The following is a 144,179-nucleotide window of genomic DNA, read 5'->3' as shown; positions in this document are numbered from 1 at the left end:
AAGACATACAAGAACTGAGCAAACTGTCTTGTCCAAAATGTTTCACCCTTCTCTAGACGAATGGTTTTATTGTTCTCTGCAAAGTGCTTGCAGACAAAGTTGCAGCAAAGCTGGGAAGTATTATTAGTAAGGTTTATTATAGCCCTGAATGGCTGCAGTGAAGGAATCCCCACGGGGTGACCGGGGCTGTGGATGAGTATAGAAGCTGTGTGATTCTCTGTGCACAGCGCAGCGTGAAAAACTTGCAGCATATTATTCGCCTGGGGAAGAACTGGGCCTTCTTCTGTCTTAGGGGACCTGTGATCTAGTGGCATTTCCTGGGGTTTGTTGCTTGAATTACACTTCATGACCCTGTTTCCCAAACATATTTGTACCTTTTCAGAGCGTGTACGGTGAGAGTACCTAACACTCCAGGCTCAAGCCTTAAATGGAATTGCTTAATAAGGAAGGTGTGCCAGGTGGCACTATTTTTGTGCCTCAACTACATAATCAAGTACTTCTAGGACATGGAGTACATCTAGAGCATTCATTCACGTAAATGAATTTTCAAATAAATTTCAAAGAATATTTACATTTTTCCCTTTGTAGTGTCTTCAGGAGTGATTTCAAACTGGGTTGACTGTATCCTTTCTTTGATGGATGGAGCTTGCACCAAACCTACTGTATCCACTCAGAGCTAAGCCAGTCGTTAAATTGCTCAAAAAGTCAGCCCTGCTGTGATAACTTGCTCATTAAGCTCTTGTATTAGCAGAGAGTAATTGCTATCACCTCAGTTTAAAAACATAAGGACCAGATGAAAGGTAGACAGTCTTGTCAAGACTGAGATGCTTCAGAGTATACCACAAGAATGAGGTTTAAAATCATAGAATGGTTAGAGTTGGAAGGGACCTTAAAGATCATCTAGTTCCAAGCCCCCTGCCATGGGCAGGGACACCTCCCACTAGAGCAGGTTGCTCAAAGCCCCATCCAGCCTGGCCTTGAACACCTCCAGGGATGGGGCATCCACAACTTCCCTGGGCAACCTGTTCCAGTGCCTCACCACCCTCACAGTAAAGAATTTCTTCCTAACATCTAATCTAAATCTCCCCTCTGTCAGTTTAAAACCGTTACCCCTTATCCTATCACTTCAAACCCTCATGAAAAGTCCCTCCCCATCTTTCCTATAGGCCCCCTTTAGGTACTGGAAGGCCATTACAAGGTCCCCCGAAGCCTTCTCTTCCCCAGGCTGACAACCCCAACTCTCTTAGCCTGTCTTCATAGCAGAGGAGCTCCAGCCCTCTGATCATCTTCATGGCCCTCCTTTGGACTTGCTCCAACAGGTCCATCTCTTTCACGTGCTGAGGACTCCAAAACTGGACACAGTACTCCAGGTGAGGTCTCATCAGAGCAGAGTAGAGGGGCAGAATCACCTCCCTCAACCTGCTGGCCACGCTTCTCTTGATGCAGCCCAGGATGCGGTTGGCTTTCTGGGCTGCCAATGCACATTGCCAGCTCATGTTGAGCTTCTCATCAACCAACACCTCCAAGTCCTTCTCCTCAGGGCTCCAGCTCTCCTCAGGGCTGGCTCTCCAGCCATTCTCCCCCAGCCTGTATTTGTGCTTGGGATTGCCATGACCCACATGCAGGACTTGCGTTCAACCTGGAAGGACCCTTCTCCTAAGGTGGCCTTACCAAACTACTGCCTGTATCAGCCAAAAGGGCAAAACTTTGAGGCCCCAGAGATGCTCCTGAGCAGGTTCTTGATTCTGCATTTCCTCCTGACCGTGGTGCATTCAAGACACATTGACAAGACTCTTGCTGTCTCCATGGGAGGTTCCAGCAGGATCAATGCCACCCCCACCAAGCTTCTTTCTTTTATGGAGAAATGGATGTGAAAGTTGTCTTTAATTTCCATACAGGCAGTTCAGTCATTGTAGCAGTTGTTTTCCTTTCCTATCCAGTAAAAAAACATAAATTTGATTATAACTGGCTCTGTCTTTCCTAGTACTAAAAATCATTAAAGCAAGGGACCAAGGCAAGAATGACATCCTGATGGCAGAGCAGAACACCCAGACAGTCCTTTCCTTTTCTCTGTGACCTCCCTGTCTGCTCATAGATTTTATCGTAACTACTTGTCTCAGGTTGAAGTGCTCCATTTCCTTCCTAAAATCTCTTTCTTGTGCTAGTAATCAGGGCAATATAAAATGTTCTTTTTAGACCATCTGGAAGCCACAGGAAACATCAATTAACTGCATATATTTGAATCATAAGTACATTAGGCTAGAAATTTCTACATATTCTAAAAATTATATCCTATAAGGATTTTAAGCTGTGCAATATTTAATTAAATGGTGGCCCCAGAGCATGGGGATCAGAATCATGTCCCTGGGCCACGGTGCAGCTTGCCACAAATCCACATGAGCCAGTCCCCACCAGAAGTGTAAGTATAAAGTTTTTTTCACATAGTTAGCTCGCTGTCTAGCTGGCGCAGCCACATCACAAGCATTTAATTTATAGCCTCTTTCGAAATGCAGAGGGTTTTATTGGATACATCCAGCAGAGCTGCCAAAAAATAGAGGAAGCGCGCTCCCTACTGACCAGAAAACCCCAAAGCAGAACCTGCCAGTGTGATTCAAGCACACTGGTCTCAAAAACCAGCAACAGTTTAAAATTTAAGCCAACTCCTTTCTTTGCATGCCTGCAACATGCCAGGATGTGCGTGGACCCCAGCCCAGCTCTCAGCTAGAGTAGCTCAGCTGCAGTCAACCCAACCATGCCCCGCAGTGCAGCCCTTGGCTGGCCTCACCTTGAAGTGAGAAGGTGTAGGAGAAGGAAGTGTGCCATTCCCACCCTTCCTGTAGGGAGCGTTGGCTTTAGCGTCGGTTCTTGCCTTTGCTTCACAACCTCAAGGAAGTCACCGTATCTCGCTTTCCTCTTCTTTGCAGTCAAAGCAGGACTTGAATGCCATTACTAGTGCCCGATACTGTAAACACTCCTGAAGCTCCGACTATGAGCTGTACATGAGCAAAGAGATTTCCCTTCCAGTGAGGGCCCAGCACATCAGTTTGCCAGTTGTTGCATTCCCTGGCTCTCTGGAGAGCAGCGGGGAGCTGGGAAGGAAGGGCTGACCGCTCCACCATCACTTCCCCAGCAAAGCCCTTCAGAGCTCTGTCCTGAGCTGCTTGGAGGGCCAAAGTGCGAACAGGAGAAATTGCACAGAGAGCAAAATGGTCTCCTGGAGTGGGGTTGGCCACCTTTCAACTGGCATCAGGCCTGTCACTCCGTAGGGCACCCAGCAGGTATCACCTCCCCGCAGCCAAGGCCCCTGCTCCCAGCGCAGCCGAGCGTGGGAGGGTGAGAGGCATGCAGTCCTGCGGCAGCTGAGGAGCTGCTCGTGCAGCACAGCAGAGGAGGGATACTGCTACTTTTCCAGCTACCCTCTTAGGGAGCGCCAAATAAATCAGAAAAATCTAATGGTGTGGTTGAGGGCCAGCCTTGGATACCTGAGTGTACTCTCCTCTATTCCAGGCACTTCATCCTTTTCCACCACGTAGCCAGGAATAGCACGGGGGCAACTTCACTCTGCAGGCAATTTCATCCTGGGCAATCCTGGTCCAGGGCTCTGCTGTGAATGCTCCTTCTGGGATTTCGAAGAAATGAATAATGAAAGACACTAAAGTGGAGAGTGGATTTGCTGAGTGTCGGTCCTGGCAAATTCAGCTGATACTGGCCGAGTGGATAAGGAGTTGGCTAAGGGGATGTGGCAATGGCTGATGTGAAGGTGGGAAATACCATGTAGAGAGCAGTTGTTAATGGAGATCGTCAGAGGTAGTAGTGATTAAAGTTGCATTAGTGATCCAAAATAAATATTAAGGGCATTATTAATGGCATCTGTTGATGACACAAAGGTAGGAGGCATCATCCATAGAGAAAAAAATTGGCGATGCAGTCTGATGCAAAGAACTGAGTGAGCTTGAGGACTAGGGTATTAATAAGAAATGTGATGAAATTCAGTAGTACTATCTTCAGTGTCTTGCAGTAAGGAACTGATGACAAAACCTTTTTCTATAAGCTGGGAACTCATCTGCTAGAGTTGAGTGAAGCGGAGAAAGACCTGTGCATATGAGGTGATTATGGGATGATTATATGCTGCCAATGTGATGTAGCTGTGTAAAAAGAAAATGTGGTCTTAAGCAGTGTCAGGAGAAATACTAACTGTTGTACAAAGTGACAGTGAAATGTCATCCCTGTGGTATACAGCAGTCCCAGCTGAAGACAGATGAACTGCACTGGGAAAGATGCAGCAACCACGGGGGAGGAAAAGCTGTCTTCTAAGGGGAGGCTCTGAGCATTTTGCCTTGTACAGCCTGGTGCAGCGAAGGAATATGACTCTATCTGCACATAACACGGGCACCCAACACCAAATACGGAGAGGAGCTATGTCCATGCACAATGTTGTTTCAAGAAAGAATGGGTGCAAAACAGCCATTAATAAAGTGAAACTGGAAGTTAGGAGGGCAGAGCTCCGGGAATGAGCTGATCCTGCAGATGTGTGTCCGTAGTAGCAGAAAGAGAGGAAAGGCGATGCTGGAGTGCCATCGTCTGCCCATTTACAGCATTTCAAGCATATCAGGAGGAGTTTCAGTGCTGCAAGGATCAAGCAGGACTCCTTATGTAATTGGCTAAAAAAAATATCCGCATGTGTGCTCCGTTTCGTACCAAACCAGTGCAATAAATCCTGAATCCCCCCGACAGCGCAGCTGGACGTGCAGATCTCCCAGGCAGACACACTGAGAGATGAAAAAGGAGCAGAGGGACAACGCGTGCAGCCTCCTCTGCTGGCTGGAAGAGTCCATATCACAGTCCAAACGCAGCAGAGAAATAATAGCAAAATACCTACAAGCTCCCCGCGAAGAAATCTAGGGAAAAAAATGGGGTGAATAAGTCAAACTCACTTCTGAACTCTAACACCGACTTAAAAAACATGCAGCAACCGAGTTGGTTGTTTTGCAGCAGACCATCACACCACCTGGCTGTGTTACCTTTTGTAGTGATGGTGGGGACAGAGCAGACTGAATGTCTTTCTGCCTGTCATCCCTTTCACAGCTATCTTACATGAGGCTCCGTGACACGTTAAAGAAAAACTGCAAACATTTTCACTTGAAGTACATGCTTTGGCTCATTAGGCCTCAACTGTATTGATTTTCTGTCTTGTTTTCGCCGTTAATTGTTCCAAATGGAGAGGGGCTGCCAAGGCTGTAGTACTGATACGTAACCTCCTAATTGCACACCTCAGAAGAGAATGCAAGGTCCATTTTTAAGCCACTGAGCGTAACTGTGACACAACTCAAAACCCAGACGTCTCTGTTTTCCATTTGCAAACATTTTGCAATGCAGGTTGGTGCCAGGGCCTGCCAGCATCTGCAGCAATGCTGCCAGACAGCTTATTAACAGGCCAATTGTCTACGCGGTGGTTACACCAGAGCCTAGACGGCTCTGCAATCACAGCATCCATTTTCAACGCCCTTTGCATATATTTATAATATTTTCTACTTACAAAGTACACTGCTACTCCTCTGTTAAGTGCTGCCTCAACCATTTGGTGGAGAAAAGCACTGAGAATAAAGAGAACTGTCACTCAGTACCACATTTCTGAAAGCAAACCCATACGTGATTGATCCTTACTTGGTGCTGCCACCAAGTTTGTGTGAAAGCAGTGCCTGTCCCAGGCAGAGCTTTGTGGGGTGTGCCAGGTGAGGAGATCAAACCCCCTGAGACCCCAGGTCTTGTCACACTGCATATGCAGCACTGACAGCCTTGGCAAGGATGAAGTGGAGGAGTGGGAGAACATGCAGCTGGTATAGTGCTATGTTTTGGATTTGGGATGAAAATAGTGTTGGTAAAACACTGATGGTTTGGGTGGTTGCTAAGCAATCAAGGCCTTTTCTTCTCCTCATATCCACCTGCCAGCCAGCAGGCTAGGGGGGTGGGGGGGCACAAGAAGTTGGGAGGGGAAAGAGCCAGGACAGCTGACCCCAAATGACCACAGGGGTATTCCATACCCTATGACGTCACGCTCAGCATATAAAGCTGAGGGAAGAAGAAGGAAGGGTGGTACATTTGGAGTGATGGCGTTTGCCTTCCCAAGTAACTGTTATGCGTGATGGAGCCCTGCTTTCCTGGAGATGGCTGAACACCTGCCTGAAGCAGTGAATTAATTTTTTTTTTTTGCTTTGCTTGTGTGCGTGGTTTTTGCTTTATTTATTAAGCTGTCCCAGCATATACAGACATGAGAGGAATCCAGGTTACCCAATTCTTAAATCTTCTGTTACTCACCTTTTGCACCAAAACATCCTCTTCACCCTACTAGGCATTCCTGTAGATCCCTTCTCATCCACAACAGCCCCATGCTCTCTTTCAACTCTTACCTTCTTTGCCTGTTAATCTTCTTTCTGTACCCTCACCTTCTCATCCAAGACAGTTCAGGCCATCATAGACATGAACAAAATATGTGAACCTTGAATTATGCTTTGACCATCCGAATGGATCAGAGAGCAGGAAGCCAAAAATGTTTCATGGGTACTTGTCTCACTCTTAGTTTGTTTGTCTCAGCTACAATGACCAGCCATTACTGTATTCCTGGCTGACCTGAACAGTATCTCCACTGAGGAGAGGCTACACAGGATCGCATTCTGCTTTGCTGTCACCTCAGTCTACCTGAAGCTTCCCCAGCACTGAAGAAAATGGTCTGCACGTGAGGAAAACTACTGAGCAAAACTGCTTCTTGGTGGCCACCACCAAAAGCCCATAATATTGCAGAGTATGTAGAGTTCACCCAACAGCAGCATGGGTATAATGAGATGAGTTTTACTATTTCTCCTGTGACTACTGAAGGGAACACACACACAGTTATTTTCCAAGTTAAATTTCTGTAGTTCAGTCCTGGTGACTTCATTGAACTAAATCCGCCTGGGGTTTTACAGGTCTTTTTCCTTGCTTACTGGCTCTTACAGGACATCTGCCTCCAGACTAATTAAAATAACCATACCGGAAAAAAACATAAATACAGTCTTACCATGCCCACCCAAAGCTCTGTCTTGCCTGGTGTCCTCCTCCGATGGTAGTCAATAGCAAACGCTTAGGGAAGGGCAAAAAACAGAGCAAGCATGCAGTGATCCTTCCCCAGGGACTGTCCTATTCCCTTCTTGTCTACAGTGGCTCGGGCACTTCCTGCGCCAGAGATGGTTTCTTTGTGGTAGGACTCAGCTACCAAGGAGGTAGCTGTACTGAGTCCTGTTTCTTACACTAATTACTCTGCACTTTGAGTAGAAGAAGCATTTCACCTCCATTTCAGTTTTTTTTAACTGTGTTCCAAAGAATGTGTTAATTTCAGTAAGTTAACATTTTCCCAGATTTTTCCTCTTTACTTGACCTTGGTTATATTTTGGGGTATACACCTCTTTTGAAGAAATGTAGCTTTAGATCAACTGGAACATTTAGCAAATTTACATCAACTCGAGTTAACTGTTTTATCAAAACTGGTATATAATTAATTGCTGATACATAGTCAGTCTCTAGGTGGGGCCTGATATAGCTCCTCAGGAGAGAGCACGCATAGCGCCATTAACATCATACAGCTGAGGGCATGCGAACCACACTCGAGCAGAATTAACAGGCAATAAGCAGGGGGGGTACAGTCCCCCTTCACAAGTCCTGTGGTACCTACCGCCCTGCAGTACAGCCCACAGGAAACACTGTAAGATGCTACGCACAGGCACACAGTCATTACCCATGTCGTATGTGAGCACTGCCAGATGTTCAATGTTTGATATTCCTGCTCAGGAACTTAAAACAACTAAGGATCATTCACGTTGCTAACACTCCCAAACAGTATGACTGATTAAAAGGAAAGATGGGCGACAGATGGGTCAATGTAAAGAGCTGTCATGCAGAGAATACATTTTCACTGTATCAGGTGACTTTGTTTTTTGAGTTGTTCATGATCATTAGTGACATTACTCTCTGAACTTGATGTTTCCCATCCTACATCTTTTTACAAGAGGGATATCTGTTGTTCTTTCCATGGTTAAAATAGGCTTTTTTCACCAGTTGAAAAATGTGATGTTTTGCTGCAAGTTGGCTGAAAAAAAGAATACTTTGAAAAAAAGAATACTTTGAAAAAAAGAATGTCAAAGTTTCCATATCATTTTCCAAAAAATATTTGTGTATGGTGGTACATGCTCTGCACTTACAGGACTTGGCAGCCTATCAGGTCTTTTTATTGTTAATGTTGAGACTGGATAAGAGCATTTCTAAACTGTGAAGACTAGTTCTCTGCTGTCTCTGACAACCTTAAGATGATCTTTGGTAACAACTGAATAAAGCATTCTCTCATTATTTTGAGTTCAATGACTCGGTTTTTTTGCTAAAGCTGTGAGAGGTGGCCAAAGAGGTTCAAAATACAGGGAAAGTACTCTTTAATATGTTTTTTTATTATCTTTTATCTGAAGTTGTGTCATATTATGCGTGTTAGGAGATAATTGGGTCTTACCTGCCATGAATAACAGAGAAAAAAACCTCAATCAAAAGGTGAAATAATACACTGAAATTGGCAACCAGACATGTTCACTACAGAAGGGATCCAGTATTACAATATTTGGGCAAAGAGTTGGGATCTCTATGTAGCCCATGTTTACAGCTCAGCCCAACGAGTTGCTGAGATCTGTGGCCCGGATCCAGCAAAGCACATGTTTAACTCTGAGCATGTGAGTAATCCCATTCACTTCATTTGTACTGCTCACACACTGCAAGATAAACAAATATTTGCCTGACTTGTTGGATGTGGCTCTTACTGAGCCAGAAGGAAAGAAAGATAGGTGATTATGCGGTTCCTTGGGGAAGAATGTTTTCATTTCTTTTTTTTTTTTTTTTTCTTGTTCCTTCCAAAGGATGCTGTATGAATGACAACCCCAGTAAATGCTCACTTAGCGCTTGTGGATACTGCCACAGAGCCTCTTTCGGATGACAGTGACAACAGGCTTTAAGGATTGTCTCATCTGGTTTTGTTTCCTTTAGTTTAATAGATATCAAGACTGGAAAAAGTTTTCATGGGTGCTTTTCGTGGTGCTCTGTCACTCTTATTATAAAGCAAGCCCTTCTTGTGCCTTGTGAGATGATCCTTATATAATGAGGAATTATTTTTTTCCATTTTTATAAGTGTCTGTGCCCACGTGCAATACATCTGTAGCTGGTGTGTGTGTGTGTTTATGCACATAGGTATTTTGAGCTGGGAGAAGCCTCTGTTGACTGCACACTTGATCTCCCCACTGAAATGAATGACGTGAGGTGCTGTAAGCCACATTATTTCCATTCTTGCAGCAGGGGGAGCTTGCCAATGTTCACATTACAGGGACACCACTAGACCCATCTCCACTTACAATGTGCACACAAAATACATTTCATGATTTTACTACAGAGCGTATGATTGTCTCCATGGGTCAACATATCATCTTTCATGAATTCCAAAAAGAACAACACCTTCTGGGGAGCAGCCAAAATAAGGACTGATGAGGAATCTGATATTTGTTTCATGTTTATATCAGGAGTCAAGCAGTTAGATCTTCTGTCACTTCACTCAAGTTTCTTACCCTGGGTTATGGGTTGAGAAATCAGTTGCTCCAAGCAAAGCTGTGTAAAGTTAGAATATAGCAGAATGTAAAGCATTATTAGAAATCTCCTTCTGCAACTGGTCATTCTGCTTAAAACCGAATACTGTCTATCTCTTTCACTTATCCATCTGCTTATGTCAGGGAAACCCCAAAATACATAATACCAGATTTTAACATTTTTTTGTATTCACTTCTATGTGACAGAGTTCATTGCAGAGACTTGTTAGGATCTCCTGATTTCTATGTTTCTTATGAAAAGGTTCTTTACACTCTGCAATTTACAATTTACGCTTTCTCCGTAGATACACCATGTTTCAGTGTTTGCCCTAAAGACTGAGGAAGAGTGCAAGACAGCCGTATCCTGATAATAGCTTCGCTATCTATTGCAGCTGCAGCTGACATAATAAGAAATTATTTATTCTGGGGTATATAAGATAATTTTTCTCTAAGAGCTCAGTGATGTACAATTAAACTCATGGTTTAATGAGACAGAGAAGGTGGTAAGAAATGTCCTATCATTCCCATGAATCAGAAAGGTATAAAGCACTTCCCAATGGGCCAAGTCCAACTTATCAAATTTTAAATTAACCGCCATTATACTGAAGAATTTATCACAGATTGTCCTTCCAAGATCTGTTGAAACTAAGATTTAAAAGATCACATAAATAAGATCATGTGCACAGTTTTAACCCCCAAATTTTAAGCCAATAAAAGGCCACAGATGAAGTCTAATTAGGCGCGTGGGCCACAAGTGAAATGGAAAACCCCAATCATTTTCAGTGGGGTCAAAATTCCAGTTAGAAACTCTGAGATTTTGGTCCTTACAACAAACTCCTCATTTTAATCACAAATTTTCTTCATTTATTCACTGTCTAGTCTTATATAACCTGGACATTCCTCTTACTGAAACACGCCTAATTGCCTTAACTGTGCCAAGTTCTTGATTCAAGAATGTCTGGTGCAGTAAGTACCACAAGCCAATCATACAGTGCATGAAAAACATTTTTACCAACTTGAAACATCCGATCAAATGAAATTTTGCTTATAAAATGTCCTCTGTGTTAATTTGAAAATGCTTTACTGTCTACATAGAAAGCATCATTGACGCGTTAATTGCCAAAGTGGATAAGAAGAATGGTCATAACAGGGTTTTTTTGTTATTTTATAGAAATTTGTTTGCATTACTCAGATTTCAATTTCCTTTTCATTTCTTGTAACAACTCTATTAATCTGCTGTTAGTCTTCAGAGCTGTTAAACACTCTTTGTAATGCTTTTGTTCAAAGGCAGCCCTACATCAGCCAGTATCATTCAGTTCACTTTAACTGTTACCAACAACTCTGTGGACAATATTCACTTTTAGCTGTTTTCATATCTGGAGAGATATTATCATCATCTAACAGATGGGAAAACTAAGTCTCTGGTATTTCTCTTTGTCTGTTTTGCTTTGCTTTAATCTACTATGTTTTCACATGTACAATCTGCAGTTTAGCAGCCAAAAATGTAATTATTTCAGGAACAGTGAGGGTTAAATAGTGAGTACTATAAGGGGAAATTTAACCTAGAGCCTTCTTCCTTGCCATCCCACCAGACTCTGCTTCTCACGTGGACTGCTGCTTCTCTCCTGTTATACCAACATTACTCATCTCTGACCTGGTCCCCACCTCAGGCTCCTTCAGCAGGTAGTTTCCACCACAACCTGGGGAATTTGTGGGCTATGCAACCACCTCATGATGGAGAGAGTGAGTCAGCCAAGAAGTATCTGAGGGAAAATTAATTTTCAAGATACGGTACTTTTAAAAGGGTAGATATGGGTTATCTGAATCATAGGTTATACCTATAAAAGTATGGCATCAAAGAAGCTCCCTTAACAAACATTCCACCTCTGCTTGCATGCTTTATCTGACTGAGAAACAAATTAAGTTGCAGCAGCAGGGACAAGCAAGAGAGCTGTTAGCACAACACTGAGCACCTCTGAATCACGATGAGCCGAAACCCCTGAGGACCACCACAGTGTAAATGCTCAACAGCAGCAGTAAAAATTCCAGATCAGATGTGCTGTGTTTCCCTTTTCAGAGTCTACATCGGAGCTCTTCAACAGTCTCTTAAGATCTCTGGGCTAACAAATTCCCTGGACGAGATCTGTAGTTGGTGCAATGTGGATCAGCTTTCCTCACGTTAATGGAGATCAGGCCCATAGGAATAATCAGACCTCCTAGGATACTTATTCCATTTCCCTGCCATTGCTGGTAACCTTGTCATCCAATCACTGACATAAGCTTATCACAATCCATTTTAAAAGTACTTACTTCACTTGGGAGAATATTCAAACACTTTAAAGAAACTGGATTTTTTTTTTTTCTTTTATAAATTTCCACTATCTCAATTCTTCCCTTCTGAGAGATCCCCTACATGCAGATTATGGTTTCTTAAAATGTTTTCCAACTACTTTCCCTTTTTTTTTTTTTTTTTTTTTTTTAATTTAGGAAACATTATCCCTAGCCCTTTAATTAAACACACTGCCCATCTGCTCTGAGCTCTCATCAAATAACACCATTCTCGCGGCTGTGCTCTTCATCTAGTGTTCAGGGCTATCACACTATCTGGCCTCCACCATAGCCAACCTTCTGTTCCAGGCCAAGGAATCATCTCTGCTTCCATTCCCATAACTGTTACTCGCAGGCGCTTTGCTATTAAAAGCCTGCTTTCTTTATCAAATCATTATTTCGCTCGTTAGCACAGTCGGGATGCAGCCTGGTTCTGAGGACAGAAGCAGAGGCAGGTTAATTAATGTAATAATAGCTGCAAGCCAGTAGATGGCTCTATTACAAGCTATCGCAACAACAGTTTGTGGGTCTGGGTAGGAGGGGTGAGATCTTGCAGTCCTGCAGCCTCCTTTTTGGAAAATGGGTTCATAACCAAATCAGTTTCTGCTCTGCATGTGTTAGCTGTAGATAAACTGTCCAAAGAATACAACCCATCAAATACAAAACAAATCAAAAACTGCAAAACACGGCAATCCCCATATACTTTTAAGTCAAATGCTAAGAGTAAGTGCTGCGGCACCCCTGATTATTTGGTCATAAGGATGACAAAATTAAAATTAATTACCCCCAGCTTCCCTCATCTCGTCCTTGCTGATGTTGCCTAGGCTTTGAAGGTGTTTGTGGAGGCTACAGCTTTTTAGTATCAAACTGGAGCCACTGATCTGTCTTTGTTGCATAATAATGTTTAATTGCCCTTCACCGTAAGAATGGCCATACTGGATTAGATCCATGGTCCATGTAGTCCAGTATACTGTTTCCAACAGTGACCAACAGTGAATACTAAGGAGGACTACAGGAACATGTCAAGTAGCGATGAGATCCCACAGGTATCCCAGCCCTCAGCCACTCGTAGTTCAGGAATAGTCTAAATTGAGGTAGTCTTTACGTATTCAGTAATCTTCAACAGGTTTCTCTTGCATGACCTTGTGCAGCTTCATCCTGCAGCAGTTGAAGGCTTTCACACCAACAATATCACACATGAAGAAGTTCCATAGCTTGTCTGCACAGTCTGAGGTGTGCCTCCTTCCATTTGTTCAGAGCCTTTCCCTGCCGTCTTCGTATGACATCCCTAGCTCTGTGATTAGGAGACCGAGTGAACAGAAAGGCCCGCCTCCTTTCAGCAAGTTCATCATTTAAGGGACTTCTGTTGCATTTTCTTCAGTCCCTGCGCCCTCTGTCCGTGTCCATGTTTCAAGGTGGAAGGTAGGAATCATAGAATCATCTAGGTTGGAAAAGACCCTTGGGATCATCGAGTCCAACCATAATGGATAGGAAGAGATGAATAGGGCAGGAAGAAGGATTTGGATGGTGATGGGAATTGAATTACTTTGAGAAAAAGTTTAGTAAGTGGAGCAAACTGAAGTTGCCGGTCAAAAATGAAGAATGAGGTGGGGGTGGGGGTTGGGATGGGGGAAGATAAGGAATAGATGAGATGGTGAAAACTGCAAAAGCTAGCTCAAGAAAATGGGGCAAAAAATCAATCAGGCCTTTGGTCAAGCAGAGGCTACAAAGCCCTTTGAGAGAACAGGGAGTACTTCTGTCCTCCAGGATGCACTATCTACCTGGTCCTAGGAAAGAGATAGGACCAGGAGATTTATTAGGAGATTTCATCTGTTGCTTACACCTTTCTGTACAGGTTCAGTATTATGGCCAAGCAGTTTACACCCCTGTGTGCCTTGCTCACTTCACACAGCTCAGTAATCAGGATATGCTTCTGCTTTGCCAAGAAGCTGAGGGAAATTGTGGTGCAGTTCATGACATGTCTTATGAGCACACTCCCGCCAGCACTACTGCACTGTCTAGCCCTGATAATGGGTTTTTTCCTCATTTTCTGTCTCAAGCACTCATTCAATTTAATTTTGGCCCATCAGCGAGAGCAACTTTCACCACAAGCTGGAAGCTGGTCTTAGGCTATATTTCTCTTTAGGCCCAAATGACATTTAGTGCCATTAAAAGGCAATGGTAGTTCAGGGAGTTCCTGCTGAGTAATCGTGGGTACCAGGCACACGGCTGTCTCCTGTACCTTTGGAAATGTCTAACTAATAATAACACGGGGAAGGAAGGAAGAGTGTTGGCTGCAGACCCCGACACATCACTGATTCAAGTATGATTGACCCTGCCTGTCCATCAGAGCCCTGCTCTCTGCTCTCTGCCTTTCTCACTCCTCTGGCTTTGCCTGCTCCTTCCCTTCTTCAGGTTTGTGCCCGACTCTGCTCCTGGCTGATGGTTCTGCCCTTTGAGACACACGCTTCCTTCCTACCTTAAACCCTCTGGATTTCTTTCTGCGGTGAATTGATAAATTACCTAGCCCCAATCCTAAATCTGCATTTAGTAAGAGAAATAGTTAGGTCCCCAGAGCTAATCCTCTGCATGGTAAAAGCCTTATCCAGAAAGATACTGTTATTTCAAAATCATTCTGTGAAATGGTCAAACTAATACTTAAACATCTGAAAGGAGGTGTCACTGGCATTGGGCGTATTGTATGTATTTCAGTTCTTGTCTTTACATAGGAAACATGCAAAAGCTAGCAAGAGGCCTTCCTTAAAAACTGGTTCAGGTCCTCTGGCTGTTTTGTTATGTGGACCTGTAAGACCTGTAAGGCTTTGTGCTGGACTACAATAAACAGGAAACATTAACAATAGCTCTGAGACAAGAAGGCTCTCCTGAAAGTCTGTGGCCCAGGTCTTTGGCTGGTGCTAATCAGAGTCATTCCACTGGGTTTCAGGGAACTGTATTGATTCCATCAAAACTAGTCCCTGCTCACATGTCTCTTGTGGAAAGAACAAATGACGGGGGAAGTATTTTGTTGTCCAGATGAATGTTTCTCCTAGGGCAGAAAAGAGCTCACTCTCCAACATCTTTTCAGTCCACACAGTAAATATCCCCTGTTTTTTTGGCATTTGTGGATCACTCAGAGGAGATACTGCTAGGCTGGATCACCCAAATAAGCATTTCACCAGAGGAAAATTATTCTCTTCTGTGGTGGTTCCCAAGAAGCATCTGATTTATAGTCTGCAAAAGAAACCAAAGTAGCCAGGTACCCATGGCCAGCTTTGGACAGGAGTACAAGTGCAAAAGTGCAAGGCAGAAAAAAATGAAAATTGCTAAAGTAAGTAAATAAACATACGTTTCCTCTTCCCACATGTCACCTTGCTCAGTTCAGCCACCACATGTCCCCACATCTTCATTTTATTCTCCATCCACTTGTCTTAGAGGCAAGGGATTTTTTTTCTTTAGGTAGGTGCTGGTACCTATCAGAGCCTGGCTCAGGCTCCTGGCTGCCCTTAGGTGCCGCTACAGCACAAGTAAATACATCTCGGTTTAGCTCCGTTGTCTTCTTCATGTGCAAAACCTAGCCTTTGCACAAGCTGCCACGCACATTAGGGTTATGGGTGGAAAGCAGTGAGTTCATCACAATTACACCAAACAAGAGTCATAAAATTCTCACAGCTCCCCATGGAACGGGCTGTCATTTTGGGGTTCCAAATGGATAAGGTGTGATCATTCCCAAGCTGTTCCTTTACTGGGTGTTTCTTCAATACTTAAGACATTTTGATGGTATCTCCTTCCTAGAAATGGGCCCTCACAGTTCATCTGTCCTGTTCCTTGTATGGACAGCCTCATAGAGATTCAGTGGCTTGATCAAGCACTTCCCTACCTCCAGCTCTTCAGGTGCTGCAGGTTACAGCTTACTCTTTCACAGCAGTGGCAAAGCACAGAGTTCTTCAGACTTTACAAAGGATGCTAAATGCAGTTGTCCTTCACTTTCACTAGTGCAAGAAACGCACAGATTGAGGTGAAATGGTAAAAAAAGTAGTATACAGCTCCGTGCCAAAGTGTCACCACTCTTGAGTCTTCTGTGGGTTTTGGTTAGTGATACCGAGATGGCCCTCACTGCAGCTCATGGCTTCTCCTACGGATCAGGGGATCTCACTTCCTCCATCCTATGCAGCCAGCTTCTCTGATCCTCAGCTGTGAAAATAGCTCCTTTGCTATAAAAGCTTGGCCCCCTGTTTCTCTCTTCTACCCCAGTTTCCTCTCCCTCTTTACATTTTTTAAAGTGAGAACATCCTGGTTTCTTTGCTTCCTCTTCTGAAGATTCTCCCTTTCTCTTCAGACCACAGAGTTTCAGATCCCAGCCCAGATTCATCCTCTGAAACTCTGATGTCCAAGCAGAGCCCAGAAAACAGCTTATTTTCCACACTGTGTGGCATTGGTATGGACAGGAAGAGTGAAAGCGTCCCAAGGATGCTTCCAGGGTGCAACAGGCTCAACCACAACATTCAGTGATGCAGCAATTTCATGAAAATAATCCAAACTCATCAGTTATGCGGGGCCACTCCACAGCACCCCAGTGACTAAATTAATGAGGTTAAACCAGAACAAAACTCTGTCCCTGGGACAGGCAGTGACTTGCCCACAGCACTGGAAAAACCGAATTAGATTTATTTCATGCCCAAGGATATGCAATTTCTGCCCTTGAAATCATTTCCTAGAAGGAAAGAGGTAAATTCGAGGCCCTGCTTTCCTCTCACTATGGGAAAAATTCTGATGGTGTTTTGGCTGAGGGACACTTGTGAGTTAGGTCAAGATTGTTCACATGGGCATCTCCTGCCCGCCTGTAGAACTATTCCAGATGGTAGCTGGAACCAGGCCAGGGGACAATCTAGGCAGCAGCAGTGGCCGGACCCAAACACATCAATACATAAGACCATGCCAGACATGTATGGCAGACACCAATCTTCTGTAGTGCTTTTTTTCCTGTGTGTTCAGTCCTCCGGGCTTATCCCTGTGCAACTGAGGCCAGAACTAAGGCAATGGGATCGGTGGGTGGGCTTCTCTAGGGATCCAAGTACAAAGTCTTGGTGCCTAACGCTGTGCAGCCAACTCTGCAAACTGTGACCGAAGTATTGTAACTAGGCTGGGTAAGGTCTTGATTCTCATATTGCTTCCTGTGCTTTTTCGCATTGTTACTTCTAAAGTTATTCCAAACATCTAAAGTAGGCTGAAGCAATTACATTGCAACTAAAATAAAGTCCTAATTTTGTAATCCACTTCCCCCCTCACCCACACAGAAAAAAGCCCCACAATGAAATATAGTGCATGAGAAAATACAGAATATTCCACCCACCCTTCAACAGTGCATGTATGAGCACAGCCCTATCACAGCCAGCACCAGGCCAGAGTGCTTTTCATTAACTCAGAATATATATGGGCAGAAGTTTGATAAGCAAATAGCGGTGTTCCCAGCACACCAGCCAAGCCCTATGAAAACTAAAAACAATAAATTTATTGAAAGCTTTTTTAAAATAGGAGGAAATTATTACTCATTTGAATTCTGTTCATGTTAAGGTCAATGGTCTTTTTTTCAGATTCTGATTGTTAATATTAGATGAAAGGACATTTCCTTTACATTGTATTTATGAACTCTAATGGCACTAGGAGGATAACAGCCACATACATTGCACACCAGAAACATTTCTGAATTTTGCATTGTTCAAGAATTAGTTCATTACTCATTTTCCTTTGACCTTTAAGTTAAAGCCAGGGTTATTTAAATACATTGGGTCTGATTCTGGTTTGGAATGCAAGAAGAAACGATACTTTATTTTTACCTGCTAAAAGTTTAGTGTGTGTGGGAATATGTGGTCTCCATTCAGCCAATGTGTCCTTACACTATTCACATGGATAAGAATATGGTTTGAAAAACATTGGTCTGAAGGGATTCAGTTCTCTCACGTTCTGTATGACAGAGACAAAATTTCCAAGAGGTTGTAGGATGAAGACAGAGCTTCAGTATCTTCTGTTGTTTTTAACAGAACCATCCCTGTTTATGACCCTAAGGTTGAGCACTGCAGCATTCAGCTGAACGTGCCTAGCTTTGCATGCTAAAAAATACCTGCGTTGCATAATTTTGTGGGTATTCAGAAGTAAATTTTTGATTGCTCAGGTGAGAGTTTTCAAAACACTGCACAAGCACAAAATTACGGGCTTAGATTTGCTGTGGCTTTCTGCTAACAGTAAACATTATCTGACAACTGAAGGTAGCCCCAGAGCCTTTTGTGTGGTCTGTATTATGGATTAATTATCCACAAAACAATATGCTCCTGGTGGCATTTTCATTGCCCAAGAAATTGCCACCTTCCACTCTGTTGGTGTTACTGTCATTTCATATCCTCATTAATAACAGTCAAAAGCTTTCTGTTCATGTGGAGGAAAAAAAGAAGCAAGAGCCCCAGGTTTGCCTGCATCTAGGTATTGGATATTGGTCAAAATACATCATTGCACTAGGTGATTGCTAACAGGGTCCAAAGGGTTATAAACAGTGTCAAACCTTCACTCAGCTGTGAGCTGCAACTCCATAAAAATGGGAATCCAACTCCTCATCCCTCTGTCTTTTCTTTTAATGACAGAATAAACTGTGGCCTTCTATTGCCATGGAGGGCACGATATAGCCTGGCAGCATGTTCTCATGCACACACATGTCCATGCATGCTTGTTGGAAAGTTGGGAGTATTTTGACATTTGTGAGTGGTTTAGAAAGATTTGGAAGTTTCAGAATCGTTTTCCATCATAACTGATATCAACACAGTAGCAGTTCAGCAGGCATTTTCAAATTCAAAAAACTTTTCTGTTCTCAGATTCAGAGTTCTCTATCTATGTTAAGGTATCACAGAGACACCTTAAAATACGAAAAAAAATATGCAAAAAAAGACGCAAAAAACGCAAACCGGCACTCTGACAGAATGAGACAGACAGCCTTTCACTTTCTAATCCCCTCTGCTCACACATGATGTTCAACGGTAAAGCTGCACAGCAGTTTTTCAAACAATTCTAGTTTGTGGAGAACTCCACTAAAGTTTTAGTCTCAAGTAAAGTTTTAGGACCTCATTCAGATTTCAGAGTTTTGGATTAAATGGGTTGACACATTATTAGTAGTGATCTGGACACCCACAGCTCATTTCCAACTAGTAATGCTATAGCCGTTGTGGTAAACAGTCATAGATTTTGTTTACGTTAAAATTTGCAGAAAAGGCATTTGGGGGATGTTTTGCAGCCTTTTGAAACAGCCTTTTGAAACACTGGTTTTCCCTTTAGCTTTCCAAGCTCACATATCTAAGGGCACCTTAAGGTAAAAGACGTAGTGAGGGTGTCATGAGGCTGCCCCTGCTCAAAATAACAATAATACACAAATAGTTCAGCCTATTGAATAGGATTGGGTAATCCTTTGTACTTTTAGTATTCCACCATCTGTCATGTCTAAAAAGAAGTACATGTAGCCAGCACTGTGAAAGATAGGCAGGCGAGGGATCATGACCCCTGCTTTTGACCTTGATGCTGAGAACTCACATCTCAAAAAGAGATCTAGGACTGCAAACCTGTCATTAGTCCTGCCCTTCAGAGGTAGACAATTGGCAGGGCACAGATTCATCTCTGTAAAAATGAGAAACTGTTGTGGGGGGCTTAAGGGGGATGGGAGAACACCAGGGAACAACAAATGCATTTCAAAGTACCCAACTTATTCCTCTCAACCCTCCTATCAGCATTTCCCTTCTCTCATTTCCATACCGAAGGCAGATATAAAGCTGTGAAAGATGTTCAAGATGTGGCATCCATTTGGAAACTTCCCAGGCAGTTGTGCTAACATGTTTTTAAAGACTGCCTGTAGGTCTTTCATCTGGATTAGCTGCACATTCTTTCCTTGACTCTTTTTTTTTTTGTACCGAAGAGCTCACTAGCTTTTATCTGCTGCAGAACGAAGTTCCCCTTAAATCCCCACCTTAGAACTAGCTAATTTACACAATAGAAGCGACTCGCTTACCACTGCTTTTGCATCTGTATTTACACACGAAGGGCACCTGGATCTAGGCAAGCTTCTTTTGGGGACTGACTTCCCTTTGCAAATCAGGAGTACATTCCAGAGCTTCACTCACTTTAAGTTCACACCAAATATGCAAGTTCAGCTGGCTTATTCATGGGAGCAAGGCAAGCAAGAGCTGGTCTCCTATTTGACTTCACATATGAGCAAGGTCTATCTTTTCTTTTTTTTTTTTTTTTTCTTTTTCTTTTCTTTCCCCTTTTTAAGTGCTAGAACAAGTAAGCAGAAGTTTCTGCTTTCAGAGAAAGGACTGGTGGATACATCACACCATTCTTGTTCTCCTGGGCTACATCTCTGTCATTAGGTTGTTTTGTTATTAGCGAAGAGGAAAATAACATAGATGGAAAAAAATTCAGAAAGAGCTATGCCAAATACATAAAGCTGAGGTGTTCATGTTTTGCAAATTGTTTCTTATTCTGTCTGCTCGTTGATAATGGAGATTTTGACACTGAGCCACAGAAAAACAAAAGCCACTTTGCCTGCCTTGGCCAACCTATTGGAATAAATAATCTCCTCTTTCCAGTCTGTTTCCAGTCCCCTCATTAATCCTTCTTTCCTGCCTGGTTTAGCTCTCCCATCCTCTTGTCTTTAATCTGTGATGTTTCACCCAAGACAAGGGTGATGCCTACCATACTCAATTCCTCCAAGACACCTGGCAAAAAGAGAACATGACAAGAATCTGCAGGTAGACAGAAACCTGAATGGCTGGCCTTAAGCAATATTGATATTTCTGTAGTGATATATACAGGGACTGAAATAAAAAGCTAGACCTTTGGCTCAGTAGGGCCAGTTACTTGTTTTCAGATGTGGCTGCTAGTTAGTCTTTCAAAGGAAGATGAAAAGTCACTGTATTACACTGAGCCACAGTGTAATGCTACACAAAGGAAATTTTTCCTTGACCTTACAAATTCAGCAAGCTATGTCATGCTTATTCTGGTGTTGTCTTAATCCGAATACCTACAAATGTTATCAATCAACATCAAATAACTGAGTCCTACTCAAACTCCAGGTCAACAAATCCGTGTATGATACTACGTAATTGTGTCATTGGTCATGATATGTTGCCCTTTAAAAATGTTAATTTTCCTTCATGTTGGAAAGGTTGAAATCTGATTGTCTGATCTGATTGTCTTTGACCCAGCAAAGGGAAATGAAATAAGAACAGCTGGGTAGGTCAAGAAGGAGATGAGTCATGTTACAGTCAACTCATCAGGAAGGGCCAGAGATCTGGACTACAGGAATTAGGACAGCTGAGTGGGAGTAAAGCAATTGCAAGTGTATTACACTCTTATCCAAATCCCTTAAAATGGGCTTTGGTTCTTGCAAAGACAGGGCCAAATAGAAGTCAGCAGAAAACTGGTAATATTTTGTTGGAAATATTTGATGAAAGTGGAAAAGAAATTGCTTTTAACACAATGTTCAGTGGAAAATGTCAACCCCTTATTTGAAAATATGGGCTGCTGTCTGAAAACCTGGAAGTTTTTAGCAGAAGAATTGTTGCAGCAAAGTCCAAACTAATTTAGGGGAAACCAACAATCTATCAGAAACATTCTGAAAAGATTTCTTACTCTGACTTGATGCAAACCTTTTGGATTTTTTACTCCTGAACTATATTATACAAACCTAAGTCAATACACTGAAATACTGGCAAGCATTACAAATAATACATATGCTTTCATTTAACTGTTAATGGTATTAATGCTAGAAAGAGCAAACTGTACTTTTACATGTATCTGATTGCTCCCACTTACAAATATGGATTTGTTTTAATAGTGATCTTCTAGAACACGACACACCCTTGAATGCTTCACACTTTTCCCCCTATAAATCATGTGTAAACTCCTTCCCCTGGCCAAAATCATCTCTCTGCAATACTGCTCTTGATCACTTCCACCATTTCTGCCTCTTTTCCGCTCACTTGTGGATACAATACAGTATCCACAAGTAATGTCCTAGTGATGTCTCAAACCAAAACAAAGAAATTGCAGATGAGCAAAAATGCTCCGAGTCCACAGGACCTCAGATAATGCTCTAAATACAAATGTGCAGCATGCCAGTGGAATAACTGAAAACTCGATGAAGTCAATGAAGATCGGGTAAAATTGGAGGCAAGCAAAGGCAGGCAAAAGTCTTTGGATTAAGCACATGGGTTTTTTGCTCTATGATTTTGCCTCAGGTTCATTTTGAAGTTTATAAGGTTTTTTAATTATAGCTGCAGTGTTTGAGGTTTTATTGGGACTTTTGGGGTTTCTTTTTTTTTCTGGGTAAAAAGAATATCGAAATATGATAAATGCTTGAACAAACTGGCAGGAAATATTTCCTGAAACCAAGAGAAGCAAAGATAAAGATGAAAGTACCAGCAACTCACATTGCCCTTACTAGTCACTCCAGTGCTGAGGGTAGTTTTTTTCACAAGGAACAAGAAAGAATGCATGTACAACAGCAACACCTCCAAAGGACCGAGGACTAGCACGGTTTTGCCCAGCACATGAACTCCCATTAGCACACTGCTAAATAGCTGCATGGTGGGATGTATTTCAGTATCACATAGCTTCAAGAGAGCAATGAGTGCTTCAGATCATTGACTGCTGTGGAGTCTTCATCCTTGGAGATACTCCAGACTCAGCTGGATATGACCCTGAGCAACCTGATCTGACTTTGAAGTTGCATCTGACTTTGAAGTTGGCTCTGCTGTGAGTGGGCGGTGAATCAGGTGACACGGAGAGGTCCCTTCCAGCCTAAGATGTTCTGTGATTCTCTCTAAAGCTGCTCAAATTGGTTACTTGTATAGCTAGAGTGACATAAAGACAGTGATAGTACTTTAGTGCAGAAGCCATAGGCAACAACATGAGTAAAGTCTCTCTTTCCAAAGGTGAAGACAAGATGTGAGAGTTGCTAAAGTCATGATGATCTAACGATATAAACAAAGCAGTTGTTTGGAAGGTAAGGTAGTATCTTTTTATTAAGCCAACTGATAAGGGTGGAAAGCACAAAGATAAGGTTTGGAGCATGTAAGCCTTTTTCAGGTCTGCTTTTTTCATGTCAGGTCATCCTCAGTTGATCTTGTAAATAATCATAATTACTGCAGTGCTAAACTATGGAGAGATGGTGATTCTATGCATATAATTACTGAAGAAAATTAAGAATGTGAGATTAAGCTTTAAAATGTGTATTAAGGAGATGTACAGCCTGAAGCAAAAGGAACACTGAGTTTGTTTTGAAATAAAATACAGTGTAAAGGTAAATTCTACAAGTTGGATTTCAAAAGTCATTTTAATTTACAGGTTAATGTTTCATTTCCTTGGCATACTCTGGTTTGCACAGACTATGAAACTATTGTTCAGCTCACTGGAAATGGTGGTGTCTGCTGAAGAGAAGCCCTTGTCTGGGACAGCAGAGGACATTTCAGGTCAGAAGTAAAAAATTTCTTTGCTAGCAGTGATGGCCTTCAAAGAGCTTCCTAGAGCTGTGCTTACTTTGTGCCAGCCCTGTGAGTCACTCTTTTACACAAGCAATAAATGTATCCAGATTATATATACTTAAAAGCAAGAAGCCAAGCTTTATACCTTGATTTTTTTTAGAGATGTCTTATTTCTTCAACAGTTCAACATTAAGACATCTCCCAAATGCTGTGGCAGCTGCGTATATCCTGCATTCAGAGAGCTGTCTGACCTGATCACAACTAGTCTGTAGCTTGGACAAGTCTGAACCTACTTTATTTTTGCACTTAGATTACCCTCTAGATTGTCTGTTAAAAAGTCCCTGACAGTCAGCTGCAGAAGGAGTTATTTGTTTAGAATCTGAGGAGAACACCAAGGCCTCCTTCCTTCTGGTTCTTGACTGTCTCCAAGTCCAGGCAGCTCAGCACCCCTCTTCCACTGCCTCTAGCTGTGGATTAACTAAGGGTGAAGCTGTCTCGGTTGGGGGGGTGAGGAGGGCCTCTTGGGACTTGTTTCCAAGTGCTGGTATTTTTAAAGAATCCAAGGTTATATGACGGGTGGGCTATACATGTCCAAAATAAGGTAGCAATTCCGAGCAAAGTCACAACCAGTTGTGGTTGGAAAAGGCACAAAGGACCCACATCCAAAGCCCACCGAATCAATGAGAGGATGTGCAACAACCTAATCTGATGAAGCACAGGGCAAGGAGATGTTCAGAAGCCGAGGCCTTTGATACATGAGCCCTGTAGCAAAGATTCCCTGGATGCCATGAAGGTGAATTGAGGTTAGCAGGGAGCAGATAAACACAGGAGGGCTCAGACTTCCATCCACCTGATGAGGGAGCACAGTTTGCTTTCATCTAAGTGGGGCCCTGTGTTTTCTAAACATTTCAGATGCTGTGTTCTTGTTTTGGCTTGGTTTTCATTATTAAAAATGCAGCAAATGAAACCCCTAGAAAAGAAGCGGGAGGGAGAGCTGCTCCCACATTTTCACCTCTGGGTGGATTGCTTGACCCTGCCCACAGCCCCACCTCCAGTGACTAATAAAAACATAAATCCCTGTGGGACACGGGAAGATACTGTTTTTGTGTACCAGCAGAGCATGCCTCAGGAAAAGGTATGAAATCATCGCCAAGGAATCTCAGCATTTGTATGCAGCTCAAAAAGTAATTGCCATCTTCTGTTTATTGCCTGGGTAAAACACTTAATTTCTTGGGTGCTGCATATTTGAGTTCCTACCTATCGCAGACAAAACAGACATTTTGTTCTTCTTGCAGCTGCATCCTGTATACTCAGGGGTGCCTCGCGCACTCTCAGATTTTCCCTTCTTTTCTCTTTATTGGCATCATTTTCCTCGTTGAAGAGCTACAGCAACATTTTGTTTGTGCAGGAAACAATGACATATACCAGTGCTACCATGATCATCCTGTTGTCTGCAAGCAATGCTCTCTACGCTTATTTTTCACAAATAATATTTCAAAACTTCCAGACCAAAACGGCTTAAAAACTCATTAGTTAACATGAAACTCTCCAGTCTTTGGTAGGCCTGATATTTCTCCGAGTACGATAAGGGTCTGAAATTCATCCTCAGTGAATTACGTCTATAGGGCATCAAGGGCCCTATAGGAAGGGAGAAAAGTTCCCCATAGCTCACAGCTCATGATCACGGGGACACCTGTACTGGGTGCTCTGCCTGGAGAGCAGAGGCCACAGGCAGCATAAACCACTCCATTCCCTGTGTACACACCTATTGCATGCATAGTTGTTTCAGTGATGGACCAGGTTCAGCACATGTTTTCTGCAAAGCAACAGCTGACGGAGAACACCCTTTTGACACCTACACAAACTCCAGATCTTTAAAAACATGGTCTTTTCAGTATGAGACGAGAAACAGCATCTTAACTGATGTATGACTTGTGCCTAGCTTCTTGTGACTATTAGTCTTTGGGTGTCAAGGCAAGGCAAACGCAGGTTAGGAAGACGTGTCCATGTCCAGACCCTACAGACACCCTCAGTTTGGGCAATGGCAGATCAACTGAGTTAAGGATGTTACAGGGAGATTATCTGTTCCCGGGAGCTACCCAGGGCATACCTGAGCAGGGGTTGGCACAAAATACAGTCAACCTGAGAGGTTTACTTGAGCAATAAACCCCAGTCTTTCTTATCACAAGCGAGTTTTGCCCCAGGCAGTGCTTTAAAAAAAAACCAGATCAACCTACGTGGCTAGTGTCTCTGAAACAGCCTAGGTACAGTCCATGCACACACGGGCTTGTGCAGACTGTTGTCATGACTCAAGCTTCTCAAGAAGGTTGTTGATGAATGTCTACATGCCAACTAATAACAAGCCACTGGCCGGGGATAGGTAATGGGTGCGTTTGCTCAGACTGTAGCACTCGGAGGGTAACATGGATCACTCTTTCCGCAGCTTGCAATGATGGGAATACTGTAAGACACTTCAGCAAACATGAGTGCACGCAGTGTGAATGACTGTCAAATGTGTTTTGGGTCCCTGTGACTAGCCCGAGCTTTAGCATTTCAGCAGAGATCGAATTTTGTAGCATGTCCATGGAAACATGGGAAAGTCATCCTTGGTAAAATTCCTTAGACCCTGGGGTGAACCGAGACCCGTGTACGTATTAATCCAAGGTAATTATTCTATAGGATTTTGCTAGAAGGTAAGGACATTTGATACTTGGGCACTCTAAGGCTGAGGAGAGCTGGGTTTAACACCCAGTCTTCCACAGACCCTTTCTCATGGGTCACGTAGACTGGCTGGGCGCTGCTGGGTGACAGACACCATCTCTTCTCCGGTTATACCCTGGGAGACTGGCAGGAATTATACGGCATCCCCCATCTGCCCAGCCTCTTTTTCTTCTCCTCCATCCTCCACCTTGCCAGTCCAGCGCTTGCTATCTGCAGCCAGCGGTCCCGGGAGCTGTGGCACAGCCTGCATACTTCGTGGCTGTGCTCCTGGACACGCTCCTGGTTTTAGGTGGCATGGCTGCAAAATGCTGCCTCTTCCGAATTTATGTTATGTTGCTTGCAGCCTCCCCCTCCGGCTGGGCCTTTTCCAAGGCACACAGTTATGTTTCTTAACATCGCTGTAGCTACCGCAATTTAAAAAAATAAATAAATAAAAAAAAATCACACCTTTTGCTTTGTGCTGGGAAATTTGTGGGCATTGGAGGGAGATATATATATACGTACACACATATGTGTGTGTATGTATGTTATATATATTCTACATATCTGTGTGTGTATATATATGTATCTGATTACATATATGTGTATATGTATAGCTTAATCCTAGTCTGTAGAAGCAGGCTAATATGCCCCCCCCCTTTTTTTTTTTTTTTGAAAAACAAACATTTATTGCTGACTTGTCAGGCATATTCCTTTTTGTTATTTTAACTTGGCCAGTTCTTAGAGTACAATAGTACATTGGCCATCTGTGCAGAGGAGAAGAGGGGTCTAATGAATAGACAAAGCAGGGAATGATTGACTGATTGGGACTGTTTCCCAGTCTCATTCATACCAGCCGTACAATGGAATCACTCCCCATTTACACCACCGGAAGCAAAAGGAGAATCACGTCTGTTTTGAGTTCATTCCTCAGAAGCTCAGATCATCCTCCTGGGCAAAAGACTTTAAAGCACATGCTGCTGAAGTCAGGCTATCTAGTTTATTCAGAACGTGCCCATGCCTTTTATACGTGCTAGTAAAATTAGCTTCTCCTCGGCCCCTCTGATAGTGTCACACAGCAGACGTGGCCTTTGTATAGGGCTAGGACAGTTTGTGTCCGGACAAACTTGTTTATGCAACCCAGTATGCCCCTTCCTTTTTTTGTCCCCATGTATAATGACAAAGTTCTAGGCACATGGGCAGATCACTTTCTTTCTCCTTTTGTCAGAGTACAAATTTACAACAGCCTGTTTGCATACCGTGCGCTGGATTTTAATCAAGTTCACTGTAAGGAGAGATAATAAAAATGAGAACCATGATTACTTCACAGTTGATTTCATTTGAATAAAGAGCTGCTCAATGACAGATGGTTTCTAGAGCCGGTCTATATGTGAGCTGCCATGATGTTGAATAGTAAGAAGCACAAGAAAGTATGCTGCTGTGGTCTTCGGGTCCTTACTTTGTCTTATCTATATTCATGTTTTATTCAGAGAGGAAATTAGATTCCACACCATTTTTTATTCAGAAGAGAAGGCTGGAAAGGGATAATACACAGTGTGCAAACCTGCCAGCTTCTCTCGGATCAAGTCCATACCCTTCTACTCTGCCAATACAGATTTAACAGTACCCTCCACCAGCAAAACGCCTTATTGTGAATGTGGCTTATATCGGGAAAAAGGAGCTTTCGGCAATGTGACTTGCCAAAGTGATTCTGTGATTCTATGACCCGTCTCACCCACACCCTCAGCCCAGAGGCAAACGCGCTATCCCAGGAAAGCAAATCAAGGGGTTTTGTTTTTAAGATCTGTGTGAGGCAGGGATGTCTCTGTGCGCTGCCTGATGTGGCTGTACCAGCAGCTCTTTGCTGTGCAGACATGAGCTGTGGGACTCTTCCCACTGGCTTCGCATTCAGTTACTTCTGTTGGTTACTTTTGCCATATCTATAGGCAACAGTATGACACAAAATTGTTGAGGACTTTCTTTTCAGAGTTTTATGCTGTGGCAGCTATTGCTCCTCTGGCATATATTGAGGGACCATATAACCTGCCCACAATAAAGATGCTTGCAAACTCTTCCTTGTCTGCAAAACCAGAGGTCTGCTGCTCACAACTATCATTTATTGCCTCATCTTGCAACGTCTTGGTGACATATCCTTGTTGGAATGAGTGGGTTTTTCACCAGAAATTTAGAGCAATTTTTTTTCTTCTTAAACAGAATACTGTTTGTCCTCCCCCACCTTTTCTGGTCTCCCCCTGACTGCATACTTACCTGATCCCAGATGCGTTATCTGACCGACACTCTTCTGAGCTGCAATGGAAAACCACTGACTTGATGAATTAAAATGCTGGGCTTGCTTTGCAGTTGGAAAAAGTTTTCCCGAAAAGGCAAAAAACCTGCAATTTCTGAGCATCCACTTAATAGTTAGGAAGGTCAAAATTTGTAGGGAGCAGGAATAGCCTCTATTAGACCAGCTGTTGTGCTTGAAAGGGTTAGACAAGTTTTCAAGCACACAACCGAACTTCAGTTCAGAAAGTACCAATCTTCAAAACTAGGTACAGGTTGAAAATTATTGCTCTGAATCCAGTTAACACACCAAGAAGGAATATGGCCTGAGTTGGTGCCTGTGGCTTGCTGGTGTCAGAAGGGATTGCTAGTAAAAGTGGAGTCCAGAAGGGCGTTAGTGGTTCAGAGGGAAAGAGACAGGTCATTTATCACCTGAAGAACACAGAGGTATTTGCTGGGAATAGTTACTGAGGGATTAGAACACGCCATAAAACCACTGCATTTATTGTATCCACAAATTTTGCAACCAATAATGATTAAACCCAGTAGGTAAATATTTCAGCTCCTCAGGCCTCCTTAATGGGAGTCTTTCCAGTGGCTTTAAAATGCTTTGAATTGTGCTCACATAGAACACATTCATCTTGTAAGCTTTTGGACTAACCTTTTTTGGCAGTTGAATCATGGGTTCAGCTAGTGACCACCTGTGACTCTTGAGATCACTGTGATTATTAGCTTAGGCAAATGCACTTGTCTTCCATTCCCCCTTCCTGCCTCCATTTATCCTACCAGGATATTCACCTGTTGTGTATTGTCTAAATCCTTGATTAGGAGGTCTCCGGGTCAGGACCTGTCTTTGTGTCCTTTGTTAGATCTCTTCAGTATTAATCCCTTTCACATTGGCACTATATGAAAGGTGGATTCCTCACCAATTCTTATTAAGTACCCAGTTAATAAGAGCAAGAGCGTGTTAAGGACACAGCACAAAGACAATGCTTCATTCAGATGCTGCAGGAAATCTTGATGCTGATACTGTCATTTGAGTGAAGTCTGTCTAGGGCTGGGGATAAATCCCATGATGGGCACTAGGAGAGGATTATTAACAGAGCTGGAATTTTTTATTTATTTGGAATTTGGTGTATGTATGATGAAATAAAAATAACAAATTATTCCTTTGTTTTTTCAGTATGTACCATTTATACAGATTTTATTTCAGAACTTCAGACATAACTTGATCCTGGAAAAAAAGATAAATTGGCCTAAACATTAGCTCCCAAACCCGAGCGCAATCAGAGGCTTCGTTCCGCTTTACATCTTCTATAGAAGCATACCACAACACAAAGCCTTTTACGGCCATTTGGGAGAACTCGCATGCTCTCCTGTTTTTCTAAGGGACTCACCAGTTCCCTTGTGCCAAAGGATTAATGAAGTTCAGGCATCAGACCCCAAATCTGAGTAGATCAGAACGCCTAAAAGCATCAGCAAGGAACCTTGTGGCAGACAGGCACTGAATGAAGAGGGGGTTGTATTAGTCTGAGAGGAGAGCTGAGAGCAAGATGAGTCTGTGGGGTCAGGACCAGAGGAAACGGTCTGAAGTTGGGGCAGGGGAGGTTTAGATTATATATTAGGAAGAATGACTTTACTGAGAGAGTGGTCAGGCACTGGAACAGCCTGCCCAGGGAGGTGGTGGAGTCACCATCCCTGGAGGTATTTAAGAAACGTGTAGATGTGGCACTTCAGGGCATGCTCTAGTGCCCCAGATTGTTGGGTTGGGTTGTATTTTTTTTTTAATTTTTTTTTTTTTTTGGGGGTGTGTGTATGGTTGGACTCGATGATCTCAGAGGTCCCTTCCAACCATGAAGATTCTGTGATACTTCTGTGATTAGATGTCAGTGACAACAGGGAATTGGTTGGTAAGGGCCAGCTGACCACAAGATCAAGCAAGATGAAGGGAAAGGTTCTGGTAGGCCTGGCTGGAACAGCAGGTTGAGAGAAAAGAAAACTGAATTTCACTGAATTTTTTAGAGTTGGAAGGGACCATAAAGATCATGCAGTCCAACTCCCCTGCCGAAGCAGGATTGCCCAGAGCATGTCAGAGCATGTTACTCAGGACTGCATCCAGGCGGGTCTTGAAGATCTCCAGAGAAGGGGACTCCACAACCTCCCTGGGCAGCCTGTTCCAGGGCTCTGTCACCCTCACCGGAAAGAAGTTTCTTCTCATATTTGAGTGGAACCTCCTATGTTCCAGCTTGTGCCCGTTGCCCCTCGTCCTCTCACTGGCAACCACTGAAAAGAGTCTGGCTCCCTCCTCCTTCAACCCACCCTTTAGGTACGTGTAAACATAGATAAGGTCTCCCCTCAGCCTTCTCTTCTCCAGGCTAAAGAGTCCCAGCTCTCTCAGCCTTTCTTCATAAGGGAGATGAACCTAGATGAACCCTAGGTTTTGCCTGAAATGCCAAATGAAATAAGGTGCCGAGCTACAATTTTCACTTCCAGAATAGATGGCTCCAAGTTTCTGAAAGGAGGCTCACATCCAAGGTTTCCGGTGGGGCCATCCTGAGAGGTGCCAATCCATGAAGCCTGAATCCGCTTCCAGGTCCTTTCCCTCACAGGGCTTCAGGCTTCCTTCTTCCCTCGCTCAAGCCTCCTCAAATAGAACATCAGAAAGCACGGGTGCACATGGAGTGCTTTGAGTTTCTGACTCTGCCATAGCAGTGCCTTGGAAAAATATTCCCACGGTGCACCTCCGGCTGTGGATGCGAGGTGATAAAGGCAAGCCTCTGTGCACTCCCCAAGAGGCTGGGTGCTCCTTTTGCCATTCATTGCCCTATAGAGCAGCCTTTAGGCTGCTCTGAATGGTAACAGGTGCTTCTGGCCCCATTGTGCTGCCCCAGCTGTCAGGGATTTCTGGGGACCAGTGAGTGAGATTGTGTAGGAGTTGCTTTAGTGGCTCTTTGCCATTCAGGAATTCTTTTGCGCCAAGGGAATCCTCCAACAGCTGTTTGGGCTGGCTTGGTGACAGCTTTGTGCTGCCCGAGCTAGGCAAAGCAGCCCCAGCTGGGCCAAGGATCTGGCTCCTTGTGTGTAACTTGCTTATTTAGGCCTGTCGCCCTGTTTCGTAGGTAATCTCTGCTACTGTTAGTGAATGCAGCAAGCTGCTGAAGCTGGTGGCCTTTGCCAAAGAGCAAAATACCAACTGATGTCATTGGAATGTGAGATCTGCAACGCTTGAAAATTCTGCCAGAAACCAGTTAAATGAAGATGGCATCTCATTAAAGGGAAGAATGGGGTCTCTGTGCATGTTTTCTGTCCTTAGTCCGGGCAATGGATGTCCAACAAGTTTCCTCTGCAAAAGATAAGCATTTGAAAGAAAGGATGTAGAAGAGCCGGATCTGTGGGTGAAATGTGTAGGTGCAGGCCTACTGTTCTCAAGGATGCGACACCCAGGTGCAACAAATGAAGACCTGGCTGATGGCTACATGTCCTTTATAAACAAAGATTTGCTTTTCCATACCATACTTTTGGTTTGTGCATGGGTCCTGAATGTCCTTCCTCATCCCTTTGTGCTATTGCCTATTCAGTAGCCACGAGGAGCATATCATAAGGCCAGCTAGCGACAGTGTCTCCATATCTACTGAGTCATGACTGGCAATGTACGCTTCGAGGATCAGCTGTTTGATTATCCAGAGAGCATGTGGCTTTACTCAGCTGCTTCAAGCGAAAAAAAAAAAGCCAAGAAGGACAACTGACTCATTGTCAAGAAGTGTGGACAATGAGGCAGGAGGGGGAATCCATGTGACTGGTTTCTGAGTATGGTCCCTCAGTATCCAGTCAAAACAGAATTGGCTTGAGCTATCTGGTGAGCTGCATATGTAAAAATATTAGTCCTCATTCAAAAGAGAGTAGGACACCATATACTGCGAATGGAACAATGCATGCAAGCATGTGGAAATCCAAGACGTGCCTTGTAGCTAAGTCATATGAAACGTATCTCCCCCAGGACATTGTTGATGGGCAACCACATCACAACAAAGCTGTGAGGAAAATGGAAGTGGCACAAGACAAACTCTTTGCTAGTGAGCAAGCTCACTACTTTGCTGTTGCTAAATACGTAAATACTGGAACAGGTTAAGCCACTGTAGCTTAGAAAGAGATATTTTTCTGGTCCTTTTTCCTGTATTTTGTAGCCTAATGGACTAAAGTGCAAAGCAGACAGGCTTCTTTAAAGAGATGTTCCTTGTGGGACATTAAAAAGTCTTCATGCATTACACTAGACAAAGCAGACAACTACCTCGCTGTCTTTGCTCTGAGCGAAAATGGGACTGCTTTTTATATTCAGTGCTACTAAAGGATATGCTTTATTCCAGTAACTGAACGGAAGAAGGATATGCAATAGAGATAGACATCATCTAGAAATTACAGTATTTGCTATTATTTGAAGTGTATCTCCCTAGGGAGGTTGGTAAGAACATTCACTTCCCTCACCCCTGTTACAAACATGATTATAGAATTATGTGGCCTGGATTCATCCGCAAAAGTAATGCCTTGAAGGGACCTTCCCAAGGGAAGAGAGGCAAATGTGATCCCGTGGTTCCCATCTATTGCCTGCTGGACCTTAGTGAAGAAACCCCTTGCAGATGGTGCCCCTACAGGACGCCTGGCTGGATGGGCCAAGGCAGGGCCACCAAGCAGCTCTGTCCCAAGGACAGCGTACCTGGAAAAGCCAGAAGAGACTGGAGCCCCACCACACCTCCTGCGCTGTCTCCAGGCTGTCTGCCGGGGAGCAGGGGGGAGGTGTGGGGTATCCAGCTCCTGTGGATGGGCCTGACTTTCTGCAGATCCCCTAGGACTTGCGATATCCCTGGAAACCTCTGGGATGGGAATCGCCCACCTCTCTTCTTACTCCAGCCCCAGTACTGAGACTTCCCCACGTGATGGATGGGGGCCTGGGCTTGGATGATGGGCACCCTCCAGACGCTGGCTCGCACGGGGTCTTTGGCATCCCTCTTTCCCACTGCGGGAGAAGCCGTGCCCGCATCCAGGGAGCCAAGCTTGGGGGCAGTTTCCCACAGTGGGTTTGGAGCCAGGGCTTGCAGCTATTCGAACGCAGAGGTAAACTTCATCTGCACCCAGAGCCAGCGCGTGTGGGGGTTGGAAGGAGGGAGGGATGGACTCTCCCTGAGGTGATATCCTCCCCGCGAGGGACTCTCCAGGGTTTTTAAGCGTAGGCTGCAGAAATCTTGTTGATTCGTAGATACATGTTACTCTTCTTTGAAAGAAAACAATCCCACCTCTTTTTTTTTTAACTCCCTCCCTGAGCTAACTCTAAAATCTTCTCCCATGAGGACTTTATCCAAGGAGAGAAGGCTCCTCATTTTAAAGAGAGGCCCACTGGCTGTGAGGCGTTGCACCAAATTCAAAATAAACCTGGAAAATATTGCCAAAAAATAATAATAATAAAAAAGAGCCTGTGTGGTGTGAGAAAACATTTTGCAATCAAATTAAAATAGGAAAGCAAGAGGGAGCTTTCCCGAAGCGGAGCCCAGAGAACCTCTTAGGGCAAAGTCTGAGTGTTGCTGGCCGAGCTTCTGCCATTCTTGCTCCCGTGCTACACAGAGTCCTGTCAGGTCTCCTAGCTCTTCCCCATCACACAAGGTGCCTCCTCTGCCACATGAATCATAGAATCATGGAATGGTTAGAGTTGGAAGGGACCTTAAAGATCATCTAGTTCCAACCCCCCTGCCATGGGCAGGGACACCTCCACTAGAGCAGGTTGCTCAAAGCCCCATCCAGCCTGGCCTTGAACACCTCCAGGGATGGGGCATCCACAGCTTCCCTGGGTAACCTGTTCCAGTGCTTCACCACCCTCACCGTAAAGAATTTCTTCCTAATATCTAATCTAAATCTCCCCTCTTCCAATTTGAAACCATTACCCTTTGTCCTGTCACTACCTTTCCTGACAAAGAGTCCCTCTCCGGCTCTCCTGTAGGCTCCCTTCAGATATTGGAAGGCTGCTATGAGGTCTCCCCGGAGCCTTCTCTTCTCCAGGCTGAACAACCCCAGCTCTCTCAGCCTGTCTTCATAGAGGAGGTGCTCCATCCCTCTGATTATTTTCGTGGCCCTCTGCTGGACCTGTTCCAACAGGTCCATGTCCTTCCTGTGTTGAGGACTCCAAAGCTGGACACAGTATTCCAGGCGGGGTCTCACGAGCGCAGAGTAGAGGGGTAGAATCACCTCCCTCGACCTGCTGGCCACACTTCTCTTGATGCAGCCCAGGATGCGGTTGGCTTTCTGGGCTGCCAATGCACATTGCCAGCTCATGTTGAGCTTCTCATCCACCAACACCCACCAAGTCCTTCTCCTCAGGGCTGCTCTCCAGCCATTCTCTGCCCAACCTGCATTTGAACCAGCAGGCTGGATCCATCCTACTGCCCTCATTGCCCCACACCAGAAAACATGATAACTGTGTGCAGGGAGCTCGTTGCAGATTTACCCAGCTTCAAAGTTAGAGCATGCTATAAATTAGGAAGAAAAGCTCCATGTTCTTCTGAAAGTTTAAGTTTTTGTCATCGCAACCTGCTTATACAGGAAGAAGGCTGGCTATTATCTTTCATGGAGCGCTTTTTGTCAGCTTGAGCATGAATAATGTCAGCTCACTGATATTTTTCATGCTTTAATAAAATGCAACCAACACTTTGGGAACAGCATGCATGTACATTTTCTCCCTCAGCCTCAACCGTCTTCAAAATCGGCAGTACCAAACGCCAGGCAGTTACCACGACCGACTCACAGTCACTGGTGATGATGGATCAGATAGAGGAGAGAATACTGTTTTCTCAACACTACTTTTATCTCATACTTTAAACCCCCATCAAAGAATTTCATACATATTTCTCTACATATTGCAACTTGTTGTAGGGGCTGGACTTGGATTGTCTTTTTAGTTAATTGTTACTTCACTTTATATTTTATTTAAAATACACCAGTTCTAAGAAGCTCTGCTAGGAGGTCATTGTCTCAGGCACTGTGTAAATGTTGGCTATGTTTTCATTTGCTCCTTTATTTCCTTTTTTTTTTTGTTAGGATTTTCCTCCAGGCCATTCCCCCTTGAGGTTCAGCGTCCTTGAACCTCTCTTCCAGCTCCTTTATTTTCCAGCTGAGCATCCTACTATCCTTAGTGATGTAGTTCCAAAATGCACACACTTCGTATAGCTGAGATAAGAATCTTTGGGGTTTTCTTTGAGTAGTCTCTCTTCCTTCAGCCTCATGTAAAAATGTTGTCACTCAAAGGCAACAAATCTGCACCACTTTGATTCACAAATTCATCTCCCCTGTCCTTGCAGACCGAATCCTGTCATTGGATCCAGACACAGAAGCTACACGTACACTGGTAAATTAAACATGCCCAGCAGTGTTCCTGGGCACTGCGGCCAATTGGCATGGAAAAGGCAGTGTCTGTGCTAGCGAACTGCCTAGTTAAAAGTCTTCACATGGCAATCACTTTCTGGAAGTGGTCCCTTGACTGGCTGAAGCGCTGTGCCCAGGAACAGAGTTAGAATGGTCCAAATTCATGTCAGGGATGCTCTAACAGTCTGCTAGTGCAGGCAGTCACAGCCCAGCACTTGGGGATGCTACTGCCATACCTAAATTTACTAGCCCGGCTGTTGCTGCCCGAGTAGCTTGCTGCAGAGACAGTGCTGTGGGAGCAGGCGGTAAGGATCAGCCCACTGCTTTATCTGGGAAAGTTGTTAGTACTGTGGTGCAATCCACATCTGCTGTATATGACAGCATATCACTGGTGGCTCAATTGCATGTCAAGGTACATTTGTCTTTAAGTACTGTAAGGTACACGTGAAGCTTAAGCCATTGCTAAATGACACACATTATCTGGATACATAGGTAGCTAGCTAGGAAGGTAGGTAGCTAGGAAGGTAGGTAGGTAGGTAGATAGATATAGATGGATGGACGGATGGATAGATAGATAGATAGATAGACAGACAGATAGGGATTTTTCATCCTTTGGCTCTTCTCCAATGTCTAATTAGAGAAGATGAGGTGGAAGGGACCTCAAAGGGATCTCAAGCCTCGCTGCAGAGCATCAACATAAAAATCCTTATACAAGGTCACCCATGAGTCCAGGTGCCCCAGATCTCTGTCTCTGACCTGCAGCAGGTTTGTAGAGAGTCCAAAGCAGGGCACGATACAGTAACCCTCCTGGGGGCATAGCCTCCTCCCAGCTTTTAGCAATCAACAACTTCCTTAGCTTTGCATCCAATAGACACTAAAGGAATTTTTTCATCATGAATGTTTCTATTCCTTTTCTGAAACCAGTTATATTCTTGGCCTCCATAACACCCTGGGCAAGGAGTTCCACAAATGCATTAGATGTGGTATGAAACGGTATTTCTTCTTGTTTGAGTTTGCTGCTTGATCATTTCTTTGCATGTCTCCCAGTTCTTCTATTGTAAGAACATCTGTCTTTATTTACCTTTTCTATGCCATTTGGGATTTAAAACATTTTTCTCAGATGTTGCCTTTCATCATTGCTTTCTTTTCCATGAGGAAGATTCCAGTCTACTTGTTCAGTCTTTGCACAAAAGTTATTCCTCTCTAACTATCATGCCCTATTCTATCACAGTTACAGATCTAGTCTGGTTCTGCTCTGTCCTTCTGAGATGGGGAGACCAGACTGTTTGAATGTTCTTGGATTTAAGTAATGGCTTAATACTATTTTTTCTTATTTTTTCTGTATTCTTTTTCCAATAATTACTAACATCCTGTTTGCCTTTCCGATCACTCCTGAGCGCTGGTGGTGTGATAGTTTCATAGGACTGTCCCCAGTGGCTCCAGTTTCCCTTTCTGATTGGTAATAGGTATATTAGAAGCCTTCATTACACATGCAATATTCAGATTGTTTTTATCTGAACTTTGCACTTTCCAATACTGAATTCCATTTTCTGTTTTATCATTCAGTCACTCAGTAATGCCAACCTCTTCTACCACTCTTAGCTGTACTTTTGACAGTCAGGTCCCACCAGATTCGGTGGAAAGCCCCTGTGTTGACTCTTTATTCAACCTTTGATTCCTCGCTTTTAAAGAAAGACAATTTACAGAGGACCCCATCCATCCCTTTGCAGGCTCTCCGTAACCCACACCCTGTAGCTGTCATCCAAACAGAAGTCTTGTCATAGACTTGCCATTCTCCAATTGACGTTGAACTAATGAATTAAATCTCTTATACATGTTCCTGGGAATAAGATTGGACTTCTCCTACCCTATAAGCGATATACTGTGCTTCACTGGCCCCGTGCAACAGTTTTCATCTCCACTTATCAAAGTACTCGCAAAGATGGGGGAGTATCAATGTCTCCAGGTGACAGCCAGGGAAACTGATACCCCTTTTAGCAGTAACAGTATGCAGTGTTCTAGAGTGGCCTGAATGCTATTTGTTGAATAAATTAGTTAATGAGTAACAGCAATAGTTGCTAATTAACATACTCAATGAATATTTATGCTGGCATTTTGCCAGTTGTGCATCTTATACAATGTGTCTTTCACTCTCATTTTCCCCTTATTTACTTCATACCATGAGCTCCCATCGGAAACAACCTATTCTGGCTCTGCCTCCCCAGCATCTGCTGCAAGGAAAGCCGACTTCTTCTTCCCACCCTGCAATGGCGAGTCACAATCAAAAATCACCCCCCATCTCACTGTGTCCCTACTTCCCAACGTAGCAGTCAGTCAATGGGCCCTACACAGCACCCCTGGGATTTACAGAGTCAAACTGTATAGTGGAAAGAAGATCCCAGCTGATGGGATGAGACAGAATTGACAAGTAACCTGTGGGATTCAAGGTTACACCTGCACATTTCTTGCCGCTGTCGCAGACCAGCATCAGAAGAGGTGTGCCTTCAAAACATGTGTCCCGGGATATTTAAAGCTTCAGAAAGAAAATCAACAGCTTAATTTCAACCTGGAATCCAGTCTGCAGCCTACATTGCTCCAGGCCCATCACTGTACCCCACAGCCTGGATTAGCTCCAGTGCCTGGAATAGCCCCAAGCGTGTGCATTACACTCATCTCACTAATCAGGCATTTCAACTCTGTACTCCCTGTAGGACGATGAGGTAAGAACTGGTGTTTGCAATTCAAGAAATGAGGGAGTCTGTTGGTATCATCTCTCCTTTTGAGATGTCCAACACATCTTTGGCGCAGAGAAGAGCACCATTCAGGCACAAAACCCGAAGTCTGATGGCTTGTGTCCCGTACCACCCTTAGAGATGGGATGCTAAGCATTAGCCCTGTATTAATCTTGCCCAGGTTAGTAAAAAGCTAATGCTAACTGTGAGCAATAAAACAACTAATGCTGGTTGTGAAGAGTCAAGGAAAATCTCACTCCAGCAGTGACTGCAGTCTCACATTAACAAATGATAAAACAGCAAATAAAAGTTTCATGATAACAAAGGCAAAGTCATGCTTACAGGGAAAAAAACCCTAAGAATGTCTGCACAGTAATGGACATTACATTAGCTATTACCACTCAGGAAAGGCACCCTGCAACCACTGTGGATAGTGCTGCAAGCGTGTAACCCGGGGTCCAGCAGCACTCAGAAAGAAAAACTGAACACCAGGAATTAGGAAAGAAACTGAGAAAACAAAAAGATGCCCTGCATTGCTCTGTATGTTGATGGTGTGTGCCCTCTTCACCACTGCAGGCAGGGCTGCTTGCTGTGCCTAGGAAAAAAAGAGTAGGACCAGAAAGGTTCACAGGAGATCAACAGGAATGATCAAAGCTACGGAAAGCCTTCAAATTAAAGAAGTATCATATGGGCTGGGACTGTTCAGCTAGAAAAGAGACCACTGGGACGGCAGATGAGAGAGGTACGTGAAATCAGGAATGGCCTGGAAAATGTGATAAAAACGTGTCTCTCACAAGTGCAAGGACTGGGGAGCCTTTACGAAATTAAGTGTCAGGTTTAAAGCAAACACACCCAATCCGTAACAACACTGTGACACCCGTTGCCGCAGGATGTCGCGGAGGCCACAAGTATGAATGGGTTCCAAAAGCAATTAGAAAATTCTTGAAATAAAAGTCCATCAAAGGCCCCTAGACTGCAGAGATGAAGTTACAGCCCTGGCTCAGGAAGTCCCTAAACTCCAGATTTCCAGAAACTGGAAGGATGAAGTGGAGGAAGTATCGTTGTACTTGCCCTGCTCTTGTGCTCTCGTGCTGAGCATCCACATTGGGCTGGCCAGAGACAGGATATGGTCTAGGTGACCCCTCGGTCTGACTCAGCACTCCTGTTCCTGCAGCCTGGCTCTTTTCCAGCTGGGCTAATTCACACTATGGCTGCTTGGAGGCTGTATTTCTTCATGTCCTGCTGTCATGTGTTATTCAGGCTACCCAGATGAGGGGATTGCCTCTGCCACCGAGGATAGACCCTTGTTGGGATCAAGCCAAAGGGGCATAAGTTTTCAGACACAATGACCAGAGCCGAGGAATTTGGTACTGTGAGGTCAAGGGTCCTGACATGTAGGTGCAAAGGAAAAGTGATGCAAGGACAAGATCTAAAACGGACCCTGGTTCTGCTGCAGCCAGACCGGCACTGGCTATCACATCGCTCTGGCAGGACCTCATTGGGGTGTAGCAAATCACACTCAGATCCATTTCTTCTCATCTCCAACCTGTGCCACACAGGGTAGGATTATGGATGTGTAAGGGATTTTGGATCCACGCCATGCCCAGCACTTAAACACTTTCTGCCGACTTCGCCTTCTAGTAGGGCGTAACAGCCCCGGGCTTGGCACTGCAGTTCTTCATGAAATGAAAGAGGGGGCGAGTGTCGCTCCAGGCTCCTGCCAGGCTCTTCTCCGAGACTTCCCAGCCTTCCCATGGCAGATTCACAGAGCTGCAGGAGGTTCAGATAAGGCCTCGTTCCAAAAAAAAAAAAAAAAATCCCCCCAAACCCAAACCACTTGAGCACCCAGGTAATGAGCAGCACCTGTGCACCTCTAGGCGCACGGCGCTTCCCAGAGGAGCCCACGGAGCTGCTCCACGTGCTGGAAAATATGCCTGCACTTCAGCATTTTGCTGTATCGGGGCATAAAATTGTGCAGAAAAGCCCTCCTTTGCCTCATGTTGCAAAGCTACGGTATTTGTGAGCATCTTGCTGCAGATAAGCAGTTTGAGTGCATTGTAGCAGTGCGGCTGTTTTTGCATTACTAAAAATCTCAGCACTACAAGCTTTGTCTGTGATAAGACTAATCTTCTCTTCTCATCTTTATCACGCTAGAAAACACGCTGGAGGCCTGTATAATCTGACTCATTTTTCATTAACCATAATTGTGAGAACTTGCTTTCTGCATGCGTGTTTGGGCAGAGATTGTTTGCCAGTGAATTTATACAATTATTTTACTCCCAGAAGTATGCCAGAATTAATGTCTTTTCTTGATTTAAAAAATAAAAAGGGAATTATCCCAGGGGAAAAAGAAAAGGAGAAGAAAAGAAAGTCCCTGTTGTACAGCATGACTCTGAAGGGTACAGTAACAGCCTTAGTGGCACAAATTACAAAGTTAGAGAGACTGAATCACCAGGCTTCACCCATCAGCTCGGTGTACGTTGCTTCAGTGAACATTGCCGTGACAGATGAAGTCCCAGCACACCAGCTCTCAGTGGGGGGAAATAAGTAATGACATGTATTGCAGATGTATCTTCACCTCCGTTACTGTCTAATTAATACAGACGCAGTTCAAGGTTTGGACATCCTTTTTTTTTTTTTCCCCTTCCACTTTTACCAAAATCCACACTGTCTATTCACTTATTACTTTTCCCTTTACAGGCCGTCAGAAGATTTCCTTACCTCTAGGGAAGGATTCTACTCCCATTAAACCAATAAGAGACCTCACAGGAGGTGTGAGACGGGGGCAGGGGTTGGGATGGGAGCTGCAGAGGAAGCTCTGCGCTGCAGACGAGGGTGTGGAGGAGACTGAACACAGGCTCTATGGAGTCAGTCAGGAGCTACAGGGCTCAAAGAGCAGAGACAATGTCTGCAGCTGCAAAGCAGACCCGATGCTGATCCCAGCCCTTTTAGATCCCAGTCTGATACGAGAAAAAAAATATTTCATAGTCTTTTCATTAAACACCTTATCAGCAATGTTAAAGCATTTGGAGTGACTGAGTGCTAAGGAGGAGACACTACTCATGAGAGAGGTTTATAAAGAGGAACACCTAAGAACATGAAACCAAAGATACTATTATGGCTAATGAAACAAAGGCATTTGATTAATTACTGACATTGCAGAAGTACATTTTTAAAAGTGATTACTATAACTAGAGATGTCGAATGTGATAATATGCACTAAACAACATACAATAGGGCTGGAGAAGATTTATGAGATTTCCCTGCACCTTGGCTGCAACAGGGTAAGTTCATCGAGTCCCAGGAGTTCACAGGAAGAGACCTGAAGAGCTGTGAGTCTTCTCCAAGCCCCGGGAGAGCCACATTAACTAACCAAGACTGTCAGTGATACAAATCATATACTATGAGTCCCCTAGGAGGGGGAGAAGGCAGCAAGGCTCCTGGGCTCATGGCCTGCTCTCAGTACAGGGGGTACAGTGGCTTGGGCCTGACCAGAATGTCCAGGGAATTGCCTAACAGGGGGCACACAGGGCAATCACAGTGACCACACTTTGATGTGCCACTTCTTCCCAGCAGTCCCCATGGAGTGGTTTGGGGATGGTGGGACCTTGTGCCACAGAGGGGCAAAACTGAGTTGTTCTGGAGGGCTTCACCATGGGAAGACCTCCAGCACATGTGAACTTAGCCGTCTTCTGGTGTTTTCCACCATGCTGGATGAGGCATGGTGGAGTCATACGTTGCCTTCCAGCACTTGGGCCTGCACAATTTGCTTGGGGAACACCATTACACATAAGCCTCATCTGCTGAAGGAGAGGGAATGCATCTGGCTTTCATTTGCTGGTGCAGCCCCAAAGAGATGGAGAAAAACTGGTCCAGGGAGAGGAAGACCTCTGAAGAAGGGCTCTTGCAGCCTCCTTCTTCTAGAACAGGATGTCTCCAAAAGCTGAAGGCTTTTGTCACTTGTGTTACAGATATAAGCGTTGGAAAATGGGTAATTTTTCATCAACATCTTATACATTACCAGTTGCTGCACCTGGGTCAGATTAGTCACCAGCGGCTAGCGGAGCAGTCTGGAGAAATACCACTATCTGCTGCCCTGTTATTATCCTCTTCCACACACACCAGTCCCTGGCTGCTCTCAGAGAGCACCGACACATAGCCAAAACTCAGGTTACACAATGCATGTTAATTTGTAAGCTAATTTTGCTCTCTTTGCTCTGTTTGGGCTCTGGCTCTGAGTTCCTGTTCGCAGTTAGAACTAGCCATGCATATTTAGACAGTGACGGTAAGGAGGGGAGAGCTCAGGACAGGCAGGCAGCCGAGTCTTTAACATTCCCACCTGCACTCAATTTGAGGACAGTACCTGGAGACGCTGTTCGTCTATGCATTCTGCATGGAAATACGGCTTTATTGATTACAGATAGGGCTGCAAACAAGGCATTTCTAAAATGGCAAACAAACGGCGATCGCAAAAAGGAAAACAAATTATATAAAAAAAAGGATCAGATAAATCAGATACAAGAAGGCAAGTCGCAACAGTGAACCGTGGGGATTTGTCCAAGGGCCAAAAACTAATCCAATGTTGGTAGGTGCTCTTGGACAACTGCAATGTAAAGATTTGGAGCCAGATTCTCTGTTGGGGTAGGCAAGGAATGAAGTAAATTTCCCTAATCTGATTTATAGCAACAGAGACTCTCTGCCTTTAAAAGCATAGATCCATCCAGAAGTCCAAGGGGCATCTTTTATGAGTCGTTGCATGACAACAATCCCTTACGCACTAGAGAAATATCTCAATGATTTCATTGGTAGACATATGCCCGTAGGGATGTTTGAAAAGATGAAAAAAATAACAATACCCTTAAGCTATCTGTAACAATTGCTAATTTCCAGCCACCTTCTTTTTTAATCATCGAGACTGGCATATGTTGACATTCCTTTATCACTGCTGTTAAACAGATTTGACTATCTCTGTTAACTACCACCTTCATATGCCCCACAGCGGGTTTTTTTGCATTTGTATGACAGCTCCATAACCTTAACTGTGTTGCCCTGCGCTAACGACATCGAGTGTAATGCGATAGGTTCAGATAAAGGTGCTAATAAAATACGTTTGCAGATGCCCTTAACACAGTGGTGTTGAAGGAAGATTATAGGTGCTGCCCTTGCCAGCAGAGGTCACTGCAGAATGGATGTGCCAACGTTCGCCTAGAAACCATCTTAAGCCAAATAACCCAAAGTGGATTTCTTTCTTCTTTCTCAGACACGCATCTGTGAAGTCATGCACATTAAGTCTTTTTTTTTTTTTTAAATATTTAGACTGATGGAGATCTGAATCCGAACGGTGACAAAGCCTCCGGGTAGGAGAGTGGATCTCCCCAGAGCTCAAACATCCAGACACAATGAATTTCTAACGCTCACCTCTCCAAGTAGGCCAGATCACACCAGTTTTAGGTGAGGGCACCCACTATAACCAAAAGCAATATATTTTCTCAAAATAGCAATATATTTCAATATCGTTGCTAGCAGATCGGTTACTTTTGATAGCAGACCTATTGTGTAAAAAAAAGGGGGGGGACTATTTTTTAATTATGATTGTTCTTTATCTCAGTTTCTGAGGCCCTGATGTTAAATGCTGGAACCTCAGTGAGATTTAATTCTGTTTACCCAGTACGGAAACATTTCTCTCATTCATCTCTCTGGGGTATATAAACACCATGTGAATGTGCACCGTATGGATTTCCCAGTGCACCCAGGGTCACAAAAGGGTTGTCAGGGTAAGGACTAAAAGGGATGGGCATGAAAGATCAACTCTGCTGGACATTCAGTTTTGTCATGACAGCTTTCTTTCACAAGGATCATCTTACCTGCTGTGTAACCCCGATATAAAATCTTTTACCATGAGCTCTTCTCCATCTTCAGATGTTACAGAGGAGATTTCGGGAAGTCATCCACCCTTGATTTAAAGAGAAACTGAGAATCAAACTTTACTCTAGTAAGTAGCGGTTAATTATCTTCATTTTTTTTCACTTGACTTCTGTCTAACATCAACAACCAACCACTGGATTTTATTATGGGTTTATTTTCTGCTTGAAACATCTGTTGCATTTTCCCCGTGCTCATACTTGTAGACCACAAGCAAGTCACCCCTTAGCCTTCTTTCAAACCGACAAATTCCACTGAGTTCCCAGTCTCCCACCACCATAAAGTTTCCCAGATCTCAGATTCCCCATGTACCTTTCCCTGATGCCTTTCCAACCTGTCAACATCTTTTTTTGAAGTGCGGACTTGAAAACAGGACGGAGCGTTCCTGCGGTAGCCCTGTGTGCTTTTGTGCACAGAAATAAATTCAGGTCACGGCTCCTCCTGTGCACGTTCAGGACATCCTGCACGGCGGCAGCGCACGAGGAGCTGACGTTTATCTGGTTCCTGACACCCCTCCATCTCTACAGCTCCCCCATGGTGCAAGGAATGGAGTCCTTTTTGGAGGGATCTTTGACCTGCCCCCACCCCCAGCTCCATACACTGTAATGAAAGCCCGGTCCTGAGCTCGGGGAAGAAAATGGCTCCCCTGATCCTTGGACCATTTGGCTTAGAACCAACCTCAGGTTTAAGTTAGAGCCTCAAGGGAAGGGCTCCCCAGCTGCAGCAGCACAAAAAGGATGGAGCTGGGAGCAAGGGTGGAGCCTGCATTCCTCAATCTAAAAGGAGACTTTTAGTTTCTTCCTTGCCTCCCTTTCTTTTAAATGTCTCTCAAGAGATGGTTAGAGAACAAAGGTGAGGAATGAATAAAACACACATTATCAGCACTTTGCATGAGTCCTGCAGGGAAAGGTGGCAAGCTCTGTCTTTTTCTCCTCCCTTTCTTGTTCCCCCCTTGCCACAGTGACTCTCCCAGCTCCGGCTGGCTCAGCATCCTCCTTGCAATTCTTTGCAGATCTCCCCTTGGAGTCACAGGAGATGCTGGCTCCCTTCTCTGGGGGCCTCATCGCTTTGCTGCTGCTTATTAGCATCCCAGTTGGAAATGCCTAGATTGGAATAACACAAATGGCAGTAAGGGAGGGAAACACACAAGAATGGGAACAAAATGCTGCAACACAATGATAAATGAAAAGCCATAACTGTTGGGGGGGGTGTGGTGTGTGAGTACACCACTGGGGAGTGAAGAAGAGCCATATCACTGACAGCCGTCAAGAAAAACTGGAAGGACTAATGTTACATCCTAGAACAATGACGTTTTTAAAATTAATATAGTCTTTCTTTTCTGTATCTTGAAGCATACTTTTGAAAACTACATTGTCCAGTGTCGCACCATGCTTCTTTTTTTTTTTTTTTTTTTTTTACTTTGCATAGGATTTTAATGGAAATTACTTCCTTTCCAATCCATAGAGCTTGGCACACGGTTTCTCCAACTGTAACTCGACTAGTGCCGTGTAATGCAAAACCAAGCCCTACATCTTGTCCTAATTGGTCAGTTATTTGTATAGGCCAGAAAATTTTTTGAATGCATTCTTTTATTAGCTGTTAAAGGGTTTGTGCCTTTTCAAAGCAAGTTCTGCAGAAGACGAGCATTTGCTAGCCTGGAGTATGTCAGCATAGCTCCATGAATGATGTAAAGACAAATCTGAATAATGCCATTGGTGTTAATTTGCATGATCGCTTAATATAATCACAGAAAAGGTGGATGGGGACGGACTGTCCATTGTTTTTTGCTGTACGAAGACTGGGTTCAAAACAAGCAAGTGGTAGTTTTGCGTGCAATAGATAGTAGATCTATGGAATTGCTTGCCAAAGGATGTTGTGGATGATAAAAGTTTATAAGGGTTCAAACAGTGACTGGACAAGTTCACTGCAGAGAAACGCGCTGAGGTTACTAAACATACAGAAACCACACCTAGCTCAAGAAGTCCCTGATCTGAGAAGAGCTGGATGCTGGAAGAGTATCAGGGTAATGTATCTTACAGGTTTGCCCTTTCCTTACTCTTCCCAAGGCATTTGCTTATCATTACAGTCCAAAACTGGGTGCTGGGCTAGGTGGACCTGGGTGTGATCTGATATGGCTACTCTTCTGTTCTTATGTTTGTGTTATAGATAGTGGTGGTAAGGAGGCTGTAGTTGTGTTTGTACTTCCTGAAGTGTTTAGTTCTTATGAGAAAAATTACCTAGATCTAGATATTTGTATTTATTTCTACCATTACAGGATGTTTTGGGTTATGTGTGGCTTTCAAGAAGCAGTGTTACTTATTGGCAATATTACTTACATTTTCTGTGGATGAGTTGTGTCTTCTTTATTCACAATCTCATAAGAAAATCAGAACAGTAAAAAAAAAAAAAAAGGGGGGGGGGGGAATTATAAACAAAGAAATGCAGTACATGTGTTATTTTGACCCAAAACAAGTCTCTGACAGCTTAGTACACACAGACATTTCAACAGGCATGTTGGCTTTATAATCCCTTTTTTGGCGTCAGCATAAGTGATGAAAGGTAGCCATGTGTCCAGATAACTCCATATGAGTGATTAGAAAACCTGGTCATTTTTCCCATGGCATAGGCCACTACCTGCCTTTTTAAAGACAGCCTTCATCCAAGGTGCTTGATGAACGCCAGCTTGTTGCGGTATTGTCAGTAATGTCATATACCTGTGAACAGCAGCCCAGCCCTGCAAGAAGCAAGTGCCAGGGAAGAGGATGAAAAGCAGCCCCTGAAAGCCTGAATACTCCAGATGGGCGGACTGTCCCCAGGGAAGAGCTCTCCTCTTGTTTTTATCAGCAAGCAGAGGGAAACAGTTAAAAGAGACAGGCCTTGTTTGCATTAATATTTAGAGTGTTTTGGCCAAAACGTAGTTAAATAATGAATCTGAAGGTACTAAACACTGTTGTGTGAAGCTGGAGCTCAGACTAAACAGAGGAAGAGAGGTGGCAGAAAGGCATCTTGGGGAAGCAGAGACTCTGCTTGGCCCTGTATGCCATCAAGGTCTTTCTGGAGGACTCCACAGAGATCAGACTCCAAGACCATGAAGAACCTGGCAGCAACCTCAGGAGGAAACATTGGTGCCAAATTAATGGCCAGTGGAGAGCTTTTATTGAAGCAGCTAAAGACTGCAGTTTAGCTGAGAATATCAGGCAAGGGCTTGTCTATCCAGCAAGCCAGAATCACCTTGGCTGAATTAACCAGTGAAAGCAGCAGAGGCATCGCTTTCCTGAAAGGCTGGAGATCACCTGAACTTCCCCAATGCCAGTCAACAGGAGCAGCAAAGGAGGAACAGGCGCTGAATGAACACAACCATACGGGATGTTCAAACTACAGGTGGAGAACTGAGCTCAAAAACCACTGCCAAGATGCTGCTGGGGGTGGGAAACGGCAAATCTCACTTAGCAGCCATAGATTAGATCTAGATGCAGATGCAGATACTGTTGGTTTATTAATGCACCTATTCTCAAACTGGGTGGCATGTCCCCCTGGGGGGCTGGAATGTATAGGGTTGAATAGTTTACTTCTGTGAGGGAGAAAGCAAGTCTGAAGCAAATCCCTCACCCCCGCTTCCCTCTGTGTTACTGCCTGGATCAGCCAGACTTGCTCTTCCAGGACACCAAGACCCACAGGCCACATCCAAGTTCCACGGGCCAGGCAGGGCAGAGGCGCGGAGCCCCTGCCTCTGCATCGCCTGTCCTCCCCCAGCTGGGGACATGCCCGGCTGCTCTCACCGTGACCTTGGCACTGGCCTGGACTCATTCCTGACCCTGCACCAAGCACTTGCCAGAGATTTCCCCACTCCCCAGTGGTTCCCCCGCCCCCCTGAATCAGGGTATTTTCCACAGGGACCGCTGTCTAAGTGCCAGTTTTTCCACGTTCCATTTCCAAGATCCATTTCCAAGATCTGTTTCCAAGATCCATTCCAAGAGGATATGCCAACTTTTCATTTCCTTTTCTTTCCTCATACACTAACTCAAGCTTTGTCCGTGGAAAGCTTTGTCTAATAAAAGCACCTGGGGAAGATACCAGTTTTCCTAGGACTCCAGGCTAGGGCTCAGGCTGGTGGTAGCCATCACACCTGACGATATCACTAGGCGTTTGAACCCACCTCTGCTGCTGCCAATGGCAGCTGATGGGGAGGTTACAACATCAGGGTATACAGTAGCAAATTATGACAAACGAATAACGTATAAAAACTGACCAAAGACTGAGGTACCCAGCCTGATGAAGACAGCTGGTCCCACTGCCAAGAAAGGCAGACAAATTAACCAGAATTCTTGAACTCTTCCATTCACTGCCACCCATTTTACTTCTGTTCACACAAGTATTTGAGTTCATTCCTCTGTTTCTCACACTGAGGTACAAGAGGTTGGTCCCAGCTCTTGCTTAGGAGGGTGGTTGTCACAGCAGTCTCCTCTTCTTTGCCCGGAGTAGACCCAGAAAGCTAGTCTTCACCGTCTGGGCACTTCAATCCTGTGTGAAGAGCATGGACACCCACCTGCCCACACTGCTTTAGTCATTGGTGTTCAAAACCCTCCTTCAGTTCCTGGTCCATCTAGGAGCAGTGTCAGTGCAGAAGAGGTGTGAAGGTGGGCCAGAAGAAAGTTCTTTTGTTTTAAGTAACTTGATGCTGCCTGAGGTACTGTCATAGCCCGTGGGTCTTTTATCACAGCTTAATGGTTGGGCAAAGCTGCCATTGGGATTTTCTGATGGGAAACCGAGGCCAGAGGGGGTTTAGTGACCAATGAGCAGATAAACTCAACAGCACCACAGTAATGGAAGTCCACTAGCCATATAATAGGAAAGATCACCCAATGCCTTAAGCTCTCCTGTGGATCACCACAAGCGTAACTCCTGAGTGTAGGTTCAAGAAGGCTCTTAATTTTGTGATGAGAAGTGCAGAGATTTGATTTGATGCTGGAGAACTCAGTGCAGGAGAGCTGGTGCCTTTGAATAAGCACCCCCTATCAGCAGAGCCTGACACAGCTTCTCAAAGAGCTGAATTTCATTCTAAACAGATATGCTCATTCTGGAAAGGTGTCTATAAAGCCAAACGTGGTGCAAGAGCACTGCTGGCGGTGAATCTTCTGGCAGAGTCCCTCTTGGCACACAGCAAAGTTACTAGTCCAGCCCCATTGTTCACACTGGGCCTGAACCACCAGTGTGTTGCTGCAGCTTTGTGCTGGTACCATTCCAGAGAAAAGAGAGAGCAGCTCGTAGAGAGGTTGGTGCTAGTCTCTTCTCACAAGCAAATAGTGATAGAACAAGAGGGAATGGATTCAAGTTGCAACAGGGTAGGTTTAGACTGGACATTAGGAAGAAATTCTTCACAGTAAGAGTGATCAGACAGTGGAACGGGCTGCCCAGGGAGGTGGTTGAGTCACCATCCTTGGATGAGTTTAAGAGTCGCTTAGATGTGGTGTTGGGGGATATGGTGTAGGGCAAAACTTTGTAGAGTAGGGTAGATGGTGGGACTCGATGATCCCAAGGGTCTTTTCCAACCTAGATGATTCTCTGATTCTATGATTCTATGACCCCGAGCCCCACCGTGCTCCCACCTGCGTGGCAAGGACAGCGGCGAAGCTGCCCGCCAGCTGCTGGCTCCATGCAGGAATGCCTGTCTGGCCACCTCAGGATCCTCTCGGTGACATTTGCGATCTGCCCATCTGTGCCTCGTTTTCTCTCCTGGTCCCACATCAGGCTGGGTGGGCAGGGAGCAGCCCAGTGAAAGGGATAAGCGGCTCCTGTGCCTCCTGCAAACAGTAAGAGCTGTGTCCCGGCTGTGTTGCGGAGCAATGATGGCAGGGATGTTATAGTGGAAACCCGGGGGGAGAGGCACAAAATCCCGCTGAGGTTTGCATCTGACCTATGCCCAAAGTGAGTAGCGCCCTGCCTTATTGGAGGAAAGAGTCAAGTGGCTTAGAGTCAGATGTATGCCTTGTACATACAGGCAAAGAATTATTTCGAAGCAAGACCCTCAACAAGGACTTAAAATAATAGGATTTAGTTCTCACAACTGTCACGACTCTCATGTGTCGCCAAACAATGCTATTTCTCCACGTTTCAGTTCCTTCTGTGTGGATTGGGGAATTTCACCCTCCTTCTCCCAGCCTTTGCTGCTCCTGCCTGTTTAAACTGCAAGTTGTTTAGGCCAAGCATTGTTTCTCGTACGGTGTATGTACAGTGCACACCCCTAGGAATAAAAATGGGAGCTTAGGACTCCTATAAAACCCTCGAGTCCCAATAAGGATCCTGCTCACCCTGCAGGCTGTGTCTACCAAGTGGCAGGGGATGCGGTCAGCGCTTTGAGAGGGATTAATCTGATGTTTCCTCGTATCCGCAGTCTCTTTGACCCCGGGTGCTGCCAGACATCCATGGCTACGGCAAGTCTCCCTAATCACTAGCTGCTGGCAAAGACACAATCAGTCACCAGCCACATCTGAAGCGTGCCAGACACGTAGTGGAATATGTGCCCCTCTCAACCCATCTGCACAACAGGCTACAGATGCCAGCTGCTTTCCTTGGAGTGACATGGATGAGAGAGAAAGAAGGGAAAAGGTGAAAACCATATTTCTCCACACTCCTTTAACGCATTTCCTTCTTGTCTGCGTACTGTTGTCTTGCTGTTGCTCTGATTTTTCTCCCCTTTTCATTTTTCCATTGACTAATTAGGCTATCACTGTGTTAATGAAGTTAGTGAATTTTTATTGCAGGACAATAAAACATGACATGTTCCTAAAGTGTCTCTATACTGGTCTTCCAAAATATAGTGGTTTTTATTTAGCATATCCTCTACTTGACAGTTGAGATCATTTGAATACACTGACAAGAGCAGACAGTTCTGAGAATCCCTCCGTGTAATTCACCTTTCCTTCGCAAAGACAACTAACACTGCGTTTTCGCTTGGGAATATTCCCAATTTTAGAAAGGGTAAGATACAAAAGAGGTCTGGGGATAAGAAGCCTAACCTTGTTCTCCTTTATACTTTCCCGACACTGCTTTGACCCCGCTGACCACGATGAAAGTACTCCTGGTTGATGCTGGCCAGCAGTAGTTGAAATGGAAGTTGGGTATTCTGAAATGAAACCTAGCTGGTATATGTGAAAATGCGAATGTGCAGGTTCCGAGGCGTGCTGGTACGGCAAACTGCTGTCAACAAGGCTACTAGGTAAGCAGCTGGTCATCACGTTGCAACAACATTAACATGGAAATGATGTGCGGCATCATCCATATTTTGTACCAATATTTTAGGAAGAAAATTTGCTTCTTAAAATTTTTATCCTCCTGGCTCAAAACTACATGTAAATCCTCTTCTTTTAAAATAATGTAGCTGGGTATGATTTTGCACACAAAGGCACATGAGCATAGCTGTATCACCTGAATAAATTCCAGCTCAATGGGACTGAGCTGGTAATACAAATCAAAGTGCGTTGGACCAGTTGGATCCAGGTAAAAAGCAGAAAGAGACCCTCACTGTGTGCAACTTCTCCTTTTGAAAACAAAATGAATGAAAGCAAGCAAAGGTTAATCAATCCATTCCGTTCCTCGTCAGTTGAAAGGTGGTCGATGAAGCCAAGAAGTCATTCTGGGAGTTTGATTTATTTAGCACAAAAATTTTTGTGAAATTCTGAATTCGGTCAGCATCTACCACATCAAGCATATCTGGGAGCCCTACAGACTCTCCCCACATGTGTAATGAATAAATAAAGATTGTGAACAGCAGAAGCCACATTTCTTCTGAGTGAAGTCTGTCTGCACAGACACACCATATGAATGAAACCGTTTTCAATTCACAACTCTTATTAATTTGGTGACAGAAGGGGAGAACACAAGACTGGTGGGTACAATGAGCTAATTGGATAAAAGGCATGTGAAAGCACCATACCTATCATGTACCTTGTTAGCATATGCAAATGAGATAATTATCCAGGCTGGTAGCAGTTAGGCACAGTAATACATAGTCCATGTGAACTGTCCACAAATATTTTTGAGATCAAGAAATGAAAGTAAATTATTTAAACATCCTAATTGGTTGCCAAAAGGAAATTCATTCCGGCTAGAACTTAATTCAGTGTAAAGTAACGTAACTCATTTGATCTCAATGAAGATCAAAAAAACACAACCATATACAGACAATTTTGGATTAGGGCACATGTTTGTATATATTTACTACACAAAGTTGTTATGCAAAAACAACCTAACTGAGATGAAGGCTCTGTGAAATCATTCTTTACTATTTCTCATGTGCTATTAGTGAGATGAACACTGTCTTGTTCGTGCAAGGAGACACCAGATCTTCCTAAAATCTGGGTTTGCATATAGGATTTGTACAGGTCAAGTGGATAGTCAGATGTTTCTCATTCCCTCAATTGCACTCAGTGATTCTGCACTTGAAATGCCTTTTGCTTACACAAATTTAGGTCAGCCTCTCACCTTTCCAACTACTTATGTACCTCAGAGACATTTTCTAGGGAATTATTCAGGTAGACAACATTTTTTTCTACTTGATTTGCTATGAAATGACAAGCACTGTTAAACCAAAGGTTAATCATTGATTAAGTTTAATGACACTGAAAGAAACAGGTCATGTGAGAGTGCAATTGCACTTTCATTTTTGCTGTCACAGGTCATTTATAGCTTTTGATTCAAATTCCACCCCACGCAAAGAGTTGCTAACAACATCCTACTTCAAATTCTAATGTACTACAACTGCAGAGCAAGCATGTGAGCTGGCAGTAATCAGGGCATTTGTAAAGCATACACAGATTCTTTCATTCATCCTGGCCATTAAACTGTTTGAAAAGATTATTTTATTGTTCCGCATTAACAGGCAGTGCTTTTGACAACTTGTTTTACAGAGGAGTGCCCCATTTTATGTGTACGCAAGACTGTTACGTCATTTTCATGCATTTAAGAACCTCAAACTCAACATCACCTGCAGTTCTTCCCAATTTGGTGTGGAGTCAAACCAAAAAACAACAAATAAAGGAAACCAGCTTGAAAAGCAAGCATTTATTTTCTCTGTGACCAATAGCTCTTGTGCCCCAAAATACACGAGGAGCTTAGAAGCCAACTGTAAGTCTCCACGATTCATTCAAGGATGGCTACATCAGCAGGGAGCTGCTCATAGAACTAATGGAGCTTTCTTCTGATCTCATCCTCCTTTGTACCATTTGGTTCCAGGATGTGACTCTTCCTTTACACCAGCAACAAGCAGATCAGAATCAAATCTTCCACCTGCTGAGGGAGTGTTAATGGGCATTGTTAATCCAATATGCATCTATGCTTTGGCCTACTATCCAAAATAATTAGCCCTCTAACAAAGAAAGGAGCCTTTGAAAACTTAGATGTGGGCAGGAAATAAGCAATAGAAGTAAATCATAAGGCTTATAAGGCTATATAAAGCCTCTGTAAGCTTTCTTTCCTTCCTTTTCATCCATGTAATATGAAAAAGGGCCTACTGCTCTAAGCTTTTGGGCACTTACATCAGGACTCACATGTCTTATGCACAAATGTCAAAGGATTTTCAAAACTGATGCTGTTTGAAAGAAAAAACATGAAGACAATGATATTGGGCTTGACCTAAAAAGTCAGGGTTTCTGTTGCAAAGAGCACCTATAGGCAAAGGGGAAGTGTGCTTTCAAAAATCTAATGGTGGGACAGAGGAGATGAGATTGCCTTTAGTTGTAGATTGTACATGAATTCAGAGGTGAATCTGGCTCTTTGGAACTAGACCATTGCCAGATGACGCAAAGCTGTGGAGAATGGCTTGTCTCTGAAGCATAGCACTGAATCTTCATGCAATGGGCAAACCGCTCCAGGTGTTATTTGATGAAAATGGGCCGTTGGTGTAGATCAATTCCAGAGTATCACCAGAGTTGATATCAAGAAATTGGCTTTAAAATGATAGCAGAACTGACTGAACAAAAGGAATGCCTTGAAGCTTTATGGTATTTCTCTTTTCAAAGAATGCAGCAAGCATTGTTCAAATATATGAAACGTGAAGAGAGCTCTAGTTCTGCAATATTGACATGATTTTTCCCTTTAAATCTAATTCAGGAATGATCGTAAAAAAGTCTGAATTACAATTTTTCATTTTCAGTGCTGCAGTGTTGGAGCATTGCCATGGGCTTTCTGAAGAGTCACTCCACATCCACATCTATTTTCACCCTTTCAACCCAGTTCTGTATTGTTACTGCTGACTGGTGGAGCTGCCTTTGAAAACATACAAAGCAGGTGATTTTCAATTGTGTAAAGCCATGTTTGGCTTTAGGCATCTGAGTTCATGGGAATAGCCTTTCAAAGTGCCTTGTCCAAAGCATAGTGAAGTCAATGGAAAATCTCCAGGTGACTTCACTGGGCCCTGGATCCAGTCCAAACTCCGGAGCCTCAAAGTCTGGAAGTCTCAACTGGGCTTGAAGTTAGTCCTAATTGTTCAAAAACAGAATAAGAATTTTGCAAGGCCAACCTCCTCCACACATGCTGTATCTGATTTTGCAATGACTTGAGAGTCTCCTTGAAGGCTGGGGGCATTCAGTACCTTGCAAAATGAACTGCCATCTTAGGACAAACCCTCTTACAAAAGTCACAGCAGTAGAGATGCAGTGGATTTATTACGTTGTCTCAGTCTTCCTCCACCAAAATTCATCCAGCCATGCAGTTTAGTCATCTTTAGCCACAAGTTGTGGTTGTGGCTCATCTGCTGAACTTAGAAAGCCACATGGAAATTTACTTCTAGGAGACTATTCCCTCCAGGAATCAGCTAAGAAAAATAAATTAAAAAAAAAACCAAACCAACAAAAATACAAAAAATTTAAATTAAAAGCGTGATCTGATCTTCAAAACAATTCTTTACCCATAAAGTTCCCACCCAAGGAACCAGTTATATGCGTGTTTCAAGGAACTATATTGTTTAAAGAAACTGTAAATGTCACACAGTTAAAAGAGAGAGATGCAGCTAGATTTAGTTAAACAATTGACTAATAACTCAGTCAACAATATTCTTATCCTAGGTAGTAGTTATCAGCTTAGACAGCTGTTACAATCTTTCACTGTAATACTTAAAAGGCAAACTACCAAATTCAATACCATATTGTTTGTGTAGTAGTGTTTGTTTAAAGGTAAATCACTCATAAAAGTGTAATTTCCTGCTGATACATAATGGTGGATAGCGGCAGGAAGTCGGTCCGAGCAGACTGAGAGCCTGAGATATGCAGCGCTAAATTGCCAGCAGTACTTTACCCCAGCTCTAAACTGATTGTGTTTTTACACCCAGTCACACCTAAATTAGCACCAGCACATTGGGCCTTCTCGCAGTCGCCTCTTTACTCTTTGTGCAACAGCACAAGATAAGCAAAGCTGCTACAAGCGACACAATTGAAGTCATGTTTCTCCAAATAATAATTCCGTTCCTGCCAGGGAGACCCTGCTGGGCAAAATTCCCTCCCCAGTCCATTTTTCTTATTGATTTGTTACAGAATCATACTTATATTTGGGTTTCCTTCTGCTTGCACTCAGCTGACACGCTGCCTCATAGGATTTCATCATTTTTGGAAGAGCTAATTGAAGCTCCCAAATTCACAGTGTCTCATTCACTGTTTTCTGAGTCTCAGCAGCATAGACAGAGGGCAACTGTTCTCAGCTTTGGAAGAGCTTCTCTAGATTCATGTCAGTATAACCAAAAATCCCAATTAACTTGTAAGCACTGACGCTGTATCAGGCATAGGAGGAAAGGTGCCCTGAGAGAAATCACCTATTGTTCCCATCTTGGTCCTTTGAGCTGAATGCTTTCTGCCCGACTCTATCTGCCTAAATCTCAGGTTGCCGAGTCCAAGCCAGCTCTCTGCGTGATATATTTTAAATTATAATCAATAATTTAATAAGCAGGTAATTCATGCTGCACACTCTGTGTACCTTTTTGGGGCAGAAGGAATCAACATCCACCTCTCAGATGGTCCCCAGTGCCCAAGGCAGGTGGATATGTATTTTACTTTCCTGCATTTCTCTAAAGAGATATCCCGGGATGCCATCAATATGCCTCAATGGCCTGGTGCCAGAGCACTCTCCATGTGCCATAAGAAAGCACTGGATGAAATCTTACAGCCTATAGTTCAAGCCCATGCAGAGCGGGAAGGAAAGGACTTGCGTCGCTTCTCTCACCCTTTCTCTGCCAAGAGCCTAATTGCTCAGCCAGCTTAAGAGAGGAAGAACAATTTGTGTCCTCTGCTCTCTCATACCAGTCTGTACCTGAAAAGCCAGATCCAGCCAGACCTGGATCTAAGCCACAGTCTTCAGAGGAAGTTTTGGCAGGGCGAGGATGTTGAGCCTTGTTTAGTAGGAAGGGCAGCTTCTGTGGAATTTGTACCGAGACTATCTTGTTCTTTTGCACAGGAGAGACCTCTGATACGTGCATACGCAGATATGTTTTACAGAATTCCTTTTAGCAGTCCTCAGAAAGGAAACAGGAGTCCACAAAGATCACAGAAATGTGAACTACTCTGCTAAATTTAAAATCATAAAACATTAATAGAAGGCTAAATTGGAAATCCGTTCCATCTTCCTCCATCTGCCAAGCTCTGCTTTCTCAGCAGCAAAGCATGTAGCTCAGGGAAATTCTCCCATCTCTCTCCATTTAGATTTGATGTTATCAGCTTTTTCCTGTCACATACAAAAAATTACCTTTAATTAGCTCAGTTTACATCTCTACTACCCAGTCTTGGAAACTTGTTTTGGGATATGAGGAACCAGTTGTCTTCTCGAGTGCCTTATGAATCAGCAGCAGCAACAAATACATCCCAGTCCTGCAGCTCAGGAGGACTGGCATAACTGAGGCCAGTACTTAGTCCTGGAGATGAAGCTCCATTGAACATGTCATTCCTCATGCACAGTCCCATATCTGGTCCAGATCAGCCATCACTGCCCCTAGACTACCTCAGCACTGAGAGGAACAAGAGCAAAAAGCTGCCTTGCCTTCCTGCCTCAACAAGTGTATCCCAAATTATGACCTAGGTAGAAGACTTGTTTGCCTAAAAATGCCCCTTTTTCCCACTTTGTGGTTTTTTTTAAACACAAATGCTTAAGGAACGCGGGTTTCCAGTGCAGCGTGAGCTGCTCACATTCCCTAAAGTTCATGTCGTTAGAAATGAAGGGGGATTCATTTCCTGATAAGTTGGATGAAAACCTTTTGCACGTTGCATAGTTCACAACTAAATATAGCATTTGTCAATGCTTTCTTCACCCAGAGGAAGAGAAGATTGTCTATTAGTTTCCTCTTCATTAAACAGTTGCTAAAATAAAAATAAATCTTTGTTTAATTGAATGCCTCTGCAGGCTCAGTCAGGTGCAAGTCCTATTTCTTCAAACAAAAGGATAACAAAGGAAACATGCAACTGCCATATAACCTTCTCATTTGCTTTGAGGAGAGGAAGAGTTACAAGCCAGTCATACAATTCCCTCAGTGCTTCAAGGACAGAAGGAACAGCTGTCAGTCTGGGGGCAGCAGGATGGAGGAGGATCACACAGTATATAAAAGCAGAATGGGATTTGGAGTTAAATTGCAATCAGCAGGGGAATGGGTTGGAAAAGGCTACGAGGGTCATAGTTTTGTCATGGCAATTCTCTCTGCTGGACCATCAGGTTTCTGCCGTGCTAGGTGGTTCCTTACCCAGAAAGTTCCCTTGAAGCCCAGTGAGATTTTACAATGACCCTGGTGTGAGTGAAGATGCCATAATTTGGCATCACTTGTGCAAAATGAACCTCTTTGTTATGAGGATCGAGCTACTGGCCTGAGTCAAGGATTGGGTAAATGTCTGTCCTTTTTTAAATAAATATGCTTTCTTATTATTATTTGCCTTGTAACCCTGACTGGGAACAAGACCTCTTCATGCTTACAGAGGCAGACCCTGCCCCTACAGACTTGCATTAGAAATCAGTAAGAGATGTGGTATGTCAAAGATAACATAAATGGGAAGAGAAGGGAAGGAAAGGAAAGGGAAGGCAAGGAAAGAAGAAAAGGAAAGGAATTAGATTGTCAGAAATCACACAAGAGGTGAGTGGCAGTACCTGAATGCTGATTTTAGGATGCTAATGATAAAAGGTAGGAATACGGGCAAATAATTAAGAAAATCTCCCCGGAGTTCATCACTTAGCTGACTTTGTGGAAAAGCACCGAGTTATACCAGCATGGAATTCAGCATAGAGCAGAAAAGAAGCAAGCCACCTGCCTTGCAGTCACAGTGAGACTCTGCCTGTGTTGCTGTTGTAAGATACATTTGCTAGCCTGGAAAATACTTCCACGTGAACCTGAATCACTCCCCTCTTCCCTTCTTCCATATCGGAAATGGTACAGCACAGGCAAAGCCTCACACTGATCTCTGGCTGTGGCAACCCGTGTATTCATAGCTCACTGGGCCTGAATGTCTTCTCTAGCAGTAGAAGAGAAAATCTGGACAATGATTGCAGTTCATGGATTTGTATTCATACAGGTTTTAAGGCCAGAGAGGCTGTCATGATCTCATGATCTGATAGTCTGACCTTCGGCGTAACCCAGGGGAGAGAAACTCATGCAGAAGTTCCTGCACAACTCTGTGGTCTCAATTTGTGGTTGGTGGCGGTTTAGAAACTATGGCTTGCTCCGGTCTCCTGATGATGGAGAATCACCACATCCCCGGTCAGGTATTGCAGTGGTTTGCTACACTCAGTGAGTCACCTTAACACAAATCCTCTTAAGCCTCACAGGCCTCTTAGCTGCTTGCAAACCTGGAAACCAAGACATTTTGCAGATCCTGTTTCAGTACAATGCAAATAAAAATCTCATGTTGGGTCTATTTCTCAGCCTAACGCATCTAACACAAATCAGAGCCGGTGCTCAGAATATATGGATATTCTCTATAAAGTGTCACTGAAGAGAGGAAAACCTACTTTTTACCTGCATCACAAATTTACAAGGTGGTGTATTATCCAACCCAGACATTGTTATTTAAGCCAGCCTTGGCCTCAGAGAGAAGGCCTGACTTTGCCAAGAGGCTCCTAAGGACATCGAAACTGAATTTCTCTTCCTATTTGAAAACATCTCTCACTGAAACACTTTGAGGGAAATCACAAACACAGGAAACAGCAGCTACAGCACCGCATGTTTGTCTGTATAGAAGGAATGCGATGATATCATTTTGGAATGTGCTTTCTTTCTCAGGTTTTTGTTTTGGTGGCAGGAATGTCACTTTCTTAAAAAGTAAAGCACATTCTTGGCTGTTCTCTCCCTCCCCCCACTTCCAAATTTTGCCTACAAATCAATATTCCTATCTCTTGCCATGTGTTTTTCCCAACCTGTCAGATGCCGTTCTCATGTTACTAGTGCAACCATCTGATGTCAGGCATCCCAACCGGCAATTATAAAAAGCCATTTACTATTAGCTAGAGGGCTTATTTCTACAGATATAAGTTTCAAGATGTTCTTTGCTATTTTAACTTGAAAGCGTTATTTATTTGTGTTTGGCATAGAGGATTTGACCATTTAAAACATGTCCATTTCCATCATGCTGTGGTAGAACGCCAAGTGAAACCTTAGCCCTCTGAAAGAAACCCTAAATACCTCATGTTACCCATTTTCAGAGGAACCAAAAGGCATGTGATGTCCTGTTCACCATGGATCTGACTGTGCACCTCTCTTTTACAGCTCTGCCTGAGAGAGCCCGTTTCCCAATGGACATACCTTCATAGCCAGGTAACATTTGTTAGTGCAGATCACAGAATCACAGAATCTTCTTGGTTGGAAGGGACCTTTGAGATCATCGAGTCCAACTAACAAAAAAAAAAAAAAATAAAAAAAAAAAGAAAAAAGATGAAGCTGACCAAGACGTGAAGATTTCCTTTGCCATGCTTTTCTGTAGAACTGTCACTTTTTCCCCATTTAAACCTAATCCGTGTATTATGAATGGATTATATTTTATATATATAGAATATATTATTTTTTATATATATATACATTATACTACATCCCCTATTACATCATGCTTTTGTGCTTCTACTTCCAGTTGTTGGTAAACCTATACTTAAGGTTAAGCAATATGCTAAGCCAGTTCCTCAAGGCCTTCAAGGACTTCAGGGACTGAGATGCTGGGGACTGCACCTGCAGCTGCTCCTTCTCCTTCCAAGAGGCAAACCCTGTCTCACCATGCCAGGTTGTTGTCCCTGGGAGCACCTTCCGTATCATGGAGGAAAGAAACTATAAAATTGCCCACGAAACAAACCTTCAGACAGAAGAATCTTAGAGTTTAACAGTCTTTTTCTCATCTGAAGTTGCTTCCTGCTGTGGATCTCCATGCTTTGCAGCTGATTAGGACAGAAATGAATCCAGCGTCCCTTTCAGGAAACAACACCAGGGAAGCTCTCCATGGTTGGAAGATTCCCTTGTCCACATGGGGAACATGAGTATGGCATTCCCAAAACATAAAGTTGGTGCCTCAGAAGCTTGTCCTGCAGCAGTCTAGGACCTCTTCAAACGGCAAGTGGATCCTTGCTGGTTGGCAGAACAAAATGAGGTTCTTGTACAACCCACAGTGTTTAAATTTTGGTATTGAGAAGGGCAAGGTGTATCAAAACAGTGAGTTACAAAAATCCTACTGATCCCTAAAACCAACATGTTTTCTGAAGTGTGTGCTTCAGCAATGACCATCTGGTAAAAAATACAGCAATGCGGTATTACAGCAGGACATGGCCAACACGGGAGTGAATTCAAATGCAAAAATGTTGATTCCTCTGTAAATGAAAGCTGACCCCAGAAAACTGAGTCTTACAGTCTTCTTCTCCTAGCATCTCTCATGTCTCAGAGATGACACAGCTCTTTATTCTCATAAAACAGTAACACTGACATCAGTCAAACTGCAATTTCTGATCAGGATCATCATGTCTATAGTAAAGAACCCAGCACTACTGAAACCCAATTCACTGTCCTTGATCTAATGTTCCGTCTGATCTCCAGGGTCATTTCCAATGAACGCTACTGCGTTTTTTTATCATAAAAGTCTTTCCTTTTCTTGAAGAATGTTTGACAAAAGGCCAAGGATCTGTAATTGGACAGAGAATCAAAATTATCTAATATAATCAACGACACTGCAAGATCAAATATTGTCTGCACTAACAGAGCCATGGCTACAAAAGAGCTAAGAAGCCTGGCTGAGCAGATTTAATCCTGCAAGCATCAGCTAATATATTTTCTTTAAGTCTTCTATACTAGCTACAAAAACGATTATGCAAAACCAGAGGCTTCCTACTGACTTAAATCAGGATTGTGTGTGGGTGTAAGGGTGTGCCTTCGCTGGAGCAGTTTACACGGCAAGGGCCAGAAATCCAACTCAACATGTCTCTGTATTCTTTAACAATTAGATAAACCAGTAATAAGTTCATAATTGCAATTCCACAAGGTAATTTTGTGTGCCTGGGAGATGACAATATGCATACAATTAAAAGAAGAAAGCTTTTCATCCCTGCAGACTACATTACTGCATACTCCCGTCTTTTCTGTTTGCAGCACACGAGCACAAGAGAGGGCAGGGGTCACCCTGAGCAGTGTGGAGGTACCAAGAGGGGAAGAGGTAATCCTCAAGGTCGTAAATTCACTGAGTTGAGTTCAACAGTAAAAATGGAAACGCAGCTCTGATACGCTACCTTTTCTTAGCAGTTTTCAGCTTTTTGGTTGTATGCAAGAAGAAATGTCTCGGGATAAGGTTCTTAGATCTAGTATAACAAATAGGGTAGGAAAAATCCCTTTTACTCCGACCATCTTTGAAATAACAAAGAAGTTCAATTTCTGAATTATTATATTTAAGCTGTCTTTCAACTTTCCTTTTTCCCCTGACAGCTTTAAATCTCTCTGTAGGTGGAGGTCTAATGTTGGCACACGCAATTCTATACTTTAATCATTTTTTAACTACAAGATCAAAGCAAGTAGGTTTTTATTACTCCAGTGTCCAGTTCTTCATAACTTAACTATTGAATGTCGGGCAACAGCTCTTCTCAATGCACTGTGTTAAAATAAACCTTTCCAGCTACACTCACATTGCACCAAGAGAAGTATTGGAGAAAAAAAAAATAATTTATTCATCATATGAAAATTATTAGTAGTACATATAAAATATAACAAACTTGTTTCTGCATTTACTCTGGGGCTGTGTGAGCAGTGTACTGTCTTGGAAGAAAGCTGGTGGCAAACATCGTTAACATCTTCATCTTATTTTCGTTTCTAACACTTTTCCTCACTTTCCCTGCTCCCACACAGGAACTGAGAGAAATTAATACCTGGCCCATAGCCAGACTGTCTGGGTGAGTAGTCCCCTGGGGTGTTATTGCCACAGCAATGCAGAGCCATTGCGCAAGAAGAATGAAGCCACCTTTTACCCCCCTGGTGTCAATCCCTCCCTACCTGTGCCTGAATCCTGCCTATGTTGCTGGTCTCTCTCCATCACGCTGCCTATGGGAATTCCTCCCATCCATTTGCTAGTGTCTCACTCTCATGGCTGGGTATCACAAGAACAGTTTTCTGGACTGACTGCACACTTGTTCATTTATTGACACCACTGGCTTTGAGTTTGGGACAAAAACTGCAAGGCAGGGCAAAATTTTGATCACTCCTTTATACTGCTGGGGGAAAGATTTCACTTACAACACTACATGACTTGTTAACGTGTTCTCTACTGCTCACAGGGAAGAGACTTAATCTCATGCAGCAGTCTAGAGGAATTTTAACAGCATTTTATTGTGACTACAGCATCAGCTCTGAGCTTTTCTGCACGTGCATCACTCTGGGCACCTGGGCAGTCCCACTGACCTTTGCCATTCAGCTGCTCTGCATGGACGTGGATTTGTCAGGCTGCATTTCCACCCGGGCAGAGCACGCACAACACTTGCACTTTGTTGTCAGGTTGAAATCCTCCCAAATACTTCTCTGTCACAAGCTGTTCCAATTAAGAAGGCATGTAATAATACCCCCAATTACATTTTACTTTGATGAGAGATCTAGGCATTTTTTAAAAAATGCATGTTGTGTAGGGTTTGGAGAATCTTCATTTCAATTCTTTGCATATTTTGGCACGAGCCGTGTCTCCGCCCTTCGGCGGGCTCCAGGTCCTGCAGGGGCATGTGCATCTCTTCTGCTACGGCAACCCGGCCCCGGGTGCCAGACGCCAGCAGAGCCATGCGGGGTTATTTTATGCTGAATCACCCCAATGCTAAATCTGCGAGCTCTGACAGCTCCAGCACAAGAAGAAAAAAAGACCCTGAGCGGTCTAGGGGCTTGGATGGAGGGGTCCTGCTGTAAAATGCTCCCTCAGAGCAGTCAGGTTCAAGCCAGCACTTAGAAGGAGATTTATATTTTGTTGATTACAATGGTAATAAGCCACAAACACAAATTCAAAGAGTAAGAGTCAACCAAATCCATGTTCTCTTTGAGTGAGATAAAATCTCTACCTTTTACACGCCTATCTATTGATGTGTTCCTGGATAAAATGTGTAATTTTAATTAACTGAAAGTACCTGCCTTTTATATTGAACTTGGTGCTAAAAACAAAGAAAATCATACAGCACAAATGCCATATTGGCTGAGTGCATCTCTCTATTTTGCACTGAGAAATGGTTACGTGCATTGCTTTCCTCTCAATCAATACACATTTGTGTGTAAGTGGGGACCATAAAAATATCCACATCACTTTGCTAATTCTCGTGCCAAACAGGCACAAGAATTTATATGTTAAGCTTCTCTGATGCAGGTTCTGCAGACAAATTTCTTTCTATTAGTGAAGCAGCTATAGTGAATGCAATTATCCCTAAAATAAGGATGGAAAAGAAGAAAACCTAAAAACAAATGTGTCAATACAGAACTGAAGTTAAGCACAAGGAAATTAGATTCTTCACTGTAATTATTTAATACTATTCTAGTATGAAATATTTGTCTCTATTATTTAAACTATTATGCCAAACCATCTCCATTTAACACACATATGTAAGTACGGATGGAGGTACACATACTATATTTATCTATGTATCTCAAGAATGCTGTGTTTTTGTTGGATCTCTCAGGATTATTTGGTCAGTACAGATCCCTTGATCATACTAAAGAAAAATTTTAAGTCAAGAATTTACATTTACGCTGAACCAAAAATCTGAGCAAATGGGTATTTCATTAGAGCTAACTTTTCATCTCCATCCAGACCTAGGTCTCAAACACCCCTTCCTGGAAATCCTCTCTTGCCTCTGCCCAAGGGTTTTGCCATCTCACTCTCTCTTTTGACACCACCCTGTTGTTTGGCTAGCGAGATGTGTTGTTTCTCTACCCAGATCAAGGATTTTGCCAAGTCCTGTTGCTTCCACTTCTGTAGCATATTTAGAATTCCTCCAGCCCTCTCTATCTCAAAATTCTTGGCCCTGCACAACTGTTTTATTTTGGCTGCTAGAAGCCCATACTAACCTAACCAGATTTTGGCTGGTAACACAGACCTTTTTAACCGTGTCTGTTTTTCCCTGGGCATATCCTTGTTTACCGAGTCTGGTAGTGGTGGAACCAGTACGGTAAAAGTCAGCATATAAAGACACCAAAGAAAATCCATGCCGAGTCTTTAAAACAAATAAAAGTGCCACAAAACAGAGCTGAGGACATGGCTTAGTCTAAGACTCAGGTTTTCTTTGATTTTTTTTTTTTTTTGAGGATACCTGTATCTGTCTACTGACTACAGCTTCTTTTTAATGTTTCCAAGATGTAAGCATACGATGCACAATTTTAATTTTTCATGCCTAGTTTGCACACAGGTGAATGCCCACAAGCAACTGTCTCTGGGTAATAGCAAACATGATACAGAGACTATGGGATTCTTCCATTAAAGCTGACTGAATTGGGCTATTACAGCTAATGATGTCTGTTAATACACTAGGGGATTGCTACTTCAATGTACACTAGCAGATAAATGTAGATGTTGGTATTGGTGATGGCAGTGATAAAAATATAACAGTACAAACACACTGTATTCTGCTGCAAATCACTTCTTCCTCTATTACCTTCCCTAGTGTTTTAGGTAAAATTCAGCTTCAATTTTGGTAGCAAACCTTTAAGCAAAGCTCAGATAACATTTACCCCATGACCTTTTTAATAAGTATTATCTTCCTCCTCTGGTAGGTTAGATAGAACTTCAACAGTTTTCCTATACAGAAAATGCACAAGATTGCTTTCGTTTAAGAGTTGCCTCGGTGGTTTACTAAAAGACAAAGTTCATCTTTTTTTTTTTTTTTTTTTTTAAAAAAAGCTTTTTATAAAACCCATTTTGGCTGAACTTGGAAAATGTGACTACATACAATGGGAAAGGGCAGGCCGTTTTGGGGTGGATTTTTTTGTCTGAAAACAATGGCAGGATAAGGGAGGCACCTCTCATTACAAGGAATACACTTTAATCAAGTTGCCCAGTATTCGTCTTCCACCACTCTAGATGCCAATGTTTGTTTTCTGTCTGGGAGAAGAAACAGACAACACTTTTCATTTTAATAAAAATCTTTCAGAATGAAGCAATCAGATGATTTAATTTGGAGGATCTACTTCTTGGTTTGCAAGTGACTTAGGAGGTAAAGATGACTGGAGCATCTCCCACTACAGCGTTGCTGGAGGAGATTTAACACTTTCCAGCTCAGTTTTCTAGCTGAGAAGTGTGAGATCAATCGCGATGGTGTTCGATATGACTCTCTCCGCTTCAACAACACTCCCATTACTGTCACATACAACTTGGCTTGAGTGGGAACTGCAAAATATACTGCTATGACTAAAATTGCAGTGGGAAAGGTGGGAATCTGGTTTTATTCAACGCATGTGGGCACCTGTCAAAATTACTTCTGCAACTAAAACCAGGACTTGATCTTCAGTCTCACAACAGTCCCATTCCCTGGTACAACAGCATCCCGTGTTGCCAATTTTAAGGATACCATCACAAGGCTTCTGATATGTTTCTTTATCCTACGGTACTGAGTGTCTAAGTATATGAATACAAGTAATCATAATAATAAAAAAGACTCATCTTTCACCTAAATAATTCATTTCAAGCCTCCAAGTTTGTGCAGAAAAACACAAAAGCCTTGAAGACTTCTAGTGCAGGGAAACCGAAATGCTTATTGATTTTGAATCCTCATTGTATCATGGCCAATCTCTGGGACTTTGGGGCTCAAGTGCTACATTTGTTATGCTGTTGGCTGACAGCAGACACTAACAACACTTGAGGGCTTCAAGCATCTTGTCCTGTCTGGATGTAGCACCTGACAAGCAGAGACTTACTTTATTATCTGTGACCAGCTAGAAGTAACAGCCTGAAGACTACTGTTCTATTTTAGGACTCAACCCCTTTAAAGCCAGATCTCCCACCCTTTTCTCCCAGAAGCACTTAACTCCCCAAAATCAAGGGAGGAAAGGGTAAGAGAAAGGCTGAAGAGGCAAAAACATGAAACCTAAGTCCTTTCCCCAACATCACCTCGCATATCCAGGGAGCAGCCCTGATGTCACTGAGCTGCTGGCACAAAAGACACCAGCGCTGCAGGTTGTCCTCCTGAGACTCTCTGTTGGGAACACAGGAGGGATACCAGGGAAGAGTAGACAGGAGGTAGTGGTGGACTGGAACCAACATGTTTTCTGCCATCCTCTTCTCCGCAGATAAATCCCTACTTGCCTTGGTCACCCAGCCCACAACAGCTGAAACTTGGTGGAATCTGCCAACTTGTCCACAAACTTCCAAAAGATATGGTATTAACTATCAGCTACCAGGAGATGGTTTCCCTTGGAACTTGTGCTCCAGTGGGGAATGATTCCTACTGTCTAATTTCTCATTCAAACTTGCCTCACTGTAGCTTCCTACCACTAATTCTTGGTATCGCAATGCAATACAGCATCTCCCATTAGGCACAGACCAGGCACATGACGATACTGCAATTTTTTTGTGAGCAGAAGCCGAGACCTGAACTTAACTGGAGAACACAGAAGGTACTACTGACAGCACAGAGCTGTTTGAGGCCCAGGCTGCCTGTGCAATGCAGCTAATGTAAAAAATAGATGGTCTGTTGTAAGAGTCTTGCAGTAATATCTGGCAAAACATATAGCAGACACCGTATACCTTGAGAGGGACATTGACTGGTGACAAGCACGGGATTCAATCTTTGTCCCAGAGCCATCCATGAATGGATTAGACCTCATTTTCATTAAATCTTTGTTTATTCTACTGGCCTACTAATTACTATTATAACAAGTGGTACCTTGTATGGTCTTGCATGTGCACTACTAACAGCATCAATAACCCAGAGCTGCCAGGCACCTAGATGTGTTGCAAGGTGCTGCCTGCAAACATTACACCCATCAGATGGGCATTTCTTTGATTATCCTATTGGTTTACCATTTCAGGGGTGACGGGCAGGAGAATTCATTTCCCTCTACCAAGACCAGCAACACTATGTCAGCAGAGGATTTTTTCCATAGGCTGGATTGGAGCTGGACGTGCAGCTTGGCGACATAAACAACCAATTATTCTGGAGAGGTTCTATAAAAACCCGGCTTAAGCTCATCCACAAGAGATGGTGATCAAACCAATTGAACTCAAACACCTCATCATTCATTAGTCATGATCTTTTCTCTTTTTTTTTTTTTTTTGTAGTTGTGAGAAAATGTTTCTCTTCTACCCAGCCCTTTAAAAACAGGTTTTTTTTAGCAGTCTGTTCTCCTTGCTTGAGAAGTGAAGAAAACAAGTAGAGAAATACAAATTTATTTTCTATAGACTGGAAATCTTTTTTACCGGTCAGCTCTGTTACTGAGTCAGCTATCTGTGTGCACTGCTACAGGAAGTAATGGAAGTTGTCTATACAAAACAGAGCAAGCACAAATCAACAGGAGAGAAAATTTGGTTTCTCTTGAGCCACCGGCAAAACCAAACATATCAACGATATTAAAAAAGACAGGGCTCGCTGCAGACTTGCAGATTCCCTGAACTGTATTGATGATATCTACGTTGCCTGACTGGTTTGCAGCTCTTTTTCCTTTAATCCAAATAGTATCAGCCTTCAGACTGCTGAAGGCTGCTGCTTCTCAGCGTATCTGTCGTTTGCAGACACTAACTGCATTGATTTCCATCTGGTCCATGTTTTAAAAGTTTTCTTCGCAATCTTAAAGATTAACTGCCCCCTTTTTTTACAGAAGTTTAGATTGTGGAGCGTGCTTAAGAAAACAATCACAGCAAAGAATCACCAAATCTCTTGCAAACTCTCCCCTGATCATTGGGCCTTCAAAGATCTACCAGCAGCTGTTAATGTAACGTTATGGATGTTTAGCAGGACTTCCTGTATCTAATGAACAAAGCTCTTTCAGTGAGGAGATAAACTGCAATGCTGTCCCAGGAAAATAAAAATTATGCAACATTCAGTCAGGAATGCACTTACTACGTGGGCCGGAATGGTGAATTGATCTCATGCTTCTGTAACAAAGCTCTCATCTGTAGTCCCCATGCACTGCAGGCACTGGCATGGCTTCTGAACCAGCTCCCAAAAGGAACTGATTAGGAGGGATGTTCCAGGAGCTATTCGATATAGGCAGCACAATCCAGAATCTCATTTATAGAGTAAAAAAAACACAATACAACAATCTTAAATATTTTTATGTCTAAGAATGCCAACAGCATCATCTGACAGTGAAAAGAAAAGCTTTTTAAGCACTCTTATAAGCATGGTGTTCCTGGACTTTAGTAGGCAGGGTGGATGGACAGAGGTTTTGTTGTGAGCGTGGCACGTGCGAGAAAAAGGTTGGTGGCTTTCCACTGCTTTCCTCTTGATTTTAACAGGAATTATACACGTAGGTCCATTTAAAATCCTACGGCTCATTTCTCTATGCCTTGTTGCACACAGAACGTATCCCAGGGCATGTTAAGCAAAATGTAAAGCTGTGAGGTGAGCCGGTGCTGTTGGAAACAAGGATGATGTAAGTAACACAGGCAACTTGTAAGAAAGGCTTTTGGCATCTTTTGCCAAATATCCAACTTGTGGTGACAGTGCAAGCAAGGGAGTGAAAACGTACTCTGAGTTTTGCTTCATCAATACTATAAAATAAACCTAAGTTAAAACGGGGGTTGCCTAATCCAATTGTCAAACACTGCTGCTGCAATACAAAGACAAATGTTTATTGGCTTAACTTTGAAACTGCAGTAAATGCTCTTCTATTCAATTAGATAAACAAATACAGTACTGAGTATATAATAGGGTCCTTTCAAGTAAATTATGCTTCCTAACTCATGTGTAAAAGAAAAATGACTTTTAATGTTTATATTCCTGTAAAATAAGAAACCATCAAGGCTCTCCTTCTGTTATATTCCAAATACATAAAAAAATAAAGAAGGTTTAAATGATGTCCATTTTATGACAACATAAGCAAAGCAAAGAAGTACAGCCAGACTGACATTCCAGATTTTCTTCTCACTATTAGGAGAGAGAGGGAGAAAAATTTCTCTATTCTGTTCTCATTTACAGTAGCACAAATCCCCAGGAACTGCACTGACTTCAGTTGGTTATTCTGGATTTATGGCAGAATGAAAGAGATTAGAATTTGGTCACACATGAATGAAGAACAGAACATCCACACTCACTGCAAATATATTTTCCTTTCTTATGTACACAAAACAGCAATGCTGTCCTTAGCAGTGACAGATTATGTGCTGTTGGTTTACCTGATTGCCTAGAGATGTTTATACAGGCACCAAGCGGGATGCCTCAGTGAAGGAAGTACTTGGTTACCTTCTCCAGCAAATGCATCCACATCTATGTCCCGAAAGAACTGCATCCTCTACAGGATGAGGGCGCTAGGCAAAAGGCTAAAATGCACATGTACAGCATAATGCATCCAGTGATGAGAACCACCTGTTTGTGAGTCTGTTCTATTGTTTCTGCCAAAGATTGACTCTAAGTCATGACAATCTCTCATGGAGATACATTAGCATACATGGATTGTATATCCTTAAAATACCAAGTAGAAAACTGTAGTAGTTACCGTAGACCGCTACGGTTAAAACAATATATAATTCCTGATCTTCATGAAGGAGGGCATTTTCTTCATACAACCTGCTTAGTTACGAGAATCTCAGATCCACTCTCAGCAAAAAAGCAATGCAATGAATGGCTCCCTCTCAATTTAAAAGCAATGATACTCCTTGCATAGCACAAACCAATTTCAGATCCTAATGCCCCGTGCCTTGTCCATCTTGTTCAGCTGAGGTGGAACATCCTTACTCACACGCAAGTAGCCAAACAAACAGTGTCTCTCCTTTGGTCTTGACGCCTATCAACATTAAACACACCCGCCTCTTCCATTCCGCAGGCTTTCTAATGAAGTGGCTGCAGGCAAGGAAGACGCATTAAGAGAGGGAGCATTGCAAAAGTAAAGTGAGAACAGGCTGCTTCAGGAGATCGACAGAGATCACGGCTGGATACCCCTAGGCTCACTTTTGCTGCGAGCATACTAATCTCCAGTTGAAATGCTCTGGAAACCTTCTCTGCAGCCTCCAAGAACACAGTGCAAAACAATAAATCCAGCAAGATGGTTTGCAAACAGGAAAGGGGGAAGGGTTGATTTTTGTGGATTTGTTGGTGGTTTTTTTTCTGAACTATAATCAAAGAATTGAAAATGTCTAAATATGCAGAACATTTATTAAAAAAACCACCAACACTGTCAAGGTTTCAAAGTCAAGCACTCAAAAGTTAGGAAATGTCAGTGCCAACAGTTTTGAGAGTCCAATGTTAAGTCACCTAGCATTCTATTTTTCGGACTTTTATGAAGACCCAATCTCTTAAAGACCCAGTCCATAACTTTCCAGTAAGCTCTCAATAACAGATCAGCTCAACTACTTGCAAGTTACTTGCTAAATCACCTCAGCTCAATCAGCCCAACCCTCATATTGCATCCTGATTTCAACTCTCCTATACTGAAGTCCTGCTGCTCTGTATCTCCAGCCCACGTCCTGTATTGCCGTAGAGCTCCCAGGCTGTGTTCTCCATGCTGCCCTTCAATCACACACGCTCTTTGAGGAAAGTTACACCCTCTTGAATTAGGTCGTGGAAAGATTAGTCTCTTCTTCCTCAGAGCTCTCCTCCAACTCTCTTCTAACCGTAAGAATCTCACAAAATCACTTAGGCTGTTTTGTTCTGTGCTTTGATACTGATGAGCACAATAAAAGTTCTGGATTCCTAAGCACTGCTGCAATACAAATAAATAAGAAAATATTACAGTATGCCAAATGAAGAAGAGGCAGGAAAATGTCCAGGCACTCTTTACCCTTCTACCTCATAAATACATGTATTTATATTTAAATTTGTCAAAACAGAAGTCAGGTACCTGCTCCCTACATCTGGTGGAAAAAAACCCTCTATTTTTTTTTCTTTGCAATGTCTCAATTTACCGAACAGAAACATTTCATACAGACAAGTATTCAATTAAATTCCTTCGGAAAACAGGCAAGCTTCCACTGGAGCTATGCCAGCCCCAGCTTCTGAGCAGCCCAGCTGGTAATCTCCTGAGGACCATGGGTTCCAGCTCCCACAGCTTCAACAAATCTTGCTAGGAAAACTGCCTGAAGATTAAGGACCCTTGGGCTTCTGATGCCTGCAGTCCAGGGCAGGTTAACAGGCATAGCATAGTTCCATGGTGACTGGAGAGCTCAGAGATACCAGGGTCATGGCTAGAGCCATGGCCAACATTCAAGTATCCAAGAACTCGAGCTCCAGTCCTTTTTACAGACAATTTCAAATTACCAGAACATCAAGGTTCTCTGAGAAATCAAAATACTTTTCTCCTTCCAGCTCTATTGCATACATACAGGGCAAAAAAAAAGCAGATTCTTCTTATTCCTTTACTCTCCTTCAGCTGTTCCTTATTATCATATGTTAGTCTTGTTTTTCCTTTGTATGAATCAGTTTGCAGCTCCTTTGGGAGAGACACCATTTTTCTACCTGTATTTGACAAGTTTCTAGCACAATGAAGCCCGGATTGTAGCTGTACATGGTACTGTAATACAAACAACAAGGTGTTATCATTTTCTTTTTTCCCTCATTAGAGAGGAGCTTATTGAAAAAATCAAAGTCTTCCCTCTAATCATTTTCACTCTGTTAGCTGTAGGCAACATTTTTTGGATAGTAATTAAAATAATTTAAAAGTATCTAAATTTTGCATGCATATTGTTTCTTATTTTTTCACAGACTATGTGTTTGTTCTTCCCTCAGTTAAAAAGCTAGAAATCAGAATTTACTTCCCATGTTCTCACCTCCCTCTCTCTACTTTATACCGTACTGCAACTTGTCATATTATGAATATCTTATGAACTAATTGACATACTAGTTACATATTTATGTTGAAAAGCTTTTTTCCTCCACTACTTTTAGAGATCAATTTTACATGTCACGATATCCATATCTATGTTTACACTGAATATATTTCAATTATTTTTTTTCTTACCATATTTAGTTCAAGGATTTTAATGATGATATGCCCTGAAAAAAGAGCTTTCCATCAGCCCTTCATTTCACAAGGCAGATGGATAAATTTCAGTTCTGGGAAATCACACTATTCTACTAGACATCGGCGATTTTTCCACTACAGCCACAAGACAGTACTTGACTTTTCAAAGTAAAGACCAAAGTGGTCCCTTCTCATTAAGAAAGACACGCTTTGGTTTTCTGAAAACAAGGAGGACATAAAGAAAACCGCTAAGGAAATGAACCGAAATATTCCTCTAACTCGCTGTGGTGCACATCAGCAATACCACACACCATTCCCGTCTTACTCATGCTGTCAGTCCTTACGAACCAAATTCTGCAAACCCATACATGAATAATTACTCTGAGTTCTTCAGACTGAGGCTATTCATATGATTAAAGCAGCTCTCAACCAACTGATGGTGAATAAAATTGCTGGAACATAATGTTAGGTACTGCACTGCAGACCTCTAATTTTATATTTTGTAATAGAAATGTAATTTTTTTTTTTTTAAAAAAAAAGTCTTCTCCTAGAAAAGTTACTACTAAAATAAAAACAAATTTCTCTAGGACTCTATTTACAATACCAGAAGAATTGCATAAGCACGACTCCTGACTTTCATGAATGTAACCAGGGTGGTTATGCCCCAGAACTGAACAATAATTAAAAGCTAGATATTGGCAGCTTCAGGCTTGCTTTTCCACAGGAGCCTAAGGGGTAAACTTCAGAAGGCAAACTTCACAACAGCCACTTCATTACAGAAAGAACCTGCATCTGATCCCCAGAAAGACACTCAAAACTAACATCTCTGTGGCAATGCAAGGATGGCCCACATGAAGAGGACAAGCTTTCATGCTGCCAACCATAAGGATTCCTAGCATAAGATTACAAAAGATACTGGATTTTGGACATTTTCATCCATCTATCCCACTAAGCCTTTACAGCAAAGGTGTACAATCTTCTTGATACCTTTATTGTGACCCTGCACGTGGCCCAGGGAGCTGAGGAGAAGGAAGAGGTTCTGGGAGAAGTTTCCAGACAAAAGACAATGGTTCTGCAGGCATCCCAGTCGTCTGCGGCTGGATGGGGCGGAACCGGGCAAACAGCTGGACCCTGGGTCGGCCAGCGCCCATTGGGTTCAGCAGCCTCTGCAGGCTTTCTTCTGCCCAGACCTGGGGATTTGGGTTAGCTGTCACTCCAGATTAAAGCCTTTCTACTATATATGTGGTATCACCTTGGCACAGGACCTCTGCTTAACAGCTCACAAAACACAAGTTTGCTGTAGTTTACATGTAGTTTACATTTCCTGGCCTTTTTTTTCTGCAGCCATGAGGGTTAGAAATCATTTTTAAAAAATGAAAGCTGAGAATTGCAAGTCAGCATGCCTCTAGTTGCTGAGGCTTTTGTACCCACAGTATCTTAGGAACTAGAGTACTCACAAATATCAAAAGAAATATAAGTAATGATACTCTACAATATATTAAGGAGCCCTCTGGAGATAAGAAAGGCTCAGGACTTCATGATTTTTGTTTATTGAGCAATGGTATGTCAAAGCGCATAGCGAGCCTGGTAAGTGTTGACTGAACTTAAAAGCACATGCAGAAACGTACACACACAAAAATCACTACGGAAAATGCACTGCCAAACTGTGCCTAAATGAACCCAGCAGCTCAGGCATTTTGCTAAGCTCCCAGGCAGAAGAGGGAAGTATCGCAAGGGACATTCTTTGGTGTCCACCCACGGTAAACAGTGGGGCTGCCGCCTGCATGGATGGGCTGGGGTGGATGGCAAAGGACTGTCCCTGACCCCCTGCACACCCACAACCCTGCCCACAGGTGGAGGAGAGATGCTGTGCTGGCTCCCTGGGCCACCAAGGGCAGGAGAAGGCCAGTAGCGCCAGCCTTGCACGGGAAAACATTCCCTGTTGTGTCCCAAAGCAAACGGCAATAAAGCACACTGCTAATGAGGATGCAACCTGACCCTTGGCAAAGTAGGTGCCCAAGGACTCTGTGTCTGCCTGTGTTTAAGGGAAGGACGGTGTCGGCAAAAACTTCAAGCTCAAGGGGATTTTTTTTTAAAAGAACAACAAAAAAAATAATTGTTTGGGTGTTTTGCTGGTAATAAAACTTACTCACAAAGTAACAGACAGCAAACACTGCTTTGAAGGAAAGCGAAGTCTGTTAAACAAAGAACCTTACCCTGCGGAAAGAATTCCTTTTTAACGCTAGTGTTAACATTTCTTTTTTATAAGAAATCCCAGTGAATCTTCCCTTAAGACTCTCCAGCTCCAGACAGGACAATTCTCTTTTTCGTCTCTGCCTGTTAACCTATTCTGCTGATCTTCCTTTGCAGGAGAGAAACAAACTTTTACTCTTTTTTTTTTTTTTTTTTTTTTGTTTTGTTTTTCTTTACTAGGCTGTTTATCACACTGTTACACAAACCGTTCTCAGACCCATAACAGCCTGTGCAGGCAAAACATCTAGATTTTAGTATTCTACAACAAGAGACCAGCAGCTCCAGGAAACTGAAGAACCCATGATGAAACCACCCATGGCAACATTCACAATCTCCTATCTGTTATTTTGAAAGGCAAGAAAACAACATACAACACAGAAGCCACTTCTAAGGAAGATAAAGGAATGTACGTAATGTAGTGAAAGGCAACCCGTCATCCTGACACCTTCTTGGGTTTGGGGGAGTCAAATTAACAGCACTTAGCGAGGCAGATGTGATGGCACAAAGCAGTTGGGTTACTGAAGCAGTCATTGGCATCTATTTCAATTAGGAGCATAATGGTAGACATGGATAGCGCTCTGCAAAGAAACTGGGATGGTGGAGAGTAATCCAGGATGTAAGAAGTTTAGGAACTGATGATCTACGGACAGTATTATAGAAGTATAAATGGTACTGTATGGAGGAGTGCTAATCAAGCTCAGAGGATTTTGCAAGCAGTTAAACATAGGCTTAAACTTCAGTATCGGAACCATCTCACTGAAGCTGATAGACACGAACACAGTACTTGAACACCTTGGAATGATGAATGTCTATTTTCACAAGTTTCTGGAAGAGCACCACCACTTGTACTTCTGCTGTAAAAAAGGAGCAGGCACACAGGGATGTCAAATAACACACAACAGAGTAGTTCCAGAGATCTGCAAGCTGATGGCTACCCGAGGTTATAAATTCGTACCGGGCAGAGCTCTGTCTGAGCAAAAATGCCTGGTTTCTCAATGTCCTTTGGAATCGAGTTACTTCAAGCAGAAGTGGTGAGCGCATGGTGGTGGGCACTTCTGCCCTGGTGGGACTTCACCTGTGAAGTTGAGCTGCTGAGTAGAATCTCTGCATTGTATCCTCTCGTACTTCTTGCTGTGAAGCCAGCGCATTTAGAGCCAGGTGAGAGCCGCTGTGCCTGTTGGCATAGGCAAGCCAACAAGGGAAAAGGAAAGCAGGAGTGCATCTCACCCATCCAGAAGTAAGCTATTGCCCGTTGTTATTGTCCATGGGAATACGTGAGAGCTGAGGGGCATTTCCTTCCCAGGAGTGTTCCCAGACTAGCAAAGGCAAACCCACTTGCTGCACCAGGTATATAGGCCTTAATGAAGAATCGTAATGAAATTCAGGTCCAGCGGCTGAGCACTAGTCCCACTATGCAGGACATATTTTTCCTATTTATTTTCTCACTCAGATTTTACCTGTAAAATGGTAACACTAGGGCAGCCCCTCAATCTCATCCTTAGTTCCAGGTAGCATATTCACAAAGAACATTTTCCTATAAAGAAGTCTACAACTTTCAATTGCAATTTTAACACTAGAGCACCCTAAAATGTGTTTTCCTGTGACAACTCTTCCAGGTACCTTAGCAAGATCAGGTCTGTGACACATCACAACCCCAAAAGCTTCCCACCTAAGACTAAGGACGGAATAAGCAATCCATCACACGCTATGCCACATTCCCCAAAACACACACATACTCAAAACCTTAAAGTGGTGTCAGAATGTTTATTGAAGAGGGCAATCTAACTGGCTGAACCAACCTGGGTAGCCAGTAACTTTTAACATAAGCAAACAGAGATACTGTAAACTTGCTGTGCATGGAAACTGTATTTATATGTGAACTGGACTTGGAAGACTGAAATTATTTAATAGAAAAATATAGCTTAAGTCCCCAGGAGCTCTGAATGACCTCGAGATCCTTCTGAAAAAAACAGAAATATAGGGACATATCCAATGATGCAAACAGAGTAACACAAATATTTTCAAAGTCAGCTAATAAAGTACATTTAGTTGCCTCTTTTAGATAGATTTGCAAATACACTTTTAAAACCACACTTTTCAGTCCACCAAACATCTTTTTGTCACTTATCAGAACTGATGGAAAGCATTCTGCAATATAAGTGCTGCCTCATTTACTACTTAGTGAGTTTTGTAATTGCTGGATCTGTTCTTTCTAGCCACACGGCTAAGCTTCTTACAACCCCGTGACAAGATAGTAAACTTTCTTAGTGATGCAGTGGAAGTAAATTAGAAGAGGAAAAAAAGAAACAGATGCAAGAATCATAGAATGGTTTAGGTTGGAAGGGACCTTAAAGATCATGGAGTTCCAAACCCCGTGCCATGCGCAGGGACACCTCCCACTAGATCAGGTTGATCAAAGCCCCATCTAGGAACACCTCCAGGGATGGGGCATCCACAGCTTCTCTGGGGAACCTGTTCCAGTGCCTCGCTGCCCTCACAGTAATGAATTTCTTCCTAATATCTAATCTAAATATCCCTTCTTTCAGTTTGAAGCCATTACCCCTCATCCTATTGCTACGCTCCCTGACAGTCCTTCCCCATCTCTCCTGTAGGCCCCCTTTAGGTACTGGAAGGCCGTTATAGGGTCTCCCCAGAGCCTCCTCTTCTCCAGGCTCTCCAGATCAACCCTGTCCTGAAGTAAAACAGAGCCAACTTTCTGTTCAGTAATTTACTTCTTAGCTAGGCCTCTTCTAACTCTCTGAAATTAACAACCATATTGTGCAGAAAACTGTTCACTTTTAGAGTGACAAGACCAATGTTTATACTTCATGCCAAGGAACTGTATGCAGAGAGGTTCTTGCTTATACTTATTGCTATAACAACCAAGGTCAGCTAATTTCGTTACTTGCCCCATTGGAGGGTCAGAAATAGAGATGCATACAGGGGTCCCACCTGCAGGGAGGAGGGGACAGGACAGGTGACCCAAAACTGACAAACAAGGGGGTATAGCAACAAGGGCCTAAACTATGACAAACCCCAACTCTCTCAACCTGTCCCCATAGGAGAGGTGCTCCAAGCCCTCTGATCATTTTTGCAGCCCTCCTCCGGGCCCATTCCAACAGGTCCATATCCTTTCTGTGCTAAGGGCTCCACAGCTGGATACAGTACCCCAGGTGGGGTCTCACCAGAGCAGAGCAAAGAGGCAGAATCACCTCCCTCAGCCTGCTGGCCACACTTCTTTTGATGCAGCCCAGGATGCGGTTGGTTTTCTGGGCTACCAGGGCACATTGCTGGCTCATGTTGAGCTTCTCATCAATCAACACCCCCAAGTCCTTCTCCTCAGGGCTGCTCTCCAGCCATTCTCCGCCCAACCTGTATTTGTGCTTGGGATTGCCCCGACTCAGGTGCAGGAACCTGGCTTGGTTGAACTTCATGAGGTTGGCACGGGCCCACCTCTCAAGTCTGTCCAGTTCCCTCTGGACAGCATCCCTATCCTCAGTGTGGTCGATATACTGAAAAATGACTTGACTCATGCAGCAACTAAAATAGCTGTACACTGGAACACCTGCATGGAAAGTGAACACGTATCAGAGAGATAATGACCACGACAAACTGCGAGTTCTGTTGCTCATGAATCCGGAAAATCATTATCCAGAATATTAAAACACCGAGGGGAATATAACCTAATGTTGCACAACAGTGATCAAAACTCCTATGATAATCAGGAAATTATCAAATCTAATAGTGATTTAAAAAAAAAAAGAAGGGGAGAGGGTAATTATTGTGTAATTTTACTGCTGAAAACAGTCTTAACAGTCTAATGAAGCTGCATTTATTCTTCTGCCATGAGCTAGGTGTGTGACCACGACTGGAAGCCGACTCAGAGGGAAAATTGGAGAAGCACCGAGTAACACTGCAGGTTACCAATTGTCCTGGTGTTTATACCCGCATTTTCCATACTACTCACACAAGTCCCATTTTGACAAGAGACCACCACCCAGGCATACATAACAGATTGAACAGCAAGGTCCTCATCCCACAAAACCTGATGTATGCCTAGGATCAGGGCGACCTGTGGCAAATTCAGCACGTAGGTTACATCAGTTCTTCAGAGGAGGGGGCCCGGTTTAGTGCAGGAGTACCCCAGGTACACCAGTACGTTCTGGTGCAATGTGTGGAATTACCCGACCCCTGGAGAACATTCGCCAACTTTTTGACAAAACAGCGTCACAAATAGGTGTTTCTGCAGAGCAAAGGCGAAAAGGCCCCTGTGTGCGGCTGCCGCGTCCCCGTTTTCGGGGTTGAATTCCAGCATTTCGGCTCTTCTCCGAGGGAAGAGAGCAGGAGGGCGCCTGAGCCCCCTCCTGTCACCGCTCCGCGGGCCGACCAGCAAGGGAGGGAACTGCCGGCCTCCCCACCGCACCGGGGGCCGGGCCCGGCCGCGGGCACCGCCGCGGGCTCTGCCTGCACCGGGGGCCGCCCCGCGCCCTGCCCAGCTCGCCTGAGCCCGGCCGGGCCCTGACCGCCGCCCTCGGCCCGGCCGCCAGCGGCTGCGCACGCCTCTCCCCTTCCTCCTCCTCCTCCTCCACCTCCTGTCGGCCGCTGCCCCCAGCAGGGATGGAAACCATCGAGGAGCTGGAGCTCAAACCCTGCACCTCCTCCCTCTACCTGCGGCCCTTCCGCCTCAGTTACCGGCAGGTGAGTGGCGCCAGCGGTTCGCCCCTTGGCGCCCGCCCAGCCCCTTCCCTCATGGCCGGGCCCTCCACTCCTGTCCCCCGCCCCTTCCCTCCGTCGCGGCCGGGCGGCGGGGCTTCTCCCGCCTCGTCGTGCCGCGAAAGGGCTGGAGGCCGAAGGAGAAGGCCCGGCCGGCCCGCAGACCGCTCCGGTGTCCTGTCACCCCCCCGCCTCCGCCATTTTGGGACGCCGGCCGTGTCGCCCTAGGAGCCTGCGCCTCAGACTCATGGCGCCCTCCCGCCCCGCCCGGAACCGCCCCTCAGGCGGCTACTCTGCTTTTGCCCGCCCGCCTCAGCCTGCCTTGGCCGGCGGGGAAGGTGGGGCGTGAGGCGCATTAGTGATGGTAGCCCTGAAACCCTGTACCTGTGGAGGACACTGCCTTGTGGTGTGCCAACAGCTCCGGTTCCTCCGTGGGCTCGCCGTGCTGCCGGGTGCCCACTACCTCAGCGGGGTTTGGGGCAGCCTCCTTAACCCCCTCGGTTTTCCGGGTTCACATTTGAGCGGGCCACCTCTTGATTTGGGCCTTGCTTTGGTGCTGAGCTGTTGCTGGCCAGCCCTCAGCGTGGCAGGTTTGGACTTACATGGGCCAGTTCCACCGCTGCTCCGCCAGGCCAGCCTGGGCACCAGCAGGTGGGAAGCGGGATAGGAAAGCCCTCTCCTTATCCTGTTTGTATCAACATTGAGTCACCTTTCACAGGATGCCTGAGAACTGGTACCTCCAACGGTGGCGTGAAAAGGAAAGTCGCAGCACAAAGTGCTGCCTGTTCCTTTTCTGCGAGCAAGGCCATGCACAAAACCCCCCTGTTTCTGCAGCATTGGCCGGTCCAGGGTGAGCTTTTACCCGGCTTAGAGGGGTGGAAGTGGAAATGCAGAAGAATTGACAGCCCTAGAAATGCGTGCTGCATACCACATCTTCTCTTACTCCTTCTTTGCTTTGCTCCTGAACACATAAGTTGGAAAGGCAGAAGAGGGGATGTATATGGAGGAGGTGTGTCTAAGTCCAACAGTGAGGTAAGATACAGAAAAGGAAAGGCAATTTTCAGATAGCTTGCATGAAAGCATATGCACTGATTTTTTTTTCCTTTTATAAATACATTTTGTGCATGATTTTCCTAAAGAAAGCGCTCTTCTCATTGGTTGGGATAAGTAAAACATTTTGATTTGTGAACAGCTGAAAGCTTTACAGTGAATTAAGTGTTTACTTTTAGGTATCGGAAGAAAACCCGAAGAACATTCTTTCATGTTCTGAATTTTTGCTGGCTTAGTTTATAAGTGAGAAGTCTTACTTCTTAATTTCATTTTCATTTCTGAGTCATGCTCTATTTACATGAAAAATGGGATTTAATTAAAATGTACAAAACAGTATTACAAAATAACATTTAATGGAATACAAGTGCCTTAAATGTGATGAGTGTGGTAAAGAAAAAATAAGGATGTGCTTGGTCACGTGCTGTGATTTGACAGAGGCCAGCACTGCCCCCAAAAGAAGTAGACTTGCCCTTTTTGCACGTCTTTCTACTTTTTCTCCTTGCACAAGTGTTTGTGCAGCAACACAGTGAGCTGGATCAAGGGATCTGGTCCAGGTCAAACCTGATCTGGCCAAAAAAATAAGTTGGTTTTAACCTAAACAAGGTCTCCAAATGCTTATGCTGGCAGACAGGAGGTGGTAATGTGGTAGTTAGGAAAGAGTGTTTGGGGGCCGGTTGATAGCAGAGATTGCTTCTCTTGGCTGCAGCACTGTCTTAAAATGAACATGAAAATGTAGTTTATATGGCATCTGTAGAGAAGCTGGCTTGTAGCCAGCCTACTGAGAGCATAAGCTCAACGAGTGCACAACAGTCTGCACCTGACCTAAACGTAGGGAGACAGGCCCTACATTTAGTAAAAACACACTTTGCATTTAAAACTGACTTACTAACCAACCAGAGGAAATGATAAATATTTGTAGTCATTTCACTAATTGTTTCAAAGGCATTTAGGTCTCCTGAAAACCCCATTAAATACCTAAACAGTTGTGTCTTAAATCTAAGGGAGTTAGGTGCCTGATCTGCTTAAGAATTTTTGAAAATTCCACCACTCATCTAAAACTGAAAATGACTTCTGAAATCTAGCCCTTGATCTCAATGGTTTTATGCTGAGTAGATCTTCCCCTTGTCCAACATTTTTTATTCATTAGTTGGAAAAAGGAAATAAGATTTCTAATTTGTACTTTGAGTAAAATTAAAATTGCCGCTTTTCTGTACAAACAGGAAATTGAAAGAATTTTTACATACATGTGATTATAAGATTATTTCTAAGCACTCATGAACACGTTACAGCATTGTTTTGTAGACATTTCATCATTAATGTGTATGTTACAGCATTGATTCTAAGACATTTCACATAAAAATGGCACACTTCTGTGGAGGTAATTTGGATCCCATCACTATGGCTAAACCAGTTAAGTTTTCAACAGTTAAACACAAATTTAGATAAAGGTGATTTATATCACAGTTTACCCTGCAAGTCTGGTTTTATCCATTCCACCTGCACACCACTGAGTTGTGAACTACACTTGCTCTAGCAGGTTTGCAGACCACCAGGAATCCGCAAGACATTAGAAAGGGATCCTGGAGGGGGCTGGAATCTAAACAAAATGCTGAGGAAATACTGTTGTAGGCCCATACAGGTTACACATCTGAAGATTTACTGTGGGGGTGATGAGACACTGGAAGATGTTGCCCAGCGAAGCTGTGGATGCCCCATCCCTGGGGGTGTTCAAGGCCAGGCTGGATGGGGCTTTGAGCAACCTGGTCTAGTGGGAGGTGTCTCTGCCCATGGCAGGGGGGTTGGAACTCGATGATCTTTAAGGTCCCTTCCAACTCTAACCAGTCTATGATTCTATGATTCTTTAAGATTGTGGTCACACTTGATCAAGAATGGAGCCAGAAGACTGAGATGGTTGTCTACCTGTTCGTCAGAGGCATTTAACAGGTTCAAAATTGTAGTCCCAAAGATCGGATTAGTGTTCGGCCAGCTGAGTATTTTCCTTGGGTATCTGGATGTTCAGACAAGGAGTTGTGGACACACAGAGGAAGAGTTGTATGTGCTTGAAAATCAAGTCAGGCTGTTACTGTCATGTTAGACAGAACTCCAGCGGTGTGTTTATAGGTTTGTGCGTGAGTCTTAAGTTCCCCTTGTTCCAAGAGCTTGAGTTGTCCTTTGGATTGGACCTCTTGCATTTGGTTACAAAATGAAATATTCTTCCAAAAGGTCACAAGAAAAAAATGTAGGTTTCTGGCTATTTAACTGTAGTAAGGATTGTCATAAGTCTTAGGAATTCCTGAAGTTACAGCAATTTGTGCCCTGGTGGATCTGCTCTTCTAGTAGAGAGGGTCATGAGATCTTTTTTTCTATGAGGTCTTTCTCTTCCTCTGCCCACCCATATTGTTTTAGGTAAAAGTAATGAGCACTGCCTATTTATTATTTATATTCTTATGAAGCATAAAAGTGTACACCCTTCTGAGAGAATTTTAGGTTTTGACCCATGTGGATGGAGGCGGTCTGGTGTTAGGCATCCAAGTCTTGGGGAGTAGCCTGGCTCTCCAGACAAATCACTGTACCAACCACTTTTTAAAAATTGTTTGTTCTGTCTTTGTAGAGGTAGAGGCCTTTGTAGAGGCCTTTGCAAAGGTAGAAATGGAAGTGCAGTAAAAGGAGTCATGGAATTCAGCAGGCTGTACGCAGATTTGGCTAGGGCCAATGTGGAGGGGTAGAGTATAGTTTAAAACTGTGCTGTTGAAAATCGACGTCTAATGGCTCCTCAAAATGGACCTCACTTGCTACTTGGGTTTTTCAGCTGCTGACCCGTTCCTCAAGATGGGGCCCTCAGTCAAGCAAGCCACATTATTTTAAACGGGGTGGCATGTGGGTGAGAGATGGCCAAAGTACCTCACATACCCTGATGAATAGCCTCTTCATTTTGTCAGTAGGAATCCTGTTTACTTATTTTTGTTCTGCTTGATACTGAAAAAAAGAGAATTAATTTATCTCATATCTAGGTGTCATAGCTATAGCTATATATGTGGTTGATAGCATCTGGCTAGTTTGAATTTGCCCCCCAAAGTGCAAATTGATTTGTTGTCTAAAGTGGCTTTTTTTTTTTTTTTCAAACATATATCACCTCCTGAAGAATTGGCTTCTTTACCAGAACTCCATGGCAAATCTCTTTTCACTTTTTCCTATTGAAGTTTTTCTGCTTTTCATAAATAATTTATTCAAGAGACCAGAGGGATGGCTAATGAGAGATTAACTCAATGCCCAAGGGCTAGGGCATTTCCCTGGGATGTGGTAGAGTCAGGCTGCAGGATCTTGCTTCAATTAATATTGCTTCCCACATCACAGGAGAGTGTGCTCACTGCTGGGAAACACATTTGTGTGTAAATCTTCAGCTCTCTTTTGTGTATGTTAGCCAGGCACTGGCCTATATATTAGACAAAAAAAATGCCAACTTTAAGAATTCTGCTGAGACTAAGTCATGGAGTAGACTCATAACAGTTGATCAGAGTTGTTAGGATTTTGGGCAGCATTGAGTATCCAAGTGGGAATCTGGATTCAACATAGTCTTATTAATCAGCACCCGAGCAGGGATTTCATTGGTTCTGCATGTTAGAGTTGGACCCTAACACAGGGCTTTGACAGACAGAGAGGTCTGGTGAATCTTGCTGCAGTAATTTAAGAAGTTACTGCATGCAATTTTTTGATCCCTTGCTAGTGGTTATTACCCTCTGAGAATCAGCAGAAAGGAAAGTAGTTTTGCTCCAGCTCTTACTCCGCTGTTCCAGTTCTAACCCACCTCCATCAGACCTTTAAGCTAAATTACTGAGCTTTGCACAGGGCTAAGTGAAGTGCCTTTGCATGTTCTTTTCGGTGACCTCTGTGCTGGGGACAGTATCCTTCAAGGAGAGGCAGAGCATCAGCTGCGAGGAAGCATCTAGCTGGGGGAATAATATCCTGAGCTGTTTCAGACACTTTTGCCCAGAGCTCACATATCAAAGCCTTTGCGGATCTAGCCCAGACTCCTATAGCTTTGTTTTTGAAGGTTGTTCTGGCAAGGGAGCTCTTGCCACTGCTTCCTCGCGTTATATAAACATATATGTGCATTCTACCCAGGAACTTTAGAAGTTTGCTACTAAACTAATATCAACTGTCAGAAATTTTCCCAGTAGGTATGTAAGTGAGTTTGTATTTCGAATCTGTGGAATGGTGAATGGGCATCTATTTCAATGATGTGGGATAAACCTCAAAAACTCCATGCATATCGACTGAACCATACAGTCAGTAATGGTAAATTGGAACTTTTTGCTCTTTTGTGAACTTCACATTCCTTCCACACTTCGGAGTAGTCCAGTGCCTGAGCATCACACTTCCTCTATTAATTTAATGTTTAGAATCATTATTTTAAAGTTAAATATGAAAATATGAAAAATGCTCCCTTTGATTTCCTTTTAATGCATGATGTTTACATTCAATGTTCAGGGAATTCCGTTACAATCTCTGACAGTCATTCTGCAGTAATTTTCAAGGCTATTGTAGATTTTAACACATCTTGAACTTTGTAATGGGCGGAAAATGTACTTCAGGAGTAGTGAGCAATTCATCAGTGAAGAAGGAATTTCTTATTTCTAATCTTAGATTTGCTGCTTTGCTTTCTTTTGTGACCATGAGCACTCTGTTCCTGTGCCTTAACAATTTAACTGTCTTGGAGATGTCATGAAGATTAAACCCCTGATTCTATGTATACCTGGAGAGAGAAGTGAGGCCTGTATCATTAATGTCATGAAAACTTTGAAGGTGAAAAAAGCAGAGTGGTGCCGTGTTACAATAATATTAACAATCTGATTTTACATTCAGAATTTTTTTTTTTCAATGTGATAATAACAAAATGAATGTGTCCAGCTGCCTGAAATATTCTCTGGAACTTCCGCCTGCTTTTTTATAAACATAAAACATTCTTTCTATTTTGACAGTTAAAAATGGTGCTGTTGAGGGAGTAAACAGATTTTTAAGTTACCTGTTCAAACAAGTAGGTCTCTTGTTGAATCTTCAAAGTAGTAGGAAATATGCTACCAAGTAATACATTTATTTGCAGTCATTTTTTCAAACCAGCAGTGCAATAAAAGGAGATGCGATTTTCGCTGCAAAATTTGTCTCATTTTCTTCAGCTTGTCAAGTCTGAAGTTATGTCAGTATATAGTATTAATCTTAAATGCAAACATACCGCTTCTAGCTCAGGAAGTCTCAGAGCTGCAAATTGCAGGAGGCTGAGAGTATTTTAACAATATATTCTTCCTTAGGCATCTTGGCTTCTGTTAGAGGTAGGATCCTGGATGAGACAGATTTTTGATCTGAATGCTCCAGTTTTAACCAGGAATTATGATTGAAGTGTAGTATAATTCTTTTATATGGGTGAAAGAAAAGAGAAGTGAAGTTTTTGCAAAAACAGCATCAGGGAGTTAAATACCAAGGGAACATAATTTCCTTTGAGAGAAACAGCATTCTTTGCAGCTAGAGCACAGATTTAAGAAAAGAAATGAAGGAATCTGGGTGTATCTGCTTCTGGCTCTGCCGTATATTTTGAATTCAACTCTGGAAATGTGTACAAGTTATTTTCGTAGGAGACAATTATGAATTACTAAAGGGGGAAATGAGAAGAATTAGTAAGAGTAGTAGTTGAAAAGAACACTAGTACTTTTTTTTGTGTCAGTGAATATTATTTTGTATTAGTCTTAATTTCTTTATCCAGCATGCTTTGACAAGTGAATGTAGGGTTCTTTGAAGTAAATACATGAAAAGTAGTTGGCAGTGACAAAGCTTCACATTTTTAGGTCAGTCCTACTATGATTTAACAAACTTACAACCGCAAATGTTGCTTATTGGAAAGGATAAGGCTGTGTCGAGCATCTTTTGTAGCATCCTTGCACAGGGCTGAACTGTCTCTACACTTGCATAAATGAACATTAAAATCTCGTTTTATGTCATCAATAGCTAGACTACTTGGGTTACTGTGCAATAGCTATGAAGTTAAGACTGAGTAATAAGAGGAGGTAGGTAAATCGTAGTTAGCTTAAACCAGTATTTTCCAGGTCTGGCACATATCTCATTGAGGGCCATTGGATTACTTGTAGGTCATCCGCATGAGTCAACTAAGAAAAGCAGATCAATTATCAGCAGATTTTAATGTGCTACCAAAGTCTGCAGCTTCACTGGAAGATGTTTCCAGGTCTGCAGATGAAGAGGTTGAAAACCATTGGCTTTGACAATACCACTCCAGTAGCTTCATCTGCAAGGGCTTGTCTACACAGGACTTGCCTGATTAATTCCATGTCTCATTCTACAACAAAGAGACTCATTCTGTTTACGTTAAACCATTTTCAAAGTACGATTGCACTTTGAATTCTTACCCTACCTTAATCCATGTTAACTTTCCAGTGCATGCCCTAAGGGAGCAGTAAACTAAACTGAATGACTGTGTCCACACAGGGGTTTAACTAGTAGAATTCAAGTTCATCAAGGTACTTATTTCAGATTCATTTTCTTGATGTCCTGGTATAGACAAGCCCTAAGAATGAAAGTGGTTTAGTTCTAAGTGAAGGAACCATGTTACAAAATCCATCACTGAGATTTTATTATATTTTTGTGTGTGTGTGAAATACAGCTACTGCAGGGTATAAACTAGGGGTTTTTTGACTTGTTTGGTACCATCTCTTTTGTAGTAATTGCAGTTACATCTGAGAAATAAAATAGTGTTCATGTTCTTCAAGAACTAAGTGTTTTATTTGTTTTTCATTTTGGATCAAAATACATATGTTTGCTTAAAAAGCAGAAACTTCTTTTTCCCAGTATAAAAAAAATCTGTCATCTGAATCATAATTTCAGCTATGGCATTATGTGTATTTGGTATGTTTTAAAGCAGATAAACATTGTAACATTTTAAGTGTTTACAGCAAATCTCACTGTTATGGAAATTAGACATTTTCTGTAAATGGGAATATTCTTTAAAATGTCTGGTTTTGATGGTCTGTATGGCATGAAACTATACTTTATTATATTCCTGAAAATACAAGTGTATTTTAAATAACAATTTTACCTCAACTGTTGCCCATTTTAAAATGCATTTGTATATTCAGCTGTAACTCATAAAAGGTTATCTCCCGTGCTTTGAAAACTCCACACAAGTTGATGTTGCATAAATAAGCATGTTTTACACAGCAGGCATATCAAGCTAACTGCCCCTTTGACTTGCATTCAGATTAATTATTCTTCATCATTTTTAACTAAAAGAAGGTAAAGAACTTAGCTTTTTGGTACTGTCCTTGAGACATTGATCAAAATCTTGTTAATACAGTAACACTAAAGTTTACTGAAGTTTAAACAAGGCAAAGCTTAGTTTTTCTTAGCGGTCAGCTCATGTCACACTAAAGCCCTGCTCACTGATCAAAACAGCATTAATTATTTGTTTCACATTGCGGTTGCTGTGTCAAAATCCTTTAAATACCTCTTGGAGCTGAGAGGGAATCTTATGGGCCTGTGACAGAGCAGCTGGTCTGGACATGGGCTGATGCCCCAGTTGACAGGTTGTTGGATTAGAAAGAATATCAAAGGCAGCGAGTAAGATTAGGGATAAGTGAACATCTGACAGCAGTTTGCAGCAGGGGAGAACAGATGATAAACAATGGGAGCGGGGTGCGTGGGGGGGTGAGAGGTGAGAAGGCCATGGGAAAAGTGTGGCGGCAATCACTAAAGCTCCAGGTTGCTGAGCCTCATGAATAGAACAGGAAATGGGATTTGCTGGGACAGATGTGCTGAGCGGTGATGAATACATTATAGGGAAATGAGGCTAAACTCCTAAAGGTGAGAGATGTTCTTTCTCTGAAAATAGAAAATGGGGGGGGGGGAGGGAAGCTTGCCCTCCTGGAGAAGTAAGCATTAATACTTGAAAAGTAATACAGAAAGAAGTAATGATAATGGTAATTTTAATTAAATGGTTATTCCACGGTAGCGTTCATGACAAACTCTAGGTCACGCGCTTCTAGCATACAGTCTTAGAGTGCTGTTACATACATAATATTGCAAGTATTTATTTTAAACCTAAAATTGCACAAATGGTAGAAAAGTTTGAATGATAGAACAGCCTGAATGGAGGCTCTGCCTGGATAACGCTCAGATGCATATTCTCTATCTGGCACGTATTATATAGCACTCACATAACATATGTTTGATCCTGCCACCGTTAGAAGAGAGTTGTACTAAGGATCTTGTGAGGTCCTTCCAGCATTACATTTTTTCAATTCTGTAAAGTGATTGTATGCTTGTAGAAAATTAAACATAACTGTTCCTGTTCCTTAGGATATTGTTTCTATACTTCTCAGACTTATTTAGTTTATATTCTTGATGGATCCTTTTCCAATATTTATGATATAATTTTCTCAGCCAACAGAGACTTTTTGTGTGTTTACTGATAGGACTGTATGTCAGTTCAGTGACAGAATTTTTTCTGTGTTTTTGGTTTTTTTTTTTTAAGTTTTTTGTTTTAATTTTAAAATCTCATTAAAAAATCTCGCGTTAACATTTCAGTAGGGTATTGCTTTAGCAGAAGGGGGGGATGTAGAAAGTATGATTGCTGACGTTGCTCTGAGAAAGTATCAATAAGATTTATTCTCAGACATTTAGAAGTTTGTTCCACAGTGTATTCTCCCAGTTTGTTTTACAGATACGAGCTTGCTAAAACTAAGTTGAAATACAACCTGTGCAAGTCACGAATGGGAAAACGCAGAGCTCAATGGTGTAAGGACAAGAGGTGAATTCGCTGTAATGGGAATGCCAACCATCTGTCTTTCCTGACCTTAAATCTCTCGCATGTGCTGCCCCTGTCCTCAAGATAAGGAGACATGTATCTGGCCTCCTTCAGTCCCTGTTTGCTCCTAGCCACGTGTATTGTGACTGCAGCTCTGGTTTTTAAAAGAACAAGGGATTGTAACTAGTATCTTGGATGAACGGGTATGTCCCATATCCCTGCTTCATGAAGTAGCTGTTCATGTTGTAGAAATGCCATGCGTGGTATTTTGATCATAGTGGCATCACTTTGGTACAGCAATTGAAGAGTCTGTAGAGCTCTGGAGTTCCAGAAGTTCCACAATATTAGTGATCAACAAAGATTGTACTGCAAGTTGCCATGATAATAAAGAAAGAAAATGGTGGAGAGCACAGCAAAACATAGATAAAAAGGTATGCTTTACTGATTCCAAGCAGCATAAGTGCTATCCTAATAGTTCTGTTTTCCATAAAACTTTGATTTCTACATTTGCATGAAACTAAAAGTGAAGAACTTAATCATTTCTTATGGGCAATTCCCTTTTTGAAGAGTGGTTGAAGATTATTTGCAGTTGGCTTGCATAGTTCTTTAGTTTATATTCCAAGATTTAAACTGTTTACAGGGTCACTGCTGTTATGAAGGTTTCAGAAATACTGCAGTAAAACATAGAACTGTATAGGAATCACTAATCAATTAATCACTAACTAATTCAATTAATTGAATGACAGTTGTGTATGATTTTTAACCAACAGGTACATTTCTCTGTACCAGTGCAGTCTTCAGAATAGATGACAGGTTAGAAGATGTTTCCAAGTTACTTTTTGAATCTTTCTGCGTATTATTTTTTCCCAGCGGGAAGATATGAGGAGATGACCACCGCTATGGGAATTACATTTCAGTTGAGTACCAAAATTGAGGGGTAAAAGTGAAATTAAGAAAATAGCAAAACCCGAAGCTAGTTGCATCTGTCACTTTGAACTGATTGAGGGGGGTGGGGGGGAGGGGGAGAAAGGAGAGGATGAAAAGCCTTGAGGATCTTTGTGAGGAGGGCCTGTGAGAAAGTCTTGGGAGAAAAATCTGAAGATTGTTACTAAGCCTTGGCTTTTATTAACCCCCTGCTGCTGTTCTACATCAAGTTGTTTTAAAGGCTTTCAAAGCAAGTGAGTGGAAAATGGCTTCTCTGGAACTTTAAGGAGACTGAACTGAACTGTCGTTGCTTTATAAGTAAAACACATCAAAGATTGATGGAAGAATTGCTTGTTAAAGACATTGTAGATTTTAATTAAAAAAATGGGAGATGTCATAAAAGAGACATCAGATCATCATAACTACCTAAAGGCGAAAGTAATGGCCTGTCATCTGCTCAGGAACCTGTGTTAAGTATCTCTTTTATAGCTTTTGTGACCCTCTGTGTGTGTGCATGTGTGCAAGATTATTTTTTTTTTCCAGGATGTTTTTTTTTTTCCTAACGTACCGAGGGAGAAGTACGCAAGCATAAAAATGTAGGTGGTGGTTACTGTGCTTTTTATTTTTCTTTCCCCTGCATTTAGGGACGCCGCCTTCTGGTGTTTTTAACTACCTAGTGCTTCAACTTCTGAAATATTTTTCTTTGTGTTGCGGTGTATAAGATACGTTCTATGTGTTCTGTGTGTGCAAAGTGCATTCATGTATCATCTAGTAATAGCGCGAGTGTTTCTTCTGCAACCTGGTCCTCTCACTTTCCTCTCCTCTCCCCACCTTCTTTTCCCTCCACAGTCTTCCCGGACAGTAAATGGTGTGTCTTGTAGAGTTGTGTAGTAGATGTAATAAAAAAAAAAAAAAAAGAAAAAAACTTGTGCATCGAAAACATTTCCACTGAGACTTTGAGCTTCATTCTTTTAAGCCAAATGCTTGTTCTGATATGTCATGCTGCATGTGATCAAGGTGCATATTTAGTAAGCAAATACAAACAGTTGTTTTAAAAGACTAGAATTCCTCAGCAAGCTGATAAATCACACCATCCATTATTTGCTTTCCATCTTAAGATTTCAGAAATGTTCAGTGTTGTAGTTCAGTTTTAATTCATGAGTCCTTCCTGGAGTGACACAGCTACATCTATGCATGATTCTGACTCTAGATCCGATTCTTAATGTAGAAAGTTGTTTTTCCCAAGAGCCTAATATGTGATGACTGTGATTACTGGATTTTTTGCACAATATGCTTAGAAAAGGTATATATCATCAAAAAGCATAACTTTATGTGACTGATTCTGTAAGATTTTCATAATGTACAAGATCACTTAAATTAGGAGTAGGAATATTGACTCAATACTCAATCAACTACATAGAGTTTGACAACTTGGTGTTAACTGTTTTAAGGATTCTTGTCAATGGTATTTGTCATCTTAGCTGATGTTTTAATCAGCTATAATAGTTATCTATGTACTAGGAATGGATGTAGCATTTTGTTTTACTGCATAAAAATGTTCTAGACTATAAACGGTTCTGGCCAGACACTAAGATCCTTAGCATGTATTTTTATAAATTTTTGAAATTCCAATCTTGCTGAATAAAATGGTATTTTTGCTCCCCTCATTGGTGAGGCCGGGTCTTCACTTGCATTTCTTCTACTTAATCTTAATTTAGGCAAAGCAATTTGATTAACAGATTATGGTTTTTTTTACGTAGAAAGTAAGGTGATTGGAGTTGCAGCAGTTCAGTGCTTTTTGACCAGAAATTGCATGTTCTGACAAACTGAGCTGGAAGTCAAGTTGTGGAATAAATAGGGGAAACAGGTAAATTTGTATATTGAGTATAACATTGTAAATAATTAAAATATTTATTTAGGTTATGAACCTTTATAGCTCTTGTCTATATTCTTATCTTGAACTGCTGAAAGAAGCTATCACTGTTGGCTTCATTCAGTTTTGTTTTGGCTTTAAGACCTACCATTGTTATTATTTGGCCACTTAAGCTTGTTGAGCTTTTGAAGCAGCAGGATTAGAAGAAGAGTTGCCCATCAAATCTTTGGGCAAATCTGTCTTAGAATTTCGTGTGTATGTCTGCACTTGGCACTCTGCTTTCAGCGTTGTAACATTTGAACACTTCAAAATATTGGGCACAGATAGGCAGTTTCTGGCTGATTTTGTCTGCAAGGCTTGTGTTGCTCTTTAGAGTGACGTTTCCAAAGCACTGCAGTTTGTAATGGCCTCAGATTTGATCTGTAACTTGTCTGATTTGTGCTGCTCAGATAGGTTAAAGAATAATGTGAGATTACTGGCCTCCAATTCGGTGAAACCAGTCAGTAATCATTAGTACAGAAATGACTACTATAGGACTTTATGGGATAGTTCCTTCAAATCTGAAACCTGATTGTCCCCCCGATTGTTTCTGTAAACCATTGTTTTCTCTCATCGAGGAGAAATGGTTGACCAGTCAGTCTGGAGAACCCTGTTTCGTTTTATCTCATTACTTTCTCTTTGATCTGTCTAGAAGTTTAAACCTCTTGGCAGAACTCTCACAAGACTCATGGGAACTTACAAGCCTCCCTAGAGCATTATGGTACACGCCATAGAGAAAGATTAATTTGTAAAAGTAATAATATAAATGTCAAGATTTAAGTGTAAGAATTGTGTTGGGGGGGTGGGAGAGTCGAGATTTAATCACACCCAGGGGCTGAAAAAAGCTAGTCAGGAAAACTATTTCACTAAGCGGAAAAACTGTTGGAATATTTGCTTTTGAAGTATTTCTCAAAAAAAAAACCCCACCAAAAACCCAGATGAATGCCGGTTGGCATTGTCTTCCCTCCCCTCTGTCTGTACATTCTTCTGCAGCCCTTACGATAGGGCAGTGGCGTGCCTTCCAGTACTGCGTTAAGTGGGATGACAAACCACACCTAACCGTTGTGCTTTGGGAAGAGGATGAAAGAGAAAAACCCACAACTTTCTGCAGTGCTATGTTTTGTATACTTTTTGGTCAGAAAAGTGTGGCTCGCTCTTGCAAGGGAAGGTGTGTAATTGTCTGTAGTACTGGTGGAAGTTACTTCTTCATTCTCCGACCAGCCCCGCTGAATCTGTGGAGTGAATTTGTGACCTTCATTTTTTATCTAAGATTTTAGGCTGTTCTGTATATGCTGGGTTTATGCCATTGCACGCTCAGGATAAAGTCTTAGGGCTTAAGGTGCCTTGGTATTCTGTTGAAGGAGCCAACAGAAAAGGCAATAAATAGTTTTTTAACGTGCTCACGGTCTTCAGTACTGCTGAGGGGACATGCTGAAAATCCCGGGCTGGTCTATGAACTTGCCTATGCGCTTGTCTATGAAAACACTTGCAGTAAGCAGTAGCCTTGAGTTCCTGTGAGACATGATGTGTAGGAGGCGTCCTTCCCTGCTCTTGCTTCACCATGGAAACACTGCAGTGCTGCACCTGGCTTCGTTCCCAACTTTGGTGAAACTTAGGATCTCCCGAGTGCTGCTCGCTAACCTTGGCCAGTCCTGTTAATGCTGGTTCTTGGTTGGCATGTACCAGACTGGTGTGTGATGCAAGGTGTACAGTTCATTGAGCTATATTGTTCCTGCATTCATTTGACTTCTGTATCAAAAATACTTTGTCCTTCATAAGTTATAAAGAAATGAATACATTTCTTAATTTTTTAAAAAATCCTACTTATGTCATCCGCACAATTGCTTTACCAGTGCATTTGCAAAACCAAGTAACTTTGACGTTCTATGTGACAGATAGTGTTCTGTGTGGGTTTTGGTTTTAGTTTTGGGGTTTTTTTTTGTGATACAACAGTCTATACACAGGCTTTTTCATACCAGTGTTCTGCTTCAGATGACACGATCGGTAGGTTTTGTTTCTGAAATTAGAACAGCGTTTATTAACTGCGTAGTTTTTGAATGCAGCTTTATTATTTATCCAAAAATGGAGCGGTCCAGCACTGCGGTAGAAGAGGGATAGTCTTGGGTTTTTTTCCTGCTGGCTCTTTGTCCAGAGAAACCAGAGAAGATTTTAATCAGACCCTGTATAAGTTGCAGAGGAATTTGTTAGAATGACTAAAGAGGTAATGAGAAATATTAGACAATTGATGGTGGTGATTAGCATCTGGCTGAAATACCAGTGGCAACTTAAACTGTGGTTTTATGGTGTTGTCAGTGTTGTTTTCCTGAATGGCATAGCGAAATTAATAATGAAAGGACAGTTCCTTTCCTTCCTCTTCTGGGTGAGGGTCATGACCTAGGGTAGCAAAGAAGAAGAAATTACGCTTGTAGGCGTAGCGGTTGCCTTGGGACTGATGATTTTAAGATTCATTTTCTCCTTCTGCTCGCTATACTTGTGTTTTCTTCTCTCCCTGCTGTGTCTGCGGAGATGAGGTGAGATCCCTAAGTCCTGGCTGAGTCAGTGGGGTGGATGTCTCTCTGAGTCAGATTCTACGCAAGGTTGTCTTCAGCAGTCCTGAATTCTTTGGGGTGCTATACCAGTAAGTGGTCAGGGGGATCATGGTGATTTGGACCAAAGCAGTGTTTGTCCAGTATATAATATTTGGAGAGTCCTCTTCCTAATGTGTTGGAAGGGTATTTTGACTAATGAGCACAGAGGATGAGTACAGGAAGGAGTTCAAGAATCTCCAGTGAGATTTCTCATCTTCTGTGGGTTCTCAGACTCACAATGGGTACTTTATATTGAATCTCCCTCTATCTTGAAACAGGTACTACAGACATAATTGATCTATGTACATTATGATGACTGCAGAATTATTTCCCCTGCCCGTCACTAAATATCACTAGTCTGAAATTTCACAGGCCTTTTCTCTCGGTAACTCTATGGTCAAAAGAAGCAGCTGCCAATGGGCCAAAAAAGATTAAAACAGTTTTCCTGGAGATGTTTTTCATTCTTTTGGTCTGTTTAAAATTTTAAAACAAAGTTTATTTTTCTTACAGTTAGCTGTGACAGTAAAATTTAGCAGTTTGGAAAATGTTGTCTTTAGTGACTTAAAAGTGTAAGTGCCATTTTCCAAAGAATCTGGAGGAATCGGGAATTCTCACTGAATTTCACTAAGGTTCCATCAGGTAGCAGAGCAGAAATAGTTTTGTAACCTTTAGGACAGATATTGCAGTTTAAATCCCACCACAGAATATTACACTATTCAATAAAGGTGTTTAGACATTATTTGGGGGTTCTTTCATTTGCCTGGAATGACAGTGGTTCAGAGTAAAGTCTATAAATTCAGATCTTCCATCTTTCCAGTGAGTGCCTTCAAATGGACAGTTACTGAATGCTACAAATTGCTTTCTTATATCTCATCTTTTGGAGTTGTTCATGAATTATTATAAACTGGAGGAGAGACATGAACCCGTGGCTCTTGCTCCCCAGGTTCGTTTAGTACTGAATTACAAATGCCATGTTTTTTTTGCTTGTTTCTAACTCAATGAATATGTAACAATTCATACAAATAAGGAAAACGCCAGAAAAAGAAATGAAACATAGAATGCCTAGGAGTTCTCAGCAGCTCCCTGGTTGAGGTATTTCCCTGGCTTTTAAATTCTGAGCTGGAACAACCAGATGTGCCTCCTCGATCTATGTTTCTCAGCCTCTTAAGTTGTGCAGGGAATTTTGTTTTTCATTTCCCTTAATGTTCACTCAATGTATAATGTGTATAGTAAACCAAAAAAAAAAATAAAATTCCATGCTCCTTTTCCACAGGGATGTGCTTCTAATGTTAGTATCGCTTTTGCTTGTCCTGATACAGAATTCAGAAGACAAAACGTTACAATTTCTGATCACAGTTTACCCAGGACAGTGGTCTCACTTGCTTCTAGCTTCCGATCCTCTTCAAAGGTGTATTAATCCCATCGAATATCATCAAGTCTGGTACATTCCTTAATTATCTGGCAGGTCGGAATTGTAAAATGTGAGACATGAAATTACAGATACAGTTGTCCCCTCTTTTGTTTGTCACGTACCTTTACGTAGTGGCAACACGACTGGCAATGGAGAAGCTTTTTCGTGCTTCGTTGGTTTAGTCACCAGACTTTTTAGTGTGGTTCAGAGTGTAGCGTTTTGTACACATAAGACCGTGCAGAAAGCAGGGAAAAGGAAGGTGATACTATTTTGATGGAATTACTGATTTAGGTCAGATTAAGCAGAAAGTATGGCGAAAGAAATCTTAGTGGTTTAAATTTCCTGAGTTTTTGACCCTCTGATAGTAATTTTGCAAATAAATAGTTACTGCGAATAGTTTGAGATTTTCTTCTTTAACAATACCAGAAAGATAAAGGAAAAAGATTTTGGTTTTCAGGTTTTCAGCAAGTAGGAATATAAGTGGCTGTGTGAGATGTACGATACATCTGTCTGAAAGCACAGTACTTATTTACAGAAAAGTATTTTGCTGTCACATCAGCTGAATGCACAGTTTGCAAATGATATTATCTCCGTTAAATCATTTTTCCTTATTAGGAATATGTTCCTTAACTGTGTCCAGTCAAAGTTTCAGATTTCATGTTTTACTGTAACTGTGGAAAAAGTAGTGTTAGTAATTTTGTAAATATGGAAGGTGCGTGTTCCTTTTATCCCCGCAAAATAAGAAAGTGTGTCACAGACTTCAAAGGGAAAACGCACTTTAGTGAAAATGGGAAAATGCATGCAGCAAAATGTTAATAATATGACAGGAATTTAAGTAAAACATAGAACAGTTGAATACTTGCTTTAAATTTTGACATTTGTATACATTTCAGACTAGAGTCTGAAAAGTCTACCGTAGCAATTGGTTCCTTTCAACAGAATTGAAGTTAGCTTAGTACTAGGAAAACCCCATCTGTATCTCCATTTATAACCTTAAATTATATGCTGACCTGGCAGTAAAATGATGTGAGAAAAGCCATAAATTTGACCTTTGTGCATATCATGTTTCTTAATGCAAGCATTATATCCTTATTCTTTGTAGTATAGATTTCAGCATGCTATTACGTATTTGCCTTGGAATAAAGCATGTTTGATATGTATATGCAGTTGTTCTCGATAATCATGTATACTAAAAACAGAAAAACAAGGAAAGAAAGGAGATTTGACTTAATTTAGTGTACTTATATATGCTTAATCCTCATGTTTTATAAATTTCATTCAAAGGTAAGTGATCTTACTGATAGCTGAATGCCAAGCTAAACTGCAACGACTCCATTGTTGAAAAGTACACACAAAAAACAAACTGTGACCTGAAAAGTAAACTTCCAGAGGATTATATGAGAAAGTTTACTTACACATCAAGTATCTTAGTTGTAATTATTCTGGCAGTTGATGTACATAAAATGAACAGTGGCTTGGCCCAGTATTGCATTAACTGTTGAATAAATTAATGTGTTCTCCACTGTTTATTTTACCTCCTAAAGTGTGAAAAAATTGCACCTTTGAACAGTAAACTCTATTGCCATAACCATCTGTTTGCATTTTCGTTACAAACTCCTACCAGAATAACCCTCACTTTGAAGAGAAAATTGATATGGGTTGTAAAAATTACAGTCTATGCCTTTAAGTTTTATGTCTCTTGAGGTATCCCCTGGTGTGGTCTCCACAGTCACACATTGTGATTTCTTCAAGAAGTACCTTTATGGCTTCCAGCTAACTTGAGATAAGAAGTCGAGTCCATGCCTGAAAGAGTTTGCCATTGCATAGAGCTAGCTGAACACCTCGGTCTCTCTTGTTCAAGATCCTTAAACACCAAATGGGTGTAGTGGAGACCACAGCCTTGCCCTCAACTGCTGTGTCAGCTGGGGATGGCATGTTGTCTTTAGTGTATAGGAGGATTTGCCCCCATGAGCTATGCTAGCTTAGCCTTACTTATGAAATTGTTAAAATTGTCAATTAAAACCAATTAGCAGCAGTAGTAGTTGTGCTTCAGCTAGAATCTTCATTTTGAATGTTGTTGAAAAGTCATCAGTTTGTGTATTTTTGGATGCAGGTTCCACAATGGCACTAAAACCGTTTCTAACTGAAACATTTGAGTAAGGGTAAGTCAAAAACTGCAAAACACCATTATTTGTAATCATGATGCTTTTAAAGTAAACATTCTGGATAGTTTAGTAATGAAATCTTACGAGCTTTGTTTAAAAAACAAACATTCCTCCCCTTCCTCTTGAGCTTAAACAGTGGCTTGTTTAAAAAACAGTGAAATTCCATAACACTTAAAACTCTTTTGAAGTAGTTCTTCAACATCAGCAAGTAATTCTGCAAATTGCTTTTGAAGATGAGGCTTCATTTACTCCAGCGTGTGCAGTCTGATGGAGTGGATTAGTGGGTGTGGACTGAAATGGTAACGTAGGCTTCTTTGTGTGCACGTGCCTTTCTCTAGAACACTATCAGATACATCTCTATCCTCTTGGAATAATTTTGAATAGACCAAGGCTGTTCTCTTTAATAGTCGTTGATGAAAACTTAGCATGTATATAGACTTACATTCATGTTAACAACTAAAAATCAAATTTTTCATCAGGTTTTATAGTAGAGTACTTTATTATTATTATTATTATTATTATTATTATATTTTAAAATCAGATCAGTTCACAGAAAGGAGCTTGCTGGGTGGTTACATCAGTGTCAATGATGTGGCAGGGGTAGAGCAGAGATGTGCAGCTGGGGTAGGAAAAAGGGCAGCCCAGGTTTCGATTAACTTACGCTGTTACGGGACTCCAGCCTAGGACTGAGTGAGTTTAATAGCAACACTTTGCATTTAAATTAGTAGGTGTGTAATGGGATAGCCAAGCATAAGACAGTTCCCTAATACCAATGTATACATTCTAAAGGAAAAAAGAGGGCCGGGCACTCAACTAATGCAAATTAGAAGCATTTTATTTTATTTTATTTTATTTTATTTTATTTTATTTTATTTTATTTTATTTTTATTTAGATGCATGGTTTTATGCCAGCTGAAAATGCTTCCTTTCATTTTGAAAGATATGTAATACTTTCCATGAAATCTGTAATTCTATAAAAAGAAGACAGCTTTCTCCCTGCTTATCACAAATCAAACCTTTAAAGTAGACAAAAAACCCTGTGATAAATTATTTCAAACAGATTTCATATGCAAAATAGTCTGTTCAGGACAGGGTTTTTCTTTTAGATTAAGAAGTTGAATATTAATTGTCCTTGAATTTTTAACTGTTCATTTGCACTGTTTTTTTGTGGATGAAGAATATTTTTAGATACAGCATGGCAGCTCTCTAGCTTCTATAGACAAAAGCCCACCCCACTAATTTATTAATCCAATAAAAATATTCAACAGGAAGCAATGAAACTTTTAAAGTGTATGGAACAGACATTTTATTTTATTCTTATTTGGAAAACTTCACAAGTCCAAACTTGCTGTAGGTGTCTTTCTCTGTTTGATTTCTGTTCTTCATACAGGTTTCAGAGTATCATGTTGACTACTAGTGCTTTATTTCTTAAAAAAATCCCAAACTATGGATTTTTGGGCGTCAAAGGTAGTGGGGTTTTTTTATATTTTTTTTTACATATTTTTTCTATGTGGCATAGTGTTGAAAATACTGTGAAAATTATTCAGACACTGCAAGGTCACTAATTGTATGATAGGAAAAGTGAAAAGCAAGAAGTATTCAGTCTTGGGTTTGGCTTGGAGCTACAGCTTCTGTGGGCACATCATTGTGGATATTCTAAATGTGGTGTATTGATTATTTATAGCAAAGAGTTATAGCACTAGTAATTCAGCTGGCAAGAAATCGTTTATATTAGATTATAAATCCTTATATATTTCCACTGAAAACTGCTACAGATGTGACATCAGTTTCCATTAAGCTGAAAAAAGAAATGTAACGAGGAAATCTCAACTGACAGGAGCACTTCTTCTGTAGCGGATGGAGAAAGAAAGGGAAAGGTTCATTTTCAGAGGGATGAGGGCTTAACTTTTAGCATCCAGTATCTCCTGTCTCGCTGAGTTTAGCACGGGGGAAGTCCGCCCTGTTTAGCCCAAGAACTGTGGCTCAAGCAGAAGCAGCAGCTGATGCACATCTTCAGGGTATATTTTCCCATTGTAGGAGCATGTATTTTACAAACCAAAAAGTAATGAATTACTGAGTTGCTTTTATTGCAAATTTACATCTTGGCAGCTTTTATTGGTCATAAAAATGTGAATACGACTGAAAAGCAGTAAGCTGAGACCACTTAAGGAACTAAAGGTGGCAGGAGGCTGCAGGAGCTGGCTGTGTTGGTGCAGATTTTTGTCTGTCTTCATGAGTCAGTTACTTGATTCCCCAGAGGTGCTGCTCATCTGGATTAACCTGACAAAAAAACATCTAATAAAGTGACAAGCTTGGTGTTCTCTTACCATGCGGTTCTGGGCAACAAGTAGACACCTCAACAAGAGAATGTGTAGTGAATTTCTAGACAGAGGCACTGCTGTGCACATTGATATTAAATTGTGTAGGTAAATTTATAGAAGATTGGTTGAATGTGAAAATGACTGCAATAGTAAAATGATTTTTATGTGGTTTTAAAGAAAAAAAAAATGCCCTCATACCTTTAAAAAAATTCTTTGAGAACAGAAGAAAGCAAAATGGGATTACTCCTCTAGGGAGTTTTATGCTTTGTTACATGTAAGATCTCTAGAGGTCCCTTCCAACTCTGACAATTCCGTGATTCCGTGATCCGTAAGTCATTAAACAGGGACCGCACACTTGCCTGGCTTTGCTGACTCTGGTTTAAGACTGTTATTTGCCAATCAATTCTCTTATGTGTTTTTCTTTACATATAGTGTTATTATTTTATTGAATGAAGAATGGTCATAATCCCTTCGTATTAAGGACATTAACTGCTTTTGTGTCTTAGCAGCATGAAAACAGTACATGGAACAGTGAGGACAGAGTTATTTTTTTTTTATAATTGCTTCAACTTCTCGAGTTGGTTGTTTCTTTTTTCACAAACATGGAACATTTACTTCTTGGATGACTGCTTTAAACCCAGTCCAACTGGTAGAGGCTAGAGGATCATGACTGTTGTTTGCCATTTTAACCCCCATAACTTGTTCATGTAGCTTAACTATACCATAATGTATTTGTCTTTTTTTCCTTAACTGCCTGTGTTTGTTGACACCAACTTTTGTCTGGGCTCTAACTGAATTGTAAGATCATTGAACCGGAACTGTTCCCACTACGTATCTTCAGTGCCTATCACAATGGGTCGCCAAACGTCGTGTTGTCTCTCCTTTAATGTAAACAGTAAGAAGTTAATCATTGTCAAGGACAGATTTTTTTTTTTTTCTCTTTTAGTGGCATATCTGAAGTTAGTTTGCTTATTTTGGATATAGGTCTCCAACATTTTTAGTCATCTGCCTGCTTGGCTTGTTACCAGTCTCCTCAAAAGTCTGTAATACAAGGTATGAACCTGCTTTACTGAGGTGGTTTTGGTGTGACTTTACAGCTCTTGGCAACTTTGGCTCTGTCTGTCCAAACAGAACTTTTCTGCGCATAAACGTGGGAGATGACATAGGGCAGTACCTTTAATTCAGTGGCTTTTAAAATTATTAAATACTTAAATAAGGCAAATAAGATAGCAGAAGCTTTAAGTGGAATTTGGGTAAGTGTTGTTTCTGTTTCAGTCACTTGTCTGCCCAGAGCACATTAGAAGAAGTCATTTAAACTGGTGCAAATCCAGCATAAGTTTTGATTTGCTGAATGGTCTGAGCTCCCGACAGAGTAACTACAGGAAATCTGTTCCTGTAAACCTGTGTGTTGAGGATTTATATTAGACACCCTAGTGTGATGTTGTGAAACAATTATTGTATAGAGTTAAAAGAAGCATTTGAAGAGGTTTTTGAGTCATCTTGCCCCTGTTACACTAACATGTTTTCAGTTTACTCTTCAGAATAAAACTTTAAATAAAATCTAAGAAGTGTAAACCCTTAATCACATGTGTTTAAAACATATATATAATACAGTTGTCGTGTAGGTGTTTCAGAAGCTATCAGTTAATGGTTTTATACATAGAACAAGCAAGGCAAACTTCTCTGTGCAGCTGCTGGACTTCAGCACTGGTTCCATGAAAGGAGATAGTTCAGTGCCCAGATAAGCCTTAGTCTTTCTCCTCAGGTAGCCAGTATGACATCATGCTTCTATATTATGAAAAGTAGTGGATAATTGTTTCACATTCACCATCTCCATGTCTTTCATGATATTACAGACTTCTGCCATGTCAGCCCTTAGTGTGGCACTGTACTTAGGTTACCTTTAGCTGCGTGGCATGGCTTGCTGCACCACTATCCCTTTCTCTTCCCGTTCTTTGGGAGGGTCCTTGGAGATGGCTTTTGAGGAAAAGCATACATCTGTCTCTCTAAAATTCTGCTTAAGTACTTATTCCCTCCACGTGCAAAAGCTGCATCTGCAGAGAAATTGTGAATCCCAGCAGGGCTGTACAAAACAGTAGAGACCACAGCCAAACCGAGGAGGGTTTTGTTTGTTTGGGTTGGGGATTTTTTGAAGGCCCAGGGTGGTATCAGTGTAATGCTGAGTTGAAAATGTGTGGAGACACATTCACCTGATGTATGAGCTGGTTCAAGAGCTAGGTGCTGCCCTCAGGGAAAAGAGGGAGGAAGGCATTCAAGCTGACCCAAATGAATTGTGGATGAGAAGCTCAACATGAGCCGGCAATGTGCACTGGCAGCCCAGAAAGCCAACCGCATCCTGGGCTGCATCAAGAGAAGTGTGGCCAGCAGGTCGAGGGAGGTGATTCTACCCCTCTACTCTGTGCTCGTGAGACCCCACCTGGAGCACTGTGTCCAGCTTTGGAGTCCTCAACACAGGAAGGACATGGACCTGTTGGAACAGGTCCAGCGGAGGGCCACGAAAATGATCAGAGGGATGGAGCACTTCCCTTATGAAGACAGGCTGAGAGAGCTGGGGTTGTTCAGCCTGGAGAGGAGAAGGCTCCAGGGAGACCTCATAGCAGCCTTCCAATATCTGAAGGGAACCTACAGGAGAGCCGGAGAGGGACTCTTTGTCAGGAAAGGTAGTGACAGGACAAGGGGTAATGGTTTCAAATTGGAAGAGGGGAGATTTAGATTAGATATTAGGAAGAAATTCTTTCCTGTGAGGGTGGTGAGGCACTGGAACAGGTTGCCCAGAGAAGCTGTGGCTGCCCCATCCCTGGAGGTGTTCAAGGCCAGGCTGGATGGGGCTTTGAGCAACCTGCTCTAGTGGAGGTGTCCCTGCCCATGGCAGGGGGGTTGGAACTAGATGATCTTTAAGGTCCCTTCCAACTCTAACCATTCTATGATTCTAATGAAGAGTAGAGGGTGACAAGTCACTTCCAGGTGACTTGTTTCGGAGCACATCCAGCATCTGTCACATGTGGAGCACACCCAGTAGGATCGATGCCAGCTTCTTCCTGCATCGTTAGCATAGCATGTCCTTTTTATCTTCTTCATTGGCTAGCCTGGGATAAGTGTTAGGTGAGTTTCTCTAGTAAGCAAAAGTTATCCTTTGCGTAGGTATCCTGACAGCAGTTTGACCATGGTGTTCCAACATTGCCTAAGGTAGTGGAGGAAAGCAGAGGAGAGCAATATCCCTGGTGCAGTGATTCTTAAGGCATTTTAGCCAGAAACAGAGAGAGTGTAGGTGGCAAAAAGAATGGTATTTTGATTATAGGCTGCAGACAAGTCCAACTTATCTGTAACAGACAGTGTGAACAGGCTTCTGCCTATAATTATGGCAATGTGCAGGAGCAGGAAGAGTTTCAGGGAAATAATTTCAAGGATGGAAGGAGGACAGAGAATGTGGAGATAAGTATGGGTGGCATTATAGCCAGCTCCCTGCGGGTAGAAGTCACATCTGCTGAACTTGCATCCACTGTCAACACTTGTCAGAGCAGAGAGCTCTTCGCAGTGCTTGGTTGTCCTGGAATCACTTGGATAAAAGGGATCAAGTTCTCCTTGTGCAGACAGTCAAGTGGGTAGCGTACTGTTGTAATTCTGACTAACTTGTCAATGCCATTATCAAGTCAGTCTTATAGACAAGATGAGCAGGACTTGTGACACACTATTGCACATTCAAGTAGTATAGAAATGGCTATTTGTGCTTGCTTTTTGGGATGGGGGAAGGAACTGTTTAATTTGGATACCTTTTTGAGGGATTGTCTTTTGACACCTTTCAGCTGCCTTTCGTCAAAGGCTTGAAAGAGTATTCCAGGAAGCATTACTGTATGCTGCTTCTGTTCTTAAATAGTCCTTTTGCTGTTAGAGACAGGACACTAGGCAAGATGGACATCTCATCTGACCTGATTCAGCTTTCTTATGCAATTTGTGCTTATGTAAGTAATCTGTCTTCTGTGTAATATGAAACGAAGTTGTCTCACATGCTGCCTCTCCTGGAATACAGCTTTATTAATTTACACATACTATATGCACTAGTACAGCATTGCAACATCACAGAACCTGATCACTGAGCACAGAACTGGAGTGTGATTACTTTGTTATTAAAGATTTACCAAATCAAGTATGTGTTATACAAGGTAGTTGCAGGATCAGAATTGCTATTCTGAACAGATAAACAATAATATAAAATACTTTTGACATATTTGTCTTTATAAAACATCACAGGGCACATTTCCTATTTGAAAAATAATTTTTTAAATCCTTCCCAAATGTAATAATATACTTCTTTCTCCTTCCTGTCCTCAGTGTTTAGATCTCCCAGTGATGAATTATACTTACTTCATTGAGAGATACTTTGATTGTTCCTTGTTAGATATTGGAGAATGGTCTATTTTATAAATAACACAAATGTGTATATTTATTAAAAAGAAGAGTGTCAAGGGTTTCATGGAGCTTTTGTATTTCACAGAAATAATTCTCTTTTTTGGGGAGTGATGTTGACCATTGATACCTTGAAGTCTTTCCAACTATCTGTGGTGATAGTAGAGCATTGTCAAAGGACAGGATATATGGAATAGAATAGTTTAACAAGTAATCATGGCTACTTGGCTTTTAAAAGCATGAATCTTGAGCAGTTTCAGCAATTAATATTTTTGTCTTAAAGATAAGATAGGGATATTACAGCTTGATGTAGTTGGTTAGAAACTGGTTAGAATTAATGTTCTGTAAAGTATGTAAAGCAGCATAAGAACCATTGGTAACTGTTTACATGCTATTAATAATTAGCAACCTTCATACTAGTCTGTTAGGAAAGAACCACACATTGGGTACAATAGAAACTCCACTCCATACGGTTGGGTTCAAATTACATTTGACTTGGACAATAGGGCATGAATGGGGCTCATTTGAGTTTCTGCCACTGTAAACAATGAGATGTTGGAATGTTTCATTTGTTTATTGATTTATTTATTTGGACAGGTGCACATTGATCATATGAAATAATTTTGTATTCAAATATAGGCAGAAAATAGCTTAACAAACATTGTCCAGTCAGAGTGTATGATGATAACCAACATCCTGAATGGACAGACTCAAATTAATTTAGTCTGTAACTGACTTTGAATTTGGATCTTAAACTAATCAAAGCATATTAAAGAGAAAGTGCTTTATGTGCTCCCCAGCCACTTAGAAAACAGAAAATACAGATTTTAATTTCTGATCAATTTCTTTTTAGGTACTAAGTTCCTTCTTTTACTTTCTGTTAAAAATTATGTGCACGTCTGTGAGGTAGATTCTGTTAATGCTAATGGGGCTCATCCTTAAGAAGAGGTCATTCAAGTCTGATGGATCCCATCTGGATGATGGTCGTTCTCTAGGGTGTAATTTTCCTCAGCTATTTGAAACCCTTTCATAAGTGCTCCAAAGCAGTCAGGTTCTATAATTTGCAAAATGATGGCAAGAGGAAAGAGCAAGGAAGATTGTTGCTGGGATCACACGTTAGGAAGCAGCATCACAGGACTAATAGCCTAAATTAATGCAAGGAGAGCCTTGATTCAGGCTTTTTTGTCTTCTTCATCCACGGGACACCCGCATTTCTCCCAAGTGGTCACTACAAAGGGAGAATGGATGATGGTAGCACATCTTACCATTTGGGGCAGGGGAAGATTGAAATGAGAAACAATATGAACATACATGCAGAAGCCATTATTCTTGGTCCTCAGTTTCCCAACTCACTCATGTTAAATAGAAAATTGCAACGCAATCTGCAAACAAGAGAAAATCCCACAAATACATGTCTTTCAGGTAGAAATGAACCTACAAAAGGGTTAAGCAGACCTTAGACACCTTACATTATCTTACCACACAATATAGCCTATTCTGTTCGGTTCAAGTATTGCAAATATGTGTTGTGTCCTAGTCCTTTCAAAGCTGTTCCCCTGTCTCTCACCAGGTGGAATGGATTGGATATACGCTCAGCTTGATAAACAACGGCTTTAATATTTCAGTTCGTGCTGAGAATTTGCTGTCTTCATTTCTCTTTCAACATTATATTACATTTAAACAATGACAGAGCTTCTCTTCTAAGGCACACGTTTGATTCTATCAATGCTAACAGAAGGTATGCGCAGACACCAATGGAAGAGTAGACTAGAATTTCTCTTGAGGTGAACAACTGTTTATAATTAGAGTTGTGGGAATGAAGGAAAACCCAGCTAGCAAGCCAACAGTCACTCTTCCAAAAAAGCTTGGTAAACTCATAAAGCTCAGGAGCTTAATCTCTGAACCGGAGTGCTTGTTATCTAATCCCCACCAGCTGTTGTGTACTTGGTAGCCATGACATCTGTAATAGAGCTGAAGGGCCTGTCTATATTGGTTGGCACCTTTACCCACCAATTGAACTTGATTCTTCTTTCATTGCTCACATTTACCTGCTTTAAATCATTAACCAGTTGCTCAGGGTTTGATCATCCATTTAACCATACTTCATAATACAGAGCTTGTGCTGCTTCTCACATTAAGCATATTTCAGCTATGTGGGTTTTCAACAGGTCTAGTTTTTGCCTTGCTAATAAGAGAAAGGTGTCAACCAGAAGAATTTCCTCTGGTTGCATAGTGATTCCTTATATAGACTTAAAACTGACCTTGTTGGAGTGAAGCCTCTTTGAGTTGTATTTCAGCTGAAAAATACCGTCACACTTCTAATAAGCAGCGTAAAGAATTATATACATGTCTCTGTTAACTGGTGTTAATGATGGTGTATGGATTGATATAGGTGATTATAAAAGATGGGATATGAATGTAAGCAAGTGTGTATGTGATCGTTATAACTGTGGAAGAACCCCTGTTTTCAGGGATTGGTTTCAGCTGTACTGTAGTGGGTGTATTTCTTTTAAGATAGCAGAGGACAGAAATTGGCCCAACTTGAGAAAAGCCTCCATTTTAAGTCTCCCAGTGAGTGCTGTGATTTCAAGCCTGCTGTTTGACACTATCCCTACCACAAGCAGTGCAGAGTAACAGCTGTTGGGCCTTGTAAGGGGTTAGAGGGAAGGATGTCTTGTTCCTGGATCCCAAATGAGTTTACTCAGGAGCTAAGCTCTGAGCTCCTAAACCTATTTCTGGACATGGAAAAACTTAGATCTATGGGTTATTTTACTGGTAAAAACATAGGTGCTTATAGCTTCCTAGCACCTGAATGATTGGATTGGGTGTCTAAAGCTGATACTGTGGCCAAAATTGGCCGCGAAGACTACCATAGTCTTCAGTTAGCTGTCAGCATAATATTGTGGATCTGAGATTTTGAACTGTCCTAAGACAGTTCTCAGCCTCTGTAATACTTACTGTCAAAATACAGAATAATGGTCTCATAAATAAAACCAGCTATACGAAGTTTTCAAAGAAATGTCTATTGAAATTTTGTTAAATTTCATTATAGTCAGTTTTCATTTGGAAGTCATTTTACTGATGGGTTTTTGTTTTTGTTTTTTTTTTTCCCCTAGAATGGCACTAAGAAGTTCTGGGATTTTATGAGGACACATGACAGGTAACAGATGGAATCACGTTATTTCCTTTTGTCTTTATGTTGTTTTTCATACTGTATTCTCTTCCACTGGTCAAATCTTGTTAAAGTGGAGTTACTTCTTTTTCCTTCAATTTCTTTTTCAATTCTCACTTCTTGTGTAATACTTGCAGATAGTTCTCTACTATTTTATGCCAAATTAGCAGAAATTTTAAGGTCTCCTCATGGTTTATTATGTTTTCAGTAAGTTTTTTCTCTGAATGATTTTTCAAATATTAGAGTTTTGGCATATAACGTATTGCGTATTTTACTGATTACATAGAAGATGGAACTGAATGTTTGGATTGTATGAAATTTTCTTTTTTGAGTGTGAATATATCACCTGAAGGAATGACTCTGCACCCCACATACTTAACCCTGTTGTTGTTTGTGCCGTTAAATGGTCTAGTCCCGCATATGTAACCATACTCTCTCACCTGTGAATATATAATCCCAGGTATTATCCTAATATAAAGACTGTTAAAAAGCAGTCTAAAGTTATGGTCATACTGTTTGATTTATGTTTTTTTTTTTTTTTTCAATGGCAATTACTTGGAGTAAGGTAGAGATTATGTTTTACGTTTGAGCAAATCCTAGTATTATGCTAACTTTTTTATTTTAATCCTCTCCATCACTGCTACATAAAGGTGTTTTGGGCAAAGCCTGATTCAAGTAACTTTACAAATTCCTGAAACCTTTCTGTTCCGTACACCAAAACCCCTCTCCTAAGCACATGGGGAGAAACGCATGGCCAGCAGCTTCGTTCTGTCTTTCCAAAGGTATTTCTTCTATCAGGGAAGGAAAACAATTAACTTCTGACTTCAAAGATCAGTTCATGCAAAATTATAACAAATAGGATGTATATGAAACAGACCCAGTCTCAGAGTTACTAAATACTAAAATATTCTTAAGTCTTTTTTTAAAGTATAAATATTTAATCTTGTCACTGAAAATTCAGGTACTAGAAGATAAAAATAAAGAGCAAAGGTAACGACTTTTCCCTAGAAAAAAAGCTTTTCTAAATCTATTAAATGTAAAAAATGTAGCAAAACACTAATAGCAAAAGAAATTATGACATAACCAGAACCATGTTGAAAGATGTATTATTCTTGTGCATATAGTAAATAGGTAAAATCAATTGCATTTTCGGAAATTTTTCTCTGTTGGAACCCTCTAAATCCTTTTAGGGAGTCTTTTTGTGTGTAGGTACCTGGGCAGACATAAAGTGATAGCGACACTTTTTATCAATATAAAGATTAGGAAGGTAAAAGTTCCATAAAGACTGGGAAAATAGATTAAAAATGCCTGTGCTGCTTGAGAATGAGGACAGAAAAGGGAGTGATATTTCAATACTGAACTTCACACTTGCTTTTGGAATTTGCCTGGAAGACAGTTTTGTCTTTGCACTTTGTCTATCCATATGGGCATGTGCCTGGATTTATGATCGCAGATACAAAGGCTGAAATGATAATTGATTGCTGGAAATTTAATATATGCCCTGTACTTTCAAGCAAGTGAATCCAGCCTCAAGTCATAGTGCTGAGAACATGACTTCCAGATGAATAATTTGTATTACTATTTTAGTTTAAACTTTAGATTATCGCTGTGTGATAATGTGTGAATATATGCAACTAACTGAGTGGGGTAAATATTAAAGGATCAGTTTTCCATGAACTTCTTGGGAACAGTATTTGTGAAGGACTTTTGTGGACATTTTTAAAATAGTTGAGAACATAACTGTATAAAAAGGCTACGGCCACATGTCATGCCAGTCATCTCTGGTCACATAACATTTGTTAGCTTCAGATGCACAACAGCTGCCATCCTAACTTATTACTAACTACTGTTGAACTGTAGAATGTCTAATGCTCTTTCACAAGTAAATTCAATGCAACTTCTGACACCAAAGGTAATAATGTGAACTTTCTGCATAGGAAACCCATGGTTTTACATAAATTCTATTTGTGAATATGAAGCCAATTATTATCAGATAAATTGGTCAAGTTCAAAATTCCTTATAATGCATTAAAGCCCTGCATTTTACTGTATTGTAATGGGACAGTTGTGATGCTAGTTATATGGAAAAGTCACATTGTCCGGTTGCTGAAGGTTATAGAGGACTTTATGCTTAGAAGTGTCTTAGAGGTTCATTACTCTCAATGAAGGATAAAATCTTGAAGAAGAGGAGGGGTTTCCAGGACACATGTCCTGTTGGTCAGGATTTCCTCGTAAGTATGTCTTCTTCAGGAAGATTGTAGGTGTTTTCCATAAGTAAGATCCCTTTTCCATAATACTTCTTCAAAAGTATTCAAGACATTTTAATTCTGAAAATGCTATAACACTCTTAAATGCTCTATTTTTAATAAGGCTGTTTATGTAAATTGAACATACACATAATTTACATATAATTGATATGTTTAATGAATTTAATGATGCTGAATAAAAAAAATACTGTGCTAATCATATAAAATCAGACACTGACTCTAACTCATGTCTTTATCCGCCATCCTCTTTCAGTAGCTCAAGTAAATGTGTGCTTGAGACTGACTTCCTTGCTGTATGACAGTAAACTGAAAGCTTGTGTGCCGGGTTCCTTTGGGACACCAGTGTTTGGTTTTGTTTCAAATGAGGTCAACACAAGCCAATAGTCAATAGATTTGTATCAGAACATAGAGTTGATACAGGAAAATACTTAGCAGGAGAGATGAAGTTATTTTTGTATAAATTTATCCTTTCCAACTATTCAGATGAGCAGCTGATTAAATTATACAAACACAAAAACATGAGGACTGCAGCAGTCATTTCATTTGCCTTAGGTGTGAGTCACCTTTTAAAATCTCACAATATATATAAAAGGATCTCACAAGATCCTTTAACTGTATGCAAGCTGGCGTAGCACTAGCACAAGCTGAAATAGCAGATTTTTGTTAGATATTACTCTTTTTTTTTTTTTTTTCCCCCTTTTTTCTCTTCTTAATCATTGTAGATCTGGACTTGACTCTACGGTGTGTGGCTCCTGAGCTTTCTTAAGACCGAGACCATTCAGAACTAAAGTATCAGTCCTGGAGTCACCTCTCCTTTCCATAGTTTGTAATTTATCTTGAACAAATAATTGCTTAATGTCAATCCTTCCATGCTACTTAAAGACGAAAAAAAAAACCTAACAAGTTTTGTGCAAAATTATTACTGGTCACACAATAAACTGTTACCAAGGTAGAGAAGTCTAAACTGTGTTCTGTCAAAAGTCAACTGAGTCCCAGTATAGACAAAAGATGCGACGTTTCCTACCATAGCGTTCTTCAAATTGTTAACAGAAGGAGGACCCAGGACATAAAGACATACACATGGAGAATAGTTAAGTCCTGGAATGCTTTGCCCAGAGAGGCTGAGGAACCTCCATCCTTGGAGAAACTCAAACCTTGACAAGGCTCTGAGAGATCAGACCTAACTTAGAAGTTAGTCTGATTTTGAGCAGGAGGTTGGATCAGATGATCTTCCAAAACTCTCTTCTAACCTGAAGGCTTCTATGCTTTTATAAGCAGATTAAATACTTAATGAATGTTACAGTTTCAATCTGACAACTGCCAAACATTTGTAAACTTGTCAAGAAATCTGTCAATTTATAAGCCATTTTTCTATTGGAAAAAAACGCTTTTACTACCATTCTTGTCCTGTGGAGTTACATTTAAATTAATCTTCCTTTGAAACATGCAGATGAACACTAGCAGAGCTCATTGCAAGATTTTATTATGTCGTCAGAAACAACTGTGAAGATTACTAAAAATGAATGACAAAAAGCAAAAATACTTGGTTACCTCTTTTTGATTGTAATTATTTAACGAGTTTATTGAGGTGCTGCTACATAAACGTTGTTAGGCAGCAACACACAGCAAAAGATGCTTTCTGCAGTTATTTTGTGTAGCGCTTGCTTTTCTAACTAGTTTACTTTTCCTCTGAATATTCAGCTGATGTGTTTGCTCCTTATTAAACATATCCTTATGAAAATCAAGCAGAGTGCAAGCGATGAAAATTTAAATGCAAGGTGTATTGCGAGGTGCTTCTTACACTCAGGTCTGTTGGAACTAGTTAGCAATTTGTGGTGGTGCCATTTGCAGGGGCAGGAGTTGTTAATTTTTTTTAAGGTCAATGCTTTAAAAATAAAAAACCTGATCAAGAGGACTCCTTTTTGCTTAGCGATGTGGTTTAGTGATGGTTTTTCTCAGTGTTAGGTCCATGGTTGGACTGGATGATCTGAAAGGTCCCTTCCAACCTAGACAATTCTGTAATTCTGTGACATTTTCCTTCTGCAAATTTATGGTGATTTCCTGTCAGAAATAGAAACATACCAAATATTACAAAGCAATCATCGATGCCTGTAACAAAAAAATTATTCTCTAAAACCAGACTTACGTTCTAGTTATATTCTCTCTCATCTGAATTTTGCTATATTTAGTACAGTAAGAGCCTGAAATGTAATACTTAAGTTTTACATTCATCTACTTTATAAAGCAATGGACCAAGTTCGTTTCAGGTTTCAGCAACTCCCCTTAAACAGATTCAAGGCTTTTAAAAGACATAATTTGGGAACAGATGAAGGTCAGTGTACAGTCATGTGCTTGCTTTTGTGCTTTGAGTAGTAACGTTTGAGAACAGAAACATAACTGTACCTTTTGCTAGTTGACAAGGAGAAGGACAGCTTTCCCAATGCATTGTGAAGGGTTATAAAGCAAAATTATGGCTACTTCTCTATTTAAAATATGAAAATTTCACCGTAAAGAACACTACATTTAAAAGAAACAAAATTGAGAGACCGAATTACGTGCAAGATTGCTATGAGTTCCTCTCAACCCTGAAAATACCATGTGACAAGGAAAAGGCATTTGGACCAAAAAACTTACACAACTCTGCATGTGCATTGTACCCATTTTATGCTGTGCTTTTATGTACAAAAACATGACACAGTGGCTCAGTAATAATTCCAGATTTAAAGATTCTTAATGGAAAAAAAATTGTCTTTCCTTATCTCTCTAAAAAGAGGACGAAATAATATTCCTGCCTTACAAGATTGGTTTAAGTACAGAGACTAATTTATTTCACATTGAAAACAAATTAATTCCTAATTTAGTTTAATAATTTGCTGAGAAAAGAGGCTTTATACGTTTTCTATTACAAATATGGCTGAAAAGTGTAGTTTTCCATCAGGAGGGAGTTTGCAGGCTGAAGGGAAGGAAGGCAATCTACACCTCAGCGTATTGTCTCCTGCAGGTACCAGCGCTGGGGATAAGCAGAAGGAGGTTCTCCAGGCAAGTTAAAAATTAACAGGAGGATGAATATACTCAAACTGGTCACTCTTGTGCTCTGAAGTTACCTGGCTGAGTGCTGGCTTCTGGGCGCTGCTGAAGTCAGGGAGCAGAGGGGGAGAGCAAGGAATGCTGCCGCCGAACAGCTGCGCCGGGAGCCAGCCCACATCCCCGGCCATGGCCACCAGAGCCGGCCAGGTGATGGGTCGCTAGAGCCACGCCAGTGGCCTGGAGGAGCCGGGGTTGCTATTCTGGCTCGGTGGCTGTAGCAGGCAGCTATGGAGACAGGGTGGAAGTCATGTGCCCTGACCACATTATAGGAGTAGATTAAATTCCTTCTCCTATTTCATATGCCAGATCATTTGGGCTTTATGGAAACTTAATCCTGTATGTATTTTTTTTTTTGGTTTATGTCCTAGTGTATTATAAGACACCATGAAATTTAACTCAGATGCTCCCTTTGTGCAAGAATTACCACAGTATCTTTTAAATGGGTAAAAATACAGCTTTTTAACATCTTTATAGGTAAAAAAAAAATAAAATCTTTCTTGGGTGGCATGTGCCTTTTATGTGGAATGATGTGCTGTTGTGCTGTAAACCTTGTTGTCTTTGTAATGTTGCCTCCAAGGTGTCAGTGGTGTGGAATTTTCATGATTATTTTCACAGATAGTGAAGAAGATAATGCACTGTTTAAAATAAACTGGATGTAGTTCAACAAACAACAAAAATCATGAAAAGTTTAGGGAAATAATAGCTGAGAGAAGGTAATGATGACTGGGCATGTTCATGCAAATGATAACACAACTGAAGAGAAAAATTACTACTTATCACAAAACTGTAAAGGAATGATATAAAGCAGGCTGGAATCATTTGAATTTCATCAATAATCAATGACAGAACAAGAAATAGTGTCTCATGTGGAAAGTATTTTTTAAATTAAACACTAAGAAACCATTTTTACCAATAGGCAATAAGACAATCTAGGAAGGCATGTTTTGTAATCACTGTCATTGAAAACACTCAGGCCTAGACTTGATATCTGTCTATCAGATATCTATGCTATCAGGATAATGGTATTTTTCCTGCTGTTAGAAGGCAAAAAATGTAGTAGCCTATTAGTTTCCTTCAACCCAAGTAATTACACGATTTGTTTGCATATGATATTTGCAAATAAAATGCCCTTAGTGCTTGTGGGTTTTTGGTTTTCATTTTTGGGTTTTTTTTTTAAAGCGAAAACTTGACAGATCCTCTGCTTTTGTGCCAGGAATTCTGCAGGCGTATTCTGTCTTTTAAGATGTCTGATTATGTTGTTACCTTAGGATCCGATCTAAATAAAATCACAGCAACAAGGCAAAAATAAATGTATTTGATGCTGTAAAGTTACCAGAGAAAAACACAAAGTCAAACCCCAAATTTTCAGGTTCTCATTTCACCTTTTTAAGTATGTGATATGAAAGCACCGTATAGCATAAAAACTCTTCTCTGCTGTATCACTGAAATAGGATAAAATGGCAGTAAAATCTCTATTGAGGGCATTGCTTTATTGGGAAATTAAACGTTTGCCTAGTTTTGAGAAAGGAATCCATAAAAATTCTTAAAACTAAGCAGGTACACGAGAGTTTTGGCTGATCAGTCATAAATTTCTAAATACACATTTCTGGTATCCAGATTGGAGACATCTTGTTTATACAACTTCAGGGGTTTCGTTTTTTAGTATTTGCAGTAATATGCAAAAGAAGTGGATGTGTTTATTCTCCTCTAGTCACTGAAATCAAGAAAAGTCTTCCTTCTGCTTCCAGGTGGTTTTTGAATGTAATCCCTTCTGTCTGAAGAGTGCCCAAAGTTTTCACATGGTCTAAAGACAGTAGCATGGTCATGGTCTGCATTTGGAATTGGTAAAAATACTTATGAACGCTAGGAAATGTCCTATAATCAGAGTGCCTGTATTTTTAGAATTTGATCTGAAAATACTGCTTGGAAAAGAGGAAAGTATTGAAACCGTTATTCTAGAAATGGGCAAACAAGGTAAAATGTGAACAACTGCCAGTTTCTCAGTCTGTGTTGCTCACTAATGGTAGTGAGACTATACATTTTTACCTGGCAAAAGATTGTGTTATTCACTTCATATTTGGGTTTTGGTGGGTAAGAAGCAAAGTTGCTCGTTTGTCTGTTACTTTAGCTAGGGCAGAACACTTGAGCTTTTTATTTTGTGAGTTGTCCTTGAAACCGGATATTGTTTTAGAACTTTGATTTTTTGCCATTTGAGAACAGAGTCATACTTCCACCTTTTAAATGGATTATTTATTGGTCTTATTATGTGATAGCATTTATAAATGGCAGTTTCACAAATAATTAGGAATTGGAACAAAAGCCCATCAGGCTCTGACATCTGTTGCACATAATGCCCACAAAGCTTTATTTAATCAAATAAGTTAGCATAAAACCTGAATTTATTTATTAAAATATTTTGTTGAAAGAATCCCATTGAGATGCAATGTGTCATTTCCAAGGGTATCCTGGGATACGGGCCAAGATATGACACTTAAAGAATGTTATTGAAAGCAACGTGCTTTGATGTCTCATTTATTTTGCAGTTGAATTTGCTTTCTATTTTTTCTTTGTTATATGAAAACAGGGTGCTGGGAGGATTGTTTATTCCAAAGAAGCTGCCCTGCATCATATTCTCTGGTTGGGTACAAATTACTATTTTACAAGTAGACAGAGATCATGTTTTAAAAGTGCATGTATTGGGATTTGTTAGCACTTCTTAACTCATTCTTCTACCAGTCTGATGATTAACCAAACATATGCTTCCTGCTTTATGGTGTCATGAACAACTTCCTGCTGCAGTCAGTTTACTGAAACCAATCTTTGATTTTTTCCAAAGTTACGTTTATTTTCTTAAGCCTTTTGCCACTTTATTCTGGTTTTACTTAGTATTAGATATTTAAGTAGTATTGGAGAAAGCGTTCAAATTTCATCAGAATACAGAAGTCTTCTAGACATCTCTAATTATCTTTTGCCAAATCCACTTTATCTGTGATTAGTATGAAAGGCTGAATGTTTTTGTCGGGAGCTTATAGCTTTGCTTTTGTAATAGGCTGCATTTTAAGCAGCCAATTGGATTGGTGTTGGCCTTTGAAAAATGTAAAATGCTTTGAAGGAAGACTTAAACGAACCAGTAAAGATTGTGCAAGCATACACATTTAATCTCAGGACTATCTGCATTATAGTTAAAGCTCGGGGAAACTAAAGGAATTGCACTGGAGAATAATCAAAGGCTACAGCTTTACTACTACATGTCTGTTCTGAAAACGAAGGGACTGTTTTATCTGGCTTAAGATACTAGGTGCTGCTTTGATAAAAGGAAGAAGCCAGCACTTTAGATACCACGTTAGAAGTTTTCAGGAATGTGTCCAACTGTGAAATGGATGGTTAATTTGAATACAAAAGTGACACAGGGCTACATGCAATTCTGTCTTACGGTCACCAAGAATAATTTTGAAATAACTTAAGATGAAGTAGGGCCTCCTGAAGGATGAATCCTCCCAAAGAATTACTTTTGATTGTTAGCTCTCAAACAAGTTGGGTTTTTTGATTATCACTTTAAAATTGAAAGCATTTCTAATTGAACAGTCATTTCTAATTTGAGCAAGAAAAAGACACTTTTTCACTAACATGCTTTAATCCTGATCTGGAGTGATTATCAAACATAATATTTTAAAAAGACTAGATGGAATTATAGTCTTGACATGGGAAACAATATGAGAGATCGATTTGTCAACACTGTATGAACAAAGAAAACCAAATTCATATAGCTTCAAGAAGAAAAACAAATTTATACTTTAAAGCTAAAAGAATTATAGGAATTCTAAATCATATATTTGTTTTCTTACTAACTTTCCTTCTAGTATGATTCATAAGTCTTGACATTTTCTCCCTTATGAGGCATATAGGCAAAAATATTTCATGTATGTTTTATATTCACATGCTCTCCAGCTGAGATGAATACATCTCTAAATACCTCTGTGGTTGCACACTACATTTGATTATTTTCTTCTGATTGTATCAAAGGGATTTTTAATACCAAATATCTGTTGAGAGTCAAGGGTACTGATTAAATCAATTACTTGGTTTTATTCCTGCATGCCACTTTCATGTTTCTTTTTTTGGAATCTGCCATTCTTTTTTCATTGTCTTCTTTGAGAACAGTAACTGAGTTACCTGATAAGCTCTGATAAAGCTCTGATAGTGTCGAAGGGGGTTTGGTGTCTTGTTTTTGTTTGTTGCTTTTTTTTACAAAAAAAAAATCAACTTTACTTCCTAAAGTCTCTGCTATGGAGCTGAGATTATTGTTTGTAAGCAGCACAAATAATATTTTGAGATCATTTTTAGCCTTTGTAAGTAGGTGGAAGTGGCTGAGGTTAATAGACAGGAAGCCCTGACTTTCAATCTTAACGTCAGTCCTTTTTTAGGTGCTTTGTTTTCCATTATTCAATTCTCATCACAGTTTCTGTGTAACACACACATACGCACGCTAGACACAAGGAGATCCTGAGTTGCTCTTACAATGATTATAGAAAGGTCAGTTTCTTTGCCCGTATTACCTCATCAATTACTTAGCATACTATAGTATTAGTATAAGATTATCATTAAAGATCCTCAGCTCCAGCCTTGAGAGTCTTATTTCATTCACAGAAGCACAAGAGAATCTTGTCCTTTTCTTTGCTATTACTATATTGCGATTTCTTTTTAAATTATTTTTTAGTTTTGCAAATTCACATTTGTAAAGTATGCATTAATGTCACATCTAAGAGTAATGAAAGGCTGAATCAATCTTTATTTATTAAAGGGTTTTAAAAGTTTGTCTCATGAAAAGCAATTAGTAAGTGTTAGCAATTGCTTGTGGATTAACTGTAGCTCAGGTCAACAACTGACAAATTATCAAGATAGAAGATTACCAAACCAATGCCCAGAAGGTGAAATTACATTTCTTCCTAAAAAAAAACCAACAACAAAAAGAAAAAAAGAAAAAGCAACCCTCAGACAAAAAAAACCCCACCACAACCCTCCACAAAACCCCCTAACCCCCACCCCTCAAAACCTTTCTTCAAGTATTGGGGCTCTAGAAGTACATACATGTTCTTGTAGCTTTGAAAAAGCTCATTTGCTGATCTTAATTACTAGGTTATATTTCAAATGAATTAACTTTCTGTCCCTCCATATGTGTGTGCGTGTTTTTGACAGGATGTCAGTTTTCATCTGTCCCCTACCTCGTAACTGCTGTGGTCAAATACTGCGTGTTTTACATTGCTCCTGGAAACACCACCTTCCTTTCACAGGTTGGGGTGTGTGAAGTTGTAGTAATATTTCTATACAAATGTCTGCTCTGCTGGAATTCATAAAGCGTCGGTTGCCATGAGTTCCATAAATACAGAGCCGTACTATGTTAAGGGAAGGAAAAAAAATGGAAACAATTTTCTAGGCCAACAGCACACAATGGAGTCGTTTTCTAAACTGTTGTAAGAGATATTTTCAACTATAAAGGTTGTATTCAGGTGGACATCTTCTCTTTCAATGAGAGTCTTAAAGGTGGGGGAGGAATCAAGATTCTGGGCTGCTGTGTTGTCCGTGGGTCAGCTGTATGTAATTTCTGTACATTGACTTAGACGTTTTAGGGAAGCTTAATATGCTTTAGAGAATCCTCATACCTACAAATTTCAGTCAGGGTTTTCTTTGCCGTTTAAATGATTAACTCCTATGTTAGATCCTTGACTGAATAGTTGGAGTCCCTTTAAGAAAATATTGTATTAAATACCAAGACCAGGCACATTTTAACTGCAAACTTGAGTACAATAAAAGCTCAAGTACAGGTTAGCTGGTCTTTGTACATATGTCTTGCTGTCATTTTAGGTACGTATATTTCTTAAAATATTTTAAGGCTACCCTAGTTGTTCCTATATGTATAGAAAGAACGGTATCCTACATTAACCTATTTATATGCATGCATTGTTTGGGAGAAAGTCTCCTGTAATTGCAGTAGTGATTTATTGTATGCATAAAGTGAGCAGGAGCTACTGCTGCTGCAGGGGGAAGACGAGGAGGGGGTGAACCAAAGGCTGTGGTCTTCAACAGCCTTTGAAGGTAGAAAAGACACGGTACAAACCTGTGTCATCTCTTAACTAGATGTCTTTCCGTTTGGCTGTAGTCCCTAAAGCAGTCGCCAACAGATGCAGTGCAGAAGAGCCAAGTCTTCTTCATTGATCCAAGGTGGTCAATGAAGCTCCTAAATGACACGTAGAGCACATTTTGAAGAGTTTGCCTCTTAGCCACCCCTTGCCTACAGAGTTGGTGTGTCCACTGGCAGTGGCAAGTACCAAACGTGACGCCTGCATGTGACATTTGCGTTGTGTGCTCGGCGAGTCCCAGGTGCAGGTCTGTGGCCCAGTGGCATTGCGTTTGGGTTCATGATGTCTCCTTTTACATCAGCGATTTCCCAGAGAGTCAGCTGCTGCAGGAACAGCCAGCAAAAATTTACATCTGTGGAGTATGGTAAAAAGGGGATAATCTGCCACCCAAAATGAAAGGGTTGGCAGGTCTAAGCTGAGACAGTGTTTTACTTGTACAGACATGTTATAGCTTGTTTTTAAGGTCTGGAGGCAAGTTTTGGGTCCATCGTGGTCCTTTGACATCTGAATATTCTTTTTCTTTGTAAAAAATAACAAAAAAGTGGTCTTGTGGACCCCACTTGTCCCACTTGAGTCTTTGGGACATGGGCACATGAAGCCTGTTGCTAGGTTAGAACCTTTGCTGTCCATTTCAGATTAAATTCTTATGTAGGATTCCTGCCTTTTTCAGGAAATTTGGCTGGGCTTTATTTTTTTTTCTCTTCTAGTGGTTATGTGTGATTTGTGATAATGTACAGCTTGAGCTTTGTTTATCTTCTGTATGTTTTATGTTCAAAAGTCATTGTGACTTTTAATATTTCTATTTTATATGTCTACTCTTTATTGATCACTATAAAGCTGATAGGTGCATATATAATATTCTAAAATAGGATTGGTTGCAATATTTTCAAGGGAATTGCCTTCAAACATCATTGCCCTTGTAGTATCCTGTGATATACCACTGAAAAATGTATTTGCAACCCTGCTTTTGTAGTAGTCCTTTTTGGTAGCCTGTTATTATCTGGAAAACTAGTAATCTTGAAACAATTTTGTAGTGAATTCTTTGTATGATGATTTAAAACTCCAGGAGATAAATACTTTCCTTACCATATAGGCCAGACCAAACAGCTGAACCCACGTATCTGGGTCATTGCAGCAATAATACGTTGAAAGCCGTGGCTTGAGGGATCCTCCACTTGAACAGTCTTGCCCAAACTTTCTATAATACCCAAATAACTGTCCTGAATGAAGCTTCAGATGTTTTTTCAGAAGCTGTGAACCTACTAACCTGTGGAAGTATTTAATTTTATATTGTTTCTTTTGAAATAAGAAATACCAAACGCCATTCGTCATGTCACACTCCTCCTAAGAAGGTGTAATTCTGAACTTTCTCCTCCATGTCTCTCCAGCTCTGACAAGAAATATTAGAACTTGTGTGTTGTGGTTTGTTAAAAAATGTAAATTTATGTTCAAAATGGTTTGTCACTCAGAAAATTAGAAGTAATTAAATAGAAAGTTCTACAGATTTGTGCCATTTCTGTACCCTCTCATCTCAAGATGGTGTGAGAAGCAGACAATTGTAATAACTTGGTGCTACTCCTTTCCAGCTTAATTTGATCTTGTTCCTTAATTCTGACAGATTGTTTTTAATTTTCCCATCTGTTCCATAAAAATCTCGAGTGATTGACTCTTAAGAAAAAATAATGTCTAATAGCTGAGCCATTTTTAATGAGTTGGTATGAGTATTTTAATGAGACGTGCTGAAGAAGGCAAGCCAAGCAAAAGATTGAGCCTGGGGTGGTGGGTGCAAAGAAAGGTAAAGGGCAGCCGTATGCTTCAGGAAGTTTCTTCTCTTTAACCTCAGCTTTAGACTGCTGCTGTCTCCCATTTCAGGCAGTGCACATCCTTAGACCCATGGTCAAAAACCAAAGGTTCAGTAGCAGTAATTCCTTTTCCTCTTTTGTTTAGTGCAGTATCTACTCTCAAACAGTACCACTTTGGGGATAGGAACACTCATACAAAGGGGAAAAAAAAAGAAAAAACAAAAAACCAAAAAGACCAAAAAATAACACTTGAGTAAACTTGAGAACATTGTACGCTGTGGTTTAACTTTGTGCCTTCTAGCAACCTACAGTGTAACTCCCAGATATTCTGGTGGCAGGTCTGAAAGAACCCCCGTGCCAGTAAACAGAGTGAATGTTCTCCTCCAGCCTCTCCGAGGGCTAAACCTCTTTGCTTTAAAATTGCCTGTAAACAACATCTCCTGGGGCAGGAAACCATCACTATGCAGTACGAGTCTTTGAGAATAGCAACCATGAATATACCTGTTAGCATCTGGACTCCTCCCTTCTGTTTTGCTTTTTATATATTATTATAACAAACATTAACATTATTTTTAATAATCATCAAATAGCAGTTTCTCTGGCAGCTTGAGACTTCATTATTACATCAAATAGTGAAAATAAATATACAGCTCTTTTACAAGGAAAGTTGAAATTTTGACTCAACTCTGCAAATATGCCATTGTTAGTCTAATCTATTGTAGAATTCATAGAATGGTGAATTAACTTCCCAATTGCACACGGTGAGGCATAACAAATGAGAGAATGCTGCCATGGTAATGAGCAAAATATACACTTGTTTTTGCAGGTTTTAATGGGCTACCAACTAAGGAGAGAGACTTTGTCTACCTTTTTTTTAACTAGTAAAATCTGAGAGTAATTTCAGTCAGCAGAGAATATCAGTACTCCACACTTTCAGTGCATCTCCAAATACTCAGCTTGTCAGGTTTCCCTATGACATTTATTTCAACCAACCAAACAGGATGGGGGAAGGATTAAAATGTGACTTTTAAACCACTGAATGTGGTAGCAGTTAAAACTACTTCTGGTTTAAATTTGCACAAAATTGGAGTTGGATGGTGTCTTGTTTTAAGGCCCAAGCTTGGCAAGTGGCCGCAGACAGGAGATGCTCTGTACTTACATAGAAGTCTCTCGCTCTGAATGAAACTAGACTGTGCCCAAGAGTTAGACAATCCTAATCTGAGACAGATATAAGGGAAGAAAATGTTTTTATTTTTAAAGTTTTTTTTTCTTGTTATAACTATCTAGTATCTAGAGTTCGACTTTTTTCTTTCTGTTGGAGAGAAGGAATTGATTGGTGGCTTAGTCTGCACAGCAGGAGACAAAAGTGACTTAATTTTGGGTAAATTCTCATGAGCTTTGGGAACGCAACCCATTATCTATCCCTCTGCATTGCGGCTTTAGTAATAAATCTTCTATGTATTTATGTAATTAAAACTAAATTCTCAAGCTGTAAGTTTAATACTTTTGCATTACTCTTTCATATAGCATTGATCTTTTGTTTTTTATCTTCTTCTTCAGTGTGTCAATCCTGATCTTTAATACTTCTCGGCAGTGCTTTGTTGTCGTGAAGCAGTTCCGCCCAGGTAATCCTCTTTTTTTAGATTTACTTTTGCTCTCTAGTGAAACAAGCTTTTAAGGGTTTAGCAGTTAAAAGTTGGTGCATCTGTGGTGATAAAATCTTTGTTCTATATTCTGTTTCTTTGTATGATAGCCCACCCTTTTCAGTTGGTCAGAATTTCTAACCAGGGAAATTTCCATTACAGATGAAACGAATGATCAGGGTAGCCTTACATTCTGCTTTTGGGCTAGTCATTGTCCTCTTTTGGATGAAATTACAAACAGCTTTACAATGATTATGCAATAGATTGCTTTTATTTCAATTTCCTTCTTGACCTATCTACTATTTAGTAGGCAGCTTCTGTGCGGAAGCACAATATTCTTTTTTTTTTTTTTTTGTATAAAATATTCCTTCTTTTTTTTTAAAGTGTTACTGTGTGTTGTGTACTTGGGAATTTAAAATGAGGGAAATTCAGGACCATATGCTTTTTCATCGTACATGGACAGCTTCACTTTACTAGTGATTATTATGAGTTTAGGTTAATATGCTATTTTTTTCTGAGTTTTTGTATCAGTTATTTTAATTCAAATCAATATTTACTTTTTAGAAGTTAAAAATGAAATGCATGTTCTCTGCATGTTAATTAAAAAAACCCCACAAGATATTTCACTGACTGTTGCTAAGAGACCGTTTCAAGACTGTTCGTGGTAGAGTTTATAGGAAACTTTCTAGGGTAGTGTCATGCTGTCGTTTCTTACAGACAGTGATTGAAAGCCTCTTCAGTGTTGTACAGCACTGTTACACTGACAGTGCATACTTCTCATGAAGCACTATATGGACTATTATAAAGGGAAAGTGTTTGTTTATTTGTTTATCTATAATCCAGTGTCTTTTATTTGCCAGCGGAATAAGATGGCTCATATAGTTGTTGCTCTATTTGAGGCAATCTTAGGCAGAAGCCTTCATATATGTGCATATATATAGATTGAACAGCAGCATATTATGTCATCCCTGAAGAAGTGTAAAACCTGCCTCAAAGGACTGGACTATTCTTGGAGTTAAACCGTTCCAGAGGCTGGAGCTGCTCAGAAGCCTGGCCTTAGGGACAGTGGTCAGTCAGACATCCCATAGTAGTTTGGTGATTGCAACCATGCCCTAACATTACTCCCATCACTATCGTTATATTTCCATTCTGTGGTTATTGTCTGCCTTAGTGCCTGTTCCACAAAGATTAAGGCCAAGACTTTTCTCATTGCTTGCTCCCATCAGGGTGACACCAGGTAGCTTGTCTCTCCAGGCACGTCCCCTGCGCCCGTGCTGGTTGCCATACATGTTTGCCTTTCCTTAGGGTGCCGTGTCATGATCAGGTTTTCCCATTGAAGTCTGTGCAGTCTTCCCTCCTTGGGTGTGCATTCCTACCCTGTTCCCTTTGGCAGCACCAGCCCTTATGCAGCCACATCAGAGCTCTTATACGGCTGCAGACTGATAACGTTGAGGATTAGGCAGCTTATCTGGCTGGCCTGAAAGAGTTCATGCTGGCTTGAGGGGTACCAGAGCGCACAACTGGGGTGAAGAAGACAGGACCATATTTTTCAGTGTACTGTGGACCTAGGTCATCTTGAATGAATCGTTTGGAAAGAGCAGAGAGAAAAAAGGTACACGTATCTCTCAGTAATTTTCATAATACTTCCTTACCCGTGGCTGATTGGCCAAGGTCTTGGGCAATGCTTATTTTGGTAGTCAATTGACCACACATTTTCAAATATAATAAAATAATATGTTCCTGGGAAAGGCTAGGGTTAGTATCTAGAAACATGTTTTTCACTGTAAGTGTAATGACCTTTTGATGGATTGTGGTGTTTATTTTTGCATTGACTTAAAATAGTGTCAAAGGTCTGAATCATAAGCCATATTCTGTTTCAGGAGGTACAAAAATCAAAGAGAAATCAGAAGTTTAAAGAAAAGCTAGCATGTTCCCCAGTCAGCTGAACCCCACTAGCTCCTCAGTCCATGTTGTTGTTTTCTTCTCTTTAGGGATAGCAAACAAATCCCTTTTTATTTGAGTCATCTAAAAAAGCTGCTTTAAATAATAGCATGTTCTTATTTGACCAGTTTGGTTGAGCCATCTTTCCTTTGTCCCAGTCTTGCAGAAATGAAGGCAAAGTACATCAACTCCAATGAGTTTCCAGTCTGAAACTTCGTACAGCTGAGTGGCTCTGGGGTAATCAGTCAAGATGTTTAATGATTGTTTGAGTCTGCACTGTGCTGCTGCTCATTGCATGTGTCCATCTGATGATGGAGGAGACTGATGGAGGTGATGATGAAGTGACAGTTTCTGACCAAAGGAGCGTAAGCCATCAGAAAACAAGAGAGCAACCAGACACGGGACTAATGGGTGGGTGACCGCGCTGGGAGCTGAGTTCTTGCTTCCAGTTTCTGCTCTTCAAACTCCGTGCGTTTGCAATAAGCTGGCAGCCTGCAATGAGGAAGAGGGGAGTCACAGGTTTCCCTTCAAAGAGTGTACCCTAGCACAAACTGCTTTTCCATCTGATACATTATCTCCCCTGGGGCATCTCTTGTGCAGGCAGTTTTGCCCCTTCAGGAGAGGTGGGGGGGGCTGCCCTGTTCCCCTGATATTAGCAGGCAGCTTCATTTTCTAGGCTTTGCTTATCTATGAGGGTTAAATTGAGTTTGAACCTCTCCGAGCCTGCTGATAATGAATTCATACTGTGATTCCTCTGTGAATGCTCTAATTTTTGGCCTCTTACAGAAGTGGCTGATACTGCTTCCTTTCTGCCTTATCTGCAGAGAAAAGCTGTTAGTGTGCTTTGAGTGTTGGCTTTGCTCTGAATAGGACTGCCGGATTGGGTCCTTTTGGGAATGTAGGTTTGATCTACGTGGAGCCCAGTTGTGCTGAGGGAGAAGGAGAACAGCAGGTGCCTGCTGGAATGACAGGATGGGTTTCGGGGATTCAAGAGACTTGTAACAGAGAGTTACTTTAATCACTGTTTGGTATTTCTGTACCTAAAGTCTTACCTGTATCCTGTTCTGGCATCCAAGTCTTTTCCTGGGATGTGTCCGTTGTTCCTTTTTGTGTTTACTGATACAGATAAGTCAATACTGAGAAAACAATACAATCTTAAGAGTATTTGGCTCATCTCAGAGAGATCGTGGAGGTAGTTGTCATTTGTGATAGTTGTCATAGCTTTTAGAAGTTTTTGGAATAATGACAATAGACATCCTTCAAAGATCTGTCCTTCAGACTCTGCCTGGAATTTTTTTTTTTTTGCTGCCGCCTTGCTGCATTTTAAAAAGAAAACTGAGCTCTAGTCATGTTGGTTTTTTTTTTTTTTGTTAACTAAGAAATGGAAGCTCCTTTCCTTAACTGTTTGAATCTCAAAGGCCTAAACGTATCTACTGCAAACAGCTTTGAAAGTTTTAAGTTTTGGAGAAAGATTAATTTGGGGGCAAACTTCTGCATTTCCTCTTTCTTTTTAGACTGCTCTAGACATCTCCCTTTCAGGTGCTGATCTCGCTGTACTATATTTCTGAGGCAAGAAGCGTTGTAGAAGGAGCCTAGGCACAGACTTCTAGGGTATAGATTCTTCTCAAGTGCTTGAGAAGTCACTGTGATACTTTACTTTTATGTGACAACATTTCTTTAGGGACCTTGTTGTATATCGCAGTTTTAAGAAATAATAAGCTAAATACACTAACTGGAAGAACAAAAAGTTGTCCATCAAACCTGAGCTCTTTTATATACCAGTTAGATTTAGAATGGGAAATAAAAGATCAGCTCATTTGAAAACCATTATATGTGTATGAAATATGTAGGTAAAAATATTGTAATGGAATAAAAATAATCTCTAATTTTAATATAGTTTTATTCAGGGTGTTTTATAACACCCTTATTGTGACCTTTCATGAAAAGCAAAGTGATAGACAGGAGGAAATTTCAGAGAAGAAACAGGTGGGATTATACCTGTAAATTAAAGTCACAATGATCTGGAATTGTCAGTAGTGAGTCCTTGTGTGTTAACATCCAGTCCTGCAGTTCTCACTCAGGCAAAATCTTTGTGGACATCAGTGAGAGGTTTTGCTTAAATAAGGACTAAAATCTGGCATTTGCACTTTCTTTGGGAGTGCATTACAGTGGCAGCTGTTTGTAGATTAATTCAAGAAGTCTTTTTCAGACTCCACACAGGAATCTGTGCAAAGAACTATATGTTCAAAAGAGGATTTATTTTTTTTCAAACAAACATACATGCTTTTCATACCCTTTCTAAATAACAGCTGAGTTGACAGGCTGAAAGACTCATCACTTTGCACATGGTACATAATGTGCAACCCAACTTTCCCGCAAGATAACTGCATGGTTTAAATTAAATCCTGATATCCACATTGCCCAACAAATGGAAGCTGTATGACACTTCTTGGATGAGCTAGCTTCCTTTTTTTATTCTTACTTATTTTAAGGTGTGCATGAATTTGTTCCAACTGATGTAAGCACAAATAGAGTTTAAAGAATTCTACAGAAATGGCAAGAGAACCTTTGTTCTCTAAAATTCCAATTTCAGTGGGTCATAATTTTAACAGATAATACAACTGAATTCCTTGTTACTCTCAAGTACTCTGATGGTTATAAATGTCCAGGCAAAATTTGTGTACCATCTTTTTTTCTATTTAACATAACTAACATTCCTCCCAATTGTTTCTTTTTCTTTTGTGTTTTGTTTTGTTTTTCTTTAAAAAAAAAAAGCTGTTTACATGTGTGAAGTGGAAAGACATCATCCTCAAGTTCTTCAGAACCAGGACAAGGAGAGCTTCTCCCCTCTAGAGGATCCCTTGCCTGCTGTGGTAGGAGTGACCTATGAACTCTGTGCTGGCATCGTAGACAAACCAGACCTTTCTTTAGAAGAAATTGCATGTGGGGAAGTCTTAGAGGAGTGTGGCTACCGTGTTCCTGTAACAGACCTAAGGAAGATCACTTCTTACAGGTAAATGGCAGTAAGTCAAAGCACTTTGTATTTTATTGTTTCACAGATTGCTGAAGTGGCTTGAATGTAAATTAATGTTCCCTATTCCTGTATTTAAGCAGTGTGTTGGAGGAACATGGACATCTGAAAGTATATGAAAGGTGTAATTTTCAGCAAGTGAGAGGAGTATTTACAGAGACTTAAGGAATTATAATTATGGGATTGAATTCACAGTAAGAATGACACTATTGCACTTTATTCCAAAGACTATTAGAACTGGGAAAAGTTGCATTGGGCTCTTCAGAGCAGTCTGTTACAGCACTAGAAAACAGCTGGTCTTTACTGTGTCAGACATTTTCCATTTCTGATTCTTATTATTCTGATTAACTGCCCAAGGTGGACTCTGGTTTACCATTAACACAATTTTGCAGAAGCATGAGAACCTGTGCCATTAGATCTCTTCATAATATTTGGGCTGTAATTAAGCCTTCTTTGCATTGGCCAATAATAAATGTTATATATGGAGATTTTGCTGATATGACTCTGAATATTTTTACATTATATTTTTTGCAGGGTTTTAAATAGTTATTGAAATAGATTTTAAGATGTTTTAAAACATATATTAGGAGTAAAAGGAAAACTTAATGTGTAAGAGGGAAATACAAAATGTGAGATTTTGGAGGGAAAAAAAAAAACCACAAAACCTCCCCAAAAAAAAGCCTCAGGAGAAACTTTGCACACAGCTTTAATGCCATTATATCTCTTGCCCAGCTTTTAGTATTGTTATCCAAAATGTATGTATATTTCTATTTTATGGAGAAAGCAGCAGGTTTTTTACTTTCTTCATTTTGCTTGACATCTCCATTGAACTAGGCCCTGCCATTGATTTTTAATTTGGGAATTGAATACAAATCCACAGCTGTCAATCCTGGCAAATGTTATTTCCTGCTGGATTAACAAGCAGTGCTTCTGTTGAGGGGAGGGGGTGAATCACAGGAGCTGTCTTTTACAACTCCTTGAAACTAGATTGAGGATTTGTTCTACTGAAAGAAAAAGTGCCTGCTAGATTTATGAGCGAAAGCTGTCTATAGAATTTCATAGGTTGGGTGACACTAACAGGCCGTAGCATGCAGATATATACATATGTATACGTACGTATGTATGTGTATACACACAAACAGAAAATAGGAGAGTAGAATATCATTTCTGTAGCTGTGGAATTTTGTAGCTTCAGTGTAGAAGTTTGGCTCAACATTAACGGGTCTCATCTGGCTAAAACACTGTATGTTTTTTTGTTGATAAATGACTTCGTATCTTACAGGTGTTTTTTCTTTCAGTTGCCTTTTTGCCTTTTTTTTTTTTTTTAATTGCACTGACTTGCAAAGACAGCATACAATTGGAGTTTTCTCTGCTGAGACCCATGCAAAGGACACAATATCTTAATCCCACAATCCTGCTTTGTCTATGTGGACGCAACTTTCTGCCCATGGAGATCCATGCTGAAGTCAGAAGGGCCTGTATAGTATTGACCTTTTTAGATTAATATGAAAAGTTGAAGCCTTAAAGGTGATACTTTACAGTTTCTTTTGTTGGACTTACTGTGCTCTGTAGTATAATTTTATTCTAACTGTTGTGGTCTTCCTATTAGGAGTATCCTGTTCTTCCTTCAGCCAAAGACTGGCGTATCTGTTTGATCCTTGAGTATTTGATCCTGATTCCCCTATGGTCTGCTAAGGACATTTTTTCCATAATGACTGTATTACATATAAGAATTTGTGGGCTTTTTTGAAGCCTAACAGGTTTTTCCAAATAGCTTATGCTGCTGTTTCATGCTCTGACTGTCAATACGAAGCACTGACCTAAGGCGTTATATTAGTGTATATGTATGTCGTTAATAGCTGCAATACATCATTCGTTTCTACTATTATCTGCCATCCCAGTGATCTGTGTAATAGTTGCTCTATATTTTTTACTGATACAGTGCATAAGGTCAGAGAGAAGCCTTAGAAAACAGAATTGGAAGGAATTTGGGGAGGATCTCATCTAGACTGCTCCTCTTCCAAAGATCAGGCTCAGCTGGATTTAAATCACTTCTGATAAATAAGCGTCTGTGTTTTCTCTAAAATCTGATCATTTCATAGCCTCTCCAGGCACTCTGTCTGAAGTGTCTATCTGTACCACGAGCAAGTTTTCCCTCATGTCTTGCCTAAATGTCCCTTTTTTTTACTTCAAGTCTGTGACTTCCTCCCCTATTCCCATGGACATGAAGTACTTCTGCACCTTCCATGTATTTGTTTGACTATATCTCCCCTTTATTTTATTTTTCCCTATGCAAAACTATCTGAGTTAATTTAAGCTTTCTCTTTAGACCATGTTTTCTAGATATCTGATTATTCCTTCTGCTGTCCTCTGCCTTCTCTCCATCTGGTCTGCATGTTTCTTAAAAACGTAATGCCCAAACTGGAGCACAGTATTTTAGTGGGGGCTTTACCAGTGTCAGATGGAGTGAAAGCGTTATTTCCCTAGTCTTACAGGTTATTTTGTTTATATGCTGTAGTATGTTGTTGATTTACGGTCCACAATGCCTCCCGTATCTCAAAACTATTTTCTGCAGCAGTACTGCACTGTCGTTCACCTCCTGGCTGCGTTTGTGCTGAACACAGAGCCTTAATCGTGTCTGCACTGAATTGCACCCTATGTTTTTTCAGATCATTTCTCCAAGATGTTGGGATGATTTTGAATTCTAATATTAATCTCTAGCTTCTTATAAATCATCCATCTCAGCTTTGCTACCTGCAGCCTGTATTTCAGCATGTAAATCCTAAAACAAAATACTCAATTATATTTAATGAAGAAAAGTCCCCGGTGGAATCCTCTTTGGTTTGTGTTTCCAGTTTGACAGTGATACCCACTCCAGGAGTACCATTTCCATGCTAGTTTTGCACCTATTTCACAGTTTCTTTGATTTGTAAGTATATCATCATCTCCTGACTCCTTAATGAAACTGTCACATTAGAAAGCATTCAAAGCCTTAATAAACTGAAGTTACATTGATTGTGTTGCTGCCCCAATCTGCAAGACCTGTTATCCTATTATAGCTGATACTTGCCTACACTTGATATATTCCTGACAAATCTGTTAGCTGATCTCCTTTCTCGATGCAAATAAAGCCACATTAAAATGTTTAGATACCTATAATTAGTAATTAGTGAGTTAAGTCTATTAGGTTTCTGTAGATAAAACCTCAGAATTGCATGCATGGTGCGAAGGTTTTCATACAAGCAGGGGCTTCTGAGTCATCACACCCTTTGGCCTGAAAGGAAGGAGCATTCCTAATGCCACCCCTTTCTGGAATCATGGTCATGAGAAGGAAACAGCCTGACTGGAATAAAAGCAGGACTTAAGCTACACCTGACAGAAGGACATGGAAAGCAGAAGACACATCAAGTGTAAAGGGAGAAACAGGTTTGGGTAGGGAGGTCGATACATTTCTGTGGCTAATGTATTAAGAAGGGGAGGACATGGACAATGGGTAAGGAGAACTTAGACTACGGGGAAAAATGGAGTAGAAAATCCTCGAGTAGAAAAAGAGAAAGGAGAGATGAAGGACCAATGCAGAGAAAAAACATGGGCTGAGAATTTAAAGGAGTTGGAGAAAGTATGTTCATGTGGTGGAGAGGTATTCTTTTTAATGAAATGAGGAGAGTGCTCGAACTGTGTTTAAGCAGAACTTTGCTCTATTCTCAGGCAGTGGATGCAGCAGAGATCAGAGGTAATCTGAAGATGGCATTTTTTTTCTCATTTTTTATCAGGGACTGCAGCAGTGGTTTGGGGGGATTTTCTTTTACGTTTCCCAGCTAACCAGAAAAGGTTAACTACAGTACTGCTATGGATATTTCAAAGGCACATACAAATAAGCTGTTGGACCCCATTCTTAAGGTCTATCAAAGCTCCTGTGACACGATACTCATCAGGTAGAAGTCAGGCACTGAATTAAGCAGATCTCAGACTTAATTGCCTTTATGATCCACAGAGTAGCTGTGGAGTCAATGAGAAATCGGGAAAGAAGCCAGGAGTTGGGGAATTTACGCTAGTTGAGCAAGAGTCTTAGGAACAAGTTGTTCCAGCAACAGGAGGATAGCATGGCGTGGGTGAATGAAGAAGGCTGGATTGGGGGCAGGTAACGAAAAAGGCAAACATACTAAGAGGGACTTGACTGGAGGAGGTCAGAGGAGTCACACTTTGAAGAATCAGAAATATCTATTCCTATAATAGAGTAACGCCAGCCAGAAGATGAGTTTAAGTCCAAGTGGTTCATTTTGCTATGTAGATGGATGCAGGAATCTTGCTGGAAAAAATCTGTATTGTTTGCAGCCCGTGCAGTAAGTTTCCTCTTCTCATCGTGGCTACACAATTTTGCTTGGCATACAATAAGTAACCTCATTTTGGCATTAAAAATAGTTTGTTTTCTGTTCTGGCAGCAGCTAATCCACTTTTGGAGGCTTCATGAACGTTTTGACGCCTACTGGTGTGTTGAGTTCTCATCAACTCTATGGCTTCAGTCAAAAATGGCATAGATGGTAGACGCAATGGCTGTAAAGAAATGGGTTAGATAATAATAAAATAAAGCTAATATAGCAGTATAGTTATAAACTGAGGTTTCACGTAGATGATTGTCAGTTAAATTATTCTTTTTCTAAAACAAACCTCTAAAAACCTCCAGGTTTTGTTTTTTTTTTTTTTCCCTAAATGCAAAATTTTGTAAGTTAATGACTTTATACTTACTCATATATCAGATATAACAAATTTAATATTTTTCGTGGTATCCCAACATTTTACGGTTTGATTCCCATGTGAAATTCAGCTGTGAGTTAGTTCCTTAGGTTGAAGCACTTCCAGCTATTTTCCTTGAGACTTGTTTCTTTACAAGACAGGGGCAGGAAAATATGTTGTTGTTAAAGATGGTATTATTGCCATTGCAACTTCCAGTATTTTCTTTTAGTTCTTGAAATGTTTGGTCTTCTTGAAGAATATTTATAAAATTATTTGGACTTAAATAACACCTCAGAGCATCAGGATAAAGTCAAACCAGCACTTCTGGCTCAACTTCCTTTTCCCTTCATTCCATCTTTATTTTCTCCCAGAGGCAGTAATAAATTCTTGGCTATGAACTGGATACAATAGGAGCAGCAGGTTCTCAGCCCCACTGCAAAAAAAATAATCAGATGGATTAGTTTAAGGGTCTAACTATATTAACATAGGTACTTGCTTTAATCTTCCTACATTTGATTTCCTTCCAAAAGTATACAACAAAGAAGAGCATTCAGAGAATTAATATTGGATGTTCCAATTACTGTGCTGTGGCTATTAGCCCCTGTGCAATGAGGTAAAAAATGGTTTGTATTCACAGGTTATTATGTAGAAAGAATAATAGCCTTGAAAATATTGGAGTGCATTATAATTAGAAAGATCACCTGCTAGTACACCTGTTGGGTGATGGCATAATGTAATATAATTTTATGCTAATTACTTCTCTGCTTCTTTCCTGCACCTGCTGCTTATAATGTCAGAACTGTGCAAAGGTCCTAAGAAGTGACAATAGGAGCTGCATGTCACTGTTCATCAGTTTACATGTTGCATGCCTAAATAGATCTTGATTTCAGCATAAATAACAGAGATCTGTGTTGCATTTATTTGTAAACATGAATTATGTATTCACTATATACCCAAATTCTGCATCCAAATGGCTTACATCTTACAAAAGGATATAGTGCATTTAGGAATTTTCACATTAACTATGTCAGATTAAAACAAAAAAAATGTATTTCTGTGTTGATAGGAACAGGTAAATGTTGATTGTTTATATATTTTATATTTTTTAAATATTAAGAAATGAAGAGAAATTTAGCTTTTAATTGCTGTCTATCAGAAATCTGAGTTAAACTAGTAAGTCTTCCCAATAGTAAGTCAGTTTATTTGTTCCCCACATTGCAGCAGAGGAGTAGACTATAAGATGTTGATTATTTTCTCATACGTGTTTGTTCCTTTGAATTAAAAACGTAGTATTTATGAATGTAATAATTATGAATGTTACAACTGGTTGGCCTAGATGAGCACCCAGATATGAGAAGGCAGCAGAGCTAATCTTGAGCACGTGCTTTGAATTACGACCCTTCTTCCAAATGTGCACGTGTGCGCCCACACACACGCACGTGTACACACACACAAGTGTGCATGCACACACTCGGTGTGATGAAGAAACTTGCTGTTGCTGAGCATCAGCAAACATACAAGGTGGACTCAGTCTCACTTGTGGCCTTTAGGTGCTACTAAGCTTTTTTTTCCTTTTTAAAAGCAGTAAGACACTGTTACCAACTTGTGATTAAAACATATGTATGTAATGTATCTTTATGCTTGTGAACTTAGATATGACGAGTGAAAAGTCCCTTTTTATAATCTCTATTTCATGTGCTACATATTTCCTCGTGCATTTAATAAAAGGGGGGAGCTAAACAAAAGGCTTTGTGATAGCTGCTATTGCCACGTTTCAAAATCGGATCGAAGTGACAGTATGTCTCTTGTGTTTTCCCTGCTCTCGGAAGGAAGTAGATAGAAAATGCTCTAGTTACAGCCTCGTCCTGCCAGCCAGTCCCACCCCTCGGCAGGAGGTGAGGAGAGGCGCTTTGCCCTCAGAAACTGCCCTCTGTGCTGTTGCCCACAAGTGTGTTGCCCCGAGCTTTGAAAGCCATAGCATGAAGTGAAACAATGAAATATGCGGCTGCAGCACACAATCTTGTTTTGATGTGTTAAACTTAACGTTTAAGTGACTGTTGTGATGAAAACCCTATCACTTTGGTATCCGTACTTTGACATGCTTAGATTCTTAGACTTGCTGTTGTCAAAGGTGATGGAGGTTTCTCATTGTCTCTGAAGCAATGCTAAAAGTTTAGTGCTAATAGACTTTTGATTTTAAAAATCTCTCTCATTTGAAGGTACAGCGTTTGTGAGTTTAAGCCCTAATGATTTGACAAAGAGTATTTGTCACCCACGTGGCTGTTAATTGAAACAACTATAAACTGCTCGTAGGAAACTGATCCTCATGATGGTGAGACAAGGAAAACAGAGCTGTGCTTTGTATAGATCATTTGCATTTGTCCCACCGTGGTAAATAAGTCAAACACTGTACAGACACATCAAAATACATCTGGAACAATCAGCTAGGTCAAGCCAGGCTTAGTAGGTCTGGGTCAGTATGAGCCATGGCATGCCTGGTCTGGGCAGCATGGTGCTAAACCCGTGGAGTGAAACCGAAGCCTGAAGTCTCACCCTGGGCCGGTGCTGTGAGTTCAGACCCCGCTTGCCCTCTCCCACCAAGCCTCTCTTGTACTGGGAAGGGGAGACACCTTTATTATCAGGAAGGTGGTTTTCCCATGGTGAAACTCATCACTTGCAGTGCGGGTGTGCTGGCCCCTGTGATTTCCACAGATGCAAAGCTAATGAATATAGCTGTAATCTGTTAATAGGTGACTAATTTCAGACCATGGTGAAAACATTTTATTTCTAATGCAAAATACTAGGGCAAGGAAAAGTCTATGCCACAGATTTGGGATAAAGGAAGAAGGCAGCAGGAAAGGGAATATAACGACGAATAAAAGCACATCAAAATTCCTTAAACATCATACTTGCAAAGTGCAAGTAAGCGTGCAAAAGCATAGGAAGTACCTAGTGACAGATAAACCTGAAATCATACTGAAAGCGTAATAGCAGCCTGTTGCCTCTTTACCAGTCAGAGCCAACTTCTCCCTCTCCCCTTTCTTCCTTCTCCAGCCCCAAGTACCCAAAGTCACTGAAATGCATACACATTTCCCAAGGGTGTGTGTTAAAACACTTTGTTTCTTTAACCAGATGGAGGCTCAGAATGGCTTCAAAGCATTAAACCTGCTAACTTTTGATTTCTATAAAAATCAAAGGTACTAAGACAAATGAAATGTCAATATTGATTTTTGGACAATTTTCTAAGGGCAGCACAGCTGGAACTGTTGTGAAAGAGCAGTAGGCAATATTGGAGAATATTTAATTTAGTAAAGGGCATTCCACGTGGATCCATGCAAAAATGATCAACTGACAGAGTAAGCCAGAGCATTTAGAGAAAAGAAAATCAAATAAAAAAGGTAAGAAATATACCTTTTTTATTAATCAAAGAATATTCCTGTATCTTTCAACCTCCTTCTGAAACCATTGAAATAGATATGTAGTTAGACAATAAAACCCATGAATATATACATAAATAATGTCATGCAATAGTCTCCAAAGTCATCCATCTAAATAGTGAGGGGATTCTAAGTAGTCTTAGAAACATTAAATTTGCTGAGAGGTTTTTTTTGGGGGGAGGGGGGAAGAGTAGAATAGAATTGCATGAGTATTAATACCAGCACTCTTTGATTTTATTTGTAACTCATTTGGAAGTTTATATTAGTTTTTAAGGAATAAGCCACGGCAAAGTTGCACCAGAACAAGGTAAGTTAGGTAATCAAATAAGAAAGAATGAACATGTGGGTATTTTCTCCCCTGAATATGTATTGTTGCGAATTTTTCATTGGTTTCTGTGGCAAATGATAGGCTAGTATACATGAAGAAATGCCTTAACTTTGGGCATATAACAAAGGAAAGATAGTGATGTCCAGTGCTTTCCTCTTGTAAAGTATATTCAGTGTAATAGCCACTCTTGATGTATTTAGTTCATAAGAAAAGAAACACTGATTTAATAGAAGTATCATATGAGTAAATACAATGAAATAATGGCATATTGAAATCACTCTGTGCTATTTGAGTTACAGTGGCAAGAAACTGAATCTTACGGTGTAGCACCTCAGGAAGCTGTTTTCGTTTAAAGAAAAGATGTGTGGAAAGTGAGCTCCTGTGATTTCTACAGCTACAGCTATAGCTATTTCATAAGTAAATGATAACAGGTGGTGTAGAAGGAGATGATGCTATGAATAATGGAGCCAGAACTTTCTTATAGAAGGGCTTCTTAAATAAAGTCTCTGTGGTGTTGTATATAACCTTTACATAATATCAGGTGGAGATGGGTGTACTCAGTTTAAGAGCATTTTCATTCTCCAGATGAAGCTCAGAGTTGACACTGATCAGAAATAACATAACATTAAATATATTACGCATACTCCCGTGTTTTTTCATAGTACCTATGGAGCTGCATTCTTTGTCTTGCAAATTTTACTGTATAAAAATAACACGGGGTGTTCTTTATCAGTTACAAAAAACATTCGATTTACTTAAAACATTTAATTTACTTAATTACTAAAAGTGCAATTCTTGCAGAAACAATTGAAGAACAGGTCCCATTCTCTAGATGATTTTTAAAAAAATCCTTTCTACCACCTCACACAAGAAAAGAAGAAGGAAAAGAGGGAACAAAAAATGAGCAAACAATCTACTATTCCATCACAAACGCCGTTCTCTCAGTGAGGTTCCTTCCCACGGACATAGTAACAACAGTCAGGAGTGGGCAGCAGACGGGTCGGTGGTCAGTGACAGATATCAGGGTGACCAAGCTGGGGGAGACTGGTCACTGAATGACTAGAGCTTAAACAGCCAGCTGTGATGGATTGTGAAAGAGATCTGTTTGCTCTTAGTCAGTATTTCATTTCCAGTGCTGCTTTTTAACATTATATATTATTGCTTGATAATATAACACGAGAAAATGTGCTGAACGCAAAGGGAATCTAATAAACTGTGCTATCATCCTTGTGGCAGAAAGGGCACCAATAGCACCTGAGCATAAAAGATAGCATTCCAACTCTCTCTGCCTCTTTTACTGGCAAACCATCTCTGTATGCTTTTACTGGCGGAATAGCATACAAATACCAAGGATAGTGGCTACAGAAAAGAGGTCATTGGGGGAAGTAAATACTGAGTCAGATTGGCCGAGGGAGGAGGTCGTGTACTTTGGTGAAGGTGGAAGAGAGAGTGAAAACTGTTAGTCTGGCCTCTTGCTGGATCCCGGCAAGATTTTGTTCGTTAAAATGTGTATCAAAAACCACTGCACTGACACGGAAATAAAGTGATGAGCCCAGAACGAAGGAAATCCCATAGCAGCCTCCAGAGTTCCTGGAAGTGCCAAAGATACTTAAGTTTCTTGAGCACTTCATAGAGATCCACGAATGATTCTGTAGTTGTGAAATGTCTTTCCCAAAGTCACACAACAAATCAGTAGTAATTTTAGGAAAATAATTCCCTATTCTGTGTTTTTAAAAAGGTGTGTATTGATGTAAGAAACCAACGTCAATAATCACTGTTGATTCTCCAAACAATTGCTAGTTTGCTTGGAAAATTGAGAGACAAATTATTAATTCCTGCTGTGGGTGTGATTTATGCTGAATTAACTGAAAGATTTGTTGACTAATGGTTAGGTAAGTATTGATATATGCTCTAAGATCATAACACTGCTACAAATCTTAGAATCCTCTGTATGTATAATAATATGGAAGCTAATTTTTCAGCTTGCCCTAATGCCAGATTCATAGTTTTAGCGAGCTTTGGTTCCAGATTCAATGTGAAAAGTCGCTTGTAATCATGTGAAATGAAGAAGTTGTGATTACAATGTGAATATTTTCTTGGAAGAACTAAATGAGTGGATTATGTACTTATCCCTTGTTTAATAATACCTAAATGAAGTAGTCCTAAGGAAATAGAGGATTAACAAATAAGAAGTATAATACACAGCAAGCGGTCTAGCTGAAGAAAGACTATATAATCTAAAATATCCTCAACTAAATCCACTGTAACAAATTTAGTGGGGAGGCTGAATTACTTCAGATACATGCGTGCTTACGGTGGTCCATTTGGGTCAAGGCTAAAGTTCAGGAAGGATAGAGAAAGTCTCTCAGGCTGCCTTTCTGTTCCTGTACCCGTTCAGTCCATGAGTAGAGAACTTCAGCTGTGAATGGATATAATCTTCTTAAGAGTTAAAAATCTAAATATTTGCTTAAAAAAACCTAAATATTTGTGTAAAAACAAGCAAAAATCTAGCATGACAGCATACAGAGATACTGAGGAGCTTCATTCTGTTGTTTGTACATCTCTGTGAGTCATCATGCAGCCCAGCTCACGCTAAGGTCAGTTGAAAAAACCTTCTGTTGACTTCAGTCTATGTAGAACAACAGTTCACCGATTCAAAACCTGTTTTTTTTTTTTATTATTTTCTCCAAAACTAACGTTATTCTGAAGTTGCAGAATATATTTGAAGACAAATGCATTTCCTATGCAGCTGTATTCAAGAGTGGTGGTGTTTTCCACGTGAAAGCGGCAATTTCTGTATTAACGAAACTGTATTTACAGGTTCTAAATGACATCAACAGACAGTAATAACGTGCATTTTGATGTTGCTTAGTGACATGAGTTATCCATTCCTAGTGCCTAGCTACCTTCTTTCTATCTAAACCAAAGTTTCCTCTCTGCTTTTTCCCAGGTCTGGAGTCGGTGTGACGGGTTCCAGGCAGACGTTGTTTTACGCAGAAGTAACGGACCAGATGAGAACGGGTGAAGGAGGCGGCCAGCCTGAAGAAGGAGAGCTGATTGAAGTTGTAGAGATACCTTTAGAAGATTCCATGAAGTTTGCTTATGATGAGACTCTCCCGAAGACGATGGGTGTCATCTTCAGCTTCACGTGGTTCCAAAACAACATAGCACCCAAGCTACCAAAAAAATAAAATCAAAGCACCATCATTTTAAGAAAGGTTTTCCTGCTGGTTCTGTGGGTACAGAAAACTGCAGATATGCCTGCCTCGATCATCTCAACTTTTCACAGAGCAAATCTTTCTCAAAATAAACTTGGAAGTAAAATCTGACTTAAAACCCTCACTCAATTTCCGTCATTAGCAAAACACTGGCTTCCCTGGGGCCAGGATTTACCTCTGAGAGGCAAGTGTTGATCTTTCACACAAAGGCTAAGTAAATATGCCCAGTTCTCCTTTTTCATGGCACGGCTCTACCACTGTTTCGAAGAGTTGCGTAGGACCTCAGTGCAGCTGCTATACCAGCCTGTCACTGTGGTCTGTACATACTGGCAGCTGTGTATTCACCGTAGTTTCTGATATTTTTTTTGGGGGGGGGGAGGAAGGGAAGGCAGGAAACCTTAATAGTCACAGATACCCTAACTGCGTTTTTGGGTTCTGCACAGCTTTCAGGGAGCAGCTTCCTCTCTGGTGCGTAGCTCCTGTGCAGGGAAAATGGTTGCATTTCTGAATGTGCAAACCTTTATTTCATAACCCAACGTACCTGTAAATCCTTCTGCTAATGTGTCGTTTTGACAATACACCAGCTGTAAGATTATGTGCTTCTGTTTGTTCCCACTGTAATGCTGAGCGGCAGTGATGGCCATAGAGAGATTAACGATGGGGGCTTCTACTGGAACACACGCAGCTTTGTTTGTTTTATGGGTAATACTTGATTAATTAGATCAAACTTTGTCCTCTAGAGCGGGACTCGAGAGGCCAAATTCCTTCAGTTTGAGGTGAGTAATACAAGTGAGTTCTCTGAGGTGTTCTGTGGTCTCGGTTTCTTTATTCGCCCCAATGGGAAGAACGGGACCTACCCCTCCGGTAACACGCCTTGCAATTGGATGATCAGAAGTGCTTTATTGAGGGATTTTATCGTCATTTGAGCAGTTTACATTGAAGCCTCCACAACCTGCACTGACGTACTGAGCAACACAACTTGATTTGACGAAGGGGTCTAGTTAGGATGTGTATTATTTGATTGATCAGCCTAGTTTAGATGTGGACTGTTTGTCACGTGAAACCGTTAAGAGCATGAATGAAAGAGAATCGAGTCTGGCAATTTAATTATGCACTGGTTTATGTTATTCACTGAGTTAATGTTAATTACATGGGCTTCTAGGATTGCTGAGGTGCCAAGTACGTTTAGAAAACAAGTACTGAGAACATGCAAACTTTCATGTAGCAACTGGAATAAATGTATTACAGACGGCATCCAGTGGCTGATTTAAAATCACTGCATATCGAAATAGGTGTATAAATAAATAGGGTTTTTTTGAAAAATTGCTTTTAGAACTGATTACTTGCTGGTTCTCCTACTGTCAGGGAAGAAAGATCCTTGGAAAGCCACTGGAGAAAGAGCAGCCTTCGTCGGTGGGAGTCAGACACCTTTTGTGAAAGTTCAGGCACGTTTGTGTTGAACCGTTCCTGGTCTGGGGTGAGTCAAGGGCTGAGTTATCGTGAAAAGCAAATAAATTCTGTCTGTCTGATATATATTTACATTGGAAGGTGTTTTAAGGCTGGGTCTCCGCTGCTCTGCACCTTTGCGGTGTCTGGTGCAATGTGTCCCGATTGCTGCTGAGGCCTTTGCAAACTAGTACAGTATCTATAATAAATAATGCTTTATTTCAGGCTGTAGTTACCAAAGCATCTATTTGACACCGTCAAAATTATTACACAGCAACTTGTTCATCTGTCTGGTGTCAAGCTAATAAGTGTGTGCGTGTACGTGACAAAAGCCTTTTTTGCTGCATAATGCAGTAATTTGGAAAAATAATTTTGGGTAGTAGTAGAGGGGGGTGAAAGTTTGAAACTTTTCAAAGCAGCATTTATGTATTTATACCGTTTGCCCCGGAATTACAAATGGGCAAAAAACTCCTCTTCTAATGAGGTTCTCCATGCGATGGCAAGAGCTTTGCCCCAGTCAGACATTCCCTCCCCTGCCGCATCCAGGACCTGGAGTCGGTGCTTCATGAGGTGCACTCAACGTTGCATTAACAACCTCGGGGACAGCCCAAGGCTTTGGCCCACCCGTGTGGGTGACAAGCGTTGAAGGTGTGATTCACCAGACAAAGTATGCATTTCACTGATGGGTCTTGTCTAGAAGTGCCTTCAAATCTCAGCACCTGTGTTGGGTTTGGACTCGTCAGCCCACGCCTGGAGGAGGCAGGTCAGCCAGTGCTGGATCTGTTGTGCCACCATGCAACGTGCGTCTCATGGGCTGCTGGGCCACCAGAGAGAGCCCACAGCCCTACCCAGCGAGGGGGAGGATGAAGGCTAAGGTTTAGGGCTAAAATCTCTCTGTGCACCACGCAGCTGGCACCAGCCGCTCCTGCCTTGGCTGCGGGTCTTTGAGCTGGGCAGTTGGAAACACACATACATTTTGCCCACTCCCAAGGTGCTGTGGCTGTCCCTCTAACATACCATCCCTCCCCAAGAGTGTGTGTGTGTTGGGGGGGCGCTAAGGGCGCTGCCGGGCTTGCCAAAATCTGGCCCAAACTACCGCTGCTGGTCAGCAGACGGCTGTTCCTCATCACTCGGCAAGTTGTAGGTGCCTGAAACCTGTCTGCTTCACAGCCCGGCCCTGGGGCCACGCAGGGTGATGGAGAGGAGGTGCCACCACCAGAGCAGCCGCAGGGGTGTCCCGGGCTTGGGATGAGAGTGGGAAGTCACGGTGTGGGAAGAGGGGACGTGTGGTGCATCTGCATGGAGGGGTGCATAGGGAGGGAAGCCGCAGCCCTCACGGAGGCACAGGGAGAGCCGCGTGGCACCACTGTGCTCGGAGGAGACCAAGGCAAGTCACAGGCTTCAGACTAACCACTTTTTTATGCAGTTGATACTTCTCCTCCGGTTAATCCTGACAGAGGCCAGTTGCACGAGCTGGGCAGTCCCTCAGCAGGAGCATCTCCCTTATGAGGAAAGGTTGAGAGAGCTGGGGCTCTTTAGCCTGGAGAAGAGAAGGCTGAGGGGAGACCTTATCAATGCTTATAAGTATCTAAAGGGTGGGTTGAAGGAGGAGGGAGCCGGACTCTTTTCAGTGGTTCCCAGTGACAGGACGAGGGGCAACGGGCACAAGCTGGAACATGGGAAGTTCCATTTAAATATGAGGAAAAACTTTCTGGTGAGGGTGCCAGAGCCCTGGAACAGGCTGCCCAGGGAGGTCGTGGAGTCCCCTTCTCTGGAGATTTTCAAGACCCACCTGGATGCAGTCCTGAGTGATGTGCTCTGGGCAACCCTGCTTTGGCAGGGGAGTTGGACTAGATGATCTCTAGAGGTCCCTTCTAACTCCAACAATTCTGTGATTCTGTGATTCATGATCCAGAAGGCCAGGCGAGAAGCTGAGCAGCGTTGCCCCCACCTCCCATTCCATCCCTCCCCAGGGGTTTACGGGGCAGACACCTACAAAGCCCCAGGGGACTGCAGGGGTTCTGAAGCCTTTAAACCCCAAGGGATACTACACCCCAGCCCTGCGCTCTGCCCGGCCATCCCTGCGATTTGTAATTCTCAAACAGACGCAAAATGGGCACAGGATTACTTTGGTTTCCTTCCACAATCTGGCAGTTTTCCACAGAAAAAGCTGTGACGCAATGCGGTGAAAGCCTCACATTTAAGCGATGCTGTATCTGGTGTTTGGCTTTGCAATTATCAAATGTAAATGTGTCTTCATCCTTTTTCCCTGTTAATTTTGGTGAGGATC

The 144,179-nt window shown here is 41.4% G+C and overlaps 1 protein-coding gene across 1 annotated transcript; it reads left to right on the top strand.

Annotated features, from left to right (window-relative positions):
- Positions 1-79,836: 79,836 nt before the first annotated feature.
- Positions 79,837-140,553, top strand: NUDT14 (nudix hydrolase 14). Its single transcript, XM_074149660.1, has 5 exons — positions 79,837-80,029; positions 108,763-108,806; positions 123,672-123,736; positions 128,471-128,708; positions 140,176-140,553. The coding sequence occupies exons 1-5, from the start codon at positions 79,949-79,951 to the stop codon at positions 140,414-140,416; spliced, it is 669 nt and encodes a 222-aa protein (XP_074005761.1). The 5' UTR covers positions 79,837-79,948; the 3' UTR covers positions 140,417-140,553.
- Positions 140,554-144,179: the final 3,626 nt, after the last annotated feature.

The sequence above is a fragment of the Numenius arquata genome, chromosome 6, assembly GCF_964106895.1.
Source record: "Numenius arquata chromosome 6, bNumArq3.hap1.1, whole genome shotgun sequence".
In the NCBI taxonomy this organism is placed as follows: Eukaryota; Metazoa; Chordata; class Aves; order Charadriiformes; family Scolopacidae; genus Numenius; species Numenius arquata.
This window is presented reverse-complemented; position numbering and strand designations above follow the sequence as displayed.

Excerpts from the sequence above, each read along its gene's own strand:
- NUDT14 (XM_074149660.1), top strand. The coding sequence starts at position 79,949 with ATGGAAACCATCGAGGAGCTGGAGCTCAAACCCTGCACCTCCTCCCTC. Across the intron at positions 80,030-108,762 it reads TCCGCCTCAGTTACCGGCAG|AATGGCACTAAGAAGTTCTG; the intron begins GTGAGTGGCGCC and ends TTTTTCCCCTAG. Across the intron at positions 123,737-128,470 it reads CGTGAAGCAGTTCCGCCCAG|CTGTTTACATGTGTGAAGTG; the intron begins GTAATCCTCTTT and ends AAAAAAAAAAAG.